At 42.7% G+C, this 144,179-nt stretch overlaps 2 protein-coding genes and 1 long non-coding RNA gene across 7 annotated transcripts; all 3 read left to right on the top strand.

The window, feature by feature from the left end:
* The first annotated feature begins 22,105 nt into the window (after nucleotides 1–22,105).
* Nucleotides 22,106–25,162, top strand: LOC121140675. Its single transcript, XR_005877603.1, has 2 exons — nucleotides 22,106–22,161; nucleotides 24,491–25,162. It is a non-coding gene; the product is annotated as an uncharacterized LOC121140675 (long non-coding RNA).
* Nucleotides 25,163–46,231: 21,069 nt separating this feature from the next.
* On the top strand, nucleotides 46,232–108,582 carry Bod1l1 (biorientation of chromosomes in cell division 1 like 1). 5 transcript variants are annotated; one of them, XM_013112492.3, is made up of 27 exons: nucleotides 46,232–46,597; nucleotides 52,017–52,141; nucleotides 56,428–56,618; nucleotides 57,089–57,700; nucleotides 58,318–58,467; nucleotides 61,583–61,749; nucleotides 63,302–63,413; nucleotides 64,073–64,211; nucleotides 66,767–66,839; nucleotides 68,593–74,596; nucleotides 76,422–76,486; nucleotides 77,464–77,548; nucleotides 79,105–79,148; nucleotides 86,729–86,789; nucleotides 88,680–88,750; nucleotides 89,845–89,917; nucleotides 91,641–91,720; nucleotides 96,004–96,079; nucleotides 96,442–96,515; nucleotides 97,345–97,420; nucleotides 97,504–97,538; nucleotides 98,735–98,780; nucleotides 101,168–101,217; nucleotides 101,315–101,396; nucleotides 102,116–102,269; nucleotides 104,596–104,736; nucleotides 107,342–108,582. In XM_013112492.3, the coding sequence occupies exons 1-27, from the start codon at nucleotides 46,361–46,363 to the stop codon at nucleotides 107,457–107,459; spliced, it is 9,141 nt and encodes a 3,046-aa protein (XP_012967946.2). In that variant the 5' UTR covers nucleotides 46,232–46,360; the 3' UTR covers nucleotides 107,460–108,582. The 5 variants fall into 5 exon arrangements, with proteins under 5 accessions (XP_012967946.2, XP_040602962.1, XP_040602961.1 ...); XM_040747028.1 differs by having other exon boundaries at nucleotides 76,413–76,486; nucleotides 79,105–79,130; XM_040747027.1 differs by having other exon boundaries at nucleotides 76,413–76,486.
* Nucleotides 108,583–133,118: 24,536 nt separating this feature from the next.
* Nkx3-2 (NK3 homeobox 2) lies at nucleotides 133,119–136,592 on the top strand. The gene is given in 3 exon segments (XM_005068815.4): nucleotides 133,119–133,424; nucleotides 133,426–133,702; nucleotides 134,974–136,592. Coding segments are annotated over 3 exon segments (1,002 nt in total). The 5' UTR covers nucleotides 133,119–133,235; the 3' UTR covers nucleotides 135,510–136,592.
* Nucleotides 136,593–144,179: the final 7,587 nt, after the last annotated feature.

The raw sequence follows: 144,179 nt of genomic DNA, 5'->3' as shown, positions 1-144,179 counted from the left end.
GAGAATTCTCAACAGAGGAGGCTAAAATGGCTAAGAGACACTTAAGAAAATGCTCAACATCCTTAGCCATCAGGGAAATGCAAATCAAAACAACTTTGAGATACCATCTTACTCCTGTCAGAACAGCTAAAATCAAAAACACCGAACACAGGTCCAGGGAAGCAGCTGTTCCTCCGGCAGCATCAGGTAAACAGGCCAGCTTCCCGGCCTGTGTTCCAGTGCCTGCAGATTGCCTGGGAACTGCACAGAGCTCCCAATCCCGGCGGGAGCCAAGCACCCCAGACTCCAGATCTTCTCTCCCACCAACGAGACCCGGAAACGAGAGGAGGCTGGGAGTCCAGGGGAGTAGCTGTTCCGGATCAGGTACAACAGGACCCAGCATAGGGTCCAGGGGACCAGGTAGGAGGCTAAGTGCCCCAGATTCCTGTTCTTCTTCTCCACCCACGGGACCAGCATTTGGACAAGGAATAGAAGAACCACCAGATTATTGGACTTGCTAGCACCCACCAAAAAGGGAGCTCTGGTCCCCAGACCAGTAAGGGGCCTCTTTCTGTACCCACTAGAAGAAGAGATGGGAAAGAGACAATACAAAAACACAGTCAACAACAGAAAAACAAATATGACACCGCCAGATTCTAGAGACTCCACACCAGCAAGACCCCAAAATTCCAATGCGGACCAAGCAGAAGAGAACAACCTTAAAAGCACTTTCATGAAAATGATAGAGGCCCTAAAAGAGGATATAGGAAAATCCCTCAAAGAAATGGAAGAAAAAAACAAACCAAAAAAATGCAAGAAATGGAAGAAAAAACAAACCAAAAAATGCAAGAATTGGAAGAAAAAACAAACCAAAAAAGGCAGAAAATGGAAGAAGAAATGAAGCAAAAAATGCAAGAAATGGAAGAAAAAACAAAGCAAAAAATGCAAGAATTGGAAGAAGAAACATACCAAAAAAGGCAGGAAATGGAAGAAGAAATAAAGCAAAAAATGAAAAAAATGGAAGAAGAAACAAACCAAAAAAGGCAGGAAATGGAAGAAGAAACAAAGCACAAAATGCGAGAAATGGAACAAAAAGCAAACCAAAAAAATGCAAGAAATGGAAGAAAGAACAAACCAAAAAATTCATAAATGGCAACAAACGGATGAAAAGATAAACAGAAAATTGCAAGAAGCAATGCAAACACTGCAAGGGTTGAAAACTGAAATAGAGACATTAAAAAAAAAAAACACAATCTGAAGAAAGGCAGAAAATAGAAAAGCTGGACAAACAGTCAGGCACTACCCATACAAGCATTACCTACAGAATATAAGAGATGGAAGAGAGAATCTCAAGTGTTGAGGATACACTAGGAGAAATGGATTTATCAACCAAAGAAAACCTTAAATCCAAAAATCCTTAACACAAAACATGCAGGAAATATGGGACACCATGAAAAGACCAAACCTAAGAATAATAGGTATAGAAGAAGGAGAAGAAATCCACCTCAAAGGGGCAGAAGGCATATTCAACAAAAACATAGAAGAAAACTTTCCCAACCTTAAGAAAGACATGTCAATGAAGGTACAAGAAGCCTACAGAACACCAAATAGAGTGGACCACAAAAAAAAAAAATCCCCTCGCCACATAATAATCAAGACCCCAAACATACAGAATAAAGAAAGAATATTAAGAGCAGCTAAGGAAAAAGGTCAAGTAACATATAAAGGCAGACCTATCAGAATTGCACCTGATTTCTCCATGGAAACTCTGAAAGACAGAAGGTCCTGGATAGATATTCTACCTACACTAAGAGACCGTGGATGCCAGCCCAGACTACTATACCCGGCAAAGCTCTCAATCACTGTAGATGGAGAAAACAAGATATCCCATGACAAAACTAGATTCAAGCAATATGTGTCCACTAACCCAGCCCTACAGAAAATTTTGGAAGGAAAACTCCAACCCAAGGAAGCTACCTACAACCAGAAAAACATAAGCATTAGAGAATCCCTCTCTACCAACAGCCAAAAGAACAAAGGGGTGAAATTCCACACATAATTCCACCAACAACAACCATTGCAAATCGAAGAAGGATGAGCAATCATTGGTCATTAATATCCCTCAATATTAATGGCCTTAACTCACCCATAAAAAGACACAGACTACCAGAATGGATTCGAAGACAGACCCTTCCTTCTGCTGCATACAAGAAACACACCTCACACTCAAAGACAGATATTACCTGAGAGTTAAAGGTTGGGAAAAAATTTTTCAATCAAATGGACCCAAGAAACAAGCCGGGGTAGCAATCCTAATATCTAACAAACTAGACTTTCAAATAAAATCAATCAAAAGAGATGAAGAAGGTCATTACATACTCATCACAGGTGAAACCCACCAAGATGAAGTGTCTATCCTGAACATCTATGCCCCAAATACAAAGGCATCCACATTCGTTAAAGAAACATTATTAGAATTTAAATCTCATCTAAAGCCCCACACAGTTATAGTGGGAGATTTCAACACACCACTCTCACCACTAGACAGGAATACCAGACAGAAACTCAACAAAGAAGCAAAGGGTCTAATAGAAGTAATGACCCAACTGGGATTAACAGATATCTATAGAACATTTCATCCACATAAAAAAGAATATACCTTCTTCTCACTACCACATGGAACCTTCTCAAAAATCGACCACATACTTGGCAACATATCAAACCTCAGCAGCTACAAAAAAATTGGAATAATTCCATGCATCTTATCAGACCACCATGCTTTAAAATTAGAATTCAACAACAACACAAATTGCAGAAAACCTACAAACTCATGGAAATTGAATAATGCTCAACTGCACCATCCCTGGGTCAAAGAGGAAATAAAAAAGAAATTAAACACTTCCTCGAATTCAATGAGAATGAAGACACAACATACCCAAACCTATGGGACACTTTGAAAGCAGTGCTACGGGGGAAGTTCATAGCGCTAAGTGCTCACATGAAGAAACAGGAGAACAGTTATACCAGAGAATTAACATCACAGCTGAAAGCTCTAGAACACAAAGAAGCAAACTCCCCCAGAAGGAGTAGACGCCAGGAAATAATCAAATTGAGGGCTGAAATCAATAAAGTAGAAACCAGGAAAACAATACAAAGAATCAATGCAACGAAGAGTTGGGTCTTTGAGAAAATCAACAAGATAGACAAACCTTTGTCCAAACTTACCAAAGAGCAGAGAGTGAACACGCAAATTAACAAAATCAGAAATGAAAAGGGGGACATAACAACAGACTCTGAGGAAATCCAGAGAATTATTAGGTCATACTTTGAAAACCTGTACTCCACAAAATTCGAAAATTTAAAGGAAATGGATGACTTCCTGGACAGCTATCATTTGCCAAAACTAAATCAAGAACAGATAAGCAACTTAAATAGATCTATAACCCCTATGGAAATAGAAGCTGTCATCAAAAGTCTCCCAACCAAAAAAAGTCCAGGTCCAGATGGCCTCACTGCATAATTCTACCACAAATTCAAAGAACAGCTTATACCAATTCTTCTCAAAGTGTTCCACACAATAGAAGCAGAAGGGTCTTTGCCAAACTCTTTCTATGAGGCTTCAATAGCCTTGATCCCCAAGCCACACAAAGATACAACTAAGAAAGAGAACTTCAGAACAATATCCCTCATGAACATTGATGCAAAAATACTCAATAAAATACTGGCAAATCGGATCCAAGAACACATCAAAACAATCATTCACCACGATCAAGTAGGTTTCATCCCAGGGATGCAGGGATGGTTCAACATATGAAAATCCATCAACGTAATCCACCATATAAACAAGCTGAAAAACAAAAATCACATGATCATCTCACTAGATGCTGAAAAAGCCTTTGACAAAATCCAACACCCCTTCATGATAAAGGTCTTGGAGAGATCTGGGATAACAGGGACATACTTAAACATAATAAAAGCCATATACAGTAAACCAACAGCCAACATCAAACTAAATGGACAGAAACTCAATGCAATTCCTCCAAAATCAGGAACAATACAAGGCTGTCCACTCTCTCCATACCTTTTCAACATGGTACTTGAAGTTCTAGCTATTGCCATACAACAACAAAGGGGGATCAAGGGGATACAAATTGGGAAGGAAGAGGTCAAACTTTCACTGTTTGCAGACGATATGATAGTTTACATCAATGACCCAAAGAACTCTACCAGGGAAGTCTTACAGCTGATTAACACCTTCAGCAAAGTGGCAAGCTACAAGATCAACTCAAGAAAATCAGTAGCCCTACCATATACAGATGATAAAAGGGCTGAAAGAGAAATCAGGGAAACATCACCCTTTACAATTGCCACAAACAACATAAAATACCTTGGGATAACACTAACCAAACAAGTGAAAGACCTGTTTCGTAAGAACTTTGAATCTTTAAAGAAAGAAATTAAAGAAGCCCTCAGAAAATGGAAAGATCTCCCATGCTCTTGGATAGGTAGGATCAATGTAGTAAAAATGGCAATCCTGCCAAAAGCAATCTACAGATTCAATGCAATCCCCATTAAAATCCCAGCACAATTCTTCACAGACCTTGAAAGAACAATAATCAATTTTGTATGGAAAACAAAAGACCCAGGATAGCCAAAACAACCCTGTTCAACAAGGCAACGTCCGGAGGCACCACCATCCCTGACCTCAAGCTCTATTATAGAGCTATAGTCCTGAAAACAGCTTGGTATTGGCACAAATATAGACAGGTAGACCAATGGAATCGAATTGAAAACCTGGGTATTAACCCACACACGCAGGAACATCTGATCTTTGACAAAGAAGCTAAAAATATACAATGGAATAAAGAAAGCATCTTCAACAAATGGTGCTGCCATAATTGGAGACTGGCATGTAGAAGAATGCGGATCGATCCATGTTTATCACCATGCACAAAACTTAAGTCCAAATGGATCAAAGACCTCAACATAAATCCAGCCACACTGAACCTCTTAGAAGAGAAAGTGGGTGGTACCCTTGAACGAATTGGTACAGGAGACAGCTTCCTGAACATAACACCAGTAGCACAGACAGTGAGATCAACAATTAATAAATGGGACCTACTGAAACTGAGAAGCTTCTGTAAGGCAAAGGACACAGTCAGCAAGACAAAAAGGCAGCCCACAGAATGGGAAAAAAACTCACTAATCCCACATCTGACAGAGGGTTGATCTCCAAAATTTACAAAGAACTCAAGAAGCAAGTCTCCAAAACACCAAAGGACCCTATTAAAAAGTGGGCTGCAGAACTAAATAGAGAGTTTTCAATAGAGGAGTCTAAAATGGCTGAGAGGCACTTGAGAAAGTGCTCAACATCCTTAGCCATCCGGGAAATGCAAATCAAAACAACTCTGAGATACCATCTCACTCCTGTCAGAATGGCTAAAATCAAAAACACCAATGACAATTTATGCTGGAGAGGATGTGGTGAAAGGGGGACACTCCTCCATTGCTGGTGGGAGTGCCAACTGGTTCAGCCACTTTGGAAATCAGTATGGAGATTCCTCAGAAAAATGGGAATAAACCTACCACAAGACCCAGCAACTCCACTCTTCGGCATATATCCAAAAGATGCCCATTCATACAACAAAGATGTCTGTTCCACTATGTTCATAGCAGCTTTATTTGTAATAGCCAGAACTTGGAAGCAACCTAGATGTCCCTCACCCGAAGAGTGGATAGAGAAAATGTGGTACATTTACACAATGGAGTACTATGCAGCAGAAAAAAATAATGGAATCATGAGATTCGCAGGCAAATGGATGACACTAGAAGAAACCATCCTGAGTGAGGTAACCCAGTCACAAAAAGAGAAACATGGCATGTACTCTCTCATATATGGATTTTAGACATAGATCTGGGGAGTGCAAGCCTACAATCCTATGGCCAAAGAGTCTGGGAAACAGAAACTTCATTTAGTGGCTGATCGAAGAAGAGGCAGACCCCTTGGTTAAGTACTGAGCTGAACTCAAGAAAGCCAGTAACAGAGAGGGAGGACTGATGATCAAAGGGATTAAGACTGGGCTGGTTTAACCCCCAGAAACAGCTGACCTGACAAAGGTTAACTCTTGAATCCCAGGCATTAGCTTGGGAATCCAGCATGGGACTGATCAAGACCCCCTGAATCTGGGTGTCAGTGAGGAGGCCTAGGGAATCTATTGAGCCTTGGGCAGCAGATCAGTACCCATCCCAAGTATACACACGGAATTTGGACTCCCATAGAACAATGTGAGGTGCACTCTCACCCTGAACTCTTGGGGAAGGGTCTAGGCCCTGCCCTATATGAAATGACTGACAATGGACACCCCCATGGAGGGCCTCACCCTCCCTGGGGGAATGAGGGGATAACGGGGGAGGGGGGCGCACGGGAGGAGGGGAGGGAATGGGAGAGGGACCTGGAACTGACTTGTAAAGTAACCTCGTTTCTTATCTAAATTTAAACTGGAAAATAAAATAAAAAAAAGAAGACTTAACTAAAAAAAAAAATAAAAATAAAAATAAAGAACTCCTGGCTTCATAATAAAAAAAAAAACACCGAAGACAATTTATGCTGGAGAGGATGTGGAGAGAGGGGAACACTCCTCCACTACTGGTGAGAGTGCCAACTCGTACAGCCACTTTGGAAAGCAGTATGGAGATTCCTCATGAAAACGGGAATCAATCTACCACAAGACCCAGCAATTCCACTCTTAGGCATATATCCAAAAGAGGCAAATTCATACAACAAGGGCATCTGCTCCACTATGTTCATAGCAGCATTATTTGTAATACCCAGAACCTGCAAGCAACCTAGATGCCCCTCAACTGAAGAGTGGACAGAGAAAATGTGGTATATTTACACAATGGAGTACTATTCAGCAGAAAAAAACAATGGAATCTTGAAATTCGCAGGTAAATGGATAGCACTGGAAGAACCCATCCTGAGTGAGGTAACCCAGTCACAAAAAGACAAACATGGCATGTACTCACTCATATATGGATTTTAGACATCGATCTGGGCAGTGCCAGCCTACAATCCCATGGCCAGAGAGTCTGGGAAACAGAACCTTCATCTAATGGCTGACTCCCACGGCTAAACACTGAGCTGAACTCAAGTAACCAAGTGACAGAGAGGGAGGACTGATGAGCAAAGGGGTTAAGACTGGACTGGTTTAACCCCCAGAAACAGCTGACCTGACAAGGGTTAGCTCTTGAATCCCAGACTGATGCCTGGGAATCCAGCATGGGACTGATCAAGACCCCCTGAATGTGGTTGTCAGTTTGGAGGCCTAGGCAATCTATTGGGCCTTGGGTAAGTAGATCAGTATTTATCCCGGGTATACAAATGGACTTTGGGTGCCCATCCAACAACGAGAGATGCACTCTCATCTGGACTCTTGGGGGAGGGTCTAGGCCCTGGATGACATGACAGACTATCAACACCCCCTTGGAGGGCCTTACCTTCCCTGGGGAAATAAGGGGGTATGGGAGGGTTGGTGTGAAGGCGTGGGAGGAGGGGAGGGAAAAGGAGAGGGACCTCGGATTGACATGTGAAGCAACATTGTTTCTAAATTTAAACATTGTTTTTAAATTTAAAAATAAAAGTAAAAAAAAAACATGAAAAGAGATACCATAATAGAGGGAGCCATTATAGGATTAAAGAGAAATCTGGCACTAGGGAAATGTCCAGAGATCTACAGGGTTGTCCCCAACTAACAATCTAAGCAATTGTCGAGAGACTACCTTAAATGCCTTAAATGAGATTGATGACTACATTATATGCCATCCTAGAGCCTTCATCCAGTAGCTGATGGATGGCAGTTGTAGGGGTTGACTGGTTCACAGGCAGGCAACCTGCAAAGCAGAGACTAGGATGTGTAATTACAGGCACCAAAAATCTAAGCCCTCCAGCATGTGCAGACCACTAGGGGCTCTATAGTCCATGCTAAGGAAGCAAAACAAAGATTATCACCAATTCAAGGATGGTTGCACTGGCATAGAGGGAGTCTGAATTTTCAAAGATCTCTGAACTTCGTTCAGCTCCTGAACCCCAGTGATTCAATCGACTGTTGTATCTTCAAGCGCTCCCTACCGGGAGAGTTTAGCACCACACTTGCTTTAAATATGAAATGCTTCCAGAATCCTTTTGTTTATCATAGCGCACATCTTGAAGGGTATTGTCTAGAGCTTAGAGGCAAAAGATAGTAAACACAGCTCTCAGATAAACCACTTGCACGCAAATATCTGTCGCAGGGTCTGTAAAACAAGACAATGTCTATCAGACCTGATTTCTAGGTGTGCCTTCATGTGTAACATGAAGGAAGCATCTCCATAATCCAGTCCCCACTCTTTCACCTGGTAATGTCCACGTGATAAAAGCTCACAGGAGTCTAATAGAGTAAACAAATTCAATGTCCAATGCATTGTTCAAATGCATCAGGTGCAAATGCTCAAAAACTGTCACTTCCTCCTTGCCTTTCAAACCAATCACGTCCTTCCCCAATAAGAGGCAAATTATGAGAGTGTCTGAACTGTTCAGCACAAGACATTTTGTCCTTGGGTATATCCAAGTGCCCAAGCAGGGGGAGTGGTCCGAAGAACACTTTGCCCTAAAAGAAACTGAAGCATTGGAAAAAAGAAGACCAAAAAGTGTTTCACTTGGAGGAAAATTCAAAGGGAGACACTCTCTAAGATAATAGCTTGGAAATTTTTTTAACATTTGTTTTTCGGGTTTTTTTTCATGCATGTGTATGTGTGAAGCTGCATGTAAGTCTGTGCACACCACAGGTGCGAGCTCCCACAGAGGCCAGAAGGAGATGATGGAACCCATGGAACTGTAGTTACAGGTACTTGTGAACAGTCTGATATGGGTGGGAACTGAACCCAGGGACCCTCTGCATGAACAGAAAGTGCTCTTAATCACTGAACCATCTCTCCAGACTGAGCATGAAGATTTCTATTAGCACACAAGTAAATAAGTTTTAGAGGGTATCAAAAGTATGATGATGACTGCTGTTCATTGAAAACCGTGGATAGGCAGGATTAATATTGTAAAAATGACTATCCTAGCAAAATCAAATTATAAATTCAGTGAAATGCTAATCAAAATTCCCGTCTCACTCTTCACAAAGATAGAATAATTTTAACATTCATATGGAGCCATAATAAACCCTGAATAGCCAAAATAATCCTGAGCAAAGAAGAAGAATAGTAGAGACCATTCATGAATTCAAGGTACATTATAATAACATAATAATAAAAATGATATGGTACTAGCACAAAATCAGATATGTAGACCAATGGAATACAACAGAAGGGCCACTCATGGCTACACATAGCTACAGCCATCTGGTATTTGACAAAGAGGCCAAAAGCATACACTACACAAGAGAAAGCATCTTCAACAAATGATACTGTGAAATTGAGTGTCCACAAAAGAAGGAAATTAGAACTGTATCTATCATCTACATAAAAATTAACTCCAAGTGAATCAAAGCCCTTGTGGCAGTTTGAATGTAATTGACCCTCTTAAGTAGCACTATTAGGAGATGTAGCTTTGTTGGGGTAGGTATGATCTTGTTGGAGAAAGTGGTCACTGTGGAGGCAGGTTTTGAGGTGTCATATAGTCTCAAGATACCATTCAGTGTCTCAGTCCACTTCCTGCTGCCTTGTGATCAAGATGTAGCCAGAACCGTGTCTGTCTACATACCACCATGCTCCCAGCCATGATGACAATGGACTAAACCTCTGAACTTGAAGCTGCCACCTCAGTTTAATATTTGCCTTTATAAGATTGCCATGGCCATGGTATCTCTTCACAGCAATAGAAATTTAAGACATCCTTCTGTTTGAAACCTGAAATTCTAAAACTGTTGGAAGAAAACATAGGCAGTACCCTACCAGACACAAATATTGGGAAGGGTTTTCTGGATAAGACTCTATTTGCTCAGGAATTAAGGCCAACAGTTGACAAACGAGACCTCATAAAACTAGAATGCTTCTTCACAGATACGGAAATAATCCATCAAGTGAAGAAAAAAACCCACAGAGTTGGGAAAAATCTTTGCCAGCTATACATCTGACAATGTCCTGATATCCAGAATACACAAAGAACTCAAAAAACAAAGAGACGAGAAAATAAATGACTCAACTAAAAAATGGGCAAGGGATCTGAGCAGACAATTCACAAAAGAGGAAATAAAAATGGCTTAGAAATACCTCAAAAGGTGCTCATTATATGAGAGAACAATAATAAATAAATATATAGATAGATAGATGATAGACAGACAGACAGATAGATAGATAGGTAAGTAAATAAATAACAAAGAAAGAAATAAGACCTCATGAAACTGAAAATCTTCTGTGAGGCAAAGAACACTGTCAAAAGGACAAAACGGCAGCCCAGAGAATGGGAACAGTGTTCATCTGCTCCATATCTGATGAGTTAATATACAAATTGTGTAAAGAAATTAGACATCAATCCTATTGAAAAATGGGGTATAGGTTTAAACAGAGAATTTTCAACAGAGGAATTGCAAATGGCTGGGAAACACTTAAAGAAATGTTCAACATCCTTAGCCATCAGGGAAATTCAAATCAGAATGTCTCTGAGATTCTATGTTACACCTGTCAGAATGACTAAGATAAAAAACACAAATGACAACTCATACTGGAGAGGATGTGGAGCAAGGAAAACACTCCTCCATTGCTGGTAGGAGTGAAAACTTGTGCGGGCACTTTGGAAGTCAATATGGTAGTTTCTCAGAAAAGTGGAAAACAATCTACATCAAGACCCAGTCATACCACTCCTGGGCACATACCCTGAGGACACTCCCTCCTACCACAAGGGCACTTGCTCACCTGTGTTCATGGCAGCTTTATTCGTAATAACCAGAACCTGGAAACAGCCTACGTGTTCCTCAACCAAAGAATGAATAAAGAAATTGTGGTACATATACACAGTGGAATATCACTCAGCTGTTAAAAAATCATAAAATTGCAGACAAATGGATGGAACTAGAAAAAGATCATCTCTAGTGAGGTAACCCATACTCAGAAAGAAAACAAGATATGTACTCATTAATAAGTGGACATTAACTGTAAAGGATACTTATGCTACAATCCACAGACCCAGAGAGGCTGAGTAACAAGCAGGGCTCAAGAAGGATGCATAGATCTCCCTGGAAGAGGAAATTGAATAGATATTACAGATGGATTAGGGGTATGTGGGGATGGAAGCAGGAGGGATCAAGTTGGGAAAGACCATGACCTAATGGATGCTAGAAAGCCATCTACTGTGGAGCTACATCCAAAGTCCTACATATTACTAATACAGTGAAGTTTCCAGATTCAGTTGAAAGATTGTGAGAAATTTTACCGACAATTGGTCAGCATCAGGAAAACTTTATCACTGACAGCAGTACAGTAGACAACAGGAACGCACAGGACCCCTTGCCTCCTTCCCTCTGAATGTGTACGCTTCCAAAGGTTTGTGTGTTTCATGGAGCCTTTAAATGTAGTTGCTCTGACACATTCATGCTTTGAAATACTCATTGCTTTACAACACATTATTTTCTTTTTGTCTTTCCTTTGTAGAATGGACATCATATTGACCTTTAAAAAAAAGCACACCAGCAAACAAGTTGTATGGTCTATGAATCTCATTTCAAAACACTTAAGAAGGCACTATAGAACACTTGTTTTAAGGGGGAAACTCAGGGCACAGAGAAAGCTTTGACTTCTTGCCTAGTATCAAGATGCTGACATCTGGTCAGGACCATCTTGTGTCATAAAATAGAAGGAGGATGAGTGATAAAAGAAAAGACAAGACAGGCTAAGTATATAGCATTAAATGTATTATACTTTTTGAAGAACACTCACGAAGAACAAATATTTGCAAAGTATTTATCTAAGAGAGACTTTGGCACAATTTCCCCTAAATAAGATGTTCTCATCAATCCCTTCCCCTCAAGGCTCAGGGGTCTATGTGGAAGTGATGGTAGAAAGATTTTAAGAGCCAGAGGTCATGGATGACTCCAAGGAAACGGTCTTCCAGATACAACAGGACTAAAACACATATGAACTCACAAGGTCTTAACAAACAAAATTTTTCAAAACAGACAAAATTCCAGCACTGAAAAGGAGAAGTGAACACAAAATCCTATCCATTTTTTTGTTTTTGTTTTTGTTTTTTTGTTTTGTTTTGTTTTGTTTTACTGATATCTGCTAGGAAAATTCATTTTCTCCAATGCAGTAACACTGGGTAAATCAACCACACTTCAGAGAAGGCCAGCACAAAAAGGACTTCCTACTTCCTTCTGTGCTTTTGCTTTTGCTTTGTTTTTGTGGGCTTGTTGTTTTGTTTTGGTCTTTTATGTTGCTGTTGGTTTGGTTTTGTTTGTTTTTAGCTTATTGATTTTCCTCGTTTGTTGTTTGCCTGTTTTGATTTTTCTTGCTTTCTTGGTTTTTTTTTGTTTGTTTTGTTTGTTTTCTTTTTTAGAAATAGAGAAATAACATGAAGTTGAGTAGATAAGAGTGGAGAGGATCTTGGAAGAGGATCTGGGGGAAGGGAAAGAATATAATCAAAGTACATTTTATGAAAAAAATAATAAAATTAAAAATGAATCTTAAAAATTTGAAATTAAGAAGCAAAAATATACTGTATGAGAATATTTAAATAAAAGATTAATAATATATTTTCAAAATGCTATAGCTAAAATTCAATTTTAAAAAGTGATTTAAAAATGGGCAAATGGGCTGGAGAGGCAGTTCAGAGGATAAAGGAGCTTGCACCAAGACTGACAACCTGAGTTCTATTTCCAGGTCCTATGCAGTAGAAGGAGAACACTGACTTCCACAAGCTGGTCTCTTACCTCCACATATACATCATGGCATACACACACACACACATACACATATATACATACACATATAAGTAAATAAACAAATGTAAATTTTAAAGAAAATTAATGAGAAAAAGACTGAATAGCTATTTCTGTGGAATTCAGCAATGACTGGCAGATATGAAAAATGTTTATATAACCACTGGAAAATAGGATTTGAAATAACATGTTACAAATGTCATGATGGCTACTATGAAATAAAAAGCCAAGTTTTTTTTTAATGGAAAGGTTGTGAAAGATGTAGAGCCCTAATGTGGTGCTTGTAGGAATGGAAAATGATAGAAGCAGTGTGGGGAAATATATGAAGATTCCTCTTAATGCCACTCCACCAGGGATTAAGTTACTAACACAAGATTCCCAGGAATCACACTGGAACTGCAGTAAAGGGTATCTTATTGCTGGAGCAGGGGGCTAATACAGTCCATCTACTATTTTCCCAGCATGCTATACAGTAATTTCTAATGCTTTGAGGGGAAGAGTAAGTCAGTTCGCAGCCATCCAAAGAATTACTCAGCCAATAGTAGTAGCTCATTTCTCTTCAGTTGGCTAAGAAGTACCATGTAAACATGCTTATGAACAGCCTGATGCTCATTCTTCTAGATACTCGTTTCTTCTAGATGAATTTCACACTGTATCAGTTTTGACTTCTTCAAAGCCGGTTTGTTAACATGATGGTAAATATAAGACATTTGTGTCCCCAACTCGCCCTTCCCAAGCCGTGGAAGACAGCTAAGTAAGTATAACAAATATCCCTGCTGACCCATAAAACTCATTCCTACACCATGTTCCTTAATCACTCTATGAGAACAGACACATGAAAGACAACTCACCATCCTGACCTATTTCTATTATTTTTGCTTTATATGTAGCACTAAGTGCAAGGACTTGTCAAGAGGAAAAAGAACCGATATTTATTTAGCATGTAAAACTTGGCATACTCAAACTGAAGTTTGTATTACACAGCACCTTTTAAATTTTAACCTAAACACCTTATGGAAGGAAAAAATCTAAATTGCATTAAGCAATCAAGAAAAACGAGGAACCAATTTCTTTGGTAAACAATGACAATGCATGCATAGGTCATACACAGCTCAGCTGGGTCTCTATCCAGCAAGATTTCAACCCAAGTTAAAATTCAAGCTCATCCACATCACAGGTCACACTTCATCAACTGTGAATAATCAATGTATATCTGACCTGAGGAAATAGACAAGCAACCAGTCATGGTGGCATACACCTGTACTCACAGTGGTAGAGACATGAAGGTAGGAATATCAGCAGTTCCAGCTCATCATTAGCTACACAGGGTGTTCAAAGACATCCTATGTTACTGCAGACTGTCTCAAGAAGAAATAGATATTTCATGTCTGAGTTCTCCACTTAACAACTACCATCAAATAATCCAAATTAAGGAAAGAGACATGAAATTTCTCATCCCAGGTAAGTTTAAAAAAAAACATTGTAGAGAATGACTACATGTTAAGAAATCAATAAAAATGAGTTGCCTGATGACCAAACAGTGGTAAGACAGAATTGTTGGTCTGCAAGGCTAACAGTTTACTGGCTGATGCTGCTACAGATTTGCTTTCTGGAACACCAGCACATTAGGAATCCTGCTGATGGAGCTGTTGTGCCCAAGTTCTGAACCCCAAAATCACCAAGAGGCCCATTTCGATGCAAAAGCAAAGAGTCTTTTATTGTAAATGTTTAACAAGCTAACCCCATTAGCTCGGGCCCTTCACCCCACCACCATGGCAAATGGCTGGAGAAAGACCCCAAGCAATCTCAAGGAAGGGATTTTAAAGGGCAGCATAAGGGGAGTGTCTAGGGGTATGGAACAGTCTCAGGATTGGTGCGCTTCCAGGTTTGGGTGACCTGCCCTGTGTTGATTGGTCAACTGGTTTTTGTGGCCCATAGGTCCTCCCAGTGAAAGACCCCGGCCCAGCACAGGTGGCTGAGGCCTATGGAAAATTCCTTTCCCCCACAGATCAGCCGAATAGTCATTTTTTCGATCAGAAGGAAGCTCAGCTCAAGGTCTTTACAGCTGCATAGTCACTACTATCTCTGTCCAGATAGGGGCCCAGGTGTCTATGGTCTGCACAGCCAGCCCAGAAGGATTGGGCAGGAACCTTTGTTCTTCAGATAGGGCCAAGGCCGAGAATTGGTTCTGAGAGAAACCTTAATTGCCTCTCTGTCCAGATGAGAGAAACCTTAATTGCCTCTCTGTCCAGATGAGAGAAACCTCGTTCTGAGCCCCCGCCTCATTTAAATCACCCAATCAGGGTCCTGTAACTAGGCTTCTCGCTTCTGTACTGCGCTTTTTGCTATAAAAGAACCCCTGAGTCCCCAGCTCGGGGCTCTCAGTTCCCGAGACTGAGACGCCCCGGGTACCCGTGTATTATCAATAAAGCCTCTTGCTGTTTGCATCCAAGCTCGTGGCCTCGGTGTTCCTTGGGTTCGGGTCTCCCTCCCGTGAAAGTCCCCCGCCTGGGGTCTTTCATTTGGTGCGTTGGCCGGGAATTGAGACCCTGCCCAGGGACCACCGACCCACTTCTGGGAGGTAAGAATTGTCCGGACTAAATTTCTGTTGTTTCTGTTGTCTGCTGTCTGTCTGTCTATGCCTGTTGTTTTATTGCGCCTGCGTCTGTAATATACAGCTGTATACATCTGTATCTGGTGGCACCGACCGCAGCTCTAGGACACGATCTGCCTCGTCTGTTTGGGGCCCCGTCTGTTTGGGGCAGGTGTCCATCTGCCCCGTCTGGAGTTCTTAGGAACTCGTCTGTTTGGGGCCCCGTCTGTTTGGGGCAGGTGTCCATCTGCCCCGTCTGGAGTTCTTAGGAACTCGTCTGTTTGGGGCCCCGTCTGTTTGGGGCAGGTGTCCATCTGCCCCGTCTGGAGTTCTTAGGAACTCGTCTGTTTGGGGCCCCGTCTGTTTGGGGCAGGTGTCCATCTGCCCCGTCTGGAGTTCTTAGGAACTCGTCTGTTTGGGGCTCCGTCTGTTTGGGGCAGGTGTCCATCTGCCCCGTCTGGAGTTCTTAGGAACTCGTCTGTTTGGGGCCCCGTCTGTTTGGGGCAGGTGTCCATCTGCCCCGTCTGGAGTTCTTAGGAACTCGTCTGTTTGGGGCCCCGTCTGTTTGGGGCAGGTGTCCATCTGCCCCGTCTGGAGTTCTTAGGAACTCGTCTGTTTGGGGCCCCGTCTGTTTGGGGCAGGTGTCCATCTGCCCCGTCTGGAGTTCTTAGGAACTCGTCTGTTTGGGGCCCCGTCTGTTTGGGGCAGGTGTCCATCTGCCCCGTCTGGAGTTCTTAGGAACTCGTCTGTTTGGGGCCCCGTCTGTTTGGGGCAGGTGTCCATCTGCCCCGTCTGGAGTTCTTAGGAACTCGTCTGTTTGGGGCTCCGTCTGTTTGGGGCAGGTGTCCATCTGCCCCGTCTGGAGTTCTTAGGGAACTCGTCTGTTTGGGGCAGGTCTGTATCTGGAGCTGGAGTTCTTAGGGACTCGGTTGTTTGGGGTAGATGCCTAGGAATCTGCCCCGTCTGTTTGGGGAAGTCCCGCTGGCCGAAGGAGTTTCCATCCTGATAGGGGACAAGGACGGGAGCACAAGGCCCCCGTCCCCGATCTGAATTTGCTTTTGACTTTCATCAAAGCCGCGCAGCGAAAATCTGTTTGTTTTTGTTTCTTATCTGTTCGTCCGTCTTAGTGTCGTTTGTCATCGCTCTCGAGAAAATGGGCCAGACAGTTACCACTCTGCTTAGCCTGACCCTTTCACATTGGCAACAGGTCCAGGAGTACGCTCGTAACCGGACTGTCTGATGTGCGCAAGAAGCAATGAATCACCTTTTGCTCTTCTGAATGGCCAACTTTTGATGTTGGCTGGCCACGAGATGGCACCTTTAACCCTCAAATTATTTTCCAGGTGAAAGAGAAAGTCATGGATCCTGGACCCCAGGGCCACCCGGACCAAGTACCCTATATAGTTACCTGGGAAGTGCCGGTCTATGACCCTCCCTCCCCTCCTCTTCCCTAACCCCCGCCGCCGCCGCTGCGGCACCGCTCGGGCTGCGGCCCATTTCCGGTTCGCGTTCAGCGTCCCGGCCGCTGCGCGAAGGGCGCCCTGAATGTGACGGCGCGACCGACCGGCGACAATGCGAGGGGAGCTGTGTCTGCCTCCCTGCGGCCCGCGATGGACCGGGTCAGAGAGCGGCCGCCACGCCCCTCGGCCCCGCTCCCCGGCAGACGCTCCGGCCCTTTCGGGCGGCGCCGTAGCCTCAGCCCGCTCCGGATTAAACCGTCCTGCCTCCGGACGGGCCATGATGGCCAGTTGCAGTACTGGCCGTTCTCTGCCTCAGATCTTTATAACTGGAAAAATAATAACCCCTCCTTTTCAGCAGACCCCGTGAGACTGACTGATCTATTAGAATCGGTTCTCACTGCCCAACAGCTTTTTGCAAGTCCTCCTAACTTCGGAGGAGAGACAGCGGGTCCTTGAAGCCCGGAAAATTTGTTCCTGGGGCAAATGGACAACCTACGCAGCTTCCAAATGAAATTGATGCTGCCCAGACTGGGACTTCACCACTGAGGCAGGTAGGACCCATCTAATGTCTTTAATGCCAGTTGCTTGTAGCGAGTCTCCGAAAGACGGATAAGCAATCTATAAATTTGGCCCAGGTAAGACAGATAGTTCAGAAGGCAGAGGAATCGCCAGCCGCATTTTTTGAAAGACTTAAGGAAGCTTACAGAATGTATAACCCATATGACAGGGGTATACACTACCAGATGTATTGAGGGAGACAGAACGCATTTTTTTATGAAAAGAGAAGCTCAGACAGAGAGAGAAAAGATGTAAACAGAATGTCAGAGACAGGAAATGAGAGAGACAGGATAGAGAGGGACGAGAAGCGTAATAGAGAGATGACTAAACTATTGGCCACAGTAGTTGCAGAGCAGAGACAGGATAGGCAGAGAGAGGGACGAAGAGGGCCTCGCCTGGAAAGGAACCAGTGTGCATACTGCAAGGAAAGAGGACACTGGGCAAGAGAATGTCCCAAGAAACAAAGAAGGACATTCCAAAGGCCCAAACCCCGCTCTCAGACCTCCGACCTGCTGAGCCTCGAAGATTAGGGAGGTCAGGGCCAGGAGCCCCCCCCTGAGCCCCGGATAACTATACCAGTAGGGGGGCGCCCGGTCACCTTCCTGGTAGACACGGGGGCTCAACACTCTGTTCTAAATCGGCCACCCGGCCCCCTGAGCCGCCGCACTGCCTGGGTACAAGGAGCTACCGGTGGGAAGCAATATCGATGGACCACGGACCGCCAGCTCCACCTAGCGACCGGTAAGGTGATGCACTCCTTTTACATGTTCCTGACTGCCCATACCCCTCCTGGGTCGAGACCTCCTAACGAAGTTAAAGGCTCAAGTACATTTCGAGAAAGCCAACATAAGAGTCACGGGGCCAGAGGGGGCCCCACTCACGGTACTGACTATAGCCTTAGAAGAGGAATATAGAATACATGAGCCCAAGGATGACTCTTTTAAGGTCGAGGACCGCTGGTTGACTGACTTTCCCCAGTCCTGGGCAGAGACTGGAGGAATGGGACTAGCCCTCCAGCAGGCTCCCATCATAGTCCATTTAAAGGCATCTGCTCTCCCGGCCTCAATTAAACAATATCCCATGTCCCGGGAGGCCCGCGATGGAATCAAACCTCACATTAAGAGGCTACTGGAGCAGGGCATTCTAACCCCCTGCCGGTCCCCCTGGAACACTCCCTTGTTGCCAGTCAAGAAGCCCGGAACCAATGACTATAGGCCGGTCCAGGACCTCCGGGAAGTCAATAAGCGGGTTGAGGACATACACCCCACGGTCCCCAATCCCTATAACCTCCTGAGTGGACTGCCACCTGACTATATTTGGTACTCAGTCCTGGATTTAAAGGATGCCTTCTTCTGCTTGCGGTTGCACAAAGACAGTCAGCCGCTGTTTGCCTTTGAATGGCAGGATGCAGACCTGGGAATCTCGGGACAACTTACATGGACTAGGTTGCCCCAAGGGTTCAAAAATAGCCCCACCCTCTTTGATGAGGCCTTACATCAGGACTTGGCCGGATTTAGAGTCCACCACCCTGAGGTCCTCCTCTTACAATATGTGGATGACATCCTGATAGCCACCAAAACAGAGGAAGAATGCCTGAGGGGGACAGAAGCTCTCTTAAAGACTTTAGGAGACTTGGGGTATAGGGCCTCTGCCAAAAAGGCCCAAATCTGTCGGACCCAGGTCACCTACCTGGGGTACAAAATCCAGGATGGAAAACGTTGGCTAACAGAAGCCCGCAAACAGGCCATACTCGACATCCCTCCTCCCAAGACCCCCCCGAAAATTGCGGGAATTCTTGGGAACAGCAGGTTTCTGTAGACTGTGGATCCCCGGGTTTGCGGAAATGGCAGCACCCCTGTACCCCCTCACCAAGACGGGGGCTACCTTTGACTGGGGGGGAGAGCCAGGAACAAGCCTTCATGAACATCAAGAAGGCTCTGCTCTGCTCCCCAGCCCTGGGGTTACCGGATCTGACTAAACCCTTTGACTTATTCGTGGCTGAGCAAGAGGGTTATGCGAAGGGGGTCCTAACTCAAAAACTTGGGCCCTGGAGACGACCGGTTGCCTACCTATCTAAGAGATTAGACCCCGTAGCGTCAGGATGGCCCCCATGTCTCCGCATGATCGCCGCCACCACAGTTCTCATAAAAGACTCTCACAAATTGACTTTGGGGCAGCCTTTGACTATCTATGCCCCCCATGCTATGGAGGCGGTCATCAGACAGCCACCGGGCCGCTGGCTCACCAATGCCAGGATGACTCATTACCAGACTCTGTTGCTGGACAAGGATAGAATTCACTTCGGGGCTCCGGTGACTCTGAACCCCGCCTCGCTACTTCCCCTCCCCGGGGAAGCAGAGACTCATGACTGCTTACAGATCCTGGCTGAGGTCCATGGGACGAGAGCTGACCTCACGGATCAACCCCTTCCCAACCCTGACCTTGTCTGGTTCACGGACGGAAGCAGCTTTGTACATCAAGGGGAGCGGAAAGCCGGTGCTGCAGTGACAACTGAGTCAGAAACAATTTGGGCTGAGGCCCTGCCGCCAGGAACATCGGCTCAACGAGCAGAACTGATTGCCTTGACACAGGCCCTGAGACTGGCAGAAGGTAAGAAACTCACTGTCTACACAGACAGCCGCTATGCTTTTGCCACCGCTCACATCCATGGTGAAATTTATAGGCGAAGGGGGCTATTGACCTCAGAGGGCAGAGACATTAAAACAAAAAGGAAATCCTGGCCCTCTTAGAGGCTCTGCACCTCCCAACCGCCCTCAGTATCATACATTGCCCAGGGCATCAGAAAGGCGACAGCCCCGTTGCCCGGGGAAACCGGAGGGCCGACCTGGCCGCCCGGGAGGCTGCCTTGACCTTGGAAAGCAACAGTCACCTCCTCCAGGCGGCTGTAGTCCCTGCAACTAATGAGGCTTCCGAGAAGACCTCCCCGTCATGGGACTATGAAATAAAAGACATCAAAGCCATGAAAAGACTGGGGGCGACCCGAGTACATGATGGTCTCTGGACCTATCAAGGAAAGACTGTCCTTCCCCGCCTAATGACTAGATATCTGGTTAACAGCCTACACAAACTCACTCATTTGAGCTCCAGGAAAATGAGAGAACTATTAGCCCGGGAAGAAAATACTCGCTACCTGTTGGGAATAGAAGAAATACTAAAACAAGTGACTGAGCAATGTGATGCCTGCGCCCGCGTCAATATGACCAGGCTAAAGCTACCCATGGGGACTCGAGCTCGTGGGCACCGGCCTGGGGTGCATTGGGAAATAGATTTCACAGAAATCAAACCAGGAAAATATGGATACAAGTACCTCCTGGTTTTTGTTGACACCTTCTCGGGATGGACTGAAGCCTACCCCACCAAGCACGAGACGGCGAAGGTGGTCACCAAGAAACTTCTTGAAGAAATCTTCCCCTGTTACGGAATGCCACAGGTATTGGGGACAGACAACGGGCCTGCCTTTGTTTCTCAGGTAAGTCAGTCTGTGGCCACCTTGTTGGGGATTGATTGGAAATTACATTGTGCTTATCGACCCCAAAGCTCAGGACAGGTAGAACAAATAAATAGAACCATTAAGGAGACTATAACTAAATTATCGCTGGCAGCTGGCACTAAAGACTGGGTCCTCTTGCTCCCCCTTGCTCTCTATCGTGCCCGGAATACACCGGGCCCCCATGGCCTCACCCCTTTTGAAATTCTGTATGGAACCACCGTTCCCTTTGTTCAGTTCTTTGACCAAGATATTTCTGACTATGCCAATTCCTCCTCTCTTCAAGCTCACCTGCAGGCACTCCAGCTGGTTCAGCAGGAAGTCTGGAAGCCTCTGGCCCAAGCCTACCGAGACCAGAGGAAACACCCTATCGTCCCTCACTCCTACAACGTGGGAGACAGCGTTTGGGTCCGGCGCCACCAGGCTAAGAACCTTGAACCCCGCTGGAAGGGACCATACACAGTCCTGTTGACCACCCCTACTGCTCTCAAGGTGGACGGGATTGCTGCTTGGATACACGCCTCGCATGTAAAAGCTGCCTTCCCTGGGGATCCGGACTCAGGATGGAAAGCTCAACGCACTCAAAATCCTTTAAAAATAAAACTTACCCGCTCCCCTCCCTCCTGCTAATAGCCCTCCTCATAAAATCAGACACTGGTGTGGCCTCCAGTCCCCATACCGTTTATAAATTAACCTGGGAGGTTCTCTCCCAGATGGGGGAGGTCATTTATGCTGTCACGGAACCACATGCACTTGGGACATGGTGGCCTACTCTACGGCCTGAATTTTGTGATTTAGTAGCAGGGTTGAACACTTGGGACATTCCCCATTGCCACCCAAAGGCATGCATCAGTGGTTCCCACCTTTACAGACGTCGACGTACATTCATATTCGTGGACCCCAGAGAAACCACCCCCGGGTGTGTTAGTCGCAGAGCCAGAGAGCAGCTAAATTCACTGGACTTCTATGTCTGCCCCCGAGATGGACGTACCTGGCAACAGGCCCGGAAATGTGGGGGATATAATTCCTTTTTCTGTGCAGCTTGGGGGTGCGAGACTACAGGGGACGCATATTGGAGGCCATCCTCATCCTGGGATAAAATACAAGTACGCAGAGGCTGGGACAAAGGACAATCTGGAATGATAGGTAGGCCTCTTGCCATTTCCTTCACTGCGCAGGGAAAGCAAGCCCCGGACTGGCAGACTGGGTATACTTGGGGTTTGCATTGGTATCTGTACGGACCAGACAAGGGAGTAATCTTTACAATCAGATGTAAGGTGGCTCCTGTCAATCCACAGGCCATAGGCCCTAATCAGGTCCTTGCTGATCAAAAGCAGCCTAGCTTACTCATGCCCAAGGCTGATACCAGGCCTCATGACCCTGCCTAAAACCACAGCCGCTCCTGCGCCTACAGAAAGCACTCCCAAACCCCCTCCTCGGGCTCCCCCTTGAAGGCACGGGAGATAGAATATTAGCCCTAATCAAAGGGACATATGCCACTCTGAATTTAACTCGCCCAGATAAGACTAAGGAATGCTGGCTTTGTCTGACTCCGCAACCTCCCTATTATGAAGGCTTAGCGGTTATGGGCGAATATACAAATCAGGCCACAGCCGAGGCTCTTTGTGGGACAGCTACGCAACATAAATTGACCATCTCAGAAGTATCTGGAAAGGGGCTATGTATAGGTAACGTCCCCACCACGCATCAAGGACTATGCAATGCCACTGAGCCTTTGCCCCAAAGTGGCCACTACTTGATAGCCCCCAATGGGACATATTGGGCATGCAACACTGGATTAACCCCTTGTGTCTCCACCACGGTATTAAATGCCACCATTGACTATTGTGTTCTGATAGAATTATGGCCTAAGGTAATTTACCACCCCTCTGACTATGACATGATAAGTACTGGCCGCATTAAGAGGGAACCTATCTCCATCACTACTGCCATCCTACTAGGAGGACTAACCATGGGAGGCATAGCAGCAGGAATAGGAACCGGTACTGCCGCACTGCAGGAAACTAAACAGTTCCAACTCCTACAACAAGTAATGCGTGCAGATATTCGGTCTTTAGAGGAGTCTGTCGCTGCCCTGGAGAAGTCTCTGTCCTCCCTGGCAGAAGTAGCCCTCCAAAACAGAAGGGGACTAGACCTCTTATTTTTACAGCAAGGGGGAATTTGTGCGGCCCTTAAAGAAGAATGCTGCTTTTACGCAGACCATACCGGAGTGGTAAGAGATAACCTGGCTAAAATAAAAGAAAGACGCCAAAAGTACCACCAATTAATTGAGTCCCAACAGGGATGGTTTCAGAATTGGTATAACAGGTCCCCTTGGTATTCGACTCTCATATCCACTATTATGGGACCCCTGATCATTATATTTCTGATTCTGATGATTGGGCCATGCATCTTAAACAGATTGATCCAGTTCATAAAGGAAAGGTTATCAATTGTACAATCACTGGTTTTGACTCAACAATACCAGCAGCTAAAGCAAAGGGATTTCGAGATGGCAGAAACCTCTGAATGAAAGATTTCATTCAGTTACAAGAGCAATGGGGGAATGAAAGACCCCGGCCCAGCACAGGTGGCTGAGGCCTATGGAAAATTCCTTTCCCCCACAGATCAGCCGAATAGTCATTTTTTCGATCAGAAGGAAGCTCAGCTCAAGGTCTTTACAGCTGCATAGTCACTACTATCTCTGTCCAGATAGGGGCCCAGGTGTCTATGGTCTGCACAGCCAGCCCAGAAGGATTGGGCAGGAACCTTTGTTCTTCAGATAGGGCCAAGGCCGAGAATTGGTTCTGAGAGAAACCTTAATTGCCTCTCTGTCCAGATGAGAGAAACCTTAATTGCCTCTCTGTCCAGATGAGAGAAACCTCGTTCTGAGCCCCCGCCTCATTTAAATCACCCAATCAGGGTCCTGTAACTAGGCTTCTCGCTTCTGTACTGCGCTTTTTGCTATAAAAGAACCCCTGAGTCCCCAGCTCGGGGCTCTCAGTTCCCGAGACTGAGACGCCCCGGGTACCCGTGTATTATCAATAAAGCCTCTTGCTGTTTGCATCCAAGCTCGTGGCCTCGGTGTTCCTTGGGTTCGGGTCTCCCTCCCGTGAAAGTCCCCCGCCTGGGGTCTTTCACCAGGGTGTTGCTATGTTCTGCATGTCACTGTTGTGCACTGTCCGTAAAGCACACCCAGAGCCGTAAAGCACAGCCCCACCAGCTAACTTCTGATTGGTTCCTTGCCACGAGGAGGGCATCTGACCTTAGTGACCAGGACAGGAGAGGGCATCTGACCTTAGTGACCAGGACAGGAGCAGGAAGGCCATGCAAACACATGTTAGCCTGAAAAGGCTGCTAAAATGGGGGGACTGGTCACTATAGAGTCAAAAGTGCCCTATCGAATCCCATGTGAAGTACACACAGGCTTTCTCTGCAGAGCTATGTTTTTGGCTTTTCTTCCTTTCTATTCTAGGGACCTTATCAGAAATGGACAGAAGGAAAATAAAGCCACACCTGCCAAATGAAAACTCTGTCAGGGAGAACTGAGAAGAGCCACTGTCAACCAAGCACATCAAGGCCACCGTTTTCAATCTAATGTTACTGGCAATAACCTCTCAACATTATCCATGGTTGGTAACTAAGAAAAGACCCCCAGACTTGATTTTCCTTTTGGCAGACAGACATGCACATAATTCTTAAAATGTTGGTTGTTGCTAAAGCCCTAAAGTAGAAGTGTTTTCACCTTTCAAGTCATTTTTTTTAGCCTCAGCGGTGTTAAGTACCAGCCTCTTCTCTTCCAGGTTCTCATAAAGATGGGTCCCCTTCATCTTGACTCAAAGTCAGAGAGTTCAAAACTGTCCTTAGAAAGTCTCATGACCTTAAAGATCTAATGCTTGGCTACTGCAGGATGTTTGGCCATGGTAGTGGATGTCTTATTTAAATAACAATAGACTTGGGCTCAGGTGTGCTTACTCCTGACCCTGAAGACCAGATAATAGATGTGACTACAAAATGCCTGCAGCATTAAGGGAAGTAAGTCTGTTTGCTCCTTATACATGACAAAAGAAGTTTTCTGCCATGCCCCCCCCCACCTGTTTTGGTTGGGGTACTTAAGAATGTTGAAGAATAAACAGTATTCACTGGATTGCCGTTCTGACTCTATTCTGTGTCTCTGTCTTTCTCTTAACATCTTTACCTACCCTTTCTCAATCCACACTCCCCCTCTCAGGTGCAAACCAGGCAAGTCTGCTGTCTCTGACTATAGCCCCATAAAGACAACTTCCCATACGTGACAGGCCAAGGAATACCAGGAAAACCATGCTACAGTGCTGCATTCTGCTAAAGCCAGTCAAGTACCTCATGACTCCCACATTTAATGATTTCCCTTTGGGTGGAAAACTCATTAATATAGACATTCCTCAATGTTTTTATGATACTTGAAAAGCTTTGAGTCTATCCAGGGTAAAACAGAAGAAAAACTCCAAAGGGCACCTGGCTAGTAGCTGCCCTCTCAGACTGTTCTCCTAAGTACATCAGGAGAGGAGTCAGTGGGTAACACTGGCCCACATCCTGCATGTCCTGCAGAGTCCCCATCACCCTAGTTAGTGTGACTTACACAACTGATGGCATGGCCATATCCTGGAACCCACTGAACTGGCCTGACCAGAAACCAAGATCATCACACTGAAATCAGTATAGGAGCCAAAGGAAGCCACAAGACACTTGCTGATGCATGGTACAAGTCTAATTAGATCAAATTAGCAAAACTACTAATGACGACAATCATTATACATTACAAATTGATCTCCCCACATTTTATCTCATCACTTATTCTCACCAACCCTTTAAGATACACATTTATATTGATCTTGTTTACAGGTAGCCAGTTGGCCAGTAGGAATGGGATCCTAAAATTGGCTAAAGGTAAGAAAACTTGAGTATGCTGAGTAGTTGTGATGACAATTGAACTTAGCTTTGCAACAAGTTGGCCCTTATCTCTAGAAATAATCATCCCAACAGTCCTCTGAGTTGTACCTAGGTAAAGGAAATTCACTCTGACCCCTTGGTTAGAGTATAAGGACACTTTTATAGGACTAGGAGATGGGTCCTGGGAAGCATAACAGATTACCTCTTACATATACTTTTGCATATGTGAATCTATACCTAGAGAGAAAGAAGACCAAGGAGGGTTCTGGAATAAGAGGGTTTGATATTTAATACCTGTCTTGGGGCTTCTGTTGCTGTGGAGAGACACCATGACCACAACAACTCTTATAAAGGAAAACTTTTAAGTTTCAGAGATTCACTCCAGTATCATCATGGCAGGGAGCATGATGGTGTTGAAAGACCCCAGAGTGGGGAGACCCTCACTCAAGTCTCGGGATAAGCCGATGCCTCAATAATTCAAGAGAGACCATTCTTGATGCAAGCACACGAGGTTTATTCAGGGAACCAGTGCACTGGGGCCGAGCTCATAACCCTCACAGGGGCAGAGGAGTTCGACCCCCAGTAGTTGCAGTCGGGGGTTTTTAAAAGGGAAAAACCATAAAGAATAGGGGAGTTAGGCAAACATCATAAAGGATGGGGAAGTTAGGTAAACACCATAAAGGATGGGGAAGTTAAGTGACAGCCCATACCTTAACAGGAAGGTTATAGGTTATCTCAAGCAAGCATTCTTTGGGCATTGTACAGTTAAATATTGAGCAGGAATGTGGTGAGCTAGTTCCTGGATCAGGGAGTGTTATCTTTTTAAGTTTATCTTGAGGTCACCAGTTTCTCAGGCGAGGCAGAAGAACAAGTTACTCTGTGCTGGGCTAGTTGCTAAAGGTTTAAAAATGTTGAGTTGGGGTCTCTCAGTGTGCAGGCAGATGTGGTACTGACTATATTTTGTTCAGAAGGAAACAGAAAGCAGACTGTGACACTAGGCAGTAGGTATCTTGAGCATGGCAAACCTCAAAGTCTACCCCCACAGTGACACACTTTCTTCAATAAGACCTTACCTATTCCACCAAAGCCACACCTCCTATTAGTGACACTCCCTATGAGCTTATGGGGGCCATTGGTCAAAGAAAATGTTAAATCTAAAAAATAAACTCCTAGCACAAAACACACAGGGAATCTGGGACACTGTGAAAAGACCAAATCTAAGAATAATAGGAACAGAGGAAGGAGAAGAATCCCAGATCAAAGGCCCAGAAGATAATTCAACAAAATCATAGAAGAAAATTTGCCTCACCTAAAAAAGGATATGCTTATCAAGGTACAACAAGTATACAGAACACCAAATAGACTGAACCAGAAAAGAAATTGCCCTAAGTTCAATATAATCAAAACAACAACTGTACAAAATGAAGAAATAATATTAAAACCTACAAGGGACAAACTAAGTAACATATAAAAGAAGACCTATTCAAATTATACCTGACTTATCAATGGAGGCTCTAAAAGACAGAAGGGTCTTAACAGATGTGCTACAGACTCTAAGAGTCCACAATGTGAGCCCAGATTATTATAGTCAGCAAAACTTTCAATGACCATAGGTGGGGAAGATAAGATAATTTAAAAAAGAATTAAGCAGTATCTATCTACAAATCCAGCCCTACAACAAATGCCAAAAGAAAAACACCAACCAAAAGAGGCTAATCACAACTAAGAAAACACAGGGAATAAATAACTCAAGACCAGCAAACAGAAAGTGGGAAAACACACACACACACACCATAACAACATAAACAATGACAACAATAAAATAAAGGAAATTAACAAATATTCTCATTGATATGACTTAACATCAATAGTCTCAATTCCTCAACCAAAAGATACAAACTGACAGAATGGATGCAAAAGGATAATTCATCCATTCTTAGCCTCTAAGAAACACACCTTCACATCAAGGATAGAGATTACCTTAGGGGATAGGGTTGGAAAATGATATTCCAAGCAAATGGACCTAAGAACAAGCTAGTGGGCCCCTTTTAATATCTCCAAACCAAAAGTAATCAGAATAAATAAAGAAGGACACTACCAAAGGAAAAATCCACCAGGAGGATTTTGCAATTTTTAACATTTTTGCCCCACCACAAGGGCCCACAAGTTCATACAGGAACACTACTATTAAATATTGACCTCCCATGTACTGAGAGTGGGACACTTAAATATCCCACTCTCACCAAAAGACAAATCATCAAGAAAAAAATAATTAGAAAAATTCCAGAACTAACCGATTTTATAAACCAAATGGACTTAACAGATATTTGCAGAACATTTCACCCCAACACAAAAGAATGTACTTTCTTCTCAGCATATTGTGAAACTTTCTCCAAATATAACCACATAATCAGACAAAAAGCAAGTCTCAACATGCAATAAAATTGAAGTAATACCCTATATCCTATCTGAACAGCATGGGTTAAAGCTGAATATCATCAATAACAAAAAAAAACAGGAAGCTTATAAACTTGTGGAAACTGAATAATTCTATATTGAATGAAAATGGGTCAAGATAGAAATTAAAGACTTTCTAGACAGGAGAAAAGAACACATGACATACTCAAACTTGTAAGTCACAGTGAAGATGGTTCTAAGATAGTTCTTTCCTTTTCTAAAGGAAAAGGAGGGAAGATCCAAACTAACAAGAACAAAAACAAAAAGGGGAACATAACAATAGATGGAGGAAATCACAGGAATCATAAAAGGACATACATTAAAAACCTCAAAATTGGAAAAGCTAAAGGACATGGATAATTTTATAGATACATACCATTTACCAAATTTAAGTCAAGATCAGATAAACAATTTAAACAGACCTACAACCTCTAGTGAAATAGAAATAGTCATTAAAAGTTTCCCAACCAAAAAGAGCTCAGGGATGGATGGTTTTAGTGCTGAATTCTACCACACTTTCAAAGAAGTGTTAATGCCAATATTCATTGAATTTTTTCCGCAAAATAGAAACAAAAACATTACCCAATTTGTTTAATGAAGCTACAGTTACCTTGTTACCCAAATGACATAAAGGCCCCTCCAAAAAATTGCAGGCCAAGTTCCCTTATGAACATAAATGAAAAATACTCAATAAAATACTCACGAACCAAACACATGAACACATTAGAAAGATCAGCCACCATCATCAAGTAGGTTTTATCCCAGAGATTCAGGGATGTTTCAATATATGTAAATTAATAAATGTAATCTGCCATATAAACAAACGGAAAGACAAAAACCATATGATCATCTTATTAGATGCAGGAAAAGCCTTGAACAAAAATCCAACACCACTTCATGATAAAAGTCCTGGAGAGATTAGGGATACAAGGGAAATATCTCAACATAATAAGGGCAGTTTGCAACAAGCCCATAGTCAACATCAACTTAAATGAAGAGAAACTCAAAGCAATTCCTTTAAAACCAGGAACAAAATGAGGTTGTCCACTCTCCTTATATTCTTTTCTATATAGTACTTGAAGTCTAAGCTAGAGCAATAAGACAACTGAAGGAGACCAAAGGGACACCAAAGGAAAAAGTCAAAGCATTTTAATTGCAGATGACATGATAGTATACATAAGTGGCCCAAAAATTCCACCAGAAAACTTTTAAAGCTGATAAAAACACTTTCAGCCAGGTTGTTATAGGACACAAAATTAACTCACAAAAGTCAGTAGCCCTCCAATATGAAAATGGCAAATGGACTGAGAAAGAAATCAGGGAAACAACACCTCTCATAAATAGTCTCAAGTAATATAAAATATCTTGTGATAATTCTAACCAGACAAGTGGTCTCTCTTCCAACTTTTCCCATTTACTTTCTCCCAATAAAAACCCCTTCACCAAGAAAAAACGTGGTACATTTACACAATGGAATACTATTCAGTAGAAAAAAGCAATGGAATCTTGAAATTTTTCAGGCAGATAGATAGCACTAGAAGAAACCATCCTGAATGAGGTAACCCAGTCACAAAAAGACAAACATGGTATGTACTCACTCATATATAGATTTTAGACATGAATCAGGGGAGTGCCAGTCTACAATCCCACTGCCAGAGAGGCAGGGAAACAGGAAGGACCCTAAGAGAGATATACATGGTACCCCAGAGAAGGTGGAATGAAGGAATCTCCTGAGCAGATTGGGAGCACAGGATGGAGGAGGGGAAATGGAGCCAGGAAAAAGAGAGGGAGAGAAGAGGAAGAGAGGAGGACATGAGGGAGCAGGAAGGTTGAGTTGGGAGAAGAACAGAGGAGAGCAGGAAAGGAGATAACATAATAGAGGGAGCCATTCTAGATTTGAGGGGAGATCTGGCACTAGTGAGATCTCCAGGGATCTACAAGGATGACACCAACTGGCAAACTAAGCAGTAGTGGAAAGACTATATTAAATGCCCCTCCCTAATAATGATTTTGATGACTGTCTTACATACCATCTTAGAACCTCCATCCAGTGACAGAAGGAAGCAGAGGCAGACACCCACAGCTAAATACTGAACTGAACTTCTGGAACCCAGTGACAGAAAGGGAGGAGTGATGAGCAAAGAGGTCAAGACTGGGCTGGTGAAACCCAGAGAAACAGCTGACCAGAACAAGGTGGGGATCTTGGACCCCAGACTGATGGCTGAGAGGCCAGCATGGGACTGATCCAGATCCCCTGAGTGTGGGTGTCAATGATGAGACTCAGGCAATCTATGTGGTTTTTTGGGTATTAGTATTTATCCCTGGCACATAAATGGACTTTGGGGACCCATCCCACTGTGAGGGATGCTCTCTCAATCTGGACACTTGTGGGAAGACCTGGGCCCTCCCAGGAACGAAATGACAGACTCTAGAGATCACCCATGGAGGGCCTTACCCTCCCTAAGGAATGGACTGGGGATTGGGTGGGGGGGCTGGGTGGGGCTGATGAGGGGGAGTGGGCATGAAGGGGAGGGGGGAGGGAGCTGGGACTAACATGGGAAGCAAGCTTGTTCCTAATTTAAATATTTAATAAAAAATAAAATAAAAAAGTAAAGAAAAGAAAAAAATTAGAATAACTCCATGCACCTTATCATACACCATGCGTTAAAAATAGAATTCAACAACAACACAAATTGCAGAAACCCTACAAACACATGGAAGTTAAATAATGTACAATTGCATCATTCCTGGGTCAAAGAAGAAATAAAAAAATAAATTAAAGTCTTCCTAGAATTCAATGAGAATGAGGACACAACATACCCAGACCTATGGGACACTTTGAAAATAGTGCTACGAGGGAAGTTCATAGCACTAAGTGCCCACAAGAAGAAACTGGAGAACATTTACACTAGAGAATTAACAGCATAACTGAAAGCTCAAGAACCCAAAGAAGCAAATTCACCCATGAGGAGTAGATGCCAGGAAATAATCAAATTGAGGGCTGAAATCAATAAAGCAGAAACTAGGAAAACAAAAAACAAAAACAAAAAAGAAAACCCTCCACCCAAACTTTCTCTCATACTCTGTTTTTTAAAATTACATAAGTATTACTCACCCAGTCAAACACATGACATCATGAAATTTGCAGATAAATGAATGAAACTAGAAAAATAATCATTCTGAAAGAACTATTCCAGACTGGGAAACACAAATATGGTATGTATTCACCTATATGTGGATGTTAGCTTTGAAGTCAATGATAACCAAGCTCAATCCATAGAACCACAGAGGTTAGGTATAGAGTAAGGGACTGGGAGGTAGTGATAGATCTCCTTAGGAAAGGGAAATAGAATAGATATCTATGGATAGATGGAGGCTGGAATGGGAGGATCAAGTGAGGAGGGAAGGATGGAGGGGGTGAGGGAGGGTGAGACAGCTAAAATTAACAGTCATTCAAGGGGTAGTGTGGAAACCTAATACAGTAGAAGCTTCCTAAAATATCTACATATCTGAAAACAATCTAAATGAAATTACCAAAAAATGGGAGAGACAGAGTTCCAGATGTTCTTTTCTTGTCACCAAATGAAGCTGCCACTACTGGGAATGAGTTGTATCTAATTGAGTTATTGGTCAAAGGAATATTCAAAAATATTGGGAATATTCAAAAAACCCAAGCAGTTGTCAAGACTATAGGTGGTTCTCAACAAAGTGACAACAAGGTCCTATGTTGAAATCGACATCTACAGAACTCATTGAACATGAAGAAGTTGAGCTGATGCCTACATAGAGCCTCTGTAGCATCTTTAGTACAGGAAGGTACTTTTGTACACTACCAAAATATAAATATAAACACCAGAACAATCACAAAACCTTCATCTACAATTCTGTCCTGCTTGCAAGATATGCCAGGACACAAAGCCTGTTAAAATAACCCACCAATATATGATTTAACTTAAGGCCCACTCCACAAGATAGAACCCATACCCAACACTGCTTAGGTGACCAAAAACCAGAGACTATGGTCCTAGGGTAAAGTCAAATATTACTATTTTAAAAATTAAAGTTAATATTAAAAATATTAGCAATAAAATGACTCCTAATGATGTTTTGCTATACTCATAGATTTGTTTCTTCTTCAGCTATTATCATAGAAGCTTCCTCCTGCAGCAGATGAGAACAAATACAGAAACCCATAGCCAGACTATGTAGAATGATAGACCTTAGAACACTTAGCCCTAAATAGGATAACTCTATTTAATCCCTCCTACTCAGGGCTTATGAAACCCAGAGGAAGAGGAGGAGGAAAGAGTGTAAGAGCCAGAGGGGATAGAGGACATTAAAAGGGCCTTACAGTCAACAAGATCAACATACATTTGAACTGACAGAGACAGAAGAAGGAAAATAATAAATTTAATACCTTTATACAGTACCGGGGAGATGGTTAAGTTGATGAAAACACCTGCCATGCAACCCTGACACCTGAGTTCTATTCCTGGAACCATGTGAAGGTAGGAGAAAACCAATTCCACAAGGTTGTCCACTATCATGTGTAGAGGACACACCTACCCTACACTGTGTCACATGGACCCCTACACATACTGATATGGGATGTCCTTCTGTAAGCTGTGAATGTGTGTTGCTTTTATTGGTTGATGAATAAAGCTGTTTTGACCAATGACCAAAATATAGCTATGTGGGAAATCCAAACCAACACTGTGGGAGAAGGAAAGCAGAGTCAGGGAGACAGTAGGGAGTTGTCAGAGAGACACCGTGTAGCCACAGAAGGAATAACATGCTAGAGCATTACCAGTAAGTCACAGTCTCATAGCAGTCTATAGATTGACAGAAACGGGTTCATTTATAAGAAAGAACTAGCCAGCAATATGTCTGAGCCATTGGCCAAACAATTGTAATTTATATGTTAAGCCTCAGAGTATTATTTCATACGCAGCTGTGGGGACCCGGTATGTGGGAGGGAAACCAGTCCAGTGGGACCAGACAAGACAGAGAAAAACTTCCAAATACATCACATACGCATATATTAATAGTAATAATAACAATAAAAATTAATTGTAAAACACACAAAAAAGGTATAATTTACCTTTTTTGGTACTGCTAACAGACAGAAATACCACTCTGCTTATTTTGGTGGCTGTAGATAGAGGACTTGGACAATAACCAAGTCAACATGGATAAGAATTCATATGTCATACCCATCTTTTGGTCCCTGCCTATGGGAACTGGTGACGAAGTGATATAAGTCTATGCTTGTTTTCTTTTTCTTTTTTTCCAAAGGAAAATGTATATTTTGAAGGAGTTTACTTGGGTTTAGTGACATGAGTGTGACTTAGTATGAGGGCTCTTGGTTTATCCTTTTTTCTTTCCCACTGTATTTGTCCTTTGTGTTATTTGTCATGAAGAGAAACAAAGGGTAAAAGCAGAAGGAAGAAGGTCCTAGAAAGTCTGTTGTTGGAGGTGGATAAAGTTCATCTTCTATCCTGTCTGAGAACTTGACTTTATGACCTTTGAGATTTCAGGTCTGTGGAGTCAGGGAACAACCTGCATTGGTACATGCTGGGCAGGGAGTCTGAAACGGGAGAATGTCAAGCAGTGCTTTCTTTAGGTTTCAGGCACTCTTTTTGTGGCAAGGCTTCACTGTTTTGTTCATTAGCTTCCTTTGGGAATACAAGTCTTTGGGAATGAATGTTGCCTCTTCCACGTCTACCCTGTGAAAACCTGTTACAAAAATGTACTCTAAGGCTGGAGAGTTACAATCCCATCTTTATCTGAAAAGATTTGCTGGGTTAAATCTATATTAGAACAAATACATCTTTAATAGCTTAAAATGGTGAAAATTCAAACTCATATTCAATCAAGAAAACTCCTGGCTGCTAGTCAGACACTTTTAAAAATAGTTCTCTGATCTCACCTTCTAATTGCCTCTTACTCAGGTCACAAATTGGTGTGAAAAACACTTAGAACAAATACTATCTAATATCAAAAAAGTATGATTGACAATTTAGTGTTTGTTGTCTAATAATTACTATGAAGTATTTTCATACAAGTTTCTTTGAAGAAGTGGCCATAGTTTCTCCTTCCAACTCTCTCTTCCTATCTCTTGAGGCACACTGTAAAACTCTATGGAAATGATTCCTTAAATCTTTCTATCAAAATGGTTCTAATTTTTAAACTCCCAGCTAACCAATTCATGGTCTCCCTGAATAAGTAAAGCCCTGATATAAAAAGAGCAACCCATTTGTCTTGAAGACTATCAGATATATGTTGGCATTTTAACGCAAGCCAGCATCAGTTAAGAAGAAGTGTCAAGTCAACGTTCATTTGTTTACAAAGGGGGTAAATATTACCAAATGTGAAATTCATCAGCCTCCTCTTCATTCTATGTTTCTTACACTTTCTGGTGATTTAAATATCCTTCTGTTACAGTAACAATGCACATTTCATATGAACAACACTGCTCATATCAGGTAGGATCCCCTTTGAGAACTTCCCCCCATAGTCAAACAATGTCTAGAGACAAATATATCTGGAACATGTGCTGTGCAGACAGGGCACTCATCTGTGTCTCACTCTGTGTCCCGCCCGCCTCGACCAGCAAGGAAGATGCAACGCTCGGACTCTTCTTTAAGCAGTTTATTCAGGAACCTTGAACAATCTTCTGACCCTGGGGAGTGCCTGCCCACAGCTTAAAAACCCTTTGGCGGCCAACCCCAGTATGCCATGTGGAACATGCAGATAGGTCCACGTATGCAGAAGCAAGCCTGATATCTAGCCTTACCCAAATACAGGTGGGGCTCTTAAGGAGTTGTTTATCACAGAGAGCACTTGCTGTCAGGCTAGCAGAAGGCGGAAGCCAGTGCCATCTTAAGGGCGCAGCACTTTGCAGCTCTCTACAACTCTGTGTTGGAATACCAGCTCTACCCATGTGGTTGAGGACCTGGTTTTCTAATACTTCAGACTTCGGCTTCCAGTGTGCCCTTTGAAGAAGGATGTCGGTTACCTTAAAAGATTTCCAAAGAGAGGGTTCAATTGGTTCAGTCTGGGTCTTTTCCTCCAATCAATCCCAGTTCCCTTCCCTCCCAACCTCCCATACCCCCCACTGACCCCCAACCCACCCCATCTAATCCCCAAGAAGGGTGAGGCCTTTCATGGGGGAGCATCAAAGTCTGTCACCTCATTTGGAGAAGGGCTTAGGCCCTCCTCTGTGTATGTGAGTGAAGAAAGTATCCCTCCTTGGGGAAAGGGATCCCAAAGCACATTTATGCAATAGGAATAAACACTGGTTTTGCTGTCAGAGGTCTCATAGACTTCCCAGGCTTCCTAACTGACACCCACATTCAGAGGGCTTGGTTTGGTCCAATGATGGTTCCCCAGCTTTACAACTAGAGTCTCTGTGCCCTCACTAAGTCAGGTTTGCTGTTTCTATGGGTTTCTCCAGTGTGGTCTTGACTCCTTTGCTCATCATTCCTCCCTCTCTACAACTGGATAGCAGGAGTACTGCTCAGTGCTTAGCTGTGGGTGTCTGCTTCTGCTTCCATCAGCTATGGATGAAGGGTCTAGGATGGCATTTAAGGTAGTCATCAATCTCATTATGGGGGAAGAACATTTAAGGTAGCCTCTCCGCTATTGCTTTTACTCATATTTGGGGTCATCTTTGTCAATTCCTGGACATTTTCCTAGTGCCATATTTTTCTTTAAACCTATGCTGGCTGGCTCCCTCTATTAAGGTATCTCTTTTCTTGCTCTCCTCTATTCTACCCCTGACTCAGTCTTCCTGGTCCCTCGTTTCTTCTCCCCCATACTCTTCTCTCCTTCACTTTTTCCTACCACCTCCCATGCTTCTAATTTGCCCAGGAGCTTTTGTCCTATTTTCCTTCTCCAGGGGACATGTACATCTCTCTTAGGGTACTCCTTGTTTCCTAGCTTCTCTGGAGGTGTGGAATGTTGGCTGATAGTCCTTTGCTCAATGTCTAATATCCATATATGAGTGAGTACTTACCATGTTTGTTTTTCTGTTACTGGGTTACCTCATTCAGGATGATTTCTACCAGTTCCTCCATTTGTGTAGAGGGCCCTAAATAAGGATAGCATAGTAGAAGCCATCTTAATATTCCTGCTGCATTCTTAGAGACTAACATTTAGTTAAGTTTTTATTTCTCCATTTCTGCCTATCTTTTTGTACAGCATATTATCAAGGCCTGCAGTCCAGATTCCCCCAGCTGCAGACTTGTCTCCTTGCAACATATCCTGCCAAGGAGAACCTCTGCTCCCCCATCCTTCTGCCACCTGCCCTACTTAAGCCCTGTTGATACTTTTAATAAATGAGACTTGATCAGAATCCTGTCTTGTCTCCGTGTCTCATGTCTCTTGTCCATTCATTCTCACTCCCTCCCCTAGGGTCCCTGTTGACTGACCCCATGGGCCCCGGCCCATTTGCTTGCGAATTTCAAGGTTTCATTTTTTTTCCACTAAGTAATACTCCACTGTGTAAGTTACCACATTTTGTCCAGCCATTCTTTGGTTGAGGGGCATCTAGGATGTTTCCAGGTTTTGGCTTTTATAAACAAACAATGCTGCTATGAACGTAGTTGAACAGATGTCCTTGTATGAATGTGCATCCTTTGGGTATATACCCAAGAGTGGAATTGTTGGATCTTGAGGTAGATTGATTACCATTTTTTTCTCAGAAACAGCCATAGCCATACTGATTTCCAAAGTGGCTGCACAAGTTTGCACCACCACCAACAATGGAGGAGAGTTCCCATTTCTCAACATCCTATGCAGCATAGATTTTCATTGGTGTTTTTGATTTTAGCCATTCTGACAGGAATAAGATGGTATCTCAAAGTTGTTTTGAGATGAATTTCACTGATGGCTAAGGATGTTGAACACTTTCTTATGTATCTTTCAGTCATTTCAGATTCCTCTATTGAGAATTCTCTACTTACTTCTGTACCTCACTTTTTAACTGGATTATTTGGTGTTTTGGTGACCAGCTTCTTGGGGTCTTTGTATATTTTGGAATTCAGCCCACTGTGAGGTTGGTGAATATCTTTTCCCATTCTGTGGACTGCTGTTTTATCTTGTTTACTGTGTCCTTTGCCTTATAGAAGCTTCTCAGTTTCTGGAGGTCCCATTTATTGATTGTCATCTTAGTGTCTGTTCTACCGGAGTTATGTTCCTGAAGTAATCTCCTGTAGCAATTAGTTCAGGGTAAATACCACTTTCTCTTCTAAGAGGTTCAGTGTGGCTGGATTTATGTTGAGGTCTTTGATCAATTTAGACTTAAGTTTTGTGCATAGTGATAGATATGGATCTATCTGCAGTCTTCTACATGTCAGCATCCAGCTGTGTCAGCATCCAGCTGTGCCAGCACCATTTATTGAAGATGCTTTTTTCCCCATTATATAAGTTTAGCTTTTTTGTCAAAAATCTAGTGTTTCTAGGTGTGTGGATTAATATCAGGATTTTCAATTGGATTCCATTGGTCTACCTGTCTGTTTCTGTGCCAATGCAAAGTAATTTTCATTACTATAGTGAAAGACTTGTGGTTATCAGGCTTCAGGCTGAATACCACGGTGACATCCTGAGCTCAATAACCAGATAGTTGGATGCAAACCGCAAGAGGTTTATTGTTTACACAGGCATCTATGGGCAATTCAGCAGCCTTAGCTAGCTGAATGTACTGGGCTTTAGGACAGTTTTCTTTTTATATACATAATTTTGGCAAGCTAAGCAATAGGGGTATTGTAAAAAGCTGAGCCGCTGCAGGTGCAGATCTGGGCAAGCAATAGGGGATTGTAAGAAGCACGGGCATAACTCATCCTTCCTGGAGAAACCACAAGGTCAAGATTAAACTTATCTTAACAGCCTGCAGGTGTCCTGTATCAGCACTCTGGACCAGATGTTCCTTTCGATTCGACCTTGTTCCCTGTCTAGAGAAAGGGACCTTGGGGAATTTTCCACTGAGGCAACCTTCTGAGTCTCAAAAAGGGGGGGGGTGTTGAGGTTTTTCAATAGCTCTAAAGTAGAGCTTGAAGTCAGGGATGGTGATGCCTCCAGAAATTCCTTTATTGTACATATTGTTTTGGCTATCCTGTGTCTTTCGTTTATTCATATAAATTTGAGAATTATTATTTCAAGGTCTGTGAAGAATTGAATTGTTCAGGTATTTTGATGGGGATTGCAGTGAATCTGTAGATTGCTTTTGGCAAGACTGTCATTTTTACTGCATTGATACTACCTATTCAAGAGCATGGGTGATCTTTCCATTTTCTGACATATTCTTTGATTTCTTTCTTTAAATGATACTCAAAGTTCTTGTCATGCAGGTCTTTCATATGTTTGGTTAGTGTTACCCCAAGATATTTTGTTTGTGGCTATTGTAAAGAGTGTTGTTTCTCTGATTTCTTTCTTAGACCATTTATCATCTATATATATTAGGGCTACTGATTTTTTTTTTAGTTAATCTTGTATCCTGCCCCTTTGCTGAAGGTGTTTATCAGCTATAGGAGTTCCCTGGTAGAATTTTTTGGGTCATTTATGTAAACTATCATATTATCTGCAAATAGTGAAAGTTTGACTTCTCTCCAATTTGTATTCCCTTGATACCCTTTTGTTGTCTTATTGCTCTACTTAGAACTTAAAGTAAATATTGAAAAGATATGGAGATAGTGGACAACTTTGTCTTATTCCTGATTTTAGAGGTATCAGATTGAGTTTCTCTCCAATTAGTTGATGTTGACTGTTGGCTTACTATGTATTGCTTTTGTTATTTTTAGGTATGTTCCTGTTATCCCTGATCTCTTCCAAGACCTTTATCATTAAGGGGTGTTGGATTTTGTTAAAGGCTTTTTCAGCATTTTATGTGAACCATAGATGATTATGTGGTTTTTCTTTCTCAGTTTGTTTATATGGTGGATTTCATTGATGGATTTTTGTATGTTGAACCATTCCTGCATCCCGGGGATGAGGCCTACTTGATCATGGTGGATGATTTTTCTAATGTGTTCTTGGATTTGATTGGCCAGCATTTTATTGAGTATTTTTGTATCAATGTTCATGAGGCATATTGGTCTGTAGTTGTCTTTCTTAGTTTTGTCTTTGTGTGGTTTTGGTTACAAGGTAATTGTAGCCTTGTAAAAAGAGTTTGGCACTGACCCTTATGCTTCTATTGTGTGGAATACTTTGAGCAGTGTTGGTATTAGCTGGTTTTTGAATTTCTTGTAGAATTCTGCATTGAACCCATGTGGCCCTGGGATTTTTGGGGGGGGTTGGGAGACTTTTGATGACTGCTTCTAATTCATTAGGGGTTATAGGTCTATTTAAATTGCTTATCTATTCTTGGTCTAGATATGTCCATTTCTTTTAAATTTTCCAATTTTGTGGAATACAGGTTTTCAAAGTATGACCTGATGATTCTCTGGATTTCCTCAATGATTATTGTTATGTCCTCTTTTCATTTCTGATTTTGTTAATTTGCATGTTCTCTCTCTGCCTTTTGGTTAATTTGGATAAACGTTTGTCTATCTTGTTGATTTTCTCAAAGAACCAACTCTTTGTTTCATTGATTCTTTGTATTTTTTTCCTAGTTTCTACTTTATTGATTTCAGCCCTCAATTTGATTATTTCATGGCATCTCCTCCTCCTGGGTGAGTTTGCTTTTTTTTCTATCTTTTTTTTTTTTTTGTTCTAGAGCTTTCAGGTGTGCTGTTACTTCTCTGGCGTGACTATTCTCCAGTTTCTTCATATGGGCACTTAGTGTTATGAACGTTCGTTCCTCTTAGCACTGCTTTCAAAGTGTCCCATAAATCTGGGTATGCTGTGTTTTAATTTTTGTTGAATCCTAGGAAGTCTTTAATTTCTTTCTTTATTTCTTCCTTGATCCAGGAGTGATGCAATTGAGCATTGCTCAATGTCCATGAGTTTGTAGGGTTTCGGTAATTTGTGTTGTTGTTGAATTCTACCTTTGAGCCATGGTGACTCGATATACTGTTGTCTTCCCAACCCTTTTTTCAGTAGGTGTAGGTGGGGGTCTCTCCCTCTCCTCTCATCTTCCAGTGAATGCAGGCAGGTCAAGACTTAGATGTCAGCAAACTCTGGAAGGTCCTTCCTGCTAGGGCAATTAGTTGGGGTTTTTATTGTTGTGAAAACACTCCATAATCACCTCAATCTTATAAAGGAAACATTTAGTTGAGGTGACTTGTTTACAGTTTAAGAGGTCTAGTCCATTATCATAATGACAGGGAGCATGGTGGTATGCAGGCAGATATGATGCTGGTTTTATCCTGACCAGAGGGCAGCAGGAAGTTGACTGAGACAGTGGGTGGTATTCTGAACATAGAAAATGTTAAAACACACTTCCTACTACAAGGCCATACCCATTCCAATAAAGCCACTAATAGTGCCATTTCCTATGAGATTATGGGGGCCATCTGCATGCAAACTACCACAAACACCATGCCCAAAAACGATTTACTTGACTTATACTTCCATATCTAAGTCTGTCACTGAAGGAAGTCAGGACAAACAGGAGCTGATGCAGAGATCATGCAGAAGGTGCTGCTTACTGACTTGCTCCGCATGGGTTGCTTGACCTACTTTCTCATAGAGCGCAGGACCACAAGCCCTGGGATTGCACCACTCACAATGATCTGGGCCCTCCTCCAGAAATCACTAATTAAGAAAAGCCTTAAGAAAAGGGGCTGGAGAGATGGCTCTGAGGTTAAGAGCACCTGCTGCTCTTCCGGAGGTCCTGAGTTCAATTACCAGTCACCACATTGTGGCTCATAACCATCTGTAATGAGATCTGGTTCCCTCTTCTGACCTGCAGGAATATGCTGCAGGCAGAACACTGTATATATAATAAACAAATACATCTAAAAAGAGAAAAGAAAATCCATGCAGGCTTCTCTGCAGTTCAGTCTTATGGAGGTATTTTCTAAATTGATGTTCCCTCCTCTCAGATGACTTTAGCTTGTGCTGCAGGATATTTAATTATACTGTGTTTTACCTCACCTGCCTAAAGCATCTTCTGATTGGTTTAATAAAGAGATGAATGGCCAATAGCTAGGCAAGTAAGGATAGGTGGAGCTTCTGGGGAGAGAAAGGAACTCTGGGGAAGAATCTGACAGGCAGGGACTCACCAGCTAGACTCGGAGGAAATCAGATATAAGGTACTGAGGAGAGATAACAAGCCACGTGACAGGACATAGATTAATATAAATGGTTAATTTACATTATAAGAGCTTGTTGGGAAAAAGCCTAAGCCTAGGCCAAGCTTTCATAATTAATATAAAGTCTCCCATCATTCAGGAGTTGGTGGTCAAAAAACCAAAAACCAAAAAACCAAAAAAAACAGCTACAAGCTGTGTTAAGTTGACATCAAAGTAGTCAGCACAATAGCTTAAGCAGCTGTTTTTTCTCCTGAAGAGCACTTACCTGTTTTATCCATCTCCTCTTTCTCAGATCACAGCAATGAGTGTTCCTCATGCCATGGAACATAAAACACAATTTGGATTTAGCCTCCACATGTTCAAAGTTTGATGCTTAACCAACTGGGGAAGCTATGAGCCCAAATCCCTTTAAAATTAAAACTGATAAAAAAGAAAATATAAACAAAAAACTCATAACTATTTTAAAGATTTTTCAGATTGATCGACCAATTACAATATGGTGTTTATGAAGATGCAGGATATGTAGAGCCAAAAATATCTTAATCAAAACTTAGTCCCTTTAGTAGGCATTATCGCAGTGGTGGTTTGAAAATGGTTCCATAGGCTCATACATTTAAATGCTTGGTCCCCAGCTGATGGACTATTGGTTAGGAAGTGTGGTCTTGTGCCGTGCCCACTGCACAGCCTGGCCGAGAATCTGCGGTGGGTGTCGGGATGGATGACACAGAGACTAATCAGTGGTGAAAGAAGGCTTCTAGAAGGCTTCAAGAAGGCTTCGCTTTATTCTTACCCTGGCTGGTTATATGCCCTGACACCAGTGTCCAGGGTGGGGGGTCAGGAAGAGGTGATCAGTCATTGGAAAGGTCAAGGTCAGGGTGTTCCCATGGGCAAGCCCTTCTGAAAACATCAGGAACTTATTGTTGCAGTAAACATGTTTTTACAGACACCGGATTGGTTTTTGGTAAACATGTTTTCTACCGGTTACAGCTGCCTGCTCCCAGGCTGATGGGGAAGTGGGCCTCTGGCCAAGGTCTCTTGTTCCCACAGTCTTGTTGGAGGTGTGTTACTGGGGGTGGGCCTTAAGATTTCAAAAGTCCACTCCAGGTCCACTCTCTCCTCTCTTCTCCCCTCCCCCACCACCTCTTCCTGCTGCCTAGATGATCTTGATGTAGAGTTCTCAGCTACTGTTCCACAGCCAGGCTTGTCTACTTTCCAGCATGATGATAATGGACTAAGCCTTTGAATCCATAAGCGAGCCTTCAGTTAAATGCTTTCTTCTGTAAGCGCTGTCATACTGTCTCTTCACAGTAAAAGAACAATGACTAAGATAATCAGCCACCTTTATATCTGACTTCAAGTAAAAGCTTTACAATGCATTAAAGGTAATCCTAAAGATAAGTGTGTCAGCAGACAGTATCTGGGAAGAAGAAATTCCCCTTGTCTTCCTGGTGTCCCCATCAATGTATTTGGTAAATGCATTTGTTTATTACTGTCTTCTGTTCTTTGACTGTAAGTTCATGGGACCACTTCCACAGGTGAACATGTCATCCTGGACGATTTCAATCTATGTTACTGGGTCAGGGTCACCATATTTGACTCAAACTATTCCCTTTCGAGGAAGAACTATGTTTGCATTGACAGTATCAACAACTAATGTGATTAATACACGTGTCTTCACACACACACACACTTTCCTTCTTGATTTCTTTCCTCTGAGCTTCATACCCCAACTCATTTCCTGAGAGTTTTGTAAACCGGTCATAGTCACTGTTGCCCGTAACTGATTCTTGCTGTCTCAGACCCACATTTGACCCAGTCACCTTAGTAAACTCTACAGCCCCCTGGGGTACCATATATGCAGCTGTCATTTCCACAGCATCCTGCTCTCATGCATTTCCAGACTGGAAAAGAATGGGGTTTCCAGTCCCTAGCAATAGTTCCAGAATCGCACCTCACTGTCTGCGCCTTACATTCTTTCCTATTTCTCCTCATGTGAATCTCACACAGAGTCATTTACAACTTCTAAGGTCCTTCATAAGGAGCCCAAGCCCTGTTCTCACATTGCAGAATGCTCTTCCCAGGTGACATGCCCACCTTCATGGGATACTTCATATTTCCACAGAAATAGAAAAATGGCTGCAACGGGGCGCTAACCTTGGAAAGGCAAATAATGAGCCTTTGTCCCTGCAGTGTTCCCACAGAGGCTGTTCACAGAGTGCCCGTTCACAGTGTTCACATGTGGGAGGGGCATGCCATTTTTTTTTTGCATGCACTATTGTCAAAATTATATTATCAATCTAAGGAAACAATCCAGAGCAAATAAAGCAAAAGAAATCAATGGCAAGAAACACTACTTTAAACAGCTTTCTGAACGTAAAACTTGTTAAGGGGCCCCTTCCCTTTTCTCCAGGTAATTGCAATATTCATCACTAGAATCTGGCCTCAAACAGAAAGCAAAGTGCTTTTGAAACACACCAACAATACAGATCAGTGACCTGGATTCTTTTAATGTATCCAGGGAGGTTTTCAAGGCTAAGACATTGCTCAAGCTACATTGTATCTAGTGTGTGTGATTAGTGTAACCTGAACTCTTGCATAGAAACATGCTGCTTCTTAGATTTGTCAACCAGCCAACCACCACATATTTTAGGGTATCAGTTTTTTATTTTCTAAATTACAATTAATTCATACCTTCAAACATTTTGGAAAAGGGTTAGGACCTTTTATATATTACATATAAATAATATTATTTATTAGCCACTAAAAATTCTTTTTAGCAATAAATATATTTTATTAATTTTTAAAGTTTAATCAGTGTGTCTAATTAAATTTGTGAAGTTTTTCAGTTTTATGGATGCTTTTCACTTAGCTACTTCAGAAAACTTGGATAAATTATATATATATATATATATATATATACACACCAAATAAGCACTAAGTCTTTTCATATTATATACACACTTGACAACATACACTTAACAACATATTGCATTACACTGTTGGTACACTAAGGAAAAACAAGTTATAATATCATCAAAGCTTATTTTGAAAATGGATTACTATATAATAAGATATATATATATACATATACATACATACATACATATATCAGGTGTGGTGGTACATGCCTTTAATCCCAGCACTCAGGAGGCAGAGCCAGGTGGATCTACACAGTGAGTTCAAAGCTAGGGAAACCTACATGGCTAGACCAAGTCTCAAACAAGAAAGAAAGGAAGAAAGGAAGGAAGGAAGGACGGAAGGAAGAAAAAATGAAATTATACTTTACAACACTTTAAATTTGACTGGTCTTTTTTATGCTTTTTTTTTTTTTTTTGAGATAGTGTTTCTCTGTATAGCCCTGGCTCTGGTGGCCTTGAACTCTGAGATCTACCTGCCTCTGCCTCCCAAGTGCTGGGTTTATAGGCGTGAACTCAGAGATCCCCCTGCCTCTGCCTCCTGAGTGCTGGGATTAAAGGCATCTGACATTACTGCCCAATTTTTTTTTCGAACTCGGCCCCTGGACAGGTGATTTCCTGGCAGTGTAACTTTGTACGATTTACATGATTTCCTGATTGCAAAATGAGATTAGTAGAGTGTCCTAGTTAGGGTTACTACAACTATGAGGTCCAAAATCAACTTGGTGAGGGGCGGTTATTTGGCTTATACTTCCACTTTAAAGCTCATTATCAAAGGAAGTCAGGGCAGGAGCTCAAACAGGGCAGGAACCTGAAGGTAAGAGCTGACACAAAGGCCATGGAGGAGTGCTGCTTATTGGCTGGATCCCTATCAGCCTACTTCCTTATAGAACCCAAGACCACCAGTCCAGGGGTCTCCCCATCCACAATTGACTGGGGCCCTCCTACATCAATCCTAATTAAGAAAATGACACACAGGTATGCCTACAGCCAGATCTTACGGATCCTTAAGATGGTTGTAATTTGTATCAAATTGATACAAAACGCCAGAATACACAGTGACCTAATCTTGTCTTCAAAGGACTTAAAAATGCCTTAACGTGAGTGAGCACATGCCATGCCTGAGACACAATGCTATATGAATTTCACTCACTGTCACCTTACCGAGCAGCAAAAAGCCTCGCAACAAACCCTGTCTTAAGAGACAGTAATGGGAGGCGGGTAGGATAGAGCAAGAGAAGGAGGCCACCAGAAGAGCAAGGGATGCCAAAGGAAAAATGGGATGGGTGGAACAGAAAAGCAAAGACCCTGAAGTTACCCCGCTGGAAAAGAAAAAGGACAGAATCCCAGACTCCGGAGAGTTCTCCCGCAGTCCCACGAACGGTTCGCACTGTTAATGCCTACGGTGTCCACCCGGAGAAAAGAGAACAGCGGTGGGGCTGGCAGTCACACCGGTAAAACCAGAGCAATGTCCCCCCTCCTGTTTTCTCCGAGCTGACGCTGAAGGTGGAACGCGGGCGGACTTGAGCTCTCACCCAGCTCCCAGCCGCTCTGCCTCCCAGAGGCTGACGCCACCACAGCTTGTTCCAGCCCTGCTCAGCCTCGCGAGGGCGCTCGCGCCTCGAGGCGGCTGGAATTGGACCGCGGCGGCCCCCGTAGCGAAGCTTTAGTTGCGGTTGTCACCGCCTTTTCCTCCTTTCCCTCAGTTCCTTTTCACTTCCGGGGTTGCTCTGGATCCGCTGGTTCCGTAACAACATCCCGTTGGCTTCCCTCAGGCGGCGGGACCTGTGTAGCCGCCTCCCCCGGAGCGCCTGCCCGCCTGGGCTCGCGCGCTCCACGGCTCGGGCCGCCATGGCCACCAACCCGCAGCCGCAGCCTCCGCCGCCCGCGCCGCCGCCGCCGCCGCCGCAGCCTCAGCCTCCACCGCCGCCGCCGGGCCCTGGGGCTGGCCCCGGAGCGAGCGGCCCGGGCGGCGCGGGTGCCGGCGCCGGGGACCCGCAGCTCGTTGCCATGATCGTCAACCACCTCAAGAGCCAGGGGCTCTTCGACCAGTTCCGGCGGGACTGCCTGGCGGACGTGGACACCAAGGTGCGGAGCTTGGAAGGCGGGCGGCGCGGAGAGCGGGGTCCCGCGTGCTCGGAGGGGCGGCTTCCCCGGACCGGACCCTCGAGACGGTGTCGCTCACGGGGCTCCGTTTGCAGCCGCTTCCTTCTTCCTGACCTGCAGCGGTGTGCCGTGCCCTCTGCAAGGCTGGGAGTGTTCATTCATTCCCTTGCCCTTGTGTTCCTCTCGTAGGGTAGTGTTTCTTGACTACCTACTATGTGCCACACTGCTTGGGTCTCTGCGCTTACACCGCTGTGGTGAGCAAGACCCAAGTTCATTGTTCTTCGGGAAACTGGTTTGGAAGCACCAGGGCAGACGGGACTCGGTTCGTTCTTATTTCTCGTGATTTATCGCTCTGTTAACTTTGCACCCGAGTTGTTTTTTGCCCTCCTAAAGTTTCTTCGGTTGCAAACGCTACAAATTTGCCGTTTGCAGAAATCGTAAAGTGGTAAGGGAGTGATTTGCAATGTGTTTTGCTGGATGCCGGGGGCCGGGGGGGGGAAGAGGCAGGTAAACATGCGAAGGTAGGGAGGCAAACCTGGGCAGACAAAAAAGTGGGTTGGGAGATGGGACTCCAGCAATGACTGCCTGATTTAGTAGTTAGGTCAAGTCAGTTTGCTGAGAAGAGGCCGACAGAGATGGAGGTAGAGAGAATGGAGCCGTTCGGCAGGGGAAAGAAGGGGCGTGGGTGCATTAAGGGAGTGAGGATGTTGAAGCAAGGGCCGGAAAATTGTGCCTCTCCAAAAAAGAAGGGGAACGGAGGAACCCGGCACTGTCGCATAAAGTTGCTTTGGCCAGAGCAGGTCAACTGTCATCTTGGCAGAGTGAACCAAGGATGCAGGAAGGAGCAGTCAGTGAAGTTGGTGAAAAGCTAAGGGAATGTTTCTGGAAGCAGGTGAAGGCGTAAGTGTTGGTTCCTAGTCTGGGGATTCTGTTGCTTTCGTTTGGTTTTGGTGTGCATATTTGTTTTTGCTTCAAAGTGGGTGGGTCCGTTTGATTGCAATTGTGATGATGGAAGGTTTTTTTCAGACTGGCAGGTCTGAGGAACCCAATTTCTTTTTTTCCTTTCTTCTTTTTTTATTTTTGGTTTGCTTTTCTAGACAGGGTAGAACCTAATTTCTTTAAAAGGCCGGTATTTACAGCACTTGCAAATCCTCAGGCTTTGAGGTCTACTGCACACAGTTCTGGCATCTCCTCTAGAAAAATTCCACCTAAGCACGTGAGGCTGTCTTCTCCTACAAGGACTCTAGTCCTGGACATCATTCCTTTAGCCTTTATAAGATGCTGCAGTTTTTACTCACAGGGACTTTAGTTTATTGAGGTGTATATAGGAAGTACAATCTTGCCTTACTTAGGGCCTATCACAGCCATATTTTAAAGTTATTGCTATTGCCTTTTGAAAAATATTTTATGGGAAAATATTAGTAATGGTCAGGTAAATATTCCCCCCATATAAAGCTAGTTGTTTGTAAGCAGCAAATGGGTATTGCACTTTGATGTTCTCAGAAACCTATTTACCCGTGTTGTCATTGTGTATATTGTGTATAAAAATTAAGTTTTAATATACTGATGAAGAAGGTGCCATTTGTCCAGTTCAGCCTTTTATATATCCCATCCCCATTAATTGTTACTGCTGTGTGTCTGTGGTATCCCTGCCAAAACTGTCAAAAATAGATTATTAAAATGTTTCTTGTGGAGAGGAAGAGAAGTTGGTATGACAGTCTAAGGAAAACTTTAAATCGGTACATTGAAGTGTTGTTTTCAGTATTTCACAGTGGTTAACTCTAGGCAATTTCATGTGGTTCAACCTTGAGCTGAGGGCCCACAGAACATTCTTCCCTAGATAAGAGAGGCTGGAAGCTAGGTAAGAGCAGAACCAAACAAAATGACCCTCTTCCCAGAGAGTGGACACAGGAGGGCATAATTACCGAAACACTCTTGTAATCACTCAGGCTCTCTTTCCTTCCCACCTGACTTTCTCCTCCATTTTATCCCTCTCTTTTCTTCTTCTCCCTTAGATAGCAATTGTGTTGGTTTTAGTTTAAAAGATTTGTAATTAAGTCACATTTGTATTTTTCTAATATGTAAAAGAAAAAGAATACTACTTAGGAATGTAACATTTATAACAATACAATGAGTAGGCCAAAATAGAGATAATAGTCCCTATTCATACAAAGGACTGTTACTTTAATGGAACTTTTGAATGTCGTCTGCCACTCCTATGGAGTATGTTATTCTTCACAATTGAACCCAAAAGATGGTCCTGCTTTCTGCCTTAAAGTCTTACCTGTAGTATATAGGCTGTTAACAGTCAGGGGATTGTCTGTCAGTCATACATGTGTAAGAGTCAAGACATTTGATGGCTTTCAGGTGCTGCCCAAGAACAGACTGTCCACCCCAGAGTGTCTACACCAGCATGAGATGTAGCAATGTCTACTGCTATTCCTGGAGCCATATAATACAGTCCTCCCGATAGTCCTGCAGTCATCAGTGGTCCTTAATTAACCAAGATTATTCTGTGGCAGATCAGATCAGTTGTCATTCTTGAAGGAGCTGGAGCCTTGGACAGCTTCAAAATCCAGTTGTACCACTATAATTTTTCCTTCTAGATAACCAGTCATCAAATGTTGAATCAAGGTGTATGACTTGAAAGCCATTCTGCCCCCTTCCTATTGATTACCATCTGGAGAGTAGGAGGGAAGTTCAAGAGGTTCATCGTTCTGTCCTAGACAAGGAGTTGATGGAGCAAGAAAATGCTTTCTTAGTTGTGAATGGCTCCTGATCAATTAGTTCAGGGAATAAATACGTATGTGCCGACCAAACCTTATGTACCAAGCATATCTGGTAAGCCAGAATTCTGTTTCACAGTTATCCCAGCAGAGGAATAAAGAAAAATCAGTAAACAGTGTGTAATCAGCCCTATATAAAAGAATAAAGCAAGAGAAGCATAAGGAAGCTTTCTATTTTGTTTTGGGTATGGTTTCAGTTAAGATAATATTTGAGCTGTCCTTGAAAGAATTGGAAAAATGGAAGCCTTCCAGCCCTAGAGCAGAGGGAGCGCAGAAGACCAGAAGATCTCCTGAGAGAGGAAAGTGCCCCTCCCCCCCATCTAGTAAATTTTGGGTCTCAACATAATTGTTTGGGGGATTTCTAGTACTGAGAAGTTATTAGTGAGTTTGAACAAAAGGTCATTGAAAGGTTCAGGCAGCACTCTGGCCAGCCCAGAGTTCCATGAGAACCAGTCTGCACGAAGGCAAAGGACCCCTTTAAAAGGACAGATGCCTGTCCACTTACTCACTTTTACTCTCTCTTCTTGCGCTCTTTCTCATCTCATCCTCTCTTCTCTCTCTTCTCTTCCTCATCTTCCCCTACTCTCATCCTCTCTCGTCTTCCACCCTCTCTTCTCTCTCATCATCTCTCTCTGTCATGTCTGTCTCCCCCTTTTACTGTTGCTATAATAAACTATGGTTAATATGCTCTCCATGGCTTGTGCTCTATTGCACTGGGTTCTGGTTCCATAATTAGCAACAGTCATGACCTGACATATTATATATGAGGTGGTAATGCATAATCTACTTTGTACAAAGGTTTTGATGCCTCTAACTTTAGAAAGTTTAGTATACTCTCTTGGAAGATGGATGTGACTTAGGCTAGGGTAGGCAGGAATGTCAGGAAATGAGAAGCGTTGGAGCATGGGGTGGAAAAGGTAGTAGGAAATGAGTTCAGAACTCCCTCTGATGCTGGGGCTGCAGTGTGGACAAGAGCAGGGCTGTGCTGCAAGGGAGATAAGAATTTTCTGGCTTTTACAAAATACAGTGCCCTGCAAGAATGGTGTTATGTTAGAAGATGGCAGGAACTGGGAAAGAATGGCTGTATAATAAGCCTACTTTGAACGACAGAATGACCTGTGTTTGGATGAACTCTGAAGTATAGAGCTTGTCAAATGGACAATTAGAAGGAATGGGTATAAAAAAAGTTGGTTGCTGGGATATAAGCTTTTAAAGGAAAAAGAAAGAATGGCATAGGGTGATACTCTGCTATGTTTCTTAAAGTCATTCTAGGTCACTCACCTATATTGAAGAAGGGGGAAAAAAAGACATACAGGAAAGATAACCCTGAATGAGTAGGTGAAAGGACTAAGGTACTAAGTGAGAGCCCTTTCCTTCCTTCCTCCCTCCCTTCCTTCCTTCCTCCCTCCCTCCCTCCCTCCCTCCCTCCCTCCCTCCCTTCCTTCCTTCTTGGTTTTTCAAGAGTTTTTCTTTGTAGACCTGGCTGTCCTGGAACTTGCCCTGTAGATCAAGCTGGCCTCGAACTCAGAGATCCACATGCTTCTGCCTTCTGGAATTAAAGATGTGCATCACCACCATTGCCCTCACAGACATTTCTTAAACAGGGATAGCTTGATCTCCTTTTCATCCTCCTCCTTTTCCCTTTTTTCGGGGGGCAGGAGGGAGAGCAGGGTGAGGTAGAGGTAGGCGTTCTGAGCCATACACACTGTGCACCTTTTGAGCAGATTAGTTCTTTTGGGGTCTGTCTGTGAAATGTTCAGCAGCATCCTTGCCCTGCCCTCCTCAGTTATGATCTAAAATGATTTAGACAAATGCCCCCTTTGGGGAAGAGAGTTTAAAATCACTCCTGCTGGAGAACTATTTTTATATCAGGTTTGGATTATAGTTCAGGATCCGCTCCTGAGTAGTTTCTCTTGAGTCTATAACTTACCTCCTTTCTTACCATCACAGACTTTCATTATTTTAGTTATTGAACACTTTGCCAGGTGAGAGCTGTGTCTGTTTATGCTCAGCTATCTAGATCAGTGTGCTCATGTGTTTACTCAATTCCCATTCTCAAACCTCCTTGTGCAGGCACCAGGTCTCAGTCCCTGTTTTCAACTTCATTTCTATTGCCCCTTGTGCTCTCTTCACCAGCTAAATTAAACTACCAATCTGTGGATTCCCCTAATAATTTTGACATTATATTTTTCTAGTCCCATTATTATTGTCTTCTGTTGTTGGCTGTGTCCACAAAGAAGGCCAGTCTCCTCTCTAGTTACATCATGCAACTTTGAAACCAATTTTCCAGGTCAAATGCCACATTCTCAATCAAGACTTCTTTTCTGGGCTTTGCTGCTTTTCTGTGTTTCCAATCCTCCCACATTAACATTTGTGTCTTGTTTCTAGTCTTTCGACTGAAAAAAAAAAAGATCTTTTTTATCTTACTCTATTTCCAAACAGCTTGTCTTGGACAAAATAGGCAGTATTTGAAAGTTATGACTGAGAAAATTTCCATCAACACTTTTAGAAACCTGAGGCCTATTAAATACACTAAAATTATTGAATCTATTAGCGATATTGTATGAATTAAAGGCTTATAGCATTTATGCTTTTTTGTTTTGCTTTCTTTCTAGCCTGCCTATCAGAATCTGAGACAGAGAGTTGACAACTTTGTTGCAAATCACTTGGCAACTCATACATGGAGCCCTCACCTTAATAAGAACCAACTGAGAAACAATATCCGACAGCAAGTTCTGAAGTAAGTCTGCCTGGAGAGCACAGGCCCAGTGTGAAACCCTGCTGCCTACTCTGTCTGAAGGCCAGCGCAAGTCCATCCTCCTGACACTGGAGTTGGTGGGACTTGGTTCAGTATAGTTGGGAGGATGGCCTCTCATTTCATATTTCCCCTGTAAAGTTTAACTCTTTTCTTCTCTTGTAGTGCTTTTTAAGAATTCAAGAAAAGAAATAGCATGACTTAAAGAAAATCTGGCCAAGAAAAATCTCTATGTAACTATTAATAGATGCAAATGCTATAATGTCCTAGACAGTTGCATTCATGACAGTTTTCTTGTTTAGCAAACAGAACATGACAGAACCCTGAAATTAAAAAAAAAAATCCCTTGTTTGTAGATGTTTTGTCTTCTAAATATATACTATGTAACCAAAAGAATATATGTTTGATCTGTCTGGTCATTTTTTCATCAGCATAAGAAACAGAATAAAAGCTACAATATTTTTAAAAGTCTGGAATATTTACTTTTAAAAAAAGGACAAACTTGATTTACAGTCTTTTACTTGTTTTTGAATAGAAATATTTGCTAAGACAAAAAGACTTTCTATCCCAGTTGTTTAGAGTACCTATTCTTCCTGCTCTGACAAATATTTATACTCAAGAACATTTATAAAATATGGCTTTAAACAGGTGAGCAATCTAAGTCAAGCCTATGCAGTGTGATAGTTCCAAACCCCAGGAAGCCTCAGAAATCAAAATTCACTAAAAAGTCCATTTAGCCCCAGGTAATACTATAAACCTGGAGCCTGGGAGCTTAGACATGTCTCCCTGTGCATAAGAAAAGGAAATAGCAATAGCTTTGTTGTCTATGTTTTAAAAGCTGTTTGAAAACCTGTAAAAGAGTCCAGGTGAATCAAAAGATGCCATCAGAAAGCTGCTTAATAGTACCTGTTGGTAAAAAGTCAAAGCTGTTTCCTGAAAAGATGTTAGAAGGAGACTATTGAGTGACAGGCCAAGAAAGCCCCTTATGTCCCCAAAGGCCTTCAGTAAAACAGTAAGCAAAGTAACACAGGAATGAGAACTGGGGGGTGGGAGGGTGGAGGGTGCCTGACTCACATTGATATGCAATGCTGCTGCTGATACAGGACTCTTTCAACACTTCCTAGTTGCTGCCCTTCTCACAAATGATTGCATTCCTTCATTATCATCTGTTTAGATGGCGCTGGCATCCTTTGTATTGAACTAGTTCACAGGATCCTTAGAAATCTTGCACTATTTTTACTATCCCATGTTGAGAATCTTAAGAAGACCAACCAATCTTCTGGAGTTTCATTTATACTTTAGTGCACAAAATCTGTAAGATGAGGAAATTGTCATTTATTTTAGGAAAGGGAAATGTGAAAATCAACCACTTACAATCCTAATACCAATAGAAGACGTCTTTACCACAGTTTCATGCCTGGTAAAAGGTAAGGAAGCCAGTGATTATGGCAGTAGTGAACTCTGATGTTGCCTTCTATAAGTAGCGAGTTGCCTTCCTCTAGACTGGAGATCGGGAAGGAGAATGGCTATATTCTGTATAACTTAGCTGCTACTCTTCCTAAGACTTTCCCCTCGTTATCCTCTGGGTATGGCAGTCAAAGAAAATCTTTTGGTAGTAAGTTACCTCCTTCCACTGTGGAATTCAGGTATTGAACTCAGGTCATTGGGTTTGTACCATGAGTGTGTTTACTCCTGAAACATCTTGCTTGCTTCATTTGCAAAGGTTTATGCTAGTGATAGTAGCATATTAAGGTTTTCTTTTTCCTTAGGGAAGGATTTGTTTTGTTTTGTTTGTGTTTGTTTTTGTTTTGTGACAGGGTCTCACTATGTAAATGACTATCCTCAAACTCACTCTATAGACCTGGCTGAACTCGAACTCACAGAGATCTGTCTACTTCTGCCTTCTGAGTATTGGGATTGAAGGCATGTACCACCACCACCCAGCTTAGAAAAGGATTCTTTAGTTGTTGCAAATGTGTACTGTATGGATGGACTAGCCCTATAAATAATTGTAACCTTAAGCATGTTTTCATAAACTTACTGAAGAAAATCTCAGCTGATTGACTAAGGTCAAGCCATTGCAGTTGCCATTTCTGTAGAACAAATGACCTATCAACAACTTAAGATGGATCAACTTAATAGTTTATCTTTTGATTTAGGAAGAAGAAAGAAAATTTTATACTGATTATTTGTTCATTTACAGTGCAAAATCTAAAAATGCTGAATAGCTTTCCATAATGATCTTGACAGAATTTTAAAAGAGAAGAAAGTGACTTGGTTTCTGTATTTACTTATTTTTTTTTTTTATTTTTTAGTGCTAGGGGTTGAATCCAGGTCTTCATATATGCAAATTAAGCACTCTGTAACTGAGTTATTTTTTTTAAAGGGTCTCAGTATATAATCATGGGTCTATATGTAGCTGATGCTGGCCTTGAACTGGAGTGCTGAAATTAGAGGCATCTACCACCATGCTTGGTTTCAGCCCTTTTTTGTTTTGTTTTTTATTTTGAGAAAAGGTCTCCCAAATTTGCCCGTGCTGCTCTTGAACTCTTACCCTGAATTTCCCTGTTACTCAGGCAGGCAGTAGACTTATTATCCTGTCTCGTCCTCCTAAGTAGCTGATGTTACAGACATGCACTCCCAAGCCTGAAGGAAAGTAACTTTAACCAGGAATGTGTCTGTCAGCATTTGTCTTTACCTATGGACCTAGGGCTGAGACTTTCCTATCTGAGGAGGCAGGTAGGGAATACCCCAAGGCAGTGAGCCTACAAAGAGCTGTGAATCAGTAGTTCTGGATCGCATTTTTATATTAGATCAGAGCTGATCTCCATGAGAAGGAAGACTGAATTTAGAAGTATTTTGTTTACAGGACAAGAAGGCAAAACACAGCCAAACGGAGTAGGCAACTGAAGCAGTATTTTTGGGTCCAGTGAATTTTATTCTTTAATTTTATGCCCTTGTACTTATACCTTACAGTAAAACTTTTTAATGTTTCTTTCTGCTACATTTACAAGTCACCTTTAAGGGGGACAAAAAAGACTCCTTTAAGATACAACACTGTTTTCAGAATTTGTGTTCTGTTTTTTAACCTTAGAACTTTAAAAAGCAGGTAACCTACTTTGTTGCGTGTCAGCTCATTTTTCTTTATGTCCCACATAAATAGAATTATGGTACCACATGGTTGCAAAGTGCCTCGGGAATTGAAAATCCAGTCCACCCTCACTTCAGACAGGTGTGCTCAGAAATAGCATTTGACAGTTTAAGGACTCACCCATTCTGTCCAGAAAGATGGAGGCCAAGAAGCAGGATGTAACTAGTGCCACAGTCTCCCAGCATTGTCCTCGGCACTTTGATTCCTCCTGGTGCATTCTAGGAGGAAATGTGTGCTTCAATCTTTTTGCTCAGATGTCATTTTACAGAAGTGCTACCTACCTGTTTGTCACTCCACTGCCTGCCTTCTATGATGTTTCTTTAACCTGGAGCCTCTTTCGTCCCTCTTCTATACACATCAAGACTCAGCTCAAATGTTTTCTCTTAGTGGAGTGAGTGTTCCCAATTTATCTTGGACGTAGCCAGTAATCCCTTACTTGTCTCTTTCCCCAGAGTGCATGGTGTGAGTTCATGCCTAGCTTCTTATATTTTAGTTGTTTCTGAATCTTTAACCAGCATAGGGTGCAGGTCTAGTTTGTAGCTGCCTGGTGGCCAGCATGGTGCCCTTTTATGTAGAAGGCATTCAGAACCTACCTCTCGAATGACTAAATCATCCTGTTTTATAGCAGGGAGGTAATAAAAAGAAAGCCAGACATTTTTTTGTTTTCCTTGTTACTTAATTTGATGAAATTATACTTTGTGTATATTCTTCACTTTAACTGGAAACTCTAAGACTTATAAAAAGTTTATATTTTCTATTTTTAAAAGGAAAAAGTTTCAAAGTCGAGAGATTTACTTTAGGCCTGGAATTCGTCAGTCATGAGGTGCTCTTGTGTTCCAGGGATGGAGGCTGAGAGAAGCTCCTCCCTTGTTTTCTGTAGTGCTGAAGCTACTTCAAAGGCCTTTTGTGTGTTTTAGTTTTCCCACCAGTAATGCGTTGGTAGATAGTTTACAAATGTCTTTGTAGTATAGCATACCGAAAACCACTACTGTATTAAATTTCCCAAATAGACTATTGAAAGTTGAACATATTCTATAATAAATACTGTTTTATTTAAAATAATTTATGCAAATAATGTAAAATTGTTTCTTTACCTTTCTGTGAATCACCGGTGTTTCAGATCTGGAATGCTGGAGTCTGGTATCGACCGAATTATTTCTCAGGTTGTGGATCCAAAGATCAACCACACATTCAGGCCTCAGGTGGAAAAGGCTGTGCATGAGTTTCTGGCCACATTGAATCACAAAGAGGAAGCAACTGGCAGCACAGCTCCTGATGATGAGAAGCCGGACTCTTCCGTCATTACCCAAGGTGCTTTGGTTTTACTCTTGTCCGTTCCTGTGCTCTTCTTGATCAGATTACCTAAGTAGGGATATTTGGTTTTTTAACACTTTGATCCATTTGGCTACTGAGGTGGAATTATATGTATTTTCAGTGTTGCTGAAATTCCTCAACTGGTACGACATTTCTTTTTTGAAATTAATTTTAAACAGCATTTTAATAATAATGAGTTCATATGTGCACGGTCACTATAAAAGAAGAAGTAACTGAGATAGTTAGTGAAGACCTCCTGGAATGTTCGCAGATGTGTTGGTGCCCTTCTTTTAAGAGCTGTACTCAGGGAATAGAAATTTCTGGGTATGTACACCAGTGCTGTACCTGAAAACCTACAGGAGGAACATGCATTTCTGCTTAGCTTCTAACAGTATGTATTGTATGGATGAAGTAGAAGGGTGTGCTTTCTGCATAAATTTATTTCAAGTCTTATCTTCTCCTTGAAGGTGTTCCTGCTCCTGGGCCCAGTGCTAATGTAGCCAGTGATGCCATGTCAATCTTGGAAACCATAACTTCTCTTAACCAAGAAGCTAATGCTGCCCGAGCTTCAACAGAAATGTCAAATGCCAAGGCCAGTGAGAGAGTACCCAGAAAACTCTCCTCTCAGCCCAGCACTGACGTCAGCACTGACAAGGAGAGAGGCTCCGAGGATGGGGCTGATAGAGAAAAGGCTACCCCTGATTCTGGAGCCGAGGGGATAGAAACCGCTCCCAAGTCAGAAGAACCTGGCGATCTCCCTTGTCCAGTGGAAGAAACTAGAAATCACACCAAAGAGAATAGCTTACTTTTCCTGAGTAAGGATGCTCTGCAGGAAAGCAGTGACCAAAAAAATAAATCAGTGGACAAAGGAGAAAAGAAACCAGACAGTAGTGAGAAAGGAGAAAGGAAGAAAGAAAAGAAGGAAAAGACTGAAAAAAAGCTTGATCACGGCAAAAGGAGTGAAGATACACAGAGAGTGAAAGATGAGAAACAAGCAAAGGACAAGGAAGTGGAGAGCACAAAGCTTCCTTCTGAAAAGGTCAACAGCAGAGCCAGGGCTGCTGAGGGGCCGAAAGAAGGTATGTGCACGAATCTGTGTTGCTTTCAGAATGTTCCTTAGGAAGAGGGACAATGTCACATTTGGCTTCAGATTTTAATGATTTGTTTCAATGCTTCCAAGTCAAACTTGAAAACTGGCAAAACAATAAAAGTAGTAAGCTGGTCATGGTGGCACAAGAAATAATCCCAGCACTGAGCATGCCAATTGCAGAATCCAGTCAGCCTGGGCTAAATAAATAGGCCCCATTTGGGCTGGGGGGAAGAGAGGCAATAAATCATTTATCATTTCTTTACTATATGGGTGTGTCTATTCACAAAGAAAATTAAGAGAAAAGCTATAAACTTTGTAGTGGGCGTTATCATTTATTCACACGGTTCCTAGTACGTTATATATGCTAATCCTCAAAATACTAGGTGGTAATAATCAGTTACTTAAAATTTACATCTGGGCATATCTTTACAAATTAATAGTTATTTTTGCAAGTTACTATTTTAACCTTTGTATTTTACTAAGATAGCTGCCTTTCTGACAGTTAATTTCTTAGACATCTATTTAAAGCAGGAAATTTTAAATATTTAGGGCTTAGTTTTTAAAGATGTTCTTATGACCAGTTGTCTATTTTTTTTCTTCTTTAAGATTGCTCTTTGATGGATTCTGATGTGGATGGTCTCACTGACATCACAGTTAGCTCTGTCCACACCAGTGACCTTTCATCTTTTGAAGAAGACACAGAGGAGGAAGTTGTCATGTCTGATAGCATGGAAGAAGGAGAGATTACTTCAGATGGTAACATGCTATTCTCAATGTCTCTGCAATGTTTCTGTTAGTGATTACTTGTGTTCTGTTATAGTGGCTAATTGACAGAGTGTGGCATAGCAAGGGTCTGCTACCTTGTAATTGCAAGTTTGGCTTCTGGCTGAGCTGTAGGGTTTCTGTCTAGTACATATTGTAGTACATATTACTACAAACTTTAGTTTTCTCCATGGCCAAGGCTATCATCTGAGACAATTGCAAGACTGAGATAGTGCACATAGAGCTGCTTTTGTTTATGTGTAAATGACACTTGACAGGAGAAGTATAAGTTAGAAGACTACCAGTTAGAAATTCAGGAATCCTTAAGAGCACCCTTGGAAACACTGCTTTCCTAGAAGGGCTCACAGAGCACACCAAATGCTGGTATAGTAGTCATCCATGTTGGCTTGGCTTAGAATACCAGTGCTTGGGAGGCTAAGGCTGGAGAATAATTGTAAGTTCAAAATCTAGCTGGGACTATATAGGGAATTATAGGATATCCTATTAGTATAAGACCCTGTCTTAGATAACAAATACTGATGGTGTATGCATGGTTATGGTTGATCCAGCTAAGGGATGCAGTCAAATCAGAGAAGGATAGAGTGCATAGGTCCAGGAACCTTCTGTATACCCTCTCTGGAATTGTGGGCAACTTTACTTCCTTGATATGCATTTCTATAATAGGAATAGACTATGATCAAACACTGAAGTTCACCAGAACTTTGATCTGAAATTCTTACTTGGGCTCCAGGATATAGTCATAATAATTACTTGCCCTTGTGTCTCTAGACCCTCAGGAGATCTTGCTGCAGGACCCAACCCCCTTTCCCCATCCTAACCATAGTAGACTTTGATTTTACCTCAGGTTAAACCAGGCAAGCAGAAACATACCAGCCATGTACAGCATCATGAGGGCATAGAGATGATGTCTCAAGAAGCCTTGGGCAAATGTCAGGCAAAGCTAAGTCTTTAATATACAGTTGCCTGTCAGCTAACTAAGTGCTCTCTGGGTTCCAGAGACTGTGTTAATACCTTCTTGTGTCTTAACCCTGCAGCACTAGGAAGGAGGCGCAAGAAAGGGAACAAAGTCTTAAAGTATGTCTAATCCAAAGTCAGAAAGCCACTGAGCACCAGGTCAGAATTCAAACCTGAGTCTACTTGTAGCCAGTATGCCATGCTGCTTTTTGCCCTGAAGTTTTACCTACTCTTGCTAGTAGGCAGCATTCTTTACATTTCCTTGTAGCTTTGGATAGGACACCTGTAGCCAGCTCCTGAATAGCGACAGAGAGACTTTTTATGAATTATGAAAGCTTGGCCTTAGTTTTAGCTTGTTCCCAGCTAACTTTTAAAACTGAAATTAATTATGGGCCGGGCGTTGGTGGCGCACGCCTTTAATCCCAGCACTCGGGAGGCAGAGGCAGGCAGATCTCTGTGAGTTCGAGGCCAGCCTGGTCTACAAAGTGAGTTCCAGGACAGCCTCCAAAGCCACAGAGAAGAAATTAACTACTTTATATTAACCTAAGGTCTGCCACATGACACATTATCTCTCCTCAATACCATACATCCAGCTTCCTCCTCATCTGGCTGGCAGATCTCCCTATTTCCCAGAGTTTCTATCTTTCCCTGGAAGTCTTGTCTATCCTCTCCTGCCTAGCTATTGGTTTATTAAACCAATCAGAAGGTGCCTTAGGCAGTGAGAAAGGACAGAGACACATCTTCACACAGTGTATGAAAAGATTATCCCAACAGATGCCTAGGGAGAAATTTGGGGGAAAAAGCAGAACCTTCTGACTCCACAGATAATTTTCTTAGTGTTTGTGTATTTAATTTTTTATGTAGATATCCAGAGAAACCAAGCAGGATCCAGCAGTACACCCTAGCTATGGTGTTGGTTGTCACTGTACTGCCTGTGTGGGAAGGCTAGTCCATGTCATGTAAATCCTATGCTTTCTCTACTCTGCTGATGCTTTGGGGCCTGCTGGAATGTTCTCTTGGTTGGGACTAGATTTTATATTTACAGGTTCTAAATAGAAGAAGCTCACTAAGAGTAGTTAGTAATAGGAAATGAAAACATTCTTTTTTTTTCCTACTTTTTTTTTCCTTTGATATTTCAAGACAGGATTCATCTGTGTACCTTTGTAGATGAGGCTGGCCTGGAACTCACAGAGATCTGCCTGCCTCTGCCTCCCAAGTGCTAGAATTAAAGGCGTGCGCCACCACTGCCCAGTTTTTTTTCCCCTTTTTTTTTTATTGTGTCAAATGGAAAGATCACCTTCCTAATGTAGAGGTTTAGTTTAAGGTGTAGGAACTGTAATTGATTCCCTCCTTTTCCCTGAATTCACAAGTAGGCATTAAGATCTCAAGTGGGAACTGAGTGTGATAGTGAACAGCTTTAATCCCAGCACTTGGGAGGCAGAGGCAGGTGGATATCTATGAGATTGAACTCCAGGACAGCCAGGAGACCCTTCCTCAGAAAACGTACAAATAAACAAATAAAATCTCAAGTGTGCTTTAAAGGTATAGCATCCAGTGAATTTCCTCCACAATGAGAAAGACACTCATATCCATTCCACTGACAAACAAGAATTAACCATGTGTCAAAAATACAGTGTTTAAAATAACTGGGAGGAGCACAGTGGCATAAACAGTAAGGGGAAACTTCAGCTTAGACTGGTAGATTCACTAACCTCTGAGTGGATGCTTCCCATCAGATCATAATCAGGTAAAGTAGTCAGTCCAATAAAGTGTTTAGTTGGCTTTCCTGTTGAGCCTGCAGACAAAACCACGATCCTCCAGGGACAGAGTAGAGCCTCTGCCTCTTCACTGCTGAGCATACCCTACTTGTGACTTGCTCTTTGTTCAGATCTATTCTATGTGACTTTCATCTATACTTCCTTTTTCTTTGAATAACACAGTACTTATTGGTCTGACTCTATCTGTGAGGTTTTTTAAATGTCAATTTCTGAATTTTCTCGTACAGACACCCCTTTGGACCTTTAAATATGCTTGGAGTATATTGGTTTTTTTGTTTTGTTTTCTGCTTATGTGATATGTTGATGCTGTCAAGAGCTTATAGAAGCACTCACTCTTTATATTGACTTCTTTCCAGATGAAGAGAAAAACAAACAGAATAAAACAAAAACTCAAACCAGTGACTCTAGTGATGGAAAAGCCAGAAGTGGACGGCATGCTTATGTTCACAAACCTTATCTTTACTCAAAGTACTACAGTGATTCTGATGATGAACTCACAGTAGAACAACGGCGGCAGTCCATTGTAAGTCCAGTTGATCCCTTGCTGATTTAGTGGTGATTCTCAGCCTTCCTAATGCTTTTAGTATAGTTCCTCGTGTTGTGGTGACTCCCAACCATGAAATTATTTCATTACTATTTCATATCTGATAAGAGACCCCTGTGAAAGGGTTGTTTGACCCTCAAAGGGATCGTGATGCCCAAGTTAGAACTGCTGTGATTTAGCCTGTTGTACCAGGTTGACAAATTTTGAGTAGTAGTCTGTGCAAGGAACTAGTGTGCACAGAGCAGACATGGCCTTGCCCTTAGGATGCTTGCCATGGAACTTCATAGAGGAGACACAAAGGTGTATCATTGTTACTAGCAAAAGTGGAAAAATGTAGCAGTCTGTTTCATATTATGAAAATGTTTGCATCCAGGTGACTCCTTTCATATAAAGATACAGTATATAGCCAGTATAGTATTGAGGGAAATGCAGTCCCCTGATTCCTGGGGTTTTGAAAATGCTTATCAAGTTATCAAGTACCATTCAATGAGTGGTAGGTTTTTAAACAAAATTCATTGATTTTTTTTTAAATGACTTACAATTTAAGAAACAAAGTATAATGAAAAATTTTTATTTCAAGATGAGGGGGGATGTTGCAGAAAACTCTAAAACATGTGATTGCTAACTAGTTTCCCTTCTAAGCTTATTTCTAAGAGAGGATATTGGATAGGAATTGTGCACCTGCTTGGGATTTTTGAAATTTTGGCTTTGAGCTCTGAGCCAGAAAGGGATGGTGAGAATCACAAAATGATTGTGAACTCTCCCTAGATGAGATTCTGCCAGCAGAAAGTCCCAATACCACAGTTCAGGCCCAGGAATGTAGCCACCAAGTCAGATTGTTTGTAACCTGTCACTTAAATTTGTGTTTTAACTGTTGCTTTAGGAATAAGTTATGAAAAGTTATGAAGGCATACCCATTTAAACTTCATAATCATATTTCTATAGCTTTTTCCCTTCTTTAGTTGTAACTAGTTTGTTAAATCACTTTTTCTCAAAAGTATGCCTTTTTCAAATCAGTAGCATTCTAAAACAGTAATTAAAAGTTAAGTTGTTATCTGTGCCTTCAATAATCTGATAGCTTCCAAAATAGAGCAGTCATACCTGTACCTACATATGCATAGTGTTTTTTGCTTTTTTTGTAAGATTTGTGTGTATGTTTTACCTTCATGTATACATGTGTACCTAGTGGCTACAGAGTTTAGAAGAAAGTGTTGGATCCCCTGACACTAGAGTTAATGATGGTTGTTAGCTACCATGAGGGTGTGGGATCCTGGGTCCTCTGTAAGAGCAAGAGCTTTTAACCACCAAGCCTTATGTGTGTGTGCATATCCCATTGGTGTGTAAGAACATCAGAAGAGCAAATTAAAACTTCATTAGCATGGGCAACTTTGAATACTTGAATACCCAAGGCCTCATTGGCCGGGCCAGATGACTACCTCAGAGATGCACTCTCAGTTTTTTTCTCACATACGTTCTCTCGGAATACCTTTGCTTTTACCCAATAATTTGTCAGACAATTTTATGGTTTTAGGCTAAAGAAAAAGAAGAGAGACTTTTAAGAAGAAGAATCAATAGAGAGAAACTTGAAGAAAAACGAAAGCAGAAAGCAGAGAAGACAAAGTCTTCCAAAGTGAAGAGCCAAGGTATAGCAAATGTTGCTGCTATCTGACAGTACTATATGCACACCATCATCTTCTAGTTAGTCTCATTGTGGTGTATGCTTATAGAGTAAAGTGATCTGTTCCTAAATGTGGAAGCAATTTATCCATCAGTAGTATTTGAATGGATTTCAGATAGAAGTAGTTGAGTGTTTCTGGTGACAGTCATACAGCTAACCTGTGCCTTATGCCATCTTTGGTTTTTCCCTTTCCTTTTCTGTTCCACTCTTTGATGTTGGATATTGAACTCAAGACCGCAAACTTGCTAGAGCTGTACTTACAGCTCTTATCCTGACATTTTTACCTGGCAGAATAAATACAACAAAATTGAGGTCCATTTTTCCTAGCAGAAATGGAAACCCATTCAAAGCTATTTTGTGTTTTATAATAATTATAAAACCTTAATGAAAAGTAAATATAGCACTATTACAAAACTATCTTAGAAAATAAACTTTTATTTTTTTGGTTTTTCGAGACAGGGTTTCTCTGTATTGTTTTGGAGGCTGTCGGTCCAGCCCGGCCTCGAACTCACAGAGATCTGCCTGCCTCTGCCTCCTGAGTGCTGGGATTAAAGGCATGTGCCACCAACACCCGGCGAAAAATAAAACTTATTTATCTGTGTATTTACTTATTTTTATTTCTAGGCAAAAGTAGTGTGGAAGTAGAAGAGTCATCAGCCAAGAATTTGGAACTGAAAGCCCCAAGAATTAAAGAAGTCCTTAAAGAACGAAAAGTTTTAGAGAAAAAAGTAGCCTTAAGCAAAAGAAGAAGAAAAGATTCCAGGTACCATGTTCTAATTGTCACATGAGTGGTGTGCTTCTAGACGAGGGCATTGAAAGTGGTCATAGGCTATCTTAAAAGTAGCCAGATGTGGTGGTGTACACCTTTAATTCCAGCTCTTAGGAAGCAGAGGCAGTGGAATCTCTCTGTGTTCAAAACCAGCTAGGTCTTCATAGATATTTTCAGGACAGCCAAGGCTCTAGAAAGAGACCGTGTCTCCCATTTAAAAAAAAGTCCCTTTCATTTAATCTCTGCACTTTGATGAGTTGTGAGTTTTTGTGTTAACTACCCTCTTTGGTGCAAAGAAATGTTTCTGTTGAGGTCTGAGAGTTGCATTAAATCTTTAGGTGTAGAAATAGCCCTGGAACTATGTGTGTAGACCAGGCTGGCCTTAAACTCACAGAATTCTTTCTGCCTCAGCTCTCCAGTGCTGGAATTAAAGGTGTGTATTTTTTACACCTGTATTTTTTAGAGATAAGAATTTATGGTTCACTTTGGTATTATATCTATTGAGCAAAATAATGGTAGCTAGTTCCCATGAGTTCTCCAACCATGCATTTTTTAATCAGATTTACAGTACTAGGCATGTGTTTCTTCTATACATCAGGTCTTAAATCCAGCAGAATGTGATTAGCTACACCCCTAACATTCATGCCACTATTGCACCTATGAACATGTCTTGCCATGCTTGTTGCTATTGTAGCTCACAGGGTCCACAACTCTGTAGGACTGTTGATGATTCCCTCCATCCCCAGTAGCCTGTTTAATACCTTCTGGCATTATGAAATCTAACCAGCAGGGAAGAAGCTGTTGAAATAATACCAGCTTGACCACGAGGCGTGGTGTTTTCAGTAATAGGATCTTACCATCAAGTTATGGTGGCCACTATGATTGGTGGCAACAGCCTATATTGTATTGGGAGTCCCTGAGACCCCCCTCCCAACCAACAACTTGAGGGGAGGCATCTCATACCTGGCACTAGGTTTTAATTTGGCAACCTGTGGCTTCTAGGGGGAGCATTATCCTCTGTGGGTCCCAGGGTTAGAACTCAGGCCACCTGTCTTGGCTGGAAGCAGCTTTACCTGATGGGCCATTTTACTGACCTTGACATTCTTATTGAAAAGCAGAAACTGATACACTCATGGGAATTATTTGTACTACTTTGTGATAGAAAATAATTGTAGTGAGACTAAAAAAAAAAAAAAGACTAACAGAAAAACAGAATAAAGAAAGCAACAATCTGCCAGGGGGAAATAAAAAAAGAAAGTGGTCATAGAAGGTCTCATCTTGAGCTGGGCTGTGGTGGTGCACACCTTTAATCTCAGGAGGCAGAGGCAGGTGGATCTCTGTGAGTTTGCGGCCAGCCTGATCTACAAAGCTGTGTAGAAGTACCCTGTCTCAAAAAAAAAAGAAAAAAGAAAGAAAGAAAGAAAAAAAGAAAGAAAGAAAGTCTCACCTTGAATATAGATGTTACTAAGTGTTTAGAGTTCATTTTTTTCTTCTTTCTTTGTGTTCAGAATATAGCATTTTAAAATAATGTTTTAATTAATTTTGTGAAAATATGATAGAAGCTTTAGAGTCTATCCCAGGAAGTATACAGACATAAGTATGAAGTTTCCCCTGAGTATCAGAGTCGAGTTTGTGGGTCCCTGGAAGTACTTGGGGAAGTACCCTGTCGGTGCCTATGGTAGCCACTCACTAACAGTGGTTGCATATGTTGATCAGTCTTTTCAGCATCTATCTTTTAACATCATCCCATCATTTTTCCCTTTCACATAAAGTGACATTCTTGTAACTTTTTTTAGGCACTGTATTGTCATTGCTAATTGTTTAAAAATTACAAAAGCAAAGAGACTCTTGAAAGTTGCTATGATATAATGTTAAGCATGGTCTACAGTTTTATGGTTCTATTAAATTACAATTCTTTTTTAAGTTTTCTTATTTTTTATTATTTCATGTGTATGTGTGTACACATGCATTTATGTGTGTACCACCTATGTGCAGGAGCCTATGGAGGCTAGGAGATGGTGTTGGGTCCTCTGGAAGTGAAGTTAAAAGTGATTGTGAACTGCCATGTGGGTGCTGGGACCCAAACCAGATCCTCTTAAAGAGCAGCAGACTCTTTTAGTGTTTGAGCTCTCTTTCCAGTCCAGCATTGCGATTATGTGAATTAATCATAAACTTCAAGATAAGCAAATTTACAGAACTCAGAGAGTGGAGTCAGTTCTCAGGTATATTGTATGCTGTTCACCTTGCTCTGAATCAGAAAGGCCTTCCTGCTTACTCAAAAGTCAGTGAGGCTTTCAAATATCTGTGGATATAATACAGCACATTAGGAATTGTCCTTGTAGCATGTTTTGTGTTAGCACAAGGAATAGTTCATGCCACAATTGGATTGGATTGTGCTCTCTGATGACAAAGAGTAAGTTCTAAGTTAAAGTGTAGCCATCCTCCACAAATGAATTGAGAAGTCATATTAAGGAAAGACTCTCTTTCAACTTTCTTCTGAGATTCTTAGGTAAGATTGGAAATTCATATTTGATTTACTCACCTCTCAGGAATGTTGATGAGAATTCCAAAAAGAAACAGCAGGCTGAGGAAGAGTCCAAAGAAGCCCTCAAAACAAGTGAGGTACGTCCTAAAGAAACCCTTGTCTGTGCCCTTTTATTGGAGTTGGGTCATTCCTGTTCCTTGGCAGTGAAACAGCATATTAGGATCTTTTCTGTATTTTGTATATTCAGCACTCTTAAGCCTTGTCCCATTTTGCCCTGAATTCCTTGTTGTGATGAGTTGGTGCATATGATTTTGTTTCATCTAGGTAGGAAGCTGTCTTCTGTACCCTCTTCACCCTGTTTCTTATAACAATAATAAAATTGCCGAGAGAAAACTAAAACCCCCATAACAGATCCTCTGCTTTATCTCTTTGATTTCCTGTCCACATGCACATAGTGTTTTGGAGGGGAACGACTAACAAGAAAAGGGTTTTGAGCGGGCCTTGGTGGCGCACACCTTTAATCCCAGGACTCGGGAGGTAGAGGCTGGAGGATCTCTGAGTTCAAGACCAGCCTGGTCTACAGAGCTAGTTCCAGGACAGCCTCCAAAACAATACAGAGAAACCCTGTCTCGAAAAACAAAAACAAAAAGAATTTAGAGAGGTGACTCACTCTGTGTTACCTCCTAGACTTCATAATTATATAACCTTTAACTGTTGTCATACTGAGTGGATACATGCTCATTTACTTAAGCCCTCACTTGTATTTGACATTCAAGTTTTGTCCAAAATGTGCTCATTTTGAACTATGAAAATAAGCTGAGTTGTGGTGGTGCACACCTTTAATCCTAGTACTCTATCTAACACTAAATCCCAAGAGGAAGAGGCAGGCAGATCTCTGAGTTCAAGGCCAGCCTGGTCTACAGAGGACAGCCAGCTCTATGCAGACAAACCTTGTCTTGGGGTTAAAAAAAAATTGTGAAACTACATATAGTGAATGCATTTCTTCCCTGGTTGGGTTATTTTCTTGGAACAGATTTTGACTTTAACTGAGTTTAAATCTGTATTTATATAAACATAGTCATAGTTCTGTAGCTAACCAATTCATGATATTTCTAGGATAGAGAAACTAATAACTTAGTATTGATAACAGCCAGTAAATTACTTTACTCAGAAAGTATAGTCATAGTTAGGCATACATCCTGATATGTTATTGTGTATATTTAAATATTAACTTTCTTTTATGGTAGTTTTTGTGGAAATTGTGTCATGAAGTTTTACACACTAATATACTAAGTGTCAAAACTGGGGTGAAAAGGGAAGTTCAGGTATTGTGTATGGACCCCCAAAATCTCCCCAGAACACAAGAACATATATGTGTATATGCTTATGTTACATGTATATGATTACACTGTTACTCAGTTACTATGTATACATTTGAGATTTAAATAGAGGATTATATAAATAGTCTAAATTCACATGGTTTCTATAAGTGATTTGGGTTTCTAGTTTAAAAAATTATCCTTTACTTCATAAGCATGTGTTTTTTATACTCAAAAGAACACTAAGCTATCCCTTGCATTTATTAAGAACTATTAGGTATTAGTGAGCTATAGTCATTTATAGAATTGAAGACTTCCTAAATGCATGGGCCAGTTACATGGAATTTGTTCTGTAAAACTGGGAAGAATACAAGACTCAATGTGATCATATAGACACTTACACTGCAGTGAGTTTCAGCTTACTGGTGTCTGGTTCCTATCATGGGCTGCATCATCCATGGAGCAGCAGATGAAGTGCCTCAGATATTGCAGAGCTCACATATTAAATATACCCAAATAGTAAGTTTGTTTATGAAAATGTGTCTCATAAGAACCCTTTGTTTTCTGACAGCACTGTGAAAAAGAAAAGGCTTCCTCCAAAGACCTGAAACATGCTCATGGAAAAAGTGAACCAAGTAAACCTCCCCGGAGGCTTTCAGAATCTCTGCATTCAGCTGATGAAAACAAAATTGAATTGAAAGTAGAAAGAGAACATAAGCGACGAACATCCACCCCTGTTGTAATGGAAGGAGCTCAGGAAGAAACAGATATGAGAGATGGAAAAAAGCCAACAGAACGCTCAGAAGTTAATGTGGATGAACCCCCAAAACAGAAAAGCACCCTTAAAAATGAAAAGTATCAAAAGAAAGATGAACCTGAAACACATGGGAAAGGCCTGCCTAAAAAAGAGACAAAGTCCACCAAGGAGAAACCTGAGAAAGAGAAAGCTCAGTCAGAAGAAAAATTGTCTTCAAAACACAAATACAAAGGCGACACTCTGCATAAAGTAGGTGATGAGACTGAACTTCATTCTTCAGAGAAAGGTTTAAAAATAGAGGAAAATGTTCAGAAACAAAGTCATCAAACTAAACTTTCTTCAGATGATAAAACTGAACGTAAAAGTAAACACAGGAATGAAAGGAGATTGTCAGTATTGGGTAAAGATGGAAGGCCAGTTTCTGAATACACTATAAAGACAGATGAGCATGCACGTAAAGATAACAAGAAGGAGAAGCACCTCCTGTCTGAAAAGGCTAAGGCAGAGCACAAGTCAAGAAGGTCAAGTGACGTTAAACCGCAGAAAGATGGCGTAAGCTCCAAGCAGCACAGTGTTACATTGCAGAAAAGAAGCGAGAGCTGTTCCGAAGAGAAGTGTGAGTCAGACTCCACTAATGCCGAGAGCAGTTTAAAGCCTGAAGAGCTTCATAAAGAGAGGCGAAAAATGAAGAGCTCGTTAGAAGAGAAACCTGTGGTAAAGTCTAAATCAAAAGGTCAAGGCAAACAAGTAAAAGTTGCTGAAACAGACTCACAAGAAGGTGTCACAAAACAGGTGGCAACACCAAAGCCTGATAAGGAGAAGAATACAGAGGACAATGACCCAGAAAGGCAGCGCAAGTCCAAACCCGAAGACAGATCTTTAGAAGAACCTGTCACTGAACCCGCATTAGAAAATGCTGCACCTTCAGCACATGGTGCCCAAAAGGACTCTGGTCACAAAGCTAAATTACCATTGGTAAAAGAGAAGCATAAAGCCGATAAAGACTCAGCCTCCTCCAAACTTGAGAGGAGGTTCTCAGATGGGCACAGAAGCAGAAGCATAAAGCACAGTACTAAAGACATGAAAAAGAAAGAAGAAAATAAACCAGATGACAAGGATGCTAAAGAAGCTGACAGCAGCCATGAAAGGGGCAGAGGGAGTGGCTCAGTCATAGAAAAGAAATTAAGTAGAAGGCTGTGTGAAAACCGGAGAGGAAGCATATCACAGGAAATGACCAAGGAAGATAAGTTAGCAGCGACCATTTTAGGTGCTGCCAGTAGTTCTTCCCTGCAGAGACCAAAAAAATGCGGTGAAACCATGTCGACCCCTGAACAAGAGCCAATGGAAATTGATTCTGAGGCAGCTGTAGAAAATGTGCCTGAACTTTCCAAAACCCAGGACATCAGCAGTTATAGTTCTCAGCAAGATACTGACTTCGAAAATGTTACAAAACTTAAAGCTGCTGCTGGGGTTTTAAAGGATGAGTTAAGAACTTCCATGGCAGATTCAAAACCAGCAGCTGTGACCTGCAAATCAGGGCGTGTTACTAGCAATTCTGAAAAGCATGCTGACCATAAAAGCACCATAACCAAGAAAGTGCATCTCCAAAGTGCTCCATCGAAACCAACTAGGGAGAGAGAGTCAGTTCAGCGAGGAACACATGACATAAATGTGGACTCTGAAGGGAGTCGGAGAGGGCCCTCTAGGGCCCCATCAGACAGTGAGAAGGCACAGAAGAATTTGAAAGGCACATCCAGGGCCACTGAAGAATGCGGCCCTCAAAGGGATGCTTCTTTTGAATGTTCTACAAACTCGGACCTCTCATCACCCTCAGGCTCCACTGTTGTACCTCAGAAAGAATCACATGACTCAAGTACAATTCCTATAGTTGACAGAGAAACCATTTCGGAAGGTGGCACAGCTGGCACCTCCCTTGTAAATCATTCTGATAGCCCTAACCAAAGTTTGACTATTAAGAAGTCAGAAGTCCATAAGACAAATGGCAGCAAAGAAGGGAGTGATGGCTCCATAGTAGATATGCCATCAAAAGCAAACATCAGTAGCAAAAGGCACCTTTCTGAAGATGGCCAGACTGCATTGCTGTACAGTAAAGAAGGCAAAGCTAGCATACCTCTTGCTGGCAAGTCAATGGGCATGACTGTGGAAAATAAGAATGTTAGCAAGCAAAGGAACTTGATGGGCACAGCCAAAAAAGAGAGTGATCTGAATGTAGCGCCTGATGTAAAACAAGACAGTGCTGCAGTTGAGAATGTGGTAGACCTGAGTACAGGAAAGGAGGCTGAAACAGTCAGACGTAAGCATAACAGGGATCCAGATGAAAGTAAAACAATACCAACTGATGTTGAAAGGAAAACTGAAAACAATGAGGTAGACACCAGTGCTAGACGTGATACTGCCTCTATGTCACAGCAAAGGCCTGGGAAAATGGAGAGGGCAGCAACTGGATCTGGTAGACGAGACAAAGCTTTCATTGCCACTAGTACTGAAGGGAAGGACAAAGGCATTATGTTAAACCCGGCCAAGGCTGGGGATGCTACCACAACTTCATCAGAAACAGGAGAGAAGGGAATGGCCTTACCTTGCACCAGTATTGAGGCAGATGAAGGTTTCACAATGGGTTCATGCCCCAGAAACCATCCCCTTCAGGTTGGGGCAGAAGCCAGTGAGTGCACTGTTTTTGCTGCAGCTGAAGAAGGTAGGGGTGTTGTCACAGAAGGATTTGCTGAAAGTGAGACTTTGCTCACAAGTTCTAAAGAAGGAGAAAGTGGAGAGTGTTCTGTGGCTGAATCAGAAGACAGAGTAGCAGGTCCCTTGGCAGCTCATACAGTTCAAACTGAAGCTAATGTGAACAGCGTTACAACAGAGGAAAAAGATGATGCAGTAACCAGTGCAGGCTCTGAGGAAAAGTGTGGCGGCTCTTCATGTACAGTTGAGGGGACTGCTGCTTTTATTGGTGAAGTTGAAAGTGATGGAGCCGTTACAAGTGCTGGAACAGAAATCAGAGCAGGATCTGTGAGCAGTGAAGATGTAGTTGGGTCCCAAGAAAATAGAACACAAGTTAGTCCTAAAAAAGAAACAGAAGGCACTGTGACATGCACCGAAGCCAAAGGAAGAAGTGATAACTTCAGTTTCTGCTTGGTGACTGCAGTGGGATCCCAAGAGCAACGCATAGTTACAGGTGCAGATGTAGCGCAAGTAAATGATGATAAGCCTCGAGAGGCAAATGCCAACCAAGGAGATGGTTCTGGAAATGATGGAACAGAAGGTGAGAGTGCAGTCACCAGCACAGGCATTACAGAAGAAGATGGGGAAGGGTCAGCAAATTGCACAGGCTCAGAAGACAGCAGTGAAGGCTGTGCCATAAGTTCTGAAACAGAAGAAAATGCAGAGAGTGCAATGGACAGCACAGAGGCCAAAGACATTACTAACGTTCCTTTGGTGGCTGCTGGTCCCTGTGATGATGAAGACATTGTGACCAGCACAGGTGCAAAAGAAGAGGATGATGAAGGAGAGGGCGTTGTGACTAGTACTGGAAGAGGAAATGAAACTGGACATGCTGCAACTTGCATAGGGATTGAAGAAAGTGAAGGAATGTTAGTTTGTGAGAGTGGAGAAGGGGGTGATCAGATTGATCCTACAGTGGACCATGTGGATGCTGAGGCTGGGGCAACTACCGTGAATACAAATGACAGTAATGTTGATAGTATGAGTGGTACCGAGAAGGAAATCAAAGACACTGATATCTACTCCAGTGCCAAAGGGATTGTGGAAAGCAGTGTGACCAGTGCCTTTGCAGGAAACAGTGATGGGCCACCAGTTCTAGGTGGGAGTGAAGGTCCTGTGGCTAGTGCAACATCTCATCACAATGATAGTCAGCTTACCAGGAAAGAAACTGTGGAAGATACAACTATTTCCACTGGATTAGTGAGGGGTAGTGATGATGTTCTTGTATCTGGTGCGGTTCCAGAATGTGAAGTTGGCCACACGTCACCCACAGAAAAAGATGAAAGTATCATCACTTCTGTAGAAAATGAAGAGTGCGATGGCCTTATGGCTTCTACAGCCAGTTCTGATGTTTCCAACAAGGACAACTTAGCTGGGAGTAAAAGTCAAGGCAATGGCTTGATGATTTCTACCAGTACAAATGATTGCACCCTTCAGGCAAGTGCGATTATAGACGTGAGAAGAGGGCATCTGTGTACTCTGGGCACTGAAGAAAATATGGAAGGCACAAGAATGCACATGGAAGGATTTGAGGCTCCTATGCCCAGTGCAATTTCAGGTGATGAGAGCCAACTCGCTTCTGCTAGCAGAAGTGAAGAGAAGGATGAGTGCGCCATGATTTCCACAAGCATAGGGGAAGAATTCGAAGTTCCTATTTCCAGTGCAGTTACCATCATGTGTGCTAAAAGTGAGCAGTCAGTTACAGCAGCTGAGGAAAGCACCACAGGTCCAGTGTTGGTAAGCACCGAGGACTTTGAGGTACCTATGCCTAGTGCTGCCACTGAATCTCAAAGTCCTCTTGCCTCAACCAGCAAGGAAGAAAAGGATGAGTGTGCTCTCATTTCGACCAGCATAGCAGAAGAATGTGAAGCCTCTGTCTCTGGTGTAAGTGAAAATGCACCGTCTGTTACAGATGGGAATGCAGTCATCTCAACAAGTTCAGTGGAAGACTGTGAAGGCTCTGTGTCCAGTGCTGTCCCCCAAGAAGCAGTCTGTCCCTCAGTCACACCAGTAGAGGAAACCGGTGACACCGCCATGATTTCCACAAGCACCTCTGAAGGACGTGAAGCAGTCATGATTGGTACTGTCCCTGCAGATGAAGGCCAGGCCACCACTGTGAGAGGGGAAGATTTGAGTGATGCTGCCATTATCTCTACCAGCACAACAGAGTGTGTGCTCATGTGCACTAGCCTAAGCAGACACAAAGAGAGTCAGCCAGCCATGCACAACCCAGAAGGAAATGGTGGTCATTTAGCTACAAAGCAAAGTAAATGTGAACTACCCATGCCTAGCCTCATGGCTGAGAGTAACTGTCAGTGCCCTGGGCCATTCACAACAGTCAAAGAAGTGGGCCCCTTGGTGGCAGTGAGCACTAGGGGGGAGCATGACAGGCTGCCAGCCTGTGAGCCATCTGTAGGACAAGGCCAGCCAGGTACTGCTTCATGCATAGGAGAGGAAGAGAGGCATGGCAAGGACTGCCCTGGCCAAGACCTCACTTCAAAAGAAAGGAGTACATTGCTGAGCTCTGTTCAGAGGGAGAACAAAAATGCAGAGGCAGAGGTAGCAGGGGACAGTAGCACAGCTAGTAGTATAGCAAGAAGGGACTCAGAGAGGAGTGCAAACTCAGTGTCTGACAAATTGTCTGAGACCAGCCGTCTGAAAGGACCAGAACAGGTGTCTGCTGAGGACTCCTCTGGCAGTAGTCACTGTCTGGCAGCAGTAAATACTGGTGCTAAAACTGATGACATGCTGCCCATCAGAGATGCTGCATCCGATTATCCTTCTGACCAGCAGGCACCTGAGAACAGCTTGAAAACTACCACCAGATGTATTACAGGCCAAGAGTCAAAAATGGCTCCTTCCCACACAGCAGTCCTTATAACTGCCTGCCATGTAACTCCATCTACTCTAGAACAGGAGGGGGACTTGATTGCAAAAAGTGGCCACAGAAGTACATGGACTACTGAAAGGTCTGCTGAGAATATGGGACACATTCCTGGTACAAGACCGTCACTCCACAGGGAAGGAAACGTTGATGTCACTGTACCTCCTGAGGAGAATGCGTGTGGCATAGGTGAGAGTCCATTATGCATCTAACACTTTTACCAAGGTGGTTTTTTAGCATCCTGTGTTTTAAGCAATAAAACTGAACCCATTGCTCATGTGTCGCTTTAGAAGAGCAGGAGGCTGAGGGCAGGCACCTAAACATGTTAATCTTCGTGACTGGCAAGTTTCTGAGCCATCTTCAAGCTTTTTATTTGTGGTTGGTTTGGTTTGCAGTATCCTACAGATTGAACCCAGTGCCTCTTGCATACTCTACCACTTCCAGTTCCTAGTTTTATTCTTAACTGAGTTTGCTACTCAAGTAAGATGCATTAATTTTCCAATTTTAGAATATTTGGGTAAGGGGGTACATGTTCCTTTTTGAGAGATTTCAGAGAGTGTTGGTCTTGTAGAAATCAGTAATCACTTTCAAAGGTTTCATTGTAGTTATACTATCTAGTTTCAGATGCTGTGTACCAAGACTACTATGCTAGGGTCTGGAGGTACAGATTATCAATTGGAAGACAGTTATGAATTCTGCCTCATGTGACACTAATTGGCAGTGATTTAAATATGACAAGTGTTTAGAGTGAAATGAATAGCATAGTCTACAAACTCAAGAGTTTCTGAGTAAGACTTGCAGGGGCCAGGATTCATTTCCATTCTAGCTTTATAAACTATGGCATCCTGAGCCTTTAAAGTGTAACCAACATTACTTGCACTTAGTCTGGCTTCAGAAAACTGACACTAGTAGATTTAGCCCTATTTGTTATAGGTACTTATAGAAGCAGCATTAAGAAATGTCCTAAGGAGTACTCCGGAGAGGGGAGCACACCAGTTAGTTGTTCAAAACCAAATGGTCAGCCTTGAAAATGTACATACAGGTATTGTTATGCATACTGAGCAGATTATATATTTAGAAATATATGTAGGTACATACATGTATGTGTATGCGTATATATGTGTGTGTAATAATGTGTGCTGTTACACACATGTAACAGCAATTAATGAAAGAAAGGTCTTGAATTTGAAAGAGCAAGTAGGGGTATATGGGAGGTTTGGAGGGAGGGAGAGAAAAATGACGTACTTATAATATCAGGAATAAAAGAAAAAAATGGAAGAAAAGAAATATCCTAAGAGTTAAAATAAATAATTTTAACTTTTCCCATTGCTTTTAGCATAGAATGAATTGAATTTTCTGGTGTCTTTTGAGACTCAGTTGTACTGCACTATTATTCCTCCATCCCCTTTTCTGTCCCCTGGAAGGACAAATAGAAGGGCTTTTAACAGAAAAAGAAAAAGGAAAAAAACCCTAAAGGCTCTTGGAGAAATGAAGGCTTTCCTTTGTCAGCTTCCGTGTGAGGTGAGGGAAATAAGAAGCCACAGCTACAAAGGGACATGATAAAATTGCCCACCTGAGAGGATGCCATTTTCTTTGGGTCTACCTGACAGGTTTTAATTTTGTGTTCGCTTTCACTGTGTCAGCCATTTATAAATCTCTGTTGTTCAGAATGTTGCCTATATAGTTTTAGGGACAAATCTGGTGGAGTTGGCTATAGAACAATACTAGGAAATAAGATATCTCCATAATAATTTTGTATCTCCCTTTCTGGGCAGCTAGCTTTTTATGCAAGTAAGAAATAATTCCATTTCCCACAGATGAGCAAATGGTCACTGCCTTTTTCCAGCCCCATTTTGCTCAGAGTTCACTGCTTTTTCAGCTCTTTTGCTTACAGTGAACTAAATCAGCAGGGGTAGTTAGCTCTGAGTGCTAGATAACATGTCATTACTTTTCTGTATGATATGTACTTTGTATTCAAATTTTTAAATTATGTTAATACTTTGAGTTTCATTAGGCAATGTGGAGTCGCCACCAAAGGGTATAGGAGAATCAGGACTGTCAGCCAACTTGACAACAGAGGTAAGACTAGTAGCTCAGTATGTCTTGACTGGGAGTGGTGTGTGCTGTTGGCCATGTACGCATAAGCAGTGTACAGCCGTTACTCATACTGCTGACATATGGTGTTGTTATTGTCACCCTGTGGGGTAAAAAGCTAGGAACTTCAGTAATCTTAGTAAAAAGTGCCATTGTCATTCCAGCTCCTCAAGGCAAACAAGGAGTCACCTTCCACCTCTCTCACCTGTGTTTAATCTGCTGTCAACAAAACATGAGTCCGTGACTTTCTCTTCCTATAGCTACCATCCTCACCTAAGTGACCACTTTAATGGCTTCCCACTAGACTTCTGTTCCAGCCCATCTTATGGTTGACATCACCATGCCCATTGTCTTTTAAAACAGAAGTTGGGTCTTGTCATAGCTCTGCTTAAATTTTCCATGGTTTTGTATTTTGGATAAAATTGTTCTGATTTCTATTAGATCTGCACCATACACAGTTTAGACTCTTGTTTCTAGACTGATTCCTCAGCACTTGCCAATTGTGTGTGACAAGTTGACAGTGAATGGGGGGGGGTTACCCCAAAAGAGCATTGGGCAAGTAGCAAGGAGTGTTTGCACAAGGACATTGATGCAGAATTCTGAAAGTGAGTTGAAGTTTATTGGAAGAGAAAGAAGAGAAAAACAGGCAAGGAGATGGAGTGGGTGATACTGTGGTATACCAGGCTCCCAGCTGTGAGACGTCAGTCTGGGAAGGTAAAGGGACCAATCAGGAAGGCCCATGTGAATTGTGCTAAACTATAGTTTTAACCTTTTGCTTTAAGAGAAACATTGATGGGTGAAACATGAGACTAAACTGATCATTCCTGTATTGTTTTAAATGTTGATTGCTAATTTTTCAATTCATAGGAAGATAGATTTTAAAATTGTTTCTAGATGCTAGACAGGTGCTCTTAACTCACTACAGTTACCAGCTATTTTTGTGATGCTTTGGATTTTTACAGACATCTGTGCATTCCGAGGATGTTACAAATCATGGAGTTGCAGCAACATCTGAAAACCCCTGTGTTGGAAGACCAAGTGGATCAGGTAGGCTGCTTTTAGCGGTTGTTCACACTGTCTGTCCCTACATGCATTTTTATCTTTCATTGGCGCTTAAAGCTGGTGGATGGTTTAGAGTAAAAACACTGACAGACTGAATTTGCCTCTCAATTTTTTAAACTAGTTCAGAAAAAAAATTATCATTACTTTTCCTTTTTTGTTAAGGATTTATTTAAAATTTTGTTGATATGGATGGGTGGGTGTGTATGTGAATACATGCAGGTGACCCAGGAAGCCAAAGCTGTCAGATCTCCTGCAGCCAGAGTTAGCACTTTATAAGTACACTGGGACCTGAACTTGAGTCTTCTGAAAGAGCAGTACACTTAATGTCTGTTGAACTGTCCCTTGAGCCATGCATGCCTTCATTTTTTAATGTACACTTTTCTTTTTTTGGTTTTTTGAGACAGGGTTTCTCTGTGACTTTGGAGACTGTTCTGGAACTAGCTGTTTCAAATTGACCTTGAACTCACATAGATCTGCCAGCCTCTGCCGCCCAAGTATTGGGATTAAAGGCGTATGACACCCCACCCATCATAATGTACACTTTTGTCATCCTGTTTTATATAGGGTCATTGTTTAAATATAATCTCTCCAAATAATCATGATAAAAGAAAAATTGTCAGGGGACAGTGTTTATTCCCTGCATGCTTCTCCATGCCCTTACTGCCCTTCCGGGGACGATTGCAGCTTGTTCCCAACAACCAATCATGTGCCCAATTAACCACCTTGGCTCTCAGCCCTAGTGACGGCACAAAACAACTATCCGCTTGCATCACCTTTCAGTCTATAACACTCTGTTGTAAGCCACAATACTTTTAGAAGAAAGTCTCAGGATTAGAAAGGAAATGGCTTTAGGGGCCTCCTAAGCAGAAATTCACACAATCCTCAAGGACTGCAACAGATGCTGAGTCATTCATGCTGAAGTTAAATAATCCAAAACATGATTAAGTTAGTTCAATGCGTTTGGGTGTTTCAATAGTATGTTCACTGTCTAGAAGGAAATATTTGTGCATTCTCAGTCTTTGGTTCCCATAGCTAGCTTTAGACTGTTTTACTGTGTTTAGGTACAATTCAATAAGAGATCTATTTATACAGAAGGAAGCTGTTTGAAAGAAAAATGTATATTCTGTCACTGTTGAGGAGAAGCAGTAGGCTTTGTACTTCAAGTTCCAAAGACTATAAACAGACCATTGCTATGTGAGGGGAAAGGCTCTAACCTTTCATCTGATGGCATTAGTTTTCAATGAGCCAGTGTTAGCAGATAGCATAAAGGTCTTTCACCTTTCCCTTAGCTCAAGATGACTGAAATAGTTAAGTCACTGAATGACTTAATGGCTACAGACATTATTGTAAACATACAAGCTGTTTTCCTGATAATATGCAGAACACAGATTGTAAAAACTGGTTAGAGTTTTATGATTCACAAAAATACAGGTCACTTTATATTGTCTTGTGGGATTCCTCTGCTGTGGACTTTTTAAACGTATTGCTCTACATTTCAAACACAGTGTTGTTTTCTTGTGTCTCATCTTGTTTTTGAACAGGTGAACAGGTGAAGGAAGCTTCATTGGTGAGTAAATCACAAAATGTAAGTAACTGTAATAGTTAGATCTGTTGATGGTGGTTGACTTTTGTTTGAGGATGGGGAGAGAGGAGACTAGTGTGTGAGGAGGTGCTGTACAGGAGGCCATCCAGTAGTATGATCTCTGCTCAAGTTCAACATGCTGAAGGCAGCTTTTACTCAGCCTCTTCCATATTCACCTACATACTATGATAAAGAACTCTGAGCTTTCTGGTTTTTATTATGATGGAATTGCAAGCTCAGTTGTAATATCTTAAATCTTCCTAGAAATAAAGACAAAAATAGTTTTTAGTTTGAGACTTGGACTCACTTTATGCTGATAGAAAGCTTGTCTGAAGAGACTACTCTGATTTTTTTTTTATGTTTCTTTTTTTTTTTTTAATTTTATTTTCCAGTTTAAATTTAGATAAGAATCAAGGTTGCTTCACAAGTCAGTTCCAGGTCCCTCTCCCATTCCCTCCCTTCCTCCCGTGCCCTCCCCCGGCCCCCCCCCCCATTATCCCCTCATTTCTCCAGGGAGGGTGAGGCCCTCCATGGGGGTGTCCATAGTGTGTCATTTCATATAGGGCAGGGCCTAGACCCTTTCCCAAGAGTTCAGGGTGAGAGTGCACCTCACATTGTTCTATTGGAGTCCAAAGTCCGTGTGTATACTTGGGATGGGTACTGATCTGCTGCCCAAGGCTCAATAGAATCCCTAGGCCTCTTCACTGACACCCAGATTCAGGGGGTCTTGATCAGTCCCATGCTGGCTTCCCAGGCTAATGCCTGGGATTCAAGAGTTAACCTTTGTCTGGTCAGCTGTTTCTGGGGGTTAGACCAGCCCAGTCTTAATCCCTTTGATCATCAGTCCTCCCTCTCTGTTACTGGCTTTCTTGAGTTCAGCTCAGTACTTAACCAAGGGAGTCTGCCTCTTCTTTGATCAGCCACTAAATAAAGTTTCTGTTTCCCAGACTCTCTGGCCATAGGATTGTAGGCTGGCACTCCCCAGATCTATGTCTAAAATCCATATATGAGAGAGTACATGCCATGTTTCTCTTTTTGTGACTGGGTTACCTCACTCAGGATTGTTTCTTCTAGTGTCATCCATTTGCCTGCAAATCTCATGATTCCATTATTTTTTTCTGCTGAATAGTACTCCATTGTGTAGATGTACCACATTTTCTCTATCCACTCTTCAGGTGAGGGACATCTAGGTTGCTTCCACGTTCTGGCAATTACAAATAAAGCTGCTATGAACATAGTGGAACAGACATCTTTGTTGTATGAATGGGCATCTTTTGGATATATGCCTAAGAGTGGAGTTGCTGGGTCTTGTGGTAGGTTTATTCCCATTTTTCTGAGGAATCTCCACACTGATTCCCAAAGTGGCTGAACCAGTTGGCACTCCCACCAGCAATGGAGGAGTGTCCCCCTTTCACCACATCCTCTCCAGCATAAATTGTCATTGGTGTTTTTGATTTTAGCCATTCTGACAGGGGTGAGATGGTATCTGAGAGTTGTTTTGATTTGCATTTCCCGGATGGCTAAGGATGTTGAGCACTTTCTCAAGTGCCTCTCAGCCATTTTAGACTCCTCTATTGAAAACTCTTTATTTAGTTCTGCAGCCCACTTTTTAATAGGGTCCTTTGGTGTTTTGGAGACTTGCTTCTTGAGTTCTTTGTAAATTTTGGAGATCAACCCTCTGTCAGATGTGGGATTAGTGAATATTTTTTCCCATTCTGTGGGCTGCCTTTTTGTCTTGCTGACTGTGTCCTTTGCCTTACAGAAGCTTCTCAGTTTCAGTAGGTCCCATTTATTAATTGTTGATCTTACTGCCTGTGCTACTGGTGTTATGTTCAGGAAGCTGTCTCCTGTACCAATTCGTTCAAGGGTACCACCCACTTTCTCTTCTAAGAGATTCAGTGTGGCTGGATTTATGTTGAGGTCTTTGATCCATTTGGACTTAAGTTTTGTGCATGGCGATAGACATGGATCGATCCGCATTCTTCTACATGCCAGTCTCCAATTATGCCAGCACCATTTGCTGAAGATGCTTTCTTTATTCCATTGTATATTTTTAGCTTCTTTGTCAAAGATCAGATGTTTGTACGTGTGTGGGTTAATACCCGGGTTTTCAATTCGATTCCATTAGTCTACCTGTCTATATTTGTGCCAATACCAAGTTGTTTTCAGGACTATAGCTCTATAATAGAGCTTGAGGTCAGGGATGGTGATGCCTCCGGACGTTGCCTTGTTGAACAGGGTTGTTTTGGCTATCCTGGGTCTTTTGTTTTTCCATACAAAATTGATTATTGTTCTTTCAAGGTCTGTGAAGAACTGTGCTGGGATTTTAATGGGGATTGCATTGAATCTGTAGATTGCTTTTGGCAGGATTGCCATTTTTACTACATTGATCCTACCTATCCAAGAGCATGGGAGATCTTTCCATTTTCTGAGGGCTTCTTTAATTTCTTTCTTTAAAGATTCAAAGTTCTTACGATTCAGGTCTTTCACTTGTTTGGTTAGCGTTACCCCAAGGTATTTTATGTTGTTAGTGGCAATTGTAAAGGGTGATGTTTCTCTGATTTCTCTTTCAGCCCTTTTATCATCTGTATACAGTAGGGCTACTGATTTTCTTGAGTTGATCTTGTAGCCTGCCACTTTGCTGAAGGTGTTAATCAGCTGTAAGAGTTCCCTGGTAGAGTTCTTTGGGTCATTGATGTAAACTATCATATCGTCTGCAAACAGTGAAAGTTTGACCTCTTCCTTCCCAATTTGTATCCCCTTGATCCCCCTTTGTTGTCGTATGGCAATAGCTAGAACTTCAAGTACCATGTTGAAAAGGTATGGAGAGAGTGGACAGCCTTGTTTTGTTCCTGATTTTGGAGGAATTGCGTTGAGTTTCTGTCCATTTAGTTTGATGTTGGCTGTTGGTTTACTGTATATAGCTTTTATTATGTTTAAGTATGTCCCTGTTATCCCAGATCTCTCCAAGACCTTTATCATGAAGGGGTGTTGGATTTTGTCAAAGGCTTTTTCAGCATCTAGTGAGATGATCCTGTGATTTTTGTTTTTCAGCTTGTTTATATGGTGGATTACGTTGATGGATTTTCGTATGTTGAACCATCCCTGCATTCCTGGGATGAAACCTACTTGATCGTGGTGAATGATTGTTTTGATGTGTTCTTGGATCCGATTTGCCAGTATTTTATTGGGTATTTTTGCATCAATGTTCATGAGGGATATTGGTCTGAAATTCTCTTTCTTGGTTGTATCTTTGTGTGGCTTGTTATTGAAGCCTCATAGAAAGAGTTTGGCAAAGACCCTTCTGCTTCTATTGTGTGGAACACTTTGAGAAGAATTGGTATAAGCTGTTCTTTGAATTTCTGGTAGAATTCTGCACTGAGGCCATCTGGACCTGGGCTTTTTTTGGTTGGGAGACTTTTGATGACAGCTTCTATTTCCATAGGGGTTATAGATCTATTTAAATTGCTTATCTGTTCTTGATTTAGTTTTGGCAAATGATAGCTGTCCAGGAAGTCATCCATTTCCTTTAAATTTTCGAATTTTGTGGAATACAGGTTTTCAAAGTATGACCTAATGATTCTCTGGATTTCCTCAGAGTCTGTTGTTATGTCCCCCTTTTCATTTCTGATTTTGTTAATTTGCGTGTTCACTCTCTGCTGTTTGGTAAGTTTGGACAAAGGTTTGTCTATCTTGTTGATTTTCTCAAAGAACCAACTCTTCGTTGCGTTGATTCTTTGTATTGTTTTCCTGGTTTCTACTTTATTAATTTCAGCCCTCAATTTGATTATTTCCTGGCGTCTACTCCTCCTGGGGGAGTGTGCTTCTTTGTGTTCTAGAGCTTTCAGCTGTGATGTTAATTCTCTGGTATAACTGTTCTCCTGTTTCTTCATGTGAGCATTTAGCGCTATGAACTTCCCCCGTTCATAGTGCTATGAAAGCACTTCCACTGCTTTCAAAGTGTCCCATAGGTTTGGGTATGTTGTGTCTTCATTCTCATTGAATTCGAGGAAGTCTTTAATTTCTTTTTTTATTTCCTCTTTGACCCAGGGATGGTGCAGTTGAGCATTATTCAATTTCCATGCGTTTGTAGGTTTTCTGCAATTTGTGTTGTTGTTGAATTCTAATTTTAAAGCATGGTGGTCTGATAAGATGCATGGAGTTATTCCAATTTTTTTGTAGCTGCTGAGGTTTGATATGTTGCCAAGTATGTGGTCGATTTTTGAGAAGGTTCCATGTGGTGGTGAGAAGAAGGTATATTCTTTTTTATGTGGATGAAATGTTCTATAGATATCTGTTAATCCCAGTTGGGTCATTACTTCTACTAGCCCTTTTGCTTCTTTGTTGAGTTTCTGTTTGGTATTCCTGTCTAGTGGTGAGAGTGGTGTGTTGAAATCTCCCACTATAACTGTGTGGGGCTTTAGATGAGATTTAAGTTCTAATAATGTTTCTTTAACGAATGTGGAAGCCTTTGTATTTGGGGCATAGATGTTCAGAATAGACACTTCCTCTTGGTGGGTTTCACCTGTGATGAGTATGTAATGACCTCCTTCATCTCTTTTGATTGATTTTATTTTAAAGTCTAGTTTGTTAGATATTAGGATTGCTACCCCGGCTTGTTTCTTGGGTCCATTCGATTGAAAAATTTTTCCCAACCTTTAATTCTCAGGTAATGTCTGTCTTTAAGGGTGAGGTGTGTTTCCTGTATGCAGCAGAAGGAAGGGTTCTGTCTTCGAATCCAATCTGCTAGTCTGTGTCTTTTTATGGGTGAGTTAAGGCCATTAATATTGAGGGATATTAATGACCAATGATTGCTCATCCTTCTTCGATTTGCGATGGTTGTTGTTGGTGGAATTATGTGTGGAATTTCACCCCTTTGTTCTTTTGGCTGTTGGTAGAGAGAGATTCTCTAATGCTTATGTTTTTCTGGTTGTAGTTAGTTTCCTTGGGTTGGAGTTTTCCTTCCAAAATTTTCTGTAGGGCTGGGTTAGTGGACACATATTGCTTGAATCTAGTTTTGTCATGGAATATCTTGTTTTCTCCGTCTATAGTGATTGAGAGCTTTGCCGGGTACAGTAGTCTGGGCTGGCATCCATGGTCTCTTAGTGTAGGTAGAATATCTATCCAGGACCTTCTGGCTTTCAGCGTTTCCATGGAGAAATCAGATGTAATTCTGATAGGTCTGCCTTTATATGTTACTTGACCTTTTTCCTTAGCTGCTCTTAATATTCTTTCTTTATTCTGTATGTTTGGGGTCTTGATTATTATGTGGCGAGGGATTTTTTTTGTGGTCCACTCTATTTGGTGTTCTGTAGGCTTCTTGTACCTTCATTGGCATGTCTTTCTTAAGGTTGGGAAAGTTTTCTTCTATGATTTTGTTGAATATGCCTTCTGCCCCTTTGAGCTGGATTTCTTCTCCTTCTTCTATACCTATTATTCTTAGGTTTGGTCTTTTCATGGTGTCCCATATTTCCTGGATGTTTTGTGTTAAGGATTTGTTGGATTTAAGGTTTTCTTTGGTTGATAAATCCATTTCTCCTAGCGTATCTTCAACACTTGAGATTCTCTCTTCCATCTCTTCTATTCTGTTGGTAATGCTTGTATTGGTAGTGCCTGTCTGTTTGTCCAGCTTTTCTATTTTCTGCCTTTCTTCAGATTGTGTTTTTTTTAATGACTCTATTTCAGTTTTCAACCCTTGCAGTGTTTGCATTGCTTCTTGCAATTTTCTGTTTATCTCTTCGTCCGTTTGTTGCCTTTTATGAATTTTTTGGTTTGTTCTTTCTTCCATTTCTTGCATTTTTTGGTTTGTTTTTTGTTCCATTTCTCGCATTTTGTGGTTTGTTTCTTCTTCCATTTCCTGCCTTTTTTGGTTTGTTTCTTCTTCTATTTTTTTCATTTTTTGCTTTGTTTTTTCTACCATTTCTTGCATTTTTTGCTTTGTTTCTTCTTCCATTTCCTGCCTTTTTTGGTATGATTCTTCTTCCAATTCTTGCATCTTTTGCTTTGTTTTTTCTTCCATTTCTTGCATTTTTTGCTTCATTTCTTCTTACATTTTCTGCCTTTTTTGGTTTGTTTTTTCTTCCAATTCTTGCATTTTTTGGTTTGTTTTTTCTTCCATTTCTTTGAGGGATTTTCCAATATCCTCTTTTAAGGCCTCTATCATTTTCATGAAAGTGCTTTTAAGGTCGTTCTCTTCTGCTTCGTCCGCATTGGAATGTTGGGGTCTTGCTGGTGTGGAGTCTCTAGAATCTGGCGGTGTCATATTTGTTTTTCTGTTGCTGACTGTGTTTTTGTATTGTCTCTTTCCCATCTCTTCTTCTAGTGGGTACAGAAAGAGCCCCTTACTGGTCTGGGGACCAGCGTTCCCTTTTGGTGGGTGCTAGCAAGTCCAATAATCTGGTGGTTCTTCTATTCCTTGTCCGAATGCTGGTCCCGTGGGTGGAGAAGAAGAACAGGAATCTGGGGCGCTTATCCTCTTACCTGGTCCCCTGGACCCTATGCTGGGTCCTGTTGTACTTGATCCAGAACAGCTACTCCCCTGGTCTCCCTGGGTCCTCTGGTTTCCTGGTCTCGTTGGTGGGAGAGAAGACCTGGGGTCTGGGTGCTTGGCTCCCGCCGGGATTGGGAGCTCTGTGCAGGTCCCAGGCGATCTGCAGGCACTGGAGCACAGGCCGGGAAGCCGGCCTGTTTACCTGATGCTGCTGGAAGAACCGCTGCTTCCCTGGATTCGAGACTACTCTGATTTTAATAAACAATTTTCCCTAGCTGTGATTTTCATAATTGCTTTGACTCCCTTGAAAGTTTTATTTTGCTTTGCCTCAGTGTATATATAAGGAACATAACATTTTATAAAATGCTCGAGAATCTCCAGTAGCCATACTTTCCAGAGCACCCATGAATTGTGGAGGAAGTGGAAGAGCTTTGCTTACTTGTACCTAGAAACTCACAGACTATATTGTAAAGGAGAAGAAGTCCCCACCCCCACCCCCTGGAAGGGGGCTCTGATTTGCCCTCCAAGCTGAAACCTGCAGCATCAGACAGTGTGTGCCACCCTGTTACCCTAAGTCCCCAGCAGACTACAACCTCCAGTAGTCATGAGGGCCTGTAGCTAGGGTTGTAAAACCTTATAGGACATCGAGACAGTATACTTTAAAATAAAGTATGATTGTCAAAATTAGCCAAATAGCTAAATTTATAACAAAAATACTTCAGAGTTTTGATGGCTCTTGTTGTTTGGCATTTTTTCACTTTTTGAGACAGTGTCTTGCTAAAGATAAAAAACAACTTGTAAGCGCTCTTTGAATGGAAGAGAATTCAGAACTTGAACTTTTTTTTTCTTATTGTACTTTTTCCAAAATTATTTTAAAGACAAGGAAACTAAACATTGAAGCATGATAACTTACTCAGTTAGAATCTTTTCACAAAGAAGGCTGCCTGTGCCCTAGTCTTCTGGGTAAACTGAAGAAAATGTGCACACTAGTCCTGGCAGGGTTGTTGCAAACAGCCAGGTTACACATATGCCTTTTTACCTGCCGTTAAGTTTGTGTGAGACTCCATAAAGAACCCTTTCATTCTCTATTTAGGTTGAAAATTCAGACTCAAGAATCAATGAAGAAATTCACTATGAATCTCAAAACCGAGGAGGTAAGTTAATGAATTCCACAGTAGTAATTTTAGTACTAATTATAATTACCATTGGTTCTTCTATGCTCTGCTCATTTGCTTCCTAGATGTTCTCATGTAGCTTATGTAATACTATAGAGTGAACACTAAGCATCACATTTTTGGTTAAGAAAATAGCTTAGAGAGGTTTAGTCATTTGGCCATACAGTTAAGAAGTGGTATTTGACCTTAACCAACTACAAGAACTTTACCCATAACCTCACAGCAGGTTCAGTCCTGTGTTAGATCAAAGTACATAGTCTCCCGTGGTTTCTTTTTTTTTATTATTGTATTGGATTTTAAAATAGATTAACTTTCCCTGAAATACCATTAGAAAATATTATTGGCATGGTAAAAATTGCTTAATTAATTTTATTTTTCAATCTGGCAAATCTTTCCCTTGATTATATATTTTCATTTCTTTTCATGAACTTAATAATCATAACACTTTAAAATGAGTTTAATAATGGTCATTATAATTTCTTCAAATATGAAACTGGAGAGATATCTCAGTGGTTAAGAACATTAGCTGCTTTCCTGGTGACCCAGGTTTGCGCTCCATAACTTGCATGGTAGCTTGCAATTGTCTGTCTCCAGTTCAAGGTGGCCTGACAACATCTATTGGCCTCCATGGGCACCAGGTATGCACATGGTACAGTCCTGTGGTTTCTATGGCAGAAATAAGAAATGCTGTACCGTGCTGTCAGTTGAGCATTTGTTAACTTCACACAGTCCATGTGGTAACAGATCAGGAAGTTGCATTTATATGAGTCAGTCCTTGTTACACATAACCTTTGATGGCCACTAACTCCAAAGAGACAATTCTGTTCTCAACCAGCATGAGAAAGATTTATATATCATACACTTAGTTCTCATAATTGCTTTGAACTGTGTTTTAGACATCAATAATGACATTGATTGATAGTCACTCATGCACCCATCACCTCATTTATCATGCCTTAAAATTTAGCATGTTTACCTCACTAATCTATTAAAATGTTGCAAATATAGTGAGTCCCCATAATAGGGTTTCCTAGTCTCTTTAATCTCATCCAAAGGGAACCACTGTTCTGCATTTACTAGGTATTGTTTTAGTTTCACAAAGATACATCACATAAATTGCCAGGTTTAGGTGAATGATAACTATGTCATAAACCACTTCCACTTTCCACCTTATTTGCCTACTTTGCAGTATATTCTGGGATTCTGCCGTCTTTATTTAAGTCCAGTTACTTTATTACAATGCTAGTTAGTATTCCATTGTGTAGATATGCCATAGTCATTTTTGCTTCAGTTATTGTTGAACATTCCAATTTTTTGCAGCTTTTCCTAATTACAGAGTACTACTTTGTATGTCCCTGTCCTCCAAAACATGAGCAGTGTCCTGAGTCTCTAGATTTGCTTGGTTACAAGCACATCTTCAATATACAGAAATGGTAGCTTTTCCTTAGGTGGCATAGTTGTCACTTCACACTTGTTGTGGCTGACCTGGTTAGGCTGTGATGCTTGCTAATTTTATGGCCGTTGTGCAGTACTTCATGGAAATTCTTTGGATACTCCTAACACTGTTAGCTGAAGGAAGAAGGCAGTGAGGTCTGCTGTCCAAAATTCAGTTTTGTGGCACTAGCATAATCCTTTCTTGCTTGGGCCCTGTTTATTCATCTTTAACACTGACAAACAATGGAACTTCACTAACAGCATTTTTGGGTGGGAATGCATCAAAAACCAACTAAACTGTCATTCACAGTGCCTAGTGCATAGCTATTACGCAAAGGGATGACTAGACAGTTTTTCCTAACCACATGCACAAACACCCAAATGTCTTATATCGAGGATTTAAGATGACTTTTTGTTGTTGCATTTACTATTCAGAAATACTCAGTGGTAAAGAGGACCTCACAGAAGCCCTAAGCAGTTGCAGCGTGGAGGCAGATCCTGAAGAGGTATGTTGCATGCTTCACTCAAGTGTTCATGGGTTTTAAATAGGGTTTTTGCCTCTGTGTGAAAAAAGGGTTAGAAAGGTTCTATTTCTCTTGTTGTGCTTGAAAGTTTCATGTATGTTTTGATCATATTTGCCTTCCCCAGTTCTTCACTGCCTACCTCTATTTTCCTACCCATCCAACTCTGTATGTGATTCTGTTTTGTTTGTTTCTTGAGGGACTTTTTGTTTTTCTTTTTTGTTTGTTTGTTTTTTTTTTTTTGAGACAGGGTTTCTTTGTGTAGCTTTAGAGCCTCTCTTGAAACTCTGTGTAGACCAGGATGGTCTCAAACTCAGAAACCTGCCTACCTCTGCCTCCTGAGTGCTAGTATTAAAAGCAAAAACCACTACCTCCCTGCTCTGTTTTTTTTTTTTTAAGTTCTTCAAAACCCAATTTGTGCTGCCCAAAATTATTTCTTTGTATAAATTCAATGGATGTTAAAGTGGTATGTATCACATATCATTTGTGCCTGCTTACACTGTTATAATGCTTAGGTATTGTGTCCCTGTTATGTGTTAAATGCATTGTTGCCTTGTTTTGTACTACCTTTCACTGACTATGATTAGCTCAGTCTAAGTGAAGGTGCCAAAGTTTCTTTTTCCTTCCTTCCTTCCTTCCTTCCTTCCTTCCTTCCTTCCTTCCTTCCTTCCTTCCTTCCTTCCCTCCCTCCCTTCTTCCCTCCCTCCCTCCCTCCCCCCCCTCTGTCTTTCTCTGTCTCTGTCTCTGTCTCTGTCTCTCTCTCTCTCTCTCTCTCTCTCTCTCTCTGTTCTGAGTTTTTGAGACAGGTTTCTCTGTGTAGCCTTGGCTGTCATGGAGCTCACTCTATAGACCAGGTCTCAAACTCATAGATATCCGCCTGCCTCTTCCTCCCCAGTGCTGGGATTAAAGGTGTGCACTGCCACCACCACCCAACATATGCCAAAATTTCTGGTATATTTTCGAAAGTTATAATAATACACCTACTTACTATAAATGATAGAAGTCATTAATATGCCTCCCTACTTTAACTGATCGGATCCAGATCCTGCTGCCTATAACATGGTCATTATTAATTCCAGGTTGAAGAGGAAGAAAGGCACATGTCTAAAAGAAACAGAAAGCAGCATTACCCCTCCTCAGAAGATGAACTAGGTATTCATATGTGCTTCTGTGTTAGATGTCCAAAAAGTTAGATGCAGCTAATGATGTGGGACAAGAAAATAATACATGAAGAATTATTGTTTACTTTATAACTTTTGAGGCTAATTTGAGTCACCAATAGGATCTTTTTAGACATAGATCCAGAAATTAGACCATTTCCTGCAGAAAGCCCAATTTGTGGACATCTCAAAGACCTATGTAATGGGGGCCCATGACTGAGCTAGCTGGCACTGAGTGCTATGACTTTGTTACGGGCAGATACCGGGCAGGCTAGTGAGACACTTTAGCCAAGGCACATATGATAATGCCTCTGTGTCATCCTGTTGGTATTGTAGCCTGTAACACAGCCATATGATAGACCTTTCTACAGTAGTGGATGTCTCATAGTTATTTATCAGTATAATGGCTAGAGGGTACTAGAGGGTGTTGGGCATTTGGATATGGTCAGTGTGGGTGAAAGACTGAATTGTTTCATTAATATTTTCATCAGTGTATTAGTAAGCACCATAGTAATGAATCTAAATACATTATGGTGCAGCACCATGAAACTCTCTGTCTTAATGCTGGCCATAGACTTAAACTCTCTCTCAGCTTCTCAAGAGACTGATTGTCAAGACACTAGGTCCAGGCCTAGCTGGGCTAAAAACTAAGACTGAAACACAGGTTGCTAGTGACTGCCATGCCAGACAGTGGCTGACACAAAGTAGAAATTCATTAAATATTAAAGTCAGTGAACATGTGAGAAAGATACATTTTTTTCTTCTTTTTAAGTAGAGGCATGTGATTATTTTGTAGTAATAAATTGTTCATATTTTACCTTCAGATCCTACATGATTCTTTACATACAGCTTCAGTTTATCCTCATAGCTTCTAATAAATATTGGTTAAAGCTCTGAGAGGTTTTTTTTACTTCCCCAAGCAGCCTGCTCCCACAGCCCAGGTCCTGGATCAAGGCTGTGCTTCTTAGATTGAACTTATTCAAAACAGTGAAATTCCAGTGCCCCTGGAACTCCATGTGCTCAGCCCTTCCCACTAGACCTCAGGGTATCATGTGAACTTTTGGATGGGTGGTTGTTTTGTTTTTTATTTTTGAGACAAAGTCTTGAAATGTAGCCTAGACTGGCCCTGAACTGGCAATATTCCTTCTTGCTTCCATTCCTGAGTCCTGGAGTAAACTATCATGCCCTGATAACATCTGGAAATTTTTTTTCCGGGGGAGAAGTGGAGGAGTGCCTGTCTTTATTAGAGAAAGAAAACAGACAAGAAAACCATCCAAAATGTTCTCCAGTGGTGTTTTTTTTTAACAGTCTTTTTAAAATTTACATACCAATCCCAGTCCCCCCCCTCCTTCTGCTCCTTCTGCTTCCTTCTTCCCCCCACCACACCCCCCACGTCTACTCCTCAGAGAGGGAGAGGCCTCCAGTAGGGAGTCAGCAAAGTCTATCACATCACATTGAGGCAGGATCAAGTATCTAGACTGAGCAGACTGAGAATGGGCTCATTTGGAAATTGTTTTATGCTCTCTTTCTTCAGCAAGCCGAAGACCAATGTTCAGTGTTCAAATCCCAGACGTTTTGAATATATTTAGAATAACTTTTAGCTTTAGTGTATCACAGACCTTAAAAAAAAAAACTTCAACCGCCCTAAAACAGAACTGTATTTCACTTTCAGTTAGTTTTTGTTCTTTTGTGATTCTGTCCAAACTGATTTACAGATGATAGCCCAGATGTCCTGGTTTCCAGAATAGAAACAGCACAGAGACAGTATTCTGAGACTGAGCTGCATGACACAAAGGTATTTTTCTACTGATTAGTTTTAAGTTGGGGAGGGGGTAGTCTAATTGCATCATTGTGAATACTTATAATTTTATTCTATTATCCTTACATCATGTATATAACAATAATCAGCTTGTTATAAAAGGTACACATAATTTTACTACTTATAAACTGCTAGATTTTATTACTGACAGTTAGATGTAATATGCTCAGTGGTCTTGCTTATTTCTCAGGGTTTGCAGTGCTTTCTCCCAGCTCCAATGTCTTTTATCATGGATGTTCTTACACCAGTGATATGTGTTACATGGAAAGGTTGACACGCCGCTTCTGAATACTTTCTACCTCAAGTCCAGCCCCAGATCTGTACTTTTCCCATGGCTCTTATATTTGTCTCAAGATTCAGAGAAGTAGCCTGTGGGTTCTTGCCTTCTCTCTGCTCCCCTTCCTGCTTGTTCCAGACTTGCACACTTCCTGCTGGGGACCTCTGAAGTGATGTCTTCTTGTCTCTCTTACCTTATTTTTCTCCACCTAGTTCTAGTTTTATACAAATATAACAGCTGGCTTCCACCTCACTAAAGCCATTCTTGAGTTCCCAAAAACTGGTGAACTAAATAAAAAGAAAGGACTTTTAACAGGCAAAGAAAGAAAAGTAGCATAGTACCATGAATTTCAGTGAGTTTATACCTAGGAAAGAAATAGGTTTTTAACTCATTACTCATTGCCGTGTTAACAACTAGAATCATAATATAATACTTTTAAATTAATAGATAAGTGGTTTGAAGGAGATTTTTATTTCCCCTCAATTTCATGTAACTTTTTAAGTAATGAATTTAAGTAAAATCTTATAGCTCAGAGATAAAGCATTTGCTTAGAGAGCATATCTTTGGTGCTTCAACATTAAAAAAAAGCATCCATAGATAATACTTTCAGAAATATGAAATAGTATTTTCCTGCACAGACACTGTGTTCAGAAGCAATTTAATGTCCCATTTTACAGTCATGGTGATTTTGTAGACTAGTCTACTAGGTTGGGAAGGATTTTACCACTCCTATGACAGGTCATAAAGTAAAGATGTATCACTTTTAAAAGCAGTAAAGTCATTGTCAGGTTGGTATGGCAAGACTAAAAGGAGCTAGAAATTGAATTTGGAAAAACTCTAGGCACTGAGAAAATGAAAAACAGAATGAAAAGGAGTTCATGCAGAAATTCTTGAGAGACCTAGTGCTTGTTCTGTAAGAATTATCCCCTAACCAGAAATATAGTCTGTCCTAGACATGAAGACTGGACTGCATCTTCAGCCACACATGAACATGAGCAAATGCTAACACAGGCACACCTCTGTCCTTCCACCCTCCAGCACGTGAAAAGGGTCTAGGTTGGAAGTCACTATATACATAAATCCAAATATTAATGAGGGCAGATTAAACATCTTGCTCTAGAAACAGCTGTTATGCTTTCTCTGCTGGGCTGACCTTCTGTATTCTAAACCTGTGCTCTCCCAAGCTGGAAGTGGTAAGTGAGTAGAATAGCAGTTCCCAACCTGTGGGTCTCTGCCCCTTACAGGAGTCGAACAGCCCTGTCACAGGGGTCGTCTAAGACCATCAAAAGACACATATTAGCATTATGATTCATAACAGTAGCAAAATTACAGTTGTGAAGTAGCAATGAAAATAATTTTGTGGTTGAGGTCACCACAATTTAAGGAGCTGTATTTAAGGGTCACAGCATTAGAAAGGGAGAACCACTGCTCTAGAATACTAATTAAATGACAGAATGACTGCTTTTAAATTCTATTTTCTTTTTAAAATTAGTCTAAAGTTCTCTGAATAATGTAGAAACTAGTCCCGGTGTGTGCAGTCACTGAGCTACATTGTCACTCATGGTCCATAATTGCATGTCTTGGTGCTGGTTGTGTAGTGCTTTCAAGATAGCCTAGGGAGAGCTGGGAGTTCCACAGGTGACAGGACTCGAGAACGACCCTTGGATTTCAGCATCGTGTGATTAGAGTTTACAGATAATCAGTTCAGTGAGCTTGTAGAGTCTGTTAGCATAGTGTTAAGTAGAGTGACATTCTGCACTGGATACTTGGGGCTCCTACAGAGAAAGCATTTATTATGTAGTCACAGACAAATGAGAAATGCCTGAGCTCACACTGCTATCACTAAGAGAAACACAAGCTCCTCAGCATCCTTATTACTAGAGAGAGAAAGAATCTGCCTCAAAGTAGGCCAAAAAGTGTGGTATGGGGTAGATATTTTTGCTTTGTATTTATATCTCTTAAGTCCCTGGAAAGTGGGCCAACAAGATGGTGTAGTGGGTAAAGACACTGCTGACCAGTCTGACAGCCTGAGTTCAAATCCTGGGACCCACACAGTGGAAGAAAAGAAGTGATTCCTGATAAGTCCTCTGACCTCCATACATGTGCCATGGCATGCACAACTAAGATAAAACACCTAGTGACACTGAGTGCCTTTGCGAGGGAAGGGACAGTGAAGGCAGTACTAGACCCTCCAGTATCACAAAGGACAAAGAAAGGAAATAAATGAGGATTATAATGGGCCATTGAAAAAGTAATTTAAGTAAAATTTAAAATAATGGAAACTTCTTATAGTATATAAAAGATAAAGCAATAAAATTGAAACAACTTTTTTATCAGGATCTCCCACTTCATCTGCTTTTTTTGAGTACATTAGTGTTGTTAACCTTTTGTGGAGTTTGGTTTTGTTTTTTTACTTTACTTTAGGTTTTGGTTAACATAAAAACTGTGTGTGTGTGTGTGTGTGTGTGTAAATAATGTATATAATGTATACATATTTTTATATATGTGATGGAGTACTATGTTGTAGCATGTATAAGTGCAATGTACAAATAAAAATAAGCTTATTTGTTTCTTTAAATATTATTGCTTCATTGTGGTAGAAAACACAGCATTCTGTCTTCCAGTTTTTACTATAATACATTGCTGCTGTCTGTAGTCATGCTACTGTGCAGTAGAACACCAGGATCATTGACTAATCAAAAGACATTTTCAAAACACATGTTAGAAATACATTTTTTTGTTCCCATCCCTTTCCTACTTGCCAGACATAACTTTTTTTTTCACCCATCAAATTCAGTTTGTACTACTCATATAATCTTAGATGTATGCCCTTCCACTGGATGTGATAGACTTACCAGGGGGAACACTTTAAAGAAAACTGACACTCCCTCTCCCAGTAGCTGTCAGTTACCAGTAACTCCTCAGCTAGGGTTGAGACTTCAGATCTGTCTTCCGTCTCCCTGCTGGGATTTGATTTGGCCTGAATTTACACCACAGGGCTTGTGCATACTGTCACAGTCACTGTAAGTTCGTATGTGCAGCTTCCCTGCTGTGTCTAAAGGACACTCTTTCCTTGGAGTTATCCACCACCTCTGGCTCTTACAGTCTTTCTGCCCCTTCTTCTGTGAAGACCCCTGAGCCTTGGGAGGAGGGGATATGATATAGATGTCTCATTTAAGGCTGAGAAGTCAGCAGTCTTTTATTTTCTGCACCTTGTCCAGTTGTGCATCTCTGTGTTAATCTCTGGCTACTACAAGTAGAAGCTAGTCTCTGGTGAGTGTTAAGAGATGCATCTCTGGGTGAAACAATAAGTCATTGAGAGTCACTTTAATACTGTGGCCATTTAGCAGAAATAGTAGGTTCTATAGTCACAAGTTCTTGGCCTGGCAATAGTTCGTGTATGAGTTTCCTCTTATGGAGTGGGACTTTAATCAGAACATGGTTGGTTGCTTCCATGATGTTAATGCCACTGTTTTATGCCCATGTCTTGCCAGGCAGTCATTATTGTAGCTGGCAGGGTTTACTGATGTTTCATGCTCAAAACTTTGAGTTAATGGTGACTAATTTAGCTATTAGGGTTTACACTCTAAATTAGCTTGTCTGAATCCTCAGATGTTCTTTTTGGTGTATTCCTTCTTACTCCTTCCCTATACCTGTCTCCTCTACCGCTCCATAAAGAAATGTAATTTATAGTAATTCTTACTTTGAAGTTTCTCTTAAAAAGAAACGTACATTTTGGAGGAAGAAAATAAATTCAACTCTGACCTTGGTATTTTATATCTAAACTTCCTTTTTTTCTGCCTTCAGTTCTTTTAATCTCTTTTTAATAGTTCCACTAGCTGCAATAATGGTTGTTTTTGAAAACATTTATCAAACTATTCTAAATGACAACTAGGAAATTGTTACTGAGAGAAACTCAGGCGAGTGTGAATGTAGACAAAGTTAAATTGAAAATTAACGGTCTTGTTCAACTTCTCCACAGGAAGAAAACTCTGGAGATCTGGAGGAGTTCTCTAAAACAAGTTCAAAGACAGACAGCACTGCTCTGGAAGACAGAGGTGAATGAAAGACCTTCTCAGGGTTGTTAGGGGCTGAGTCAACACTAAGCTGGAGTGTCCTTGTGCCCATTTGCTCCCCCATATAGCACAGTACCTTATGCTTTAAATTTGTAAAGCTGGAGATTATTTTTAAGTTTGGATTCTACTCTCAAAATACTCTGTTTCTTAGCTAATTATAGTCAGGCTTATTGGTTTTAATAATGAAGCTATGCAAATGAACTGTGTGTGTGCGCGTGCGTGTGTGCACACGAGGGTGCGTATACATGCACGAACTTGGTGTGTGCCTGGGACTGCACATCTTCTAGGGCTTAATGAAAGCTTGTCTGGTCACCAGCATTCATTCAGCTCTGCGTTTTCCCCAGATGACTTTAGCAGCAGTGAGGGTACAAGCGAAAGGACTGAGCTGAATGAAGATGACAGTGTTAAGTCACAGGAGGTGAGAATTGCTTTTCCTATTGATTCTCTCAAAATAACTTGCAAATGTATCCTGTACCTCTACATGAGGTTTTCATAAGTACTTTTTAGCCAATTTTAGTGCAGTGGGGCACTGTTCTAACAGGATGCTTTATTAATGTCATTCTGATTAATTTTGTTCTTTTTGTCTTATTTCATCAAAGTATTTTTATGAAACCTACTTACGTCATCATTATATGGGGTCATTCCAACACTCTCCAGGGGCACTGTCAGGTTCCCGACCTAGCAGCTTAGTGCTGCAGGAGAAAATGAGGAAATGGGAGCAACAGCAGGAGGGCCCACGGAGACCCAGCTTGGTGTGAGGCAAAGTCAAGGTTTCACAGGAGGCTTGCGGATTCACTGAGTCGATACCAGCCATAGCTGCTTCCAGCCTAGTCGTCCACAGGGAGCTTCTGGGGCAGAGAATGACAGTGGCCCAAGACAGCCCTCTAAATGCAAACCAGCCATTGCTAGGTTTTCAACATTTTATTAGTATCTTATGAGAAACTCACTAACTTTATTGTTTGTTGTAGGGGATAACATTTGGCCACAAGTAGCTTAAAACAAATCCCAGTTTGAATGGGCAGACTTAGTTCTTGTCAGGATCAAGACTCAGTAAGCCATTCTTAACCCCATGGGACTCAGGACTGTCAGTACTCACTAAGCAAGGGGACTGCAGCCAGAATAAATGCAAGATTTCCAACGTCAAGCCTAAGCTGGATTCATTCATATTAGCAAGGGAACTCTGAATTGATACAATTGAAGGTAAATTATACTTTTATTGTTTTTTTTTTCCCTCATTTCCTTCTTAGGATGATCAGCCGATCATTATTAAAAGGAAAAGAGGAAGACCTCGCAAATACCCTGCAGAAACTGCCTTGAAAATAAGTAGGTGTTTGGCTCATTTTCAAGTCATACACAAGAACTTTGTGAGTTGACTATCTAAGTAATTTTTTATTATTGCTTTTTAGAAGAAGACTTCAAAACGGAGACTGACATTAGCTCTGTAAGTAATTACAAATGATGAGAAAAGAACCATTCAAATATGTGCTCTTGTCCTAGTGTTGCAAACTGCTTTGTTTTATTTAAGTACTTCAAAAGACTTTCTTAAAATGTGGGCTAGCCTTTCAGATAATGCCTTGATTAGTAGTTTCTTCCTATGGACAGAGTTTCAATAGCTATTACTAAGCCTGTTCCATCGTTACCTAGAAGTTCAGTTATGTAAAATTAGAGAGCCTGGGTTAAAATTCAGAAGTTTTGTGTGATTTTGAGTAGTGACTATCCAAGTGAAACTTCTGATGGACTTTGTTGCCTTATGATTTTTTATAATCACTTACACACTTATTTTAGAGCAGGGGCATCATCAGTGCTATTTGAGTGGGTATGGGTATAGTGTATATACATGTTCATGTAGGAGTACATGTGTGAATGTACATATGCACATGAAGGCCAGAGCTTGACATCAGGTGTCTTCCTTATAACTCTCCTCTTTATTTTTAGAGGCGGGGTCTCTCACAGTTAACCTGTAGCCCATGATTCAGATAGGTTGACTGATTGGTGAATTCTCTGGATCCACCTGCCTCTCCCACCAACTCTGGGTTTCAGGTGTTCACCACTGAACCCAGCTTTTTACCCAGGTACTAGGATCCCATCCTACAGGGCAGGCATTCATTACTGCTACTTTATCCCTTTGAATGTTCTTATCTTCGACTATGAAGTATATACCCAGTGAAATCATTATATGAGGATTTCATTCCACGTACTTCACTGGCAGTGAGCAATGACCTGGAAAACTTCACTTTGGATTTAAATGTCAGCTTTGTCACTTCCTCCCAGACCTATGGCCGGTCATGTAACCCTTCGAGACTGCTTTCTTGGCTATGAAGCATAGTGCTGTAGTACCTAAAGTACTTCTCTCATAGTACTATAAGACTGCGAAGTCAGAAAACCACATATGAAAGGGCTTACTGGCCTCAGGCAAAACTGACAGCTTTGATGTTTATACGGCTCTGGCATTCAGTCTCCAAAATTGCAGCACAGTGTTGGGAAGACACTTGTCAGAGATGATTCAGAAACATGGGCAGGCACCCATACATGCTAGCTCTGCTTGACCAGTCAGGAAATAGGTTCTCATTGTTTTGATTATGTATTAAGTAAAGGTTTTAAGCTATTCATCTTTAATTTCTGCTCATTTAAACTTAGGTAGAACAGTCTCCGCCTAGCAGCAAACTGAAAGCCAGCCAAGCAGGTATGTACGAAGAATTCCTCTGCCTATGATCTCAGGAGCTGCTGTGTTTTCAGTTCATGCACTTAACTGTCTAGAGTTGTTTTCTTAATTGAGCAGGGAACCTACCCTGGATGTTAGGGGAGATCTTAGAATTTTGTTGTTTCTCTATGAAATGAATTAATTGGCTTTTGGTTAAAAAAGCAAGTTACATATATTTACTGTTTTTTCTTTAGTCTGAGTTTTAGTCTGGGACACTGTCATTACAAAAGGACAAAGCAGTAGAAATAGTGAAGGCTGAAGATAAATCCCTACAGTGTCCAAGCTGTGGATTGCTGCATTTGTATTGAGATGAAATGGAAGTAACTTTTTTGGAGCACTGTTACCATGGAAGCAGAGGCTCATCCTAAGAACCTGCTATGCTCAGAGGAATAATAATTTATGAAAGAACCCTCTGTACCCTACAGACCTGAGATCTTTTTGGGTTTTTTTGTTTGTTTTTTGAGACAAGGTTTCTCTGTGGCTTTGGAGGCTGTCTTGGAACTAGCTCTTGTAGATCAGGCTGGTCTCGAACTCACAGAGATCCTCCTGCTTCTGCTTCCCAAGTGCTGGGATTACAGGCGTGTGCCACCATCACCCTGATGAGACCTGGGATCTTAAAAAGATGAAATCATTTCAAGTATTTTGTCATCATTCTAAAGCAGGTAGAATCTCCATGTATTGATAACGGCTGCCTTATTATTTAGTCTGCCTTTTCCAGATTTTTAATGGTTTGTACATTTTTACCTTCTAGCTTAAGGCTTTTTAAATAAAAAATAACAACAACAAAAAAAACTACCAGTGGATTTAAAGGATTGATAATATATGAAGAAGTTGAATATGACAGCTGTCTGTGTAACTTGGGAAAAGCATACATTCTGGTCAGCAAGATAACTTGTATACAGTGTTTACACATCTAATCTATAATCTTTTGATCTTGCTTCATGGTTTTTCTTGTCTCTTGGAAAATTAAGGCTTGGTTGTTTGGGGTTCTTTATGGGGGACTTTTGTTGTTGTTTTTATTTTGCTTTGCTATTTGAGGAAGAATCTGTTTCTACCTGGTTTTTAACCTGCTTTTATTATAGTGTTTAGATAGGAGAAATCTTTATACTTTGAACTCACTATAAAGATTGTGATCTATGTAATTATGTGGTGGTTTTGCTTTTTGTTATTTTCTGAGTCTGCGTAATGATGACCAGTTTATGACTGAGTTCTTTGAATTTGTTGAATTAACTTTTCCATGTTCATTACTGTAGTGAATCTTCAGAAAAGAGAAAATACTACCCTCTTCATCTCTGAGTAGTAGAACATTTGAAGCCCAGCATGGTGGTCTAGGGTACAAAATTAGACACCCCCCAAAAATACTCTTAGGTATTTGTACTTGCCCATAATTTTGTATTCAAATAATATACTATATTATCTTTATTTTCCTTACCATGACTGTTCTTAGAAAATTGTAGCATCTACAATGTTACAGATGTTTAAAGAATAGAGTGTAGTCTATCAACAGACTTATAATGTATTGGTTTGTTGTTTGCTTCCCTGCTATGTGTATCTGGAATGAAGAGTCCAAATACCCCTCTGCTCATTAATTATGTGACTGAACAAATTGTAGAAATGACGTTATTCAAGCTGCTTTTTCCAAACTGTAAACTGAGGTTGAAGTATTTATAGAGCAGTATTCAGATTTAAAAGAAGCATCTCTATTCAAAAATCTGAAAAGCTTCAGAATCCAAAAGTTTTCCAGTGTTGACATGATAAAGTGGAAAGTTCCATAACTGCCCTGTGGATTGCTCTCAGAATACTAAGAATATTAGTATTCTGCATAATATTACCTTCTGGCCATGCGAATGAGGTATACATGAAATACAGATGCATTTCATGTCTTTTTTTTTTTTTAATAAGTATGTGTGAGAGTAGGGCAGGTGATAGGCTTGTGTGCATGTATGTCTGTACCTGCATGTGGAGGTCAGAAGAAAGCCTCAGGTGTCATTGTCGGGAATGTCAACTACCTCCTTTAAGACAGGCTCTCATCAGCTTAGAACTCACCAGTTAGGATAGACTGGCTGGCCATGAGTCACAGCATTCTCACCTCACCAGCATGTCGGTTCAAGAGTCTGAAATTGGGTTCTTATGCTTTCAAGGCAGGCCTTTCACTGACTCAATTAGCTACGTCCCCAAACCCCAAGTTTTATGTTCACATGTGCATCACCTTCCTAAGATCTTTCATTATAGTATTTGCTGATATTCCCAAATCTGGGTGGGAAAAAAATTCCAAACCAATTATATAACAGTGTATTAATTGGAATAATGACAGATAAAAACAGGCCAAAACTACTGCTGAAATTTAATTTCTGTTTTTTTTTTTAAAGATGAGTCCAATAAAGAAACAGCCGACCTACAAGAAAAAAGTACAAGTAATGTAAGTGCTAGTCTTCTTATTAAGGTGTATCTTCTACAAATAAACCCATTCAATGCTCGGCTAACTACCCTTTCAACCTTAATGCTGTTGCTTCTAGGATGATAGTGAAGAAAAAATAGCAAGTATGCGTCGGAGAGGAAGAAAGCCCAAACGCTCGTTGACTTCATCAGATGATGCAGGTATGAGTCTAACTCTTTCTCTTTACAAAACAGGCCAATTGAAAACAAAAAACCAAAACAGCTTGGGGAGTCTTACTGCAACTTGATATGCCATATTTTGATACTCATGGGAGAACTGTCCTTTCCTGAACAGAAATGGAGGAGGAGTGGGATTCGAGGTGGGAACAGAGGTGGGGGTGTAGGGAGGGTTGTGGGGAGGACCTAGGAGGAGAAAAGGAAAACTTTGGCTGGTATTAAAATATATAAATAAATTTATTTTAAAAACTGGAACAAAGCAAATAGAGGAAAAAACAAAGAGCAGAAGAAACACATGTCTGTACATTGTTAATTATAACCTCATTATTTCAAAAATTACACTTTTCTAAAGAAAAATCTTTTTTGGATGCAGAAAAATCTAGCCGGGTGTAGCTAGAATTAATGTTGCATAAATGTGTGTGAAATGGCTCTAATCCCTGCCAGAAATGGCACATCCCAGATGCTTTTCTGAGCTCGTGTGAATTTTTTGCAAATGCTGGCTGTGAACTGCATAAGTAAACTATCCGAAATGTGTTTGAGATTAAGGTAAACAGTTGTGAATTGCAAGTACTGAAACCAAAAGGAAGTGGAAAGCACTTCTTCTGCTTCCAAGTTGCTAATATCCTAAGTTCTCCTCCCTGACTGTCCTTTGGAAGTGTCTTTGGGAATTGTATAGTCCAGGTGTTACCCTTCTGTCTGAACAGAATTCTCAGAGCCAGAAAGAAAGCGCCAGAAATCAGTTTCTGAAACATCTGAGGACAAAAAAGATCAGGAGTCTGATGAGGAAGAGGAAGAAGAGGAGGAGGATGAGCCCTTGGGAGCCACCACGAGGTCCACTACCAGATCAGAGGCACAGAGGTAATGGGAACAACCAAGAGTCTCCAGAGCCCTTCAGCAGCTGCTCTGTCAGGAAGCAGCTCTGGGTGTCAGGGGACTCTCTTGAAGCCGTTTCCTTTCCGTGTTCTCTTCTTGACTGTGTCCTCTCACAGAGAAGGGGTTTTCTGTCTCGGTTTCTGGGGGATTACTTCAAAGTCTTTGCTTGGTTTAAGAGCTTGTTTGATGAAGCCTTTCAGTTCTCTGCAGACAGTTTTTAAGGGTCTGTTTTCTCTGACACTGTGAGCTAAACACCATGAGAGAGCCCAGAGGTTCACACACAACTACCACCTGTGTCGATCCTGATAAACTGCCTGTGTTTGTATGTTCCCTAAAGTATGTTCTCTCAAAACCTAGTAGAGGTACAAAACTTTGTGGGGGAAACTAGGCATGTGGTCACATGAGTTTGAAGAAGCCAGTAAGTTCCCTCTGCTTCTTCTAAGTTAATGTACATGAAATAAAATGAAGTATTTTAGGCGTGGCAAAGTCCTAAAGGAAGGAGACGTGTTGTAGTATTTACCCACAAGACTCCTCCCTAGCTCCTCCCGTGTCACTTCATCTGTTAACACCAGCAGTGCCCTTCCCATACATACTTGGAGAGATGGTGTGTGGCTGAGCTGCATAGGGTCTCCCTTGTTCACCAACGTTTTCCAGAGCAAGAGTATTATCCATGTTTAGTGTCATTCACACACTGTTGATCTTGGCATAATCTTCTATAATTTCATTCCCCAAAATTAATCAAAAGGGGCCGAAATATTTATTTTGAAAGTATTACCATTATCACCTGCCCCCATAATAAAATAATAATATGGTACTGTGTTTACAAAAAGATTTTTTTAAAAAAATCAACCCAACTCTAAAGCATCCAAACTTTGACATTACTAGCCTTTGGTGACATCATTTGATTTCTCAAGAGTGAGAGTATTTAAAGAACAAATCAAGGAGCTCACATGACTAAATTTAAAGCTTGGGCTTTTGGAGGAGAGGGATTGGAGAGGAGGGACAGCTGAGGTGAATATGAGTCACTGAGCCAAGAGTCCTCCTGAGAGAGCAAACATGCCTGAGAGCAGCACCCTACCTCCTTAGTACCTCTGCTTCCCTCTTACACAGTCCTAGAAATCCATCAGTGTAGTGGGGCTCAGTTACAGAAAGTTCCTGAGACTTTCTGTCTTCCAGAGTGAATCCAACAATCACTAGTAGGCTTGCCTTTCAAAATAATAGCCAAAATGCATTATATACATATATAGTATTATTTAAGAATAAGGAAAACCCATTTTTAAAAGAATAAGTCATATAATTTACAGGTTAGTCATCACTTGAGTTACCTGTGTTGTCAATGTACTTTAGGAACATGTGATTTATTAACAGATGCTTTTCTATTTGGTTTAAATTTCTCAACATCTGATGATTGGTCCCAAGGCTCTGGTATCTGTGTGACTTCCTGGGTCATTGGTGTTGGATGTGCATTCTGTGTTCCTAGTACTGCTGACCTCAGGCGCCTTAAGCCACAGCAGCTCTTCTGTATTGGGCCTGCTCTTACACAGACCTCCAGGGTAGGCAAGCTTCTCCCTCCCTGGCCTTCTCTCCTGTGCACTGTAGAAAGCAGCCTCCCTGTGACTTTTGCTCTTGTTTCACCTTCATCTCTTGGTGGCTCATAAGAATTCCCTAAAGTATTTGAGGGCAGTTTCCAGGCCTTCTTGTCCGGAGCTTGCTTGTGATCTTATCATTGTTTGTTTTCTAGTCTATATGCTCTCTAAGAAACAAATGCATCACACCAGGTGTGCACCGAATAATCCAGAAGGTTGTTCTGTATGTACCTATAGATACTCATTTCAATATGCATCCAAATTGGAGTTCTTTCACATAGAATCCTATGCCGTATCATATGCTAAATAAGTCCTTTTTCTTCCTTTTCTCTGGAAGTCAGCTCTTCCTAATCTGATTTCTTCCTTGTATAACTGACTACTTGGAGCATCAGCATTTAGTGCCATGAGACATGCCGTCAATAACTTCCGCCTCTTACTCTGTTTTGATGAGCTCTTTGGTATCCTTCTCAGCCACTATATTTGCTCTTTTCAGAGTCATCTTCTCAGTTGTGGTAAAACATGCACAGGAAACACAGAGACAGTGTCCTGGAGGTAGAGTTAGCCCTCTACTCTTTATTTAGTAGCAATGATCAAGAGACCCAGCCCCTTTATTCTTTGAATAGCCATAGCTGTCTTGCCCGTGAGAAGTCTCTTCTTTTCCAGTGGTCCCGTGGCCTAGAGAATCCAGTGCTGCCATTGTCCAGTGTCTCTATAATGTGTTTCAGAAAGCATCATAGCAAGCCATCTACACGTGCAACATCCAAACTTGGCATCCCAGAAACAGTTTCTCCTAGAAATCGCCAAAAGTTAGCAAAAGAGAAGTTACCTACCAGCGAAAAAGTTAGTAACTCTCCCCCATTAGGAAGGTAAGTCCCTGCCTGTGCTTCAAGTTGTTTAACTCCCAAGTAATGCTTTTCCTATTTTCTTAAGAATATCTATCTCACCAAAAAGCTATCTTGGGGGATCATGGGTTTCTAGGAACAGTAATGCCTAAAAGTCATCAATGGCTTTGCCATGTAGCCCAACCTTACAAGCTTGTCCTTGACTCTTGTGAGCTTTCTGGCCAACTCTCACGTAAAAAGGCTGAAGTCAGGCATGTTTCTTCTCAAGTGATTGCATGTCTGAATGCGTAGTTCAATCTGCACAGTGTGGTGAAGCATGTCACAGCTTAGAGTCATTGCTGGTTTTGAATACTGTAGATGTAACAAAGCAAAAGCACTCAGACAGCCACCTGCAGCTTGCACCTCCACCGCAGCCTGATTGAGCTGTGCTCCCACAGTCCTCCTCCTTTGCCTCTGCTGTGCTAAGGCAGTGGGTGCTCGCCGCCTGCCTGGGTGAGGTAGGTCCTTCCTTTCTTCAAGCCTCTCTCTTGCAGGGCCTCCTCTCTGCTGCAGCCCATTCTCATCTCCTTCCTATTGCATCTGCAGTCAGCACTAAACAGTGGGTAATGGCAGGTGGCAATGGTGTGGGTAGCCTAATTTTGCTTCTCCCCCTGAACTGTTAAGTTTCTTCCTTGATGTCAGGAACTTGTCTTTTTCTTTGTTTATGGTAACATTCATAAACAAAAGATGATTCCATGAGTACAAAGGTTGTTCTGTACTCTACTTATAACATGTGTGTACTCTTATCCACCGGTCTTAGAAAGGAAGAAAATTCTCTTGTCCTCGTTGGGTGAGATAAAATAGTAATCCTTAAATCTATGTGTATGTCAGAATATCAGGACAGTCTGGATCCATGTTTCTCATAATTGAATGTGCAGAGGAACCACATGGTGGAAATAGTCTGTACTTCCAGCAGGCTTCTGGGTATAAGGAAGGGACTTGGTCAACCTACCAAGCTCCCACAAGGAGAGAAGGAGCGTGACTAGAGATTCTGCTCCCTGCTAACAGCTCACAGCACAACACTGGCTCCTGTTACACAGCATTCTACAGGAACTTAGTATTCCCTGTGGCCAGTGGCTGTCCATATCACAACTTGGAATGGGTTATTAACAAATATCTTCCTTAGCTGTTCTCAGCTCATTGGTAGATAACCTGTAAGAACCATGTCATCAGCAACACTATTCAACTCCGTGTTTTCTTTTGCTGTCAGAAGAACAATAAGCATGTCTTTGCAGCATTTCTTCCTATCCTGCAGCTTTAGTTTTCCAACTCTATAATTCTCCTATAAAAATTTGCTGCTTGCTTACCATATGTTGAGCAGATATTGACAGTATAGGTAAATAACATGATTAATCTTAGCAGCTGCCTAGAGAAATGTCTTTTTAATGACAGAAATGAATGTGCATAAGCCTTCAAAGTTTTGATAGCAACCTACAGTTATTGTTTCATAATACAACTGGTGTTCAAATTCTAGCTGCTGTAACAGCTAGTAAAACTTTATAGGTATGGTGACAGTGGCATTTTCTGTCATCCTCTGTTACACGTTGCTTTAAGAAATTGATTGTAACCTGCAGTCTGAAAAAGCATAGCAGATGAGTTACAATGGCTAGTGCTGTGGTGAGAGTCTAAAGCACTGTGTAGTTTCTAGGGAGCAAGCCACTTGCTTTGTACTGTAGAAAGACTTCCCAGACTTTTGAACTGGAGCTGAAAAAAAGAAATTTGGTAAGATAGATCAGATAGGATGAGTAGAAAAAAGGAAGAGCTGGACATGTGGCTCACTTGTTAGAGTGCTGGCCTAGAGGACACGAAATCCTTGGTTGGATTCCCAGCACTGCATAAACTGCATAAACTGGGTGTGATGGTGCATGCATGTAATCACATCACCATCAGAAACTGCAAGATCAGAAGTTCAAAGTCATCCTATGCTACATATGGAGTTCAAAGTCTGCCTAGGCTACATGGCACTTTATCTCAAAAAGGAAAAAGAAATCACTTGTCAAAACATGGAGAGAGGTGAGTTATTTGTTTGAGCATAGCAGTGTTTGGACAGCATTGCAGTCCAGAGTGCTGAAAGTAGAGAGCTGGTATGTAAAGCCAGGCACTGTGCTCTAATCATTTGTCCTAGAAGCTTCAGAGAGCCAACAAGAGCTCAACATGTCTAAAGATGGTGTTGTGATTGAGGTCACCATCCTCCTCTAAACCTCCTACATGCAGGCTGGCTTCTCGAAAACTACTCTGCAGCATGGTTTTGACTGTCAGATGCTGGGTTGAAGTCCTGCTGTGTTCTTGCTCTTTGTTTCAAGTGGGGACTGTGTGTGTATCAGTAAAACAAGGGTCTAGGAAAGGATGTTAACTAGACCAAGGTCAGCGTCTCAGGGTGGTAGGGCTGGGACAGAGTGCAGGCTTCTGTGTTCTTCAGAGCCCCATCTGTGCTCTGTTCAAGGTTGTTGGTAAAGAACCAGACCGTTCCAGCAACTTCTAAGATTAAATACTGTGGGGTTTTCCCTCCAGTGTTGTGTTTTAAAGAACTCCCATGTTGCTTGAAGCAACTGATTTTACCTCTCATTGTCTTGACTTTTGCTCAATACAGATCAAAGGCACAGCTCTCCCCATCTGTCAAACGCAAGAGAGAAGTCAGCCCACCTGGAGCTCGAACAAGAGGCCAGCAGAAAGTGGACGAAACGCCTCTGAAAAAGGCGAAGCGGTAATACTGACTGCCCTGACCCTGGCTTCCTGAAGAACAACCCAGTGGAGAGAAAAGGGACAAGCCTCGCCCCATGGGCTTTTTCTTTTTTAAAACAAGAAAAAGATTTGCATGTGCTGTAAGTTCCTAGGTGCAAGCTTGTTCTTATGTTTTAAACAACTTTATAAACTATTGTTCATAGATGGTATTAATGTACATTCACTTCAGATAAAGGAAGATAAGTTTACTTTGTATCTGAACTCAGCAAAGTAGGTGTATATTTTAACAGTGGAAATTGGGGTTTCCCAATGTGACACATCACTAATGCAAACCTTCCAGCCCATCAGACACCAGGCTGCCCCCTGGAGATCTGTGTATAGTATATAAACATGTAAAAATAGGCTGTATTTTACTCAATGTATGATGCTAATCAATGAACACTTTATTTATTTTACAGAGAAATCTTATCTGTGAACTTTACTATATATCTGTTTATTTTATTTTATTATTTTTTTTAAATAAAAAAAGGGTTTTAAATGCTATGCAGTCATTAGTAGAAGAGTTCTAGGACTCTGCCTGCCCTGTAACTATCTGCATACAGCCTGGCAGGAAACAGAAATTCACGCATGCATCCAAGAAAAGTAGTTTAGGTGAAGAATGGACTCCACTGCTTTCCGTCCACAGTCGTGACTGTTTTTTAAGAATGTAACTTGTTTTTCAGTAACCCTTGCCTCTGTGGCTTTACCATGAGCTCCATTAACATAAACGACTGCTTCCGGTAAAGTTGCATCCTACACCCTCTGCGGGTTCATTCCTCTCCTTTGTGCTGTTCCCACACCTCTGCCATCTCCATACTGTCTGAAGAGAAATGCTTGAAGATGAGATTGCACCAGTCTGTTCAGCTTCAAGATGTCATGTTGTTTTATACAATTATTTCAGGATAGAAACTGGTTTTATCACCAGGTTCTTTTTTAAACATGTTTTAACTCCCATGATGAACAAACTGTCCAACTTAAGTTTTTCATAAAATAACGTTTTCTGAAGATCAGATCTGTTTCTTGCAATGATATGAGTTGCCAAATGATTGAGATCATTTTAAATGCTCTGTTCATACTCTTGTTTTATAATTAAAATTTACATTCATTGTGTGTGGGTTTTTCATTGTTTTGGGGTTTGTTTTTGGAGGGTTTTTTTTTTGTCTTTTTTAAATTTGGGTTTTATTTTATTGTTTTGACTCTTAATGTAAGGTGGATATTCTTGTCATTTTACATTGTTTCTTACTGAAATTTTATATATAAATTATAAAATGTTTCCCTAAAACTTGAGTGACAAGAATTTTTTTTCCTTCTCATTCTTAAGCCAGGTAGAATCCAGACTGGATTCCCACAATCCTGCTTCCTAGCATCACAATGTTAAGTTGATCAGTTCATTAGCAGTGCACACCTGAACACAATCTCATTGTGAAGCCAGCATTCACTAGTTTAGAGATGCCTGGGGACTGAGTTGGATCCGTGAGGAAAAGCTGCCTCCTAATAAATGTGGAACCAAGCAGTAGAACTGTATCAACCATGCTCTAGTAGGGTAGTCAGCTACTTCTTAGACTCCCAGTGGTTCTGAAGCCCAGGATGAGTAGAGACATGACCCTGGGGATGGGAGATACTTCAGCTATGAAGAAGCAGTTCTTAGTCATGATTTAATGCTGAAAGTATTTGCAGAATGGAGGAGCTCAGAGCATGAGACATCCTAGTTCACATTAGAAGTTCCAGAATCAGCGGTTAAGACTACTTGTTCTTTCAGAAGCCCCAGTCCCATCACCACCTATCCATAGCTCCAGTTCCAGGGGATCTGATGCTCATTCATAGGAATGCTCCTGGTGAACACACATACATATATAAATGTAAGCAAAACACTCAAACATATTAAAGAAAGAATGCCCAATTCAAAATGCCTGTGGCTTTCTCCTACTAACCCACTATAAAACACAGACTGTCTCTAGTTGTTACTTTCCTGGCCTTAATGTTGCCATCACCCCACTACTTGAGAAGCCTTATCCATCAGCATCTCCATCACAGAGCTGTCACCAGTCAAAGTGGAGTACCCCATGACTGAAGGTGCCAGGGTGCTGTGTCTCACAAGAGGACACCTGCTTGTTCTTAACCTTCCATCATTCTCCATCTCTGCTTCTGGCCTTTCCTCAGATTCTCAAACTTAGCTCCCACCATCCAGGCTTCCTAAATAGCAGATCCTAAACACAGTCACCCTGAGTAGGAATGGCCAGCAGGGAGCACCACTCTCCTAATGGGATCTCTCATAGTGGGTTGATGCAAACTGGAAACCACACTTGTCTCCAAGCCCTTTTCCTTTGCCCTTAGGAAGGAGGTGCTAAGCTTCTGTTGATGCCCCCCCCCTGCTGTCAGGACCAGCTGTGGCTGAGCTTTCTTCTAGGCATCTTTGCAAAAGATGGAAACCCAATTTGTGTGAGATCCCAGGAGGGAGTATTAACTGATAGAAAAACTAAAAAAAGAAAAAAAAATGTTTGCTTTGATTTTTGTTTGTTTCTAATTGTTCATCCTGAAGAAAGCACACATCACATTTCCTAAAAGTCATTGCTCAGTCGTCTTTAAACCTACGTTAACATACTCATTATAAGGAAGTATTACAGCTGGCATCTTTCCACCAAAACTGCCATTCTGGCAAGTAGATGTCTTTCCAGGACTTTGCCCATACCAGGGATACATCATGAACCCAAGGCTTAGGGAATGGCCACGATGAGCCACGGCTGCTGGTACAGACACGGTCTGTAGAAGACAGCACGGGGCAAAGGATTAACTCCTGGGCAACTGCAGTTCAGGTCTTAAGTGTGAAATGTCTCAAACAAATTTGGACGCAGAGAAAAGAGCATTTTGGAAGTAGAGCTGGAAGACAAGACCACATCAACTTTTTGGAAACTTTCAGGAGGAGACAAAATAATAGCATAAAACACTGGTTCCAGGAGATAATGCTTTCAAGAGTCCCTCCACTTTGAAGTTCCATGTAGTAACAGCATACACCTTTAATCTTAGCACTCAGAAGCAGAAACAGGCAGATCTATGAGTTTGAGGCCAGCCTAGTCTACATAGGGAGTTCGGGGACAGCCAGGGCTACATAAATAGACACTGTTTCAAAAACAGCAAAATGTGACAGGCTGGAGGGCTCAAGAGTGAATATGGCTTTTGCGAAGGACCAGAATTCATTTCCCAGCATACATGTCGGGTAGCTCACAACCATCTAGAACTCCAGCTCCAGGGAACTTCAACACCTCTAACCTCTACAAGCACTGCATTTATGGCAGATGCCCACAGAGATATACATAATTAAAAATAAATCTTAATTCATAAAGAGGAATCTGGTTAACACAGCATTCTTCCCCAACATCCATGGAACCTGAAAACATTCATGGAAATCAATACTGTGTATCACCTTTAAAGCCCTTAAGACTGAGTCTCACAGTAGTCTTTGTGGAGGGTTAGCAGATTTCATATTTTGCAGTTGGAAGAACCAGGATGCATGGTGATCAAATAGCTTGCGGATGGTTATGAACAAGCATGAGTGGGCCTAGCACCAAGATCATCTCTGTTGTGTTTAGGGCTTCCTACATCTCATCCAACTAGTGCCCACAATGGACTATAATTCTTTAGTCCTCTTGCAATGGTCTTGACTAAAAACAAAAACAAAAAAATGTTATAAAATGTTAACAGTTAAGTACTAATACCATCAAGTCCTGTCTGAATAGGAAAAAAAAAGTAGAGATCAATAAGCAAAGAAGAAAGTCACTCCCAACCGTTTTCAAAGCCAAATGTTATCAACCACTTTGCTGCACATACATACATTCCTATGCCATATTCTAACTCACATATTTTGTGTTATGTGGCATCACTAATTTATGTTAATTATATGTAGCCCAAGTTAGGTATCCCATTAAAATACATCATGTATTCTGAACCATTCACTTGCCTCAGTTGGGGCTTCTATTGCTACAAAGAAACACCAGGACAAAAAAGCAAGTTGTGGAGCAAAGAGTAATTTATTTGGCTTATACTTCCATATTGCTGTTCATCATAGAAGGAAGTCAGGGCAGGAACTCAAACAGGACAGGATCCTGGAGTTAGGAGCTGATGCAGAAGCCATGGAGGAGTGCTGCTTTCCTGCTTGCTTCCCATGACTTGCTAAGCCTGCTTTCTTTCTTTCTTTCTTTTTTTTTTTTTTTTTTTTTTTTTTTGGTTTTTCGAGACAGAGTTTCTCTGTGGCTTTGGAGGATGTCCTGGAACTAGCTCTTGTAGACCAGGCTGATCTCAAACTCACAGAGATCCACCTGTCCCTGCCTCTGCCTCCCAAGTGCTGGGATTAAAGACATGCACCACCACCGCCCGGCCTAAGCCTGCTTTCTTATAGAATCCAGGATGGCACCACCCACAATGGTCTGGGCCCTCCCACATTGACACTAAGAAAATGCTTTATAGCCAGATCTTATGGAGGCATTCTCTCAATTGAGGCACCCTCCTCTCTGATGACTCTACCTTGTGAAAAGTAGACATAAAATTAGCCAGTACATTAGTCTTTAGGTTGTTCCCCAGTTAAAGAACAAATATTTATTTAGTGGGGGGACCGAATGCCGTTGATCCCAGCACTGGAGAGGCAGAGGCAGGTCTCTATGCATTTAAGTCCAGTCTAGTCTACAAAGCAAGTGCCAGGATAACCAAGGCTACACAGAAAAACCCTGTGTCAAAACAGAAGAGGATGGAAGAAGGAGTTTCCAAACTCACTAGTGTCCTACCTAATACAGTCTGTTTATAATTGGTAGATCTCAGTCTGTGCATATATCAGGAAATGAGCTCAAGCTGACTACAGAAGGATTTTTGGAGGTCAGATAAAAGCCAGTATTCCTCAGAAACGTGTGAAATAGTTCTTGATTCTTCATTGACATATGCATATGTGATATCGGCATGTCAAAGCCCACGCTGGCCTCTAGGCTCCCTCAGTACCACAAGCACCTGTTACACACTTCAAACTCTGCACTAGCATCTAGGTGCTTCCCTCCCCGCAGCTACTTGTCCATCATACAGTCCACGTGACTTTTCCACCCCATTAATCTGTCCCTCTGTCAGTCTCTTGCTATCCTCTCCCTCCTGATAGACTCTAGCTCTTGATATACTTTTGCACCCCCCCTTTCTCCCTCTCTTGCTAACTCACTGTCTCCACTATTCTCTCTCATTCTCCTGCTTCCCTAGCCCCGCTTTCTCTTCCTCTCTGCTCAAGACTTCTCCAGATGCGTCTGGATGTTTTCTCTCTCATATTCTCAGTGACAACCTCTCTCCCCTACCCAGTAATGGAGCAGTCTTGGCACTCCCTCACATACAATGGTGTCTGCAGACACACTGAGGACAACATTGGCTGCTGACTGATGAGGACATCACCTTATTAGCCACAATACCAAGCCACTTGCCCACTGTGTTTTCTTTTTTCCTTCAAGGAAACTATACTTTTTAAATTGAAGTTATAATTAAATGAAGACTGTAATTTTGAGAGATAGAATAAAATGATTTGGTATATGCGTTCATTGTAAAATGACAGCAATCAAGCTTATTACTCCACTTTATAAGCGTGTAGTTAGTAGTGTGTGGTAGTTACCTAAGACCTTAGCAAATTTAAAATATACAGTACAGAATTGGTAACTAGTTGTCATGCTGTGCATTAGATCACCAGACAATACTCATCTTACAACTGAAAGTTTGTACCCTCTGGTCATCATTTCTCTATTCTTCGGTCATACCCTCAAACCACTGATAACCTGCTTTGAGTCTGACTTTTAGATTCTTCTTGAAAGTGGGACTACCTACAATAGTTTCATATCCCTTGTATACACACCAGAATTGAGATTGCTGGATCATGGGCTGGTTCTAATTTTTGGAAGTTTTTGAGAAATATCCTGCTATTTTCCATAATGGGTGTACTAATTCATGTTCACATTAACAATATAGATAGGTTCCCATTTTTCAACAGGTTTGTCATTCTTTTTTTTTTTCTTACAATAGCCATTCTGAGTTGAAATGTCATTTCATTGTAGTTTGATTTGCTCTGTGATTGGGAAAGTTTGGATGTCAACTTAAAGAAGACCTAGAAACTTGGCAAGGCTTATTTTGGGCATGTCCATCAAGGTGATGCCAAAGGCAGTTATCATGTGAGTCTGAGATGATTGGCTGAAGAATATCCATGTTGCTTCTGATGAGGCCAGTCAGCCAGTTGGGGGCAGAAGGCTAGAAGAAAGAGAGAGTAGGCAAAGGAGGGGAAGAAGAAGGGGACTAGGAGGAAATCAGTTTATCTCCCAGATAGATACACCTTTCCTCTCCTGCCCCTGACTTTCAAGTTTATCAATCCTAGACCCCAGAGTTTATGCCAGCAGACCCAGACCAGGTTCTCAAGCTTTGGGCCTCAAGCTAAGAGTTGCCCTATCAGCTCCTCTGGTTCCACGGCCTCAGAAATGCACCGAGTCATGCTTCCAGCAACCCAAGGTCTTCAGCCTGCAAACCACCTTTGTGGGAGCTTGTAATTGTGTGAGCCAATTTAATAAATCCCCTGTCCCATAGCTGTGACTTTGTCAGGTATCTCTATTTGACAGGTATCTTATCAGCTGGTGTCTCTGAAGAACACTGACTAATACAGACTTGTGGACCAGAAATCATACCTGAGGAACAGAGCTTTAAGGCTGAGCTCACCTAATCCACATGGGGCTTTGTGGAATCAACTTTATCTGATTAGATTGGAAAATGCTGAGGATTCTACTTCAAGTAGGGCAGAGAGCCCAGTCCATGTTATGAACTCTGTAGATATGAACCTAAAGTTTAAGAGATCAGAGAGTGATTTTTTTATAGAGAATAATCACGTTCATTGTGGGGGAAAGGGTGGTAAAGGGAATAGCAAAGCATGATAGTGAGAACGTGCATCCACAGTAAGTAAAGGCACAGTCAAGGAGGGTGAGAAGCTGGTCGAAGAGTGGGGGGGGGGAGCCTTAATGCCCAAAATACGGAAGCTCACATTAGGTGTTCTGGCATAATGATTCTTGGCCACAGTGAACAATGTCACTCTGAGACTGAACACAGCTGCTAGGCTGTGCTTGAAACGGCATGTGACTGAGGTGACCTCTCCAAAGACCTGTGGTTCCAGCATCAAGCACTCACACTTAAGATCCTTTACTTCATACCACCCAGCTTCATATCCATTGTTTGGCAGGGTACACACAAGTGACAGCATTCTGCTTCTAATAACTTTTACATTTCTTTCTCCTAATGCACTGCACAGGAGATAAGCAAGTGGGTGACAATATGACATTGAACACTTCTAGAGAAATGAGAAAGATGATTTTGGTTGGTTATTACTAGCATCTGTCACTGGGTAAATGATTAAAGAAAAGGATTGTTCAGGATATTATCCCTTGGCCCTAGATCCACATAAGCAATCTGAGAAATTTTTAAGATAATTGTTTTTACATTTAAGTGTGTATGTGTTGTGTGCAAATATGTGTGTGAGTACATGTACCCATGATGAATTCAGAAGCCAGAAGATGTCAGGTGTCCTTCCCTGTCCCTCTTTCTCTTATTTATTTGAGGCAGGATCTTTCACTGAACCTGGAATGAAGCTGCGGATAGAAGTCCCAGAGATGCTTCCCATAGGGCTGGGGTGACAACTGTGCACACAGCCATGTCATCTAAGTCAACACAGGTATCTGAAAGATACTAAAGAGGGCCAAAAATCTTGACGTCTCTACCTCCATGTTGCCTCTGACTCTTTCTTCCTTAAGCTTTAGATTGGATTGTCTTCACTCCATTCTTCATTTAGACACAAGTATTGGTCCAACTGATGTGCAATATGGATGCACTCAAAATTTATCTAATCTCTTTTCCCCTTCTAGACTGATGACATAGAGATGGGGATAAATATTTTCAGAGGCATCATGACCTTTTGATAAATGAATGCAGCCATCAAATTTCCCATCAACCCATTCTAGATCACCAGTGATACTTGTCAAGTCTCCACTCTTCAATCTTCCCTAACTTTATCCCCTCTCTCCACCTTTGCTTAAAGACAAAAGAACTTGAACTTTATGCTAAAGGGCTTGAGGGACTGCTCGCTGGTTAAAAGCACTTGTTCTTACAGAGGACCTGTGTTCAGTTCACAGCGTATGGTGTTCTTAGCTATGCATAACTCCAGCTCTAAGGGATACTGTGCCCCCTTCTGATATCTGCATGTACCAGACATGCACATAGTTATTTATGCACATGCAGGAAAATACTCATAAAAATACAATAAATCTTTTTTAAAACTCTGCCGTGTCAAGTTAAAATGGTCTCTTCAGCATGCTAATCTACCATCTTCTTAATTTTTCTGGATTGCCAAATTAATTCCTTTTCTTGCCCCAGCAACTTGTTTTCTGTTGCCTTTTTGAGTAGCAAGTAAAGAGACTTGGGATTGGTGATGAGGCAATTTGACTGGAAAAGAAAGAAATCCCGAGAGATGCTGTCTCCTCATGGACACGTGGGGGAGGGCCTAGGCCCTACCCCAGATCATATGACAGACTTTTGAGATTCCCCCAGGAAGGGCCTCATCCTCCTTGGAGAGTGGAGTGGGGATTGGAGGAGGTGGGAGAGTAGGGGAGGGAGAGGGAACTGGGTTTAACATGTGAAGCAAACTTGTTTCTAATTTAAATTAAATTAAAAAATTTTTTTCAAAAAATCCCACAAGTTGTGATGGGCACATGTGGGAAGACCAGACAAGGCTGTGGATATCATGTTCCTACTTTCTAATGAGTCTTCTTTGCCTGAAGTAACCTCTCACACAGGCACAGTCTCTCCTGTCAGGGCACAGACCTTTCCTCCTCTTCCTGAGGACACTGAATGTCCTCCACTGTGAAACTTCTTGGATCCCCTACTACCTCCTTCTCTGCTTTTAAACCTATAGTTATATCACATCACAAAAGACCTACTTGAGTTTTCTAATTTATACTGACAGAAATCCAGGGAATTGTGAAAATGAATGTTAATGGTACAGAATAATAATGGAAAGACTGCAAAACTACTTCAGACAAAATACAATATTATGGTCCCACTGGACAGATTCCGAATTCACTGGCCTAACAAGTTTGTTTGCTCCTTCACTCATTCATCTGCTTCACTCTCTGCAATATAGGTTAATGAATGGACCAGCACAAGCAAATTGGAGATGTCTAATTTTCTGTCCTTTACTACAGGGGATTGTCATGAGAGATGCCATAGCAGCAAGATCTGGAACGTGTGCCTTTCTCCAATCCATTGGGAAGTAGAGTGGTCAGGGTCCCCGGATTACTAAGGACTCTGCTTTCTCTTCTCTGCAACTTACAGAGGGTGCCATAGGGATTCAACTGAAAGGGCTAAACGCAGTGGGTATAATGTGATGTCCTGGCAGCAGATGACAAGTGGAGTACTCCACTCCGAGACAAGAGGGCAGTGATCACTGTGACGGACAGCAGAGGCAAAGAGTGATCAAAATGATCTGGCTCGTGGAGATTTAGTGTGTTACCTGGTCAATCATGATGTTCCCGGATAGAAAACCGTGCTACTAAATTCTTGGCAGATCTGTACAAGAAGAAAGCTTCCAGGTTAAATGAACACACGTTCAACAGCACTCAAAAATAAGACATAAAACAACAAAAAATAAAAATAAAAAAATCAGACACCCAGTGCTCACTTTTCCAGTTCCAGAACAGACAAACTTGGCATATAGCAGAACCACTATATTGGTTCCTTGAGCTACAGAAAGAGATGGGAAGGACCAAATGTAAACCAAGATTTGAGCACTTTATAGGCCTCTAACCTCTTGAATTAAGGGGAGTCTTGATCTACACCAAGAACTCCAGAATGCCATCTAAAAAATACACTGTTAATCTGTCTCCCACTTCTTCCCAAAAGAGGCCTCAGTCTTTTCTCAGGATATTTATTCATACAAAGGGAAACAGCTAGACCTTTAGGAGACTACTGGATTATATCTCTGAGCTACCCTGATTCCGGGAAACTGACAGACCAGGAATCAGGTAATACCTGCAGTATTAGCTCAAGTCTGACTCACAGTGCGGTGTATTCACAGGAGCCCCAACTTCATTTGGCAGCTGTTTTCCCAATTCAGGATGCATAATTGAGACATACATGCTTAGTAGATGGCAAGATCCTGCATTGATTTCCTGGTCTGGATAATTTATTTTTCTCATTGTTGCAGCAAAATACCTGAGAAAATCCACTTAAGGAGAGAAGGGTTGATTCTGGTTCACGGTTTGAGGGTACAGCCGATTGGGGTGGGGAAGGCATGTGGCAGAAGATGGAGGTGGCTGATCACGTTGCATCTGCAGTCAGGAAGCAGCGGGAAATGACCTCTAGAGCTCAGGGCGCTTTCTTGCTTGTAGTCAATCCCAGCCCCCAGCCCATGGAATGATGCCAACCTGTTAGAGTGGGACTTTCAACTTCAGTTAATCTAATCGACTTATCTCCTGAGCATCTAGAACCTTTCACAGAAACCCACCTAGAGGCATTTCAGGACTCCAGATAGATAGGTGCTCCTCTTGGCATCTTCCTTCCACTGTCTTATTTGCCACATGGAAAAGATGATGGGAGCTGGAGAATAACAAGATGTTATCCTGAGCTTAATCAAGAGGCAGTTCCAATACAGGTGCGATAGTGACTGCTGCAAGGTAAGACCACCAGGGAACTCCCATGAACACTCTTAAAGCTGAAGAGAAAGTCTCTATTGCCAGCCGGCAACTGCAGGGGGAAGTTGCCCAAATCATGCAGCCCCAAGTCTCACTGTTCTTTCTATTTTATCACAAAACAAACAAACAAACAAAAAACACATCCTGATTGACACACTTGGATTAGCAAGAACACTACAGAAATAAAACTACAGAGGCCAAAAAGTAAGGTTAGTACATTTAGGGACTTTCTTGGATTCTGGAACTCTAAACTAGTTCTTTGATGGATTAGATCTTTGTTCCTGTTTTGACAGGTGTTAGGGCCTATGTGCTAGGTTCTAAGGTCAGAATGGTGTTTCAATTATGGCATCTGGGAACCTACTAAGGTCCAGGGGCCTGTTAAAATACTTGATATACTTTCACTACTTCAGTACTGGCACCCAATATGCAGCCACTGACCATGACAATGGCTTTTTTTCATCACTTTCCACAAGACCCACCCAAAGCAGCTTGTTTCCAGTTGTTGAGGGCAGGAACGCAGTGTCATAGTAGTGCATCACCATTTCATCCCTGTGCACTATTTGGTTTGTTTATGTCTTGAACATTCTTCCCTTCCACACAATAACACACTTTCTATCGTATCAATAACACTATGGCACCGAGGCCTAATGATAAGAACTGATGATTATTCTGGGTTTCGGTGAGATTTTTGCTGTGTCAGAAGCTAGGGAATAAGCAGTGTCTTTCTACCTCAGTGAAATTTCTAGGATCTAGTGATGTAGATATGTGAAAATGTATCTTTAAAAGTAGAGGGTACACTGATGCATCTGACAAGGAACCAAGTCTAGATGGATTTCTCTTTGGGTCACCAGCTCATTTAAAAAAATGGAGACTTATTTTTCATTATTATTAAAATCTTGGCCTATAGCTTAGGCTTCTCCCATTATCTCATATCTTAAATTAGCCCATTTATATTAATCTATGTTTTGCCTCCTGGCTTTTTATCTCTCTTCCATCTTGCACCTCCTGCCTCCTTTCCGTATTCTCTGTAGTCTCTCCCACACCTTGATTCATCTCCTCTCCTTCTCTCTCTGCCTGGAAGTCCCACCTAACCTCTTCCTGCCTAGCTATTGGCTATTCACTCCTCTATTAAACCTATCAGAGTCATCTTGGCATAGATGTATCTTCACAGTGTACAAAAGATTATTCCACAACAACCAAGAAAGAGAGACAATGCCTGGCAGGCCTCTTTGGATTTTGGAGTGTTGTGGCATTTTCATCTGCCCCAACTACAAGTGACCTCAGCTTCTGACTTCTAGTGAGACCTAGAACCAAAGGAAGGCTCGAAAATAGATCCTTGTGGCTGTTCAGGCTGCTGCGCTACCTGAGAAATACAATCCAATAGAGTCTGTGGTTTTGAATTTTGGTAGATAGGAATGCTACCTGGAGGCTTTGGCAGGCATATAGCATAGGTACTTGAGATTTTTCTAAGCCATGCCACCATTACCCACTGTTAACTCCCTTTTTTACCCTTGGTGTTTCTAGAAGAGCTATCATTGAACTTTACCCCTAATGACACATTAGTAGAAGTTCTGATTCCAGCTCCTATCGCTTTATGTGTTGATGACCCATATGTCCCAGCCAAGAGGAAAGACTTCATCTGCTAGGAACCCATTGAATTTGCATTGAGTTGAAAGACAAAGCAACCTAGGAATTCTATCTTACCGAGCAACAGGTAAAAGGAATAGTGTATTTCTTGGGGTAACTGACCCAGACTACTTAGAACTACTCTACTATTCCACAGTGAATATAAGAGAGAGTATGTCTAGAAGACAGACTATTTCCTAGTGTACCCCTTAATATCCCATACCTGATGATTCACTCCAGTGGGAAACTATAACGATCCGATTTATACAGATAGAACTACTAAGGTTTAAAGACACTTCAGAAATGAAGGTTTCAGCTGGGTAGTGGTGGTGCACACCTTTAATCCCAGCACTAGGGTGGCAAAGACATGTGGATCTCTGTGAGTTCAAGGCCAACCTGGTCTACAGAGCAAGTTCCAGGACAGGGTCCAAAGCTACAGAGAAGCCATGTCTCAAAAAACAAACAAAAAAGGAGAAAGGAAGAAAGGGAGGGAGGGAGGGAGAGAGAAAGGGAGGGAGGGAGAAAGGGAGGGAGGGAGGGATGAAGAGAGAGAGAGGAGAAAAGAGGAATAGAGGGAAGGAGGGAAGGAGGGAGGGAGGAAGGGAGGGAGGAAGGGAAGAAGGAAAGAACGAAGGAAGGAAGGAAGGAAGAAAGAAAGAAAGGAAGGAAGGAAGGAGGAAGGAAGGTTTGAGTCAATGATGAGCCAGGATGCTTGCTGTAGGCACAGAATATAGACCGAGTAGTAGAAAAATGTACTTATAAAATGAGCTACGGGCTCACAGCCAGTCACAGAAATGACAGTTGTCATGAATATTCCCTCCCTATTTTGTTAAGAATGTATCCATGTATGTATGTTAAGCAATTCCCTTTGCATTCCCTCTGCTCTTAATTCTTATAACACAAGGTAGATCGACTTCCTATCACTACTTAAGTATTATAAATTTATCTAATTAACATTTTAGTCATAAGGTATCAAAGACTAGTCAACATCTGTCTCCTGTTCTGGGGGGTGAGATTAGTTCATTTTGATGGTTGGAATAGTTGCAACATACTTGGTAGGACTGTTGCCTGTCACCCTTTTGTTTGTGTACTCTGAGGATTAAAATGGTGTGCTCAGTAGGGAAGTCACAGTGTTTAGATATCCTGCTCACTGAATGTAGAAATTCCTAGGAACATGGTGAAGCATTATTTCTGTATTTGTCTGTGAAGATTAGGGTGTAAGTTTGAGTGGACTACACAGAGAACATTTGTTCTCCATGTGGACAGGTACCATCCAGTTAGCAAAAGGTAGGGAGAAAAAATGAAAACAAGAAATATCCTTGACTCTCTATCCTTTAGGCTCTAAGACTCAATCGGCCTCTCAGAGTCCTCAGGCCTTCGGTGAGAGCTGCCCATCAGCTTCCTTGTTAACTAAAGGCCTTTGGACTTGCATTAAGCCAGGCTACTGTCATGGCAAGTTCTTCAGCCAACAGTTTGTTTAACACCAACTTCCATAAGCTCAGTGGAGTTCCCTAATAAATGCCAGCGCTTGCCTCTTTGTATATCTCATAGACTCTTTTCTCTGGAGAAGTCAATTTAGTAATCCTCCCTAGACGGAGCTTATAGGAAGCCTGCTGGCAAAAGAGAAAGGTGGTTTTTAGAGTCTTTGACCTCATATCAAGGCAGAATATAGAATATAGAAAGAAAGATTGAAGGTTGAGTTTCAGATATGATGGTTTAAGTACTGGAGCAAGCCACATTCTGATTCTACATCTAACTCACTACACGGATATTCAAACTTCAAGGCCATGGAGATGGCTCCACAGGAAGAAGGACTTGGTGTGCAAGCCTAGTTCAGTCTCTAGAACCCACAATGGAAGGAGAGAACCAACTCCCAAAGTTGCCCTCTAGTCCTTCAGAAACTTTTGTTTTGTTTTTTGTTTTGTTTTTTTTTGTTTTGTTTTTGTTTTTTGAGACAGGGTTTCTCTGTGGCTTTGGAGGCTGTCCTGGAACTAGCTCTTGTAGACCAGGCTGGCCTCCAATTCACAAAGATCCACCTGTTTCTGCCTCCTGAGTGCTGGGATTAAAGGCGTGTGCCACCAAAGCCGGCCTTCTTCAGAAATTTCTTTAACCAGGAAGCACTGTTAGAATTTAAAAGGATATAACTAATGATTTTAAGGTTTTTTTGTTTGTTTGTTTTATGCGCATTGGTGTTTTCCATGCATGTATGTCTGTGAAGATGCAAGATCACCTGGAATTGGAGTTTGGAGCTACAGACAGTCGTGAGCTGCCATGTGGCTGCTGGGAATTGAAGCTGGAAGAGCAGTCAGTGCTCTTCATCACTAAACCATCTCTCCAGCTCAAACACTTTATTTTTTTTTCATTCGTGTGTCTGCTTGTGTGTGTACCATGCATATTCTGTGCTCACAAAAGCCATAAGAGGGTGTTGAATCCTCTGGAACTAGAGTTAACCACCCAAGGTAGAGGTTGGGAATTGAACCCAGATCCTCTGTAACAGCAGCAAGTGCTCTTAACTGAGGAGTCATCTCTCTAGCCATATCTGGCAGATTTACCTGCCCTTCATAACTGGGCCTCCATCTTTTCTGACCTAGTGCAGACTCTTTCTGGAAGCAGCTTGCAGAAGATACCTATGCTTGCCTTTTCCATTTCACATTTACAGGAAGCATGTGTCATCATCCTGGTTCACCTTTGTGTCACAGGGATTCTTCCAAAGCCCCTTCCAACTGCTTCCTTTGATAGTTCCCAGGACAGCTCCATCCCATCTGTTCCTCTGACATTGCATTAAGCCTTGTTCTACCACAGGATCCTGTTTTCCCCTTCCTGTTGCTAGTCACACTTACTCAGACCAAATGACAGAGCTTGCCGTAATTCCTTGCCATAAATCTCAGATGAGCTTTCTCCCTACCTTAAGCCTCATTCTTTTAAGGCACAGCCCTCCAGCCTTTTCCCTTTCAGAACCTGGTCCAAAATGTCCCATCATGGAAATAAACATCTGCAAGTTAGATCTCAGAAGATGATTTAACAACAACAAAAGAAACTGAAATATGTTATTTTTGCTAAAAGGGCTAAGGGAAGAGTTGGGTGACTTGGAGTGACGTTGAGCTAACGCACATTTTACTAGGCAGGCTGTGTGACAGGCGTCCTGATGAGCACCCATGTTCCGGGTGACCTGGAACAAATCATGTGGCTTCTTTCTGTCTCAAGTTCCTCATCTGTGAAAAGAAACCTGATGCCTACCCTGCTGACCTCAAAAGGGCTGAACTGAGGGTAAAATGAGTCCATTCATCCAATAAACATTCTCTAAGAGTCTACCATGCCCCGGGACCACTCAGCACCAGGGATGCGGTAGTGACTTGCGGAAAGTATTGAGTGTATAGCATCTGTTTGTTTGCATGTGATTGTATACGGTTCATTTCACCGTGAGTGCATCCATCCCACCACTAAGCACTGGATTCATGTATTAGTTACAAAACTAAGGAAGGGAGGGAGGGAGCAGGGGAGGGAAGGAAGGAAGGAAGGAAGGAAGGAAGGAAGGAAGGAAGGAAGGAAAGATTTTTCTGTGTGTGTCTCACAGTTCAAAGGTACAGTCAATATGACCTGTTGAGGGGTGTGAGATGTCACGTTGTAACCACAGACAGAAGCAGGCAGAGAAGATGCTTTTACCCATTCACTTCTCCTTTTCAATCAGTCCAGGACCCTTGCTGCTGGGATGATGACACCCACATTCAGGGTGGGTGCTCCCTCCACACTTAAACCTCTCTGGAGATGTCTTACTTTCTCCTGTGTGATTTTAAATCTAGTGAAGTGGACAACGAATATTAGCCATCACAGTTTGTAAGATTAGTCATTGCAAAATCATATAATAAATAAATAGATAAATAACAAAGATATAAACACTGTGACATGTCTTGGTGGCTGTGTGCAGGCATTTCAATCCAGCAGACTCCCTTCAGTATTTCTAACTATGCCAGAAAGTCTTAGGTTGGTGCTGGTAGGATGTAACCTTGTTAATGTGTCCTTCGAACAGGAGACACCCTCATCCAATTGTATTATAAGAGCTAAAGATTACATTGTCTTATCTGCAAGTGTGTGTGTGCGTGCGTGTGTGGTTATGCAAGAGAGGTCAATACAGAATAAGATATTTGTCTTAGGGTTTGTATTGTGAAGAGACACCATGACCACAGAAACTATTATAAAGAAAACGTTTAATTGAGGGAGGCTTACAGTTTCAGAGGTTCGGTCCATTATGATCTTTAAGGGGAGTGTGGCAGCATGCAGACAGATGTGGTTCTGGAGCTGAGAGTCCTACATCTTGCAGGCAACAGGAAGTCTACTGACTGTTACAGTTAGTGAAACTTGAGAAAAGAGATCTCAAAGTCTTCCCCCACAGAACATACTTCCTCCAACAAAGCCACACCTCCTAATAGTGCCACTCCCTTTGGGGACCATTTTCTTTCAGACCACCACAAGGTTACTAGTGTTTGACTTAAACATTTATAAATATATTGATATTGCTTGTGCATTACTAATACTAAGGATTTGGGCATAAAGCTTTTTTGAGTTACAAGTAAGCCATTTAAGTGAAATTACTAAATTAATTGTGATAATGGGTGGATACACACAGGTGGTAAGGATGTAAAAACGGATATGTGAAGACTAAAATTGAGGGTGCACTGCTCTGAAAAAGCCACTCTTTTAATTGAAAGATTCTTTGTTATCACAAGGAGGAACTTGTCTGCACAAGTCAATTTCATTGAAGACATAGTGGCAGGCTGTGGACAGGGGCCAACCACTGTGAAGCTACAGCTTTTTCCAAGAGAAAAGGTTAAATAAGAAGGATGGGATGGGAGAATCCAAGTAGTATTACAGGAACTGAGATGGCAAGTGGAACGGTGTGACCTAAAAAGATTTATTTGCAGCTGTGCTCAAAGCCACCAGAGGCCTGGGGACTGATCACTGCTGATCCTACACTGGTGGGGTCCAGCCCACCCAGAGACTGCCAGTGTCCTGATCCCTTTCTCCACCCATGGGACATGGTAAGTGTGGGCTTATTTCCGGCCTGCCTTCTGGTGCCCTGCTCTGAGCCACCTGAGGCCCAGGGACCGTGCACTAGGGAATTCATCGCGGCAGTCCAGGCCACCCAGAAAATACCAAAGCCCTAGTACTAGTCCCACCACTATCCACAGGAAGAGGAGAGCCATCAGATTATTGGAACTGCTTGCACCCACAGAAAGGGAACCTTGGGCCCCTACCCACCAGGAAGGAAGATACTCCTACTGCACCCACTAGAAGAAGGGATGGAAGAAGATAATATAAAAACACATTCAACAACAGAAAGACCGGATACCACCAGAATCTAGGGACTCTACACCAGCAAGACCTGAACATTCCAAAGCAGATGAAGCAGAAGAGAATGACATTAAAAACTACCTAATGAAAATGATAGGAGCCCTCAAAGAGGATATGAGAAAATGCCTTAAAGAAATGGAAGAAAAAAACAACCCCAAAAATATAAGAAATCAACAAATCTCTTAAGGAAAGCCAAGAAAAAAAACAATCACACATATTAAGAAAACAATTTAAACAGTTCAAGACATGAAAACTGAAATAGAGACAATAAAGAAAACACAAACTGAGGGAACCCTGGAAATAGAAGAGCTGGGTAAACTATTAAGAACTATAGATGCAAGCATAACCAAGAGAATACAGGAGATGGAAGAGAGAATCTCAGGTGTGGAAGATACACTAGGACAAATATATACATCGACCAAAGAAAATCTTAAGTCCAACAAATCTATAACACAAAATGTCCAAGAAATACGGGACACTGTGAAGAGACCAAACCTAAAAATAATAGGTATAGAAGAAAATGAACAAACCCACCTAAAATGTACAGAAAACATATTCAACAAAATCATGGAAGAAAACTATCCCAACCAAAAGAAAGACATGCCAATGAAAGTACAAGTATGTTGCAGAACACCAAATACTACTCACCAGAAAAAAAATGGAATCTTGAAATTGGAAGGCAAATGGATGGAACTAGAAGAAACCATTCTGAGTGAGGTAACCCAGTCACAAAAGGACAAACATGGTATCCTCATATATGGATTTTAGACTTAGAGCAAAGAAGTACCAGCCTAAAATCCACACCTCCAGAGACTCTAGGAAACAAGGAGGACATACATGGTACCCCAGAGAAGGGAAAAGGGACAAGATCTCCTGAGCTAATTGGGACCATGGGTGAGGGGAGAGGGAGTTAGAAGAAAGAGAAGGGGAGAAGAGGACATGAGAGGAAGAGCGAGATCGAGTCAAGGGAAGAACAGAGGAGAGCAAGAAAAGAGATACCATAATAGAGGGAGCCATTATAGGTTTAAAGAGAAATCTGGCACTAGGGAAATGTCCAGAGATCTACAAGGTTGACTCAAAGTAACAATCTAAGCAATAGTGGAGAGGCTACCTTAAGTGCCCTTCCCCAATAATGAGATTGATGACTACCTTATATGCCATCCTGGAGCCTTCACCCAGTAGCTGATGGAAGCAGAAGCAGACACCCACAGCTAAACACTGAGCTGAACTCTGGAATTCAGTTTCAGAGAGGGAAGAATGATGAACAAAGGGGTCAAGACCAGGCTAGAGAAACCCACAGAAACAGCTGACCTGAACAAGAGAGAGCTCATGGACCCCAGACTGATAGCTGGGAAACCAGCATAGGACTGTTCCAGACCCCCGAATGAGGATGTCAGTTTGGAGATCTGGTTGATCTATGTGGCCTCTGATAATGGATCAGTATTTATTCCTAGTACACGAATGGACTTTGGGACCCACTCCACATAGAAGGATACTCTCTCAACCTAGACACACAGGATCTAGGCCCTTCTCCAAATAATATGACAGACTTTGAAGATCCTCCATGGAAGGCCTCACCCTCCCTGGGGAGCAAAAAGGGGATGGGATAGGGGGGTCGGTGAGGGGCAGGGGAGGAGAGAGGGAGAGGGAACTGGGATTGACATGTAAAACAAGCTTATTTCTAATTTAAATAAAAAGGGGGAGTTTTATTTGCTTATTATGTGTACAGTGTTCTGTCTACATGTATGTCTGCATGTCAGAAGAGGGCACCAGATCTCATTATAGATGGTTGTGAGCCACCCTGCGGTTGCTGGAAATTGAACTCAGGACCTCTGGAAGAGCAGCCAGTACTCTCAACCCCCACAGTGAGTTTTTAAAGCATCACATTTTCAAGCATCCGTTGCTGTTGGCCAGACTGTGAGTCAGTAAGAGTCCATAGGAGGAACAATGGAGTGGATACATGGCAGGAATAAACTGTAGCAAGGCTGTGGGGGCTTTCACATGAGTTCCAGGGAGTCACTGACTGTGTAAGAAACTGGGAAGCAGAAGACAGGGCAGCACCAGCAGATCTGTCAACCTTGTCTTCAGTGTCCTTGACACCTTGAGAGTCCTCTGGACCCACCACTGAGTTCCCAGCTCTCTGAACACCCTACTTCCTATTCATATCCCTAGTGTTCATGCTCCAATGGTGCTTTTTCTTTTTTTCCAGAAAGCCTAACTCATTGTCAACCTGTAACTATCAGTCCGGCTTCTTGGGTTGGTATGTCTTTCACAGACCCATTTCATGTTCCACAGGTCTGTGTTTACAAATCCTTCTCACCCAACCTTAAATCCATGGGAGTCTTTGTTCTTTGTAATAGTGCAACTTTGGGGGACTAACTGCTCCCCCCACCTAGGGCCACACTTAGGCCTTCCCTGGAGCAGTGGACTATAACTAGAGTATGTTTGAGTGTCCACTGGTCAGTTCACGAATTACAGGTGTACCCTGCATACCTCTACAGTATTTCCCTAATCTTTCCTTTCTCATCTTTCATGTTGTCTAAATATGTGCTACCTTCATAGGACCTCTAGTTTTCCCTGCCTATTCTTCTAGGCCAGCTGGCCTCATACTTGTTGAAAGAATGACAACGAAGAGCATTTAACATGTCTGAAGACCTTGAATAGTACCTACTTTAATACTCAGTAGGTACCAACCCCATCTGTTATGATCTCATCAAGCACCGTTCTCCTTCATATGAAAAACCTAGACTTAAAATTATACATACATGTGTGTTTATTTAGTCAAGTGTTGAACCCCTAGGAGCCTGAGCTACAGTGCCAACCTTAAAGTATTGTTAAGGCAACATCAAGTCAATGGTTTCCTTTTTTATTTTCTGGGAACTGATTGTTGGACCCCACACATGCTAGTCAAGCACCCAGCCCTGAGCTACAGCCCCCAGATCTCACATTTGCACTTCTTTGTATGTGTGTGTAGGTGACAAAACTGGAAGGTACAGAGATACTAAGACAAATAGCAAGGAGAGAGTGTCCCCGAGTGTATGCAATGGGAAAGCAGACAGGGATGGAAGGACAACTAACCGGGGGAAGAAAGGGAACCAGCTAGAGAGTGCACTGGGGAGCCAGCAAGGCAAGTGGGGAGGGGACAAAAGTGTGCCAAGCTCCTTAGAAGAGGCGGCTGTATCCATCTTCTCCACGTCTTCCTTCCACCATGAGTTCTGTGGTAGCTTAGATGTCCCCCCGTAAACTCGTGTATCTGAACACTGGGCCTCCAATTGGTGACACTATTTGGACAGGCAATGGGACCTTCTGGAGGTTGAGCCTTCCTGGAGGAAGAACAGCATTAGAAGAAGGGTGCCTTTGGGTTTTCCAGCCTGTCTCTACTGCTTGCTTTCTCCTGCTTCCTCTGTGCCGATGAGATGGGATCTCTGTACATCCAGGCTGACCTCGCGCTCCCGCTACACACCTTTTCTACCATGGCGGGCTATTGGAGACACCAGAGCAGTTTAAAATCGGAAACAAACCGATCTTTTCTGTGGGGCTCTCAGTTACCTGTCCTATGGGTGTGTCGTGCATCCAGGAAGAGTGCTCGCTAGGTGGCGCTCGTCCTCCACTGTGCAGGTAGCTGAGCTATGGTTTCTTTTTCACGCTTGTTTGAAAGCTAAGTCTCAAGGGAAAATGTTTTCCTTGGGGTCATTTCTTTGCATCTCAGACTTGAGAACACTATTTTATCTCTGATCCCGGTGGGTTTCTACCACCTTGCCGTCCCTTCCTATGTGTAACCACACAAAGATCCTTGGTTATTTTTTTAAGCGGCTCTCTCTTCTTTACTAGATTTGGTTTCAACTCAAAGGCCTGAGTGAACCTGATGCATTGTCAAACGTCCAGAACATCACTGGGTTTGCTTACTTTCTTTGATTTCTCCGGGTTCAGAGAAGCTATTTTTAGAATGAATAATCAATCAGAAACGAGTAAGGAGACGTTTAACGAGGAAAAACATGAAGGTTAACAGAGAGCTAGGTTGGGGAATTCAACTTGATTGGCATTAAGCTGACAATTCTGAATCCTGATTTAGTCACCCACTGACGTCCTTGAGTCTGCTTCCCCTGTGTAAAGCAGGGGTGATTTTTCTGCTCATCACACCGCCCCCCACCCGGGGGGATAAACTTTGCCTGAAGCAGTAATTTCGGACTTCTTGAATGTTGGTGGTACCCTGACCTGGGTTCCTTTGTCTGTGCTGTCTAATGAACCAGAATGCTGTGAGTGAAAACCCCTGCTGGGGGCGGGTTGACTTGGGCATTGAGGAACCCCGCTTCTACTGGCTTGACCCGGGGTGTACTGCGGCTGCCTGGAGAGCGCCTGAGGCTCCTGAAGATAAGGACCGCAGATTTCACAGAGCGACCGTCAGGCTCCGGTTAGCCAGCAAAGTCATCGGTTCTTTCCCCTTGCTCCCGCAGCTTGACAGCCAACTGAGAGAGCTCCGTTCCAAGCCTGGTTTTAAAGGAATGGAAACTGGAGCGAGCAAGTGACTTCACTCCTCCCAGATCACAGAGCCGAGTATGCGTAGTGTGACCTGCGGGAGTAGGGCCGAGCTTCTCCTGTGCCCTGTAGCTTTGCGCTGGGAGGGGTGAGGGAGCAACCTCTGCTCCCGGGGTCAAGAGAGGTCCAGGTGACATCCAAGCGTGGCCGCGGCATGGTCTCTGAAGATTTCCCCGCTTACTAGCGCACCCCAGAAGTGCATGCTTGTGCGCAGAAGCTTGTCACGAACGATTGAAGCTGGGGCTTCTCCCATCCCAGCCGGTTAAAGTTGGGGCTTCTTCCATGACAGCCCCCGAGGCGTTCCCATTCTCAACGCGGGTAGAAGCACGCACGTTAGTCCCCGACACACTAGGCCCAAGCTGCCTGAGGGAACAAGGGCGCCCGCACATAGGGGGCGCGCGGGAACCAGAAGAGGTGCTGGACCCGCGCGGGATCCTGGAGTCGCTGGAGGAGGAACGGATGGAGTGGGAGGAGAAGGGGTAGAGAGGTCTATGAAAGTGTGGGACCTGGGGGAGGTGGGGAGGTGGGTGGGCGGGAAGAGGCCCCGGAGACAGGCTCAGGGTGCGGGCAGATCTTGTGGCAAACCGTGGCTCCTAGTTCGTCCGACTTCTGGCCAGTCCAGGACAGAGATCAGAGCCAGCGACAGGCCTGGAGCCACGTGGCGACCAGGGGTTTCTGAAGGTAGCTGCCTGACCTGGAGGCAATCACCCTCGTTGCCCTCGACGGGAGCCCCGGGTGAGCCTGCGCTAGCGCGGAGCACTTCTAGACCTCCTCTCCGCGCCGGCGCTGACCTCCTGAGCTGGCCTTGACTCAGAATACACTCAAGGTACTTACTTCAGTGTCTCCTGGCCATCTGGGAGCTTAGCTCCCAACGCCTTTTCATCCCCTCCCAGACCTTGTTCTTTTTTTTAGGAGCTTCCTCGATTTGTAGCTCCGAACCAACCCGTGTGTTTGTCTTCCTTCAAACACCCCCCTTCTGGCCCTGCCTGCCGTCGTCACTAACTAAACCTAAAAATCTGTTAACCTCTGCGAGCGTTTGCCCTGCTCAGCCAGGAGATACCGGTTGAATCCACTTCGTTATTCTCATGCAAACATAATCAGCGCTGACAGCTTCTAAAATCACTGAACGGTGGCTTCGAAAGTATCCGTCATCTCTGTGGCAACTTGGGGTTTGAGATTCTTTTTTCTTTAAACGGTTATTTCTGCCAACTAATTAGTAATCATTACTTCCAATAAGTATATAGCCACCACACTTAACTCCAGCACTCAGTCATCCACTCTCAGATATCCTTGTCCCTCAGCGGTCACCGATTCTTGCCCCCACCGAGTCCTATGCCCACAGGCAAGCGCACACAGACGTACACACTGTACACCTGCCTAACCTCGTTTTTCTGGCAATCTATGTCCCTAGCCCCCCACTGGTTCCCTAAAGCAAAATACATTCTCAACACCCTAGGATGGGGCTGAGGAAAGAGGAAATCAATTTTAATAAAACATGAAAACATTGGAGGAGGCTTGGAGTTTCGTTTTGAAATCTCATAAGCATTTTGTGGGGTCCTTTTCCTGGCCTGTAGACTCCTCCCTTCGCTGTTACACTTGCAAGATACTAACAACAAATTTAAATCTTTGCCTCAAAACGTACACAATTGTGAAGAACTATAAAGAGCCCTAGCCTCTTCAAGGGAGTCCCACACCTCACCCCAAGGCATCCCGGAGCATCTTTATAGGGCAATAGACAACCGCATCCCTGATTTCTACAAGCTCTGACTGTCCTCCCCAGATGGACAATTTTGAATAGCTATAACGATTTCTTGCCTGCAGTGCAGAATCAGCCAGAGGAAACTCTTATATTAATGTCACCAATGAAGAAATCTCCGCAGCTTATTAAGCTAACATGACAATTATTTGAATGTATTCAGTGATTCAAGTTTGTGCATTGGATGTTGTTAAACCTCTGAACAAGTTTACTCAACCGTGAAATATGTCACTTGAACAAACTTTTTATTAAAAAGAAGTTATGTAAATAGGCAACATGTGTTTTGACAGAACCACAGTATTTGTATCTTTTATTTACTTCCTTCTAGTGAGTAAAACGACGTGGCTCTTATTTTTTAAGGGCATTAAATATTATCAATTCTGGATTTCACTGTTGTGTAGCTCCCAGATAGCCTTTTTAAAACTTATCTATTTCTACTCAACACAGAAGAAACGGAATATTTAAAGAACACATTAAATTCCTGTTTTTCTTGATGTAAAACACTGAACAAAATCCAATTAAATTCAGCGTTGACTGCTCAAGGAGACTCCCCAGGTGCTTCCAGTTCTTCGCTTGTCTTAGGGCTTACCTAATAGTTTTTAACCTAGCTTTCTAGTTCATCCACAGAAATCAATCCAATTATGCATAGGGAGAGAAAATATTTAATAGAGTTATTTTAATTATGAGATTATTTCAGAAAAGAGCATTAACAGAGAAACAGCCGCGAAACTTAAGAGTGGAAAAACAATGATTTTTGTGCTTCGACTCTGGGCTCCTTCCTAGAGAACAGAAACTACATGTTACATATGGGCACGCTCTCCGTTGAGTTTTCTCCCATTAGAATCCGGTGTTCCAGAAATCTCTGGAGTAGGTGCCAAGATGAGCTGAAATGAGAACGGGTTTGAAGTGAGTATTCATTCCTCCTTATTGCTGAAGGATGCTAAGAGAACCCGGCTTAGGGATTGAAGGGTTAATTCAGACCCTGTCTCTTCAGCTACTCATTGTGCACAGCAGAGTCTCTAAAAGTCAACGGCCCCCAGTTGGAACCAGCCAATCCACTGCCGGGAGAACCCAGAACAGCCAGTGAAGGGGCGTGGCCTGATGCTGTCACTCAGCGGTGAGGAATGACACTCTGACGGGAGGGGGGGAGTACAGAGGAACCCAGGAGAAGGAAAGAGAAGAAACAGATAAAACTGGGCAGAGGGTAAAAAGGTGTCCCGTTCTTCTCCAATTTTGGGGGCCTCAGCTGTCACCGCGGGCGCCAAGAGGGGTGGGCTCCGGAAGAGCCAGCCCAGAGGGGAAGAGGGAGGACCCGCCAGGAGCGAAGCCCTGCCGGCAGGGAAGACAGAGGCGCAAAGAAAAAGTGACTGGGGCGGTGCGCCGCCGCGGCGCTCCGAAGGCGACTGCAGACGCCGAGAGGACCCTTGACAATTCTCACTGGCCTTCCCCGCTGGGACAGACCCCGGCTGGCCCCCAAGGCTACCGGAGATGATTTAACCTAGCCCAGCTGCGGGAAGAGGGAATCTGGCGCTAGATTAGGGGGGAGGGGGTCCAAGCGAGGTGGGCCTGTTAGGTGGGGGTGAGGGGTCGGCGGGGATCCTGGGACTGAGGGGGGCGGGGGCTGCTGAGCTGCGCAGGAGTGGGCTGCGGGGGCCTGGAGCTCCCCTCTCACTCGCGCTGCGATCGCCCAGCGCTCTCTGTCAGGCTCGAAGCTGTCCCCGCCACCCAGCTGCCCGCTCGGCTGCCGGCTCCGATCCGAGGCGCAGATGGCTGTGCGCAGCGCCAGCACCTTGACGCCCTTCTCCATCCAGGCGATCCTCAATAAGAAAGAGGAGCGCGGCGGGCTGGCTGCGTCCGAGGGGCGCCCTGCACCCGGGGGCACAGAAGTGGCGGTGGCCCCGGCGCCCGCCGTCTGCTGCTGGCGGCTCTTTGGGGAGACCGACGCGGGGGTGCTGGGGGGGCGCCGAGAACTCCCGGCTGGCGTCTCCTACCCGAACCAGAACAGCTGTGGGGCAGACCGCGGAAAGCCCGGGAGGTTGGGACTCGGACTCTGCTCTGAGTGAAGAGAACGAGAGCAGGAGGCGCTGCGCAGACGTTCAGGGAGCCAGTGGAGCCTGCCGCACCAGGGTGACCCTGGGCCTGGACCAGCCGATCTGCGAGATGCATACCGTCAAGGACTTGGAGGAGGAAGCGCCAGTCCGCAGCGACAGCGAGATGTCAGCCAGTGTCTCAGGTCTGCGGCGGGGGGTTCTCCGGAAAGAGGGCTGGGCTGAGGGGATGGGTTACGAGGTCAAGCAATCTGAGGCGGGGTGGGCCTGCTATGGGAACACTGTGCCTTGCTGGCCTTAGTTCTGGCCAAGTCTCCCAAGTTCTGCACGTTGGCGCGCACTACCCCAAGTCTTAAGCAACTGAGCTTCTTGCAGCCGGGCATCCTAGTACCATGTTTCCTGCACCCTGCACCCAGAGCGTGGAGTTCATCTGCAGTGCCTCCGCTGTATCCGCTCTACACTTAGCAAAAGGGGACCAGGGACCTAAGGTAGATCATAACGTTTCCTTGGCCCAGCCATGTAAGGGAAGACAGGATTTCAGGTTCTGTGACAGCGGAAGAATAAGTCTTTGAACGACTTAAATTTCCTCACCCCAGGACTGATAGAGCAGCCTTAGGCTGAGCACCTAGGAGTAAAAACAAAACAAGCAATTACCTGAGACAGGGTAGTGGGGAAGTGTGATCCAGGTCGTCCCTTAAGAGTCCAGCCTGTTTATCGACTAGTGGATGCATTCCTTGATCTGAAATCCCCGCAACTGGCTTCTTGTGGGTGCATTCTGCCGTAGGCCTCTCACTGGCTCAAATCAGGCCACACCTTTGACCTCTCTGCTCTTGCGCTGCAGGGAGTCCAGAAGAGGCTGGAGCAGGGGGTTCGGACCAAACAGAAATGAGGGTCTCCACTACCCTTTATTTTCTTGCAAAGACGAGGGAGGCAAGTGTACCCCAGTCACCCCGTTGCTATATCCCTGACAGCAATTTTAGACTTAAGGAATGAGGACTATATACTTCTGACCTCGAGATCTGCGTGCCCCCCCAATCTTCCTCTTTCTTGTAGCCAACGGATGTGTATGTGTGGGTGTGCAGGGGTGTACCGCCTGGAGCTAAGAAGCTGAAATGTAATGTAGAAAGCCAGGATTCGGGACTGAGTGGGGGGAGAAAAATAAAACAAGCTTGTGGATACTCTCGGGCGATGTATCCTACATTACTGCAGGGAATCTGGGGCCTCAGGGAGAGCTGTTCCCCTACTGCTGTGGCATGCTCCAAAAGAGATACGGATTTGAGAAGCGAAGGGAACGGAGTTATGAAACAGAACCCTCTGGAACTTCACCTCCCCTTTCAGTAGGCTCACAGCAGGTTTCTCTTCCCAGTCCTCCCCGAGAAACCACTGCAGTAGAGACCCATCTGCACCTCTGCGAGTCTGACGGCTTCTTGTTTTTTCTTCCTATCGGAATCCGCAGGCGACCACAGCCCAAGAGTTGAGGACGGTGGTGTTAGTCCCGGAGGTTCACGAGTGCCTGGTTTGTGCAGCTCGGCCGGCAGCGGAGCTAGCGGCGCTCAGGCAGGAGGCATAGAGGAGGAGGAAGAGCCCGCAGTGCCCAAGCCTCGAAAGAAACGTTCTCGGGCAGCCTTCTCGCACGCCCAGGTCTTCGAGTTGGAGCGCCGTTTTAACCATCAGCGCTACCTGTCCGGGCCAGAGCGCGCAGACCTGGCAGCTTCCCTGAAGCTCACCGAGACCCAGGTCAAAATCTGGTTTCAGAATCGTCGATACAAGACCAAACGCAGGCAGATGGCCGCAGACCTGCTCGCCTCGGCGCCCGCCGCCAAGAAAGTGGCAGTAAAGGTGCTGGTGCGTGACGACCAAAGACAGTATCTGCCGGGAGAGGTGCTGAGGCCTCCCTCTCTTCTGCCACTGCAGCCCTCCTACTACTACCCTTACTACTGCCTCCCGGGCTGGGCGCTGTCCACATGCGCGGCCGCCGCTGGTACCCAGTGAACCGCTTGCAGAGAGGCAGCGAATGATTCCTGCGCCCCAGTTTGCACCCCCGCGGACAGGTGTAGAGATTGTACTCAGCGCAGGCAAGCTCTTCCGGGGGTAGGGGAAACCTCAGGTGCAGAATGAAATCCTGCTGGAGTTCCTCTACCCAGGGCGACCTGGCAGCGGAACTGAGACTGCCCAGAGAGGGGGCTTTATTCTGGTTTGAACAGATGCGCCCTATGACCCCTGGCACTCTGCACACCCGTCACCTCTCTTCAAGTCTCGGGACGCTATTTATTATCACAGCAACGTTGGATTTGGATTGTGTCTGCCTGGGGATGGTGTTTACCCAGAGCAAAGAGGACTCCTGGAGACCCCATAGCCCGAATCCTCAGAATCTCGGGTCGGCCAGGCGCTTCGTGCGCGCTAGGCCACACTAGTTCATGGTATCCATGCTATCGATCTGTATCTACATATCTTTAATTTTTGGAAATTACATTTGTGACAAAGGAGTGCAGAAGCCTGACAGCTCCAGGCCAGGAGTTGATTTGAACCTCGAAGGGTTTGATTTTGGGGACCTCCACTCCACCCCTCACGGGGCACCATCCTGGATGCTGAATGTAAGAAAGGGAGCCTTCAAGCGGGCTGGCCAGGGATCCCCTCTCCTTTCCCTCTCACGGAAGTTCAGGGCCACACCCAAGGGGAGAGTGCCTGGGGCCCCTATAGAGAGACCCGCCGACCCGGAAAGCCCCCTTTCAGAAAGCTGTCTTTATTTCTTTCTATTTTTTTTCAAAGAAGGTTGAGACTTGTAGCACTTTTCGGTTGTTTGTATTCAAATAACGATTATTTTTGTATTCAATGTGAATATCCCTGGCCTGCATTTCCGCGGCTGCCTCCACCTTCTCCTGGCCCTCTGCTTGAACCCCACACCCTCTGTGCCTTGCTTGTTTCTGAGACTACCTGTCTCACCAGCCTCGCAGCTTTCTGCCTCTTTAAGGGCACTGTGCACTCAACTAGAGTTATCTTGAAAAGATTTGTGAATTTTGGAAGCTCTATTCGCTGTATTTTTTCTTTAATTTATAAACGTTTAGTTCAACGTGCCTGACCCGGACTTTGTTTTCTCTGAAATTCTCTTGGTGCGTCTTTGAGGCAAGGCCTTGGAGACGGGTGGGAGGCAACGGTGGAGCGTTCTGGGCCTCACTTTTCTTTCTAGGAGACAATACTCAGATGCCTAATCCGCTGTTCCCAACAGCCTTGCTGAACCTCCGGAATCACAACTTCATGGGTGTGGAAGAATTCCACTGAATCTTAAAACAAATGTTCGAGAGTCCTTGTTTCCTTCAGTCTCACACCCTCAAATCTTGGAGGTGCCTGGGCTGATTGAACCCACGACCAGTTTCCATCTAAAATCTGCAGATTCTTCTCCGCCTCCCTCCGCCTCTCCACTTTCGATTTTGTCAATGTTTCTAAGTGACTCGATCTTTTAAGAATAGGCTGAAAAACACAAAACAAAACAAAAACTTTCTCCGAAATTCTAAATCTTTTTGGGGAGAGTCAAGTGCCAGTAATATTCCTTCAGGGGAGGGTATCCTGCTCATTTTATTCCTACAGGTGCGAATTTTTATTCTAGCTAAAAAATGTTTGCAAACATTTGCTCCCTCATGACCTGGCATCATTTGATCTGCACAGGAACCCAGGATGAGACAGGCCATGCATAGGAATGCAGAAAAACATGCCCTGGCCATGCAAAACGCAAGACTCCCCAAAATACCAACTGTTCTTCCCAAGCTAAACGTCTAGCGCTTAGCGCTTGAGCTTCTTGCCTGGCTAACAAGGAAGAGTTAATGCCAATAGTGCCATGTCACTAACTCCGGGCCTGGAACCTCCAAAACCGGAGCCTGGGTTTGGTTTGTTTCAACTCACCTGTAGTAGAAAGGCTGGTTTGCCTTACTGCCATTCCTGAAAATCTTTCTCAGCTTTCTGGCCTCCAGTCCTTAGGGTACTAAAGGCCCAGGCAAGAAAGCCACCACCGCCTGGGTCGGCCTAGGCGGAACTAGACTACCAAGTTCAGCTTCAGCAAACAGGCAAAAGAGCTAAGATAAAGCCCCAAGGCTACACTCCTCTTAGTGCTCTCTCTACCACAGTTAGCAGACCTTTGGTTCCAAAGATCATTTTATTTCTATTTGTAAAATCATTTTAAAATTCAGCGTTGATTTTGTAATGCATTCTCCTTCAAGTTTGGAGCTTCTCCGTTGTTGCTGGTGGGTCCTCACTCCCTTTGCCCAGAGTGTTAGAATTCAGAGTGTTCTTGAGGGGGAGGTAGGTGTCAACCCTTCTGGGATTGATTGTTGCTTTCTCTGCTTACTAAAGAGGCAACTTGTGTTCATTCTCCGAGGATTCAGGGACAGGGCTAGCGTCTTTAGTGAAAGGAAAGGAAAAGATGTCCAAGGTCACAGCCTCACAGCTTCCTCCCTCCACCTCATTTTTAGCGGTGGCGGATGGGGTCATTTTCTGCCCCTCTCATAGCTGGCCTCAGCCTGGGAGAGTTGCTAACACAGCTCTCTGGAGCTGTCCTGGGAAAAATTACCCAAATGAATTGAATTGTTAAGTATCCTGGCAGCTCCTAGCTTGCATGGTATGAATACCAGGGCTGCAACATACTCTTTGGGTCCAGCTCAGCCTACCAGGATTCCACACCGCAAATACGACCCAGAATTCATGCACTCCTATTGGAAGTATGCAATATTCCCATATTTACTTACCTGCTTTTTTCAACAATCCATCCTTTCCTTCTTCCTTTCTTTTCTTTTTCTTCCTTTCTTTTTGTGAAATGAAAATCCTGCTCCCCTGCCACATACACACATACATACACACCCTGCTCCCTGATTAAGGGAATCTCACTTTATTATACACTTCCCATTGGCTTTGCCGCCTGGGCCCCATCTCCCAGAGCAGTCGCAAATACAGCCTGAGTCCAGGGTCCTTTCCCACTTCACCCTTCAGTACATTCGGTCTTAATAAAGCTGAGCTTGTGGGTATTAGGTTCTGACTCCCCCACACACAATTACACACATACACACATACACACATACACACAGATGATTAAACCAAAGAGCGGGAAATAAGGTTTAAAATGGGTTTGGAGTGTGCTTTGACCGTCATTGAAATCAGTCTGGTTAGCAACACAATTTTGTCTTGTGTGTGTGTGTGTATGTGTGTGTGTGTGTGTGTGAGAGAGAGAGAGAGAGAGAGAGAGAGAGAGAGAGAGAGAGAGGGAGAGGGGAGGGGGTGCTTGCTTATCTCAAGGTGTGTCCCATTGCAACGGTTTGTGAGCCTCTCAGATCTCTGGAAAGTATCTTGACTGAGTATTAACAGAGCTGGGGGAGTTGAGACTCTGTTCCATTTTCAAAAGATCAATGGCTTTCTGCACTGAAGACTCCTCCATACAGCTCCCCAACACTGAGAAAGTAGGCAGATGATGGTGCATATGTCTTTCTGAGAGAAAGTCCAAAATCATCTCAAGCACAATGACCCAGTGTCTCTGAACAGCAGCCAGTAATGCCGATATCTGGAATCAGAATAAATGCTGGAGACAGGACTGACTGGAGAATGGCATCAGGGACATTAGAGGGAGTAGGACATGCTTTGTAGTCTTGCTTACAGGAATTGTCCTGACTCTTTCTCTTGGAAAGAGGGAGTCTATGAACATTTACCTCAAGCTGTGAATACTGCCTGTCAGAGAAAGTCCAAGGACCCCAGAGAGACAATTCTCAGTCTAGACCTCACCAGGCCCTGGCCCTGTGTTTCTAACTTTCTAACCAGCCATGGCCAGAGCTTAGAGCTCAGGGTCCGTGCTGGCAACACACTGTCTTCAAACCAAGTTTCTGTCTGGGACTCAGAACAAAATGTGGACTCTGGCAGCTACCTGAAAAGTCTGCAGAATTCCACTTGCTTGCACAAAGTCTCCTGCCCTGCTTCAGGAGAACAACTGAGTAAGTCTAGGATGTGGGGAAAATCAGAGGGTACCTCCCTCAACCCGAAAACTGGCATAGCTCTCTAGGGCCCCCAAGGAGTACTAAGGGTATTCTGGCCAGCAGGAATCTTAAAAGAAAGTAGAATAGACCTGTTTGGGGACCCCAGCTCCTATGGGGGGGGGGAGTCCTGGGATTTAATCCTAGGCAACTACACAACCTTGCCAATTTTCCTAACTGGGAATAGCACCGAGCTGCAAGGGGGTGGCAAGAATCAACAAACTCTCCAAGGAACTGGGTCCCCGAAGTACAAGCCACTGCTTCCCAAGGAAGCACCAGAGAGGCTCCTAAAGATGACAACTCAAACAAAACTCAGCAATAATAGTGATGCTAATAATAAAAATATCAACTTAAAAACATTCCTTACCTTGGAGCATTATGCGAACACTCTCCATCCCTTCCTGCTGGGGTTTACAGGAGCTACCTGTTTAGGTAGGATGTCTGATGAGTAGGAGGTGAAGGCGCTAGGAGGAATGATGCCGTTCTCACCATCACAGGCTGGTGAGACGTGAAGGGGCAGTCTTTCAGAATCCAGAGGTTGCAGAAAATATTATGTTGGAGTGCTGCTCTCTCCAGGCTGGAGAGTAACTCACCAAAGCATAGAAGCACTTTGAAAGCCATTAAGGAGTGTACAACTGGATATGATTATTTCTGTATTGATGACATTGCTATTGACTCCAGATAAGCAAACTTGATTTCCTGCACCCTCAGGGGAATCCAAGCATCCTGCGGCCTACCAAACAAAGGGTCGACTTGTTAGAAATTACAGATCCCCTGATCAATTTTTGGTCTCCTAATATAAATGTTTGAAAAAGGAGGGAGGGGGAGAGCAGAGAGGAAAAAAATCTTTCTTTTAAACAAATCATTATATCACCTAATAAATTGTTTTTCCTTCTGTTGTACACATAGGGTTGGTTGGCTGTTCGAGTCATTAAAAATACATTTATAAGATACTGATTCCTGCGGCCTTGTAAGCAGGGGTGTTTCTGTGTAGAGTACAAGTTTAAGTTGACTGATGCAAACTTTCTCAGACTTGTGGAGTGTATGCTTGACACCGACCCTCCGGTGATGGAAATGCCAAATCTAAATTTGGTATACTTCCAGAGGTGTAGGAGATGGGGAATTGCCCGATCCCAGAATTAATCGGATTCCGTAGTAGCCGCCTCGAATAGCACTTCCTTGTCCCTTGGCCGAGACATCCAGTTCAAAGGCCGCTACAGAGTAGCAGGGAGAGTGCGGAAGTCACTTTCCCTGGATTCTCCGGTTGTAGTTGGCTGGCTGCTAGGCTCAACTGTTTCCTTCGAAATTTAGCTGGATGAGTGTGTGTGCAAGCTTGTGAGTGCGTGGGAGCACAGTTGGCCCAAGAATCGCGCACTAGTTTTTCTGGCTCTCTCGCACATCCTCGATAGCTCTTGCTGGCAGGGCAGTGACTGCGGGTCTCCCAGCAGACTGTACAACTACGGATCTCAAAGTAGTTGTAGTTTATCTCAGCACAGATTATGTGTTCTGTCTGGAGGCCCTCTGGTCTTTAGTGAGGATCCAGCACAAAGAAACCTGTGCCCACTTCTGGAGGCTTTCTGGCGACATCTTGTCTCCTCCTGTCACCTCACTCCAGCAAGGGGATCTAGTCTTAGGACTTGGGCGCTCCACGGTGCCAGTGGATAGTACTCCGGGTGGGAAACCCTGCACATCGAAAGTGGGAAGTGGTGGAGTTGAGTCCAGTACCCCACCCCCATCCCACTCCCCACACCTAGATCACAGCCTGCTTGAGGTCCTGGAATCCACAGACCTAAAGGCAGCTTTGTCCACTAAGGAGGTGAATCTTACTTATGTAACAAACTTCTCTTTTCGGCACATCTATTAATAAAACAAAGCAAAACAAAAACCTACAGCCCTTACTGGGCAAATTTGGTTTTTATTTGGAGAGGAGCATTGTTTCTTGTTTAAGGATTTGGGTCGCCTCTTCAGGCCTTCACAGGAAGGCCTTTATCCAGACATTCTCTGCCCTCCCTCCTCCGCAGGAGTGGGAGCTATTTTGTAGAATTCAGCTTTTCCTAGAGGAAGCCCTTTCTCCACCCACGACTCTAAGAAGGGAGGGCCCAAGGCTATTCCGCCTCTGGAGCGTGCTGGACACCCAAGAGTCACCATCCGCGGATAGAAAACGTATTAAGGGGAACAACCGCCACTAATGCGTTCTCCTCCACACTCCACCAGAAAGCAAGGGTGGGCGGCTCATTGTAAAACGAGAACCAATAAAAGTGCTCACTTTAATAAGGTTATTAACGTTTTTGAAAGGTTCCCCTTGTGTGCACGAAGACCTCCTTGAGAGGGGCGGTCGAGCTGTGCCGCTGGGATTTTTGCGCCCTGGCACCCACAAAAACCGCTTGGTTGTTGGGCCTTCTCTTCAAAGGGCTTTGCAAAGCTGTAGCCGCTGGGAGGCGCCCACAGGGCCAACACCCGAACTCAGCATGCCTCATGTGCCCGTTCTTGCTATGTGCAGCCGCAGGAATGAGGCTATTTGTGGCAGGTTATGAACTTACATTCAGAGGTCGTGGAGGACCCTGGATAAGGAAGAAGTTCCACCAGTCTGGGGTTTTTGTTCTGTTCTGTGCTTTGCTACTGGTTTTGGAAACGGTTCTAGAGAATTAAAGGAGGACTTAAAAACCACGTCTTATTACACCTCTGCCCCGGGTCACTGCTTTCTGACAGTTGGAGGAGGCAGCTCAGCTTTGGTCATGTGCATGGCCCTGATGGGTTGAATAGCTGTTACCTGGATGCTTTTCCATCTACAGAGTAGGCTCCCAGGGCTGTGAGACAAGGCAGTAAAGACATACCCATACAAAGACAAAGACAACCTATTAAGATGTAGGGCTGAGCAGACTTTACCTAAGTTCATGCATCTTTCAGCTCTCCTCAAAGAGGTCTCGGGTCATCTTTGGGTCATCCCATACACAAACTAAATTTTAAGTCTGTCCTGAGTAGGTTGCACAGTCCTGGCACTATTTGAGCAATAGTGGTTGAGTGATACTGGGTTCACTGACTGAAATGGTGTTTCCTGGCCTTCTGAGGAATCCAGCTAGATATCCTTGCATCTTAAGGCAGCAGTAGCCTTATGTTCTTCCATGTAGCTGGGTATGAATTCTGAAACAAAACTTCTGACAAGAGCTGGCTGGTCTAGAGGTCAGGCTCTCTTTTGTCAGGACTCGAGAGAGTCCTCCCTTACCACCTCACTACCTCATACTTGCATGAATTAAGGTGTTCCTTTAACACCCCCCCCAACTAGCTAAAGCCTGAAAATCCAGTGCTCTGAGAATATACTCTCCTTTCTGCACCATGTAGAAACGGGCAGTGGTGGTATACGCCTTTAATCCCAGCACTCCAGAGGCAGATCAGCAAGGGGAATTTCTGAGTTTGAGGCCAGCCTGGCCTACAGAGTGATGTCCAGGATAGCTAGAGCAACAACAAGCAAACAAAAAACACAAACTAACTTTCAAAATTGGGCAGATGCTGTAGGGTTGAATGGACCACTGCAGAGACCCATCTGGGATGGTTGGAGACACCATTGGAGAGGTAGCAGTGGCTTGGCATGGCTACCCTAAAGAATACAGATTTCAACTTCTTGCCGAGTGCCTCTGCCCAGATGCCCTACCTGGTGCAAGCACAGCTAAATACTCCAGTGTGGTTGGGATTTAGCCTAACAACTGGAAGAGATAGTTAGACTTTCCAGCAACTTTTCTTCTCTGAATTTCCAGAACTGTGCCCTACAGGGACTAAGCACTCAAATGTGAAATAGAAGGTTCACTCTGCAGAATCTTTTACAGGTCAGAAAAACTGTGATAATTTCTTGACAGGCAAGGTATCTTCTTAATGCTTTAAGAGGGAAGGTAGCAAGACTGTCACCTTGAAAGTCCCATGGGCACAGTGACTTTCAGAAAGGCTTTCACCTTGTTGGGTTGAAAACACAACTCTGCTCTGCAAAGATGGGTGGTCACTGAGCCATATGCTTCTAGAGCAGATAGTCTGAAAGTCACTAAATGCTTGCAGACTATCTGGTAAATTTGCAAATTTAAACAAGGATATGTGCCATTTAAAATTATTTTATGGGCAGGACAAAGATAGACAAGGAGCAATATGTGACTGGCACACAGTCCAAACAGTAAGATCATTCAGTCTTTTCAGAAACCTTCAAGGCAGCAAGTTCCCTCTATCCTTGATCATCATATCTGTGGTTTGAAAATAAAGTTTTAAACACACACACACACACATGCAAAAATTTTGTGGTAAGAGAAGTTTCTGGGTCCTAAGTTCTATCACTAGGATTCAATATATACATGGATAAGTAAATAAAATATAAATTCAACAAAAGACAAAGAGTTTGACTCAACAGTATAATTGTTCCAGGCTCTGGTTTGGAATCTTCATATATTTGGAGTGTGTGCTTGCATGCCCACCCAGTGGCCACATCCAAGAGTCCCTAGGTATAGTTCAGATGGGTTTAGTATTCCCAATTTTCCTGCCTCCGAGTCTTCCATTCTGGGATTATGTGATTACAGGCGTGTGTCACTATGCTGATAGAGGTAGGTCCTTTGCTTTTAATGAGAGAAACCTTTGCTGTAAAATTGAATTGTTTTCTCTTTCTTGTTCTTTCCTCACTCAT

This window comes from Mesocricetus auratus, unplaced genomic scaffold (genome assembly GCF_017639785.1).
Source record: "Mesocricetus auratus isolate SY011 unplaced genomic scaffold, BCM_Maur_2.0 Super-Scaffold_100006, whole genome shotgun sequence".
NCBI classification, from domain to species: Eukaryota; Metazoa; Chordata; class Mammalia; order Rodentia; family Cricetidae; genus Mesocricetus; species Mesocricetus auratus.
Note: the sequence above shows the minus strand (reverse complement) of the source record. Positions and strands in the feature narration are given on the sequence as shown.

Coding starts and splice junctions, on each gene's coding strand:
- Bod1l1 (XM_040747027.1), top strand. CDS start 46,361: ATGGCCACCAACCCGCAGCCGCAGCCTCCGCCGCCCGCGCCGCCGCCG. Junction 56,619..57,088: donor CTCTTCCGTCATTACCCAAG/GTGCTTTGGTTT, acceptor TTCTCCTTGAAG/GTGTTCCTGCTCCTGGGCCC. Junction 86,790..88,679: donor TGAATCTCAAAACCGAGGAG/GTAAGTTAATGA, acceptor TTTACTATTCAG/AAATACTCAGTGGTAAAGAG.